Below are 114838 nucleotides of genomic sequence, written 5' to 3'. Positions count from 1 at the left end.
CAAAAACTTCACTGAAAGAAATTGACATAAATATATAGGAAAATGTCCCATGTTCATGGATTGGAGGAATTAATATTGGTAGGATAATTCTACTCAAAATGATCTTCATATACAAAGCAATCCCTATGAAAATCATAACTTTTTTAAACAAAAATAGTAAAATCCTAAAATTCATATGGAATCCCAAGAGACTTCAAATTGTTGAAACAACTGAAAAAGAATAACAAAGGTACATACCTAATACTTCATGACTTCTCAAACTACTTTAAAAACTATAATAATCGAAACAGTATGGTACTGCTATAAGGACGGATATATATCAGTGGATTAGATAAACTGCCCAGAAATAAACTCTCACATATGTGGCCAAACGATTTTCAACAAGAATGCCAAGACCATTTGATGAAAAAGAATTGTCTTTTAAACAAGTGGTATTGGGAAAACTGAGTGTCCATTGCAAAATAATGAAGATGGACACTTATCTCACACTATATACAAAATTAACTCAAAACTAATCAAGCACCTAAATATAAAAGGTAAAACTATAAAACTCTCAGAAGAAACAGGAGAAAAGCTTCAGAGCATTGTACTTGGCATTGATTTCTTGTTTATTATATCACAAGCAAGGAAAAGCAGACTCAAGCAGAAGAAAGAATGACCTTTAAGGAAGGTCGTTTGAAATTAGTAAGTCTGAGGAGCAGGAAAAAAAAAAGAGAAGGAAGAAAAGTGAATAAATAGAATCTAAGAAATTCATGTGACAGTTTTAAGTTGAGTAATAAAAACATAATGGAACTCTCATAAGGTGGAAGGAAAGAGAAACGAGGTGAGTGATTTAAAGAATGTCTCCAAATGCCACACATTTGATGAAAGATACGAATATAAACATCCAAGAAGTCCAAGGAGGATTAACTCAAAGAGACCTATGCCAAGGCACATTACAATCAAACTGTGGAAAAGCTAAAGACAAAGAGAATTTTGAAGAAATTCTCAAAGAAAAATGGTTTGTCACATGCAAGGGACCAAAATAAGATTATCAGCTGATTTCTTAGCAGAACTCTTGAGGTTAGAAGGTGCTGGGATGATATATCTAAAGTGCTGAAAGGAGGAATTTCCCACTGTGGCTCAGTGGGTTAAGGATCTGATGCTGTCTCCCTGAGGCCTTGCTCAGTGGGTTGGGGATCTGGCATCGCTGCAAGCTGCAGCTTAGGTGGCAGATATGGCTCAGATCTGGTGTTGCTGTGGCTGTGGCATAGGCCAGCAGCTGCAGCTCCAATTTGACCTCTAGCCCAGGAACTTCAACATGCTGCAGGTGCAGCCACAAAAATAAATAAATAAATAAAGTGCTGAAAGGAAAATAAAGTGTGAACCAAGAAACCTATATGTGGGAGTTCCCTGGTGGTTCAGCAGTTAAGGATCTGGTGTTGTCGCTGCTATGGTGCAGGTTCAATTCCCAGCCTGGGAACTTCTGCATGCCTCAGCCATGGCAAAAAACAAAAGAAAGAAAGAAAAAGAAGCCTCTATGTGGCTAAAATAATCTTCAAATATGAGGCAGAAATTAAGAGCTACTCAGGTAAACAAAGCTGATGAAATTCACTACTACTAGCTCTGCCTACAAAAAGAGAGTCCTTAGGTTGAACTGAAAGGACACAAAATGGTAATTCAAAGCCAAAAGATCTTTATCTCTGGTAAGAGTAAATACACTGGCAAACATAAAATAAGAATTGTAATTTTTTTTTTTTTCTTTTTGGCTGCACCAGCAGCATGAGGAAGTTCTGGGGCCAGGGGTTGAACCTACACCACAGCAGTGACCTAAGCTGCAGCAGTGACAATGCTCAATCCTTAACCTGCTGAGCTACAGGGGAATTCCTATAACTTTGGTTTTTAATTCTACTTTAATTTTTATACAAGGTTTAAAGGACAAATTCATAAAAATAATAAAGGTATGTTAACTGGTATGCAATATGTAACTATGTAATTTATGACAATAAAATAATGGGGGAGGGAGTTCCCATTGTGGCTCAGCAGTAATGAATCCAACTAGTATCCGTGAAGATTTGGGTTCGATCACTGGCCTTGATCACTGGGTTAAGGATATGTCATCGCTGTGAGCTGTTGTGTAGGTTGCAGACTCGGCTCAGATCTGGCATTGCTGTGGCTGTGGTGTAGGCTGGCAGCTGTATCTTCTATCAACCCCTAGCCTGGGAACGTCCATATGCCATAGGTACAGCCCTAAAAAGAAAAAAAATAATAGGAGTTCCTTTGTGGCTCAGTGGAAATGAATCTGACTAGCATCCATGAAGATGCAGGTTAGATCCTTGGCCTCATTCAGTGGGTTAAGGATCCGGTGTTGCCATGAGCTGTGTTGTAGGTTGTAGACGCAGCTCAGATCTGGAGTTGCTGTGGTGGTAGCATAGGCTGGCGAGTATAGCTCAGATTTAACCCCTAGCTTGGGAACCTACATATGCCGCAGGTGTGGCCCTAAAAAAAAAAAAAAAGAAAGAAAGAAAAAGAAAAAAAAATACATTAATTAATTAAATTAAATAATGGGGAAGTGATTAAGCAATAAAAGAGTATTAATTTATATTCAAATTAAATTATCAATTCAAAACAGATTGTTAGAACTTTAGGCTATTATATGCATGAGAATCATAAGAAATATCTATAGAATATACAAAAACAGAAATGAGAGGGGAATCAAACATATCACTGAAAAAAAAATAAATCAACTAAATACAAAGAAAAGCAGTAAGGGAATGAGGGACAAAAAGAGCCATGAGACATACAGGGGGAAAAAAAAAGAAAATAGTTCTTCCTTAGTGGTAATTGCTTTTTTCTTTTTTAAACTGAAGTATAGCTGATTCACAATATTGTTAACGTTTCAGGTGCACAACAGAGTGATTCAATATTTGTATATATTATACTCCATTTAAAGTTATAAAATGTTGGCTACAGTCCCTGCGCTGTATTTATTTTATTTTTTTCAGTTATTGAAAGTAAAATTGTATTTATTCATTTATTATTTAAAGTTTACTTTTACCATAGGAGTTACTTCCCAAAAATGTTAATCACAGCTGGACTGAAAGAGTGTTTGGGAAATGTGAAAATGTTGCTTATATAAGTATTCCACGTTATAAGTCTACTGGGGACCCAAAGGGATTTGCTTTTGTGAAATTTGAAACAAAAGCACAAGCAGCAAAGGGACCTACCCTTTGAGGTAGGTCCAGAAGCTAAAACAAAAGGAGAAAGAAAATTACCAATATTGATTCACAATATTGTTAACGTTTCAGGTGCACAACCAAAAAAATTTTGCATATTTCATTACAGTTTCTTAACAACCTACCAGAAGAAGCACCTAGAAAACCTGGTATATTTCCTAAAACAGTGAAAAATAAGCCCATTCCTACCCTTAGGGTGGCCGGTGAGTTAATATTTTTTAAGTAGATATAGTTGAAGTAAAATGATGACAAAGTAAATAACTATGTTTACAGAAGAAAAGAAAAAGAAAAAGAAGATGGGCCGAAGGAAGAGAGAAGACAACATCCAAACCAAAGAATCATATAAAGACACTAGCAAGGAAACTGTCCGTAGAGTAAAAAGATTGAGGACCACGTCTGAGGGCTCTGAAGTAGAGGTTACTGAAGCCCAAAAGCCACTCTCGAAGCAAAAGAAAAAATGGGAAAGAGCCAAAGTATCTAGCTTATCTTTAGTCAAAGGAGGGAAAAGGAAGGGAAGTAGCTCTGAAGATGCAGATTGCCTAACTCCGAAATCAAAAATTAAAAAACCGCTCGGAGTTCCCGTCGTGGCGCAGTGGTTAACGAATCCGACTAGGAACCATGAGGTTGCGGGTTCGGTCCCTGCCCTTGCTTAGTGGGTTAACGATCCCGCGTTGCCGTGAGCTGTGGTGTAGGTTGCAGACGCGGCTCGGATCCCGCGTTGCTGTGGCTCTGGCGTAGGCCGGTGGCTACAGCTCCGATTGGACCCCTAGCCTGGGAACCTCCATATGCCGCAAGAGCAGCCCAAGAAATAGCAAAAAGACAAAAAAAAAATTTTTTTTAATTAATTCAAAAAAAAATTTTTTTGAATTAATTCAAAAAAAAATTTTTTTGAATTAATTAAAAAAAAAACGGCTCAAAAAGACAACATTATAAAAGAAGTTTCTGAAGTTTGCAAAGAAAACAAAGGTAGGTATTTCTAACTTTAAGGTTAGGATTAGATAAATAACTTTATGTCTCAACTTCTTATTAATTTAGAATTAGAAGTTTCTACTGAAGAGAAGGATACTGGAGATATGAAAGACGGATCCCTCTTGAAAGCCAAAAGAAGGCATAAGAAAAAACATAAAGAGAGGTGTAAAACGGGAGAAGAGGTCATACCTCTACAAGTACTATCAAAGTAAGTCAATGGTAAAAAACGTTACTGTTGGCAGTTGACACGCTCCATGTATTTATTTTACACATATAGTGTGTACTTCTTAATATCCTCTCTGTATCTTGTCCCTCCCCCCTTCCCTCTCCCCACTGGCAGCTATTAGTTTGTTTTCTACTTCTGTTGAATCTACTTCTGTTTTGTTATGTTGATTTGTTTCATATTCATTTATCTATCTTGCTTTTTTTTTTTTTAATCTTTTGTCTTTTTAGGGCCACACCCACAGCACATGAAAGTTCCCAGGCCTGGGGTCTAATTGGAGCTGTAGCTGCTGGCCTATGCCACAGCCACAGCAATGCCAGATCTGAGCTATATCTACAATCTGAGTGAGGCCAGGGATTGAACCTGCAACCTCATGGTTCCTAATTGGATTCTTTCCACTACGCCACGACAGGAATTCCCTATCTGGCTTTTTAGGGCCACACATGCAGCTTATGGAAGTTCCCAGGCTAGGGGTCCAACCAGAGCTATAGATGCCGGTCTACACCACAGCCACAGCGATGCTGGATCCAAGCCAAGTCTGTAACCTACACCACAGCTCACAGCAATCCCAGATCCTTAACCCAGTGAGAGGCCAGGGATAGAACCCACATCCTCGTGATTGCATCAGGATCATTACCACTGAGCCACAATGGCAACTCCCAATTGGTTTCATTTTATTTTATTTATTTTATTTTAATGGTCACACCTGTTGCATGTGGAAGTTCTCAGGCTAAGGGTCAAATCAGAGCTGCACCTTCTGGCCTGTGCCACAGCCGCAGTAATGCCAGATCTGACCCACATCTGTGACCTGTGCCACAGCTTGTGGCAATGCCAGGTCCTTAACCCACTGACTGAAGCCAGGGATCAAACCCACATCCTCATGGATACTAGTCAGATTCCTTTCCATTGTCCCACAAGAGGAACTCCTATTTTTAGTTTGTAAAGGAATTTCTATACTATTTTTTCCATAGTGGCTGCACCAATTTACATTGCAATCAACAGTGTAAGAGGGTTCCCTTTCTCTGTATCCTCTCCAGCATTTATTTGTAGACTTTTTAGTGATGGCCATTTTGACTGATGTGAGGTAGTACCTCGTTATAGATTTGATTTGCAGAAAAATGTTTTAATTTCATTTATTTACATGTAGCTATTCAGTTTTCACAACACTACTTACTGAAGAAACTCTTTTCTCTATTGAATATATTTCCCTCCACTGCCAGAGATTAATTGACCATAGGCGTATGAGTTTATTTATATTGAAGGAACTGTCTGTTCTCTATTGTATATTCTTCCCTCCTCTGCTGTAGATTAATTGACCATAGGTGTATGAGTTTATGTCTGGGCTCTCTATTCTGTTTCATTGATCAACATGTCTGTTTTTGCACCAGTACTGTACTGTTTTGATGACTATAGTTTTGTAGTATAGTCTGAAGTGAGGGAGCATACCTCCATAGCTTTGTTCTTCTTTCTCAAGATTGTTTTGGTTATTTGGTGTCTTTTGTGGTCCCATATAAATTTAAGAATTACCTATTCCAGTTCTGTGAAAAAATGTCGTGGATATTTTGATAGGAATTGCATTAAATCTGTTGATCGTTTTGGATAGTATGGACCTTTTAATAATATTCTTCTTCTAATCCATGAACATAGGATATCTTTCCATTTTTCTATATCAACTTCAATTTCCTTCACCTATGTTTCATAGTTTTCGTTTTATAGTGTTACCCAACCAGACTTGGGTCTACCTGCCCACACACTGTAAAGCCAATCTACTGACATAGGGTTATGGTAAAGGAAAGTACAGTGTTTATTGTAGGGTGCCAAGCAAGGAGTCCAGGTTCCTAATGCTCAAAAGGCACCAACTTCTCACGGGTTTCACGGAAAGGTTTTTAAAGAAAGGGTGAGGGAGGGGGTTTTGGGGTGCATGATCAGGTCAAGGACATTCTTCTGATTGCTTGATTGTAAGGTAATTGGAAATCAACATCATCAACCTTCTGGTTCCATCTAGGGTCTATATGCTTGTGAGCAGCATACAGTTAACTTCTTCCACCTGGTGGGGGATTCAGTGTTTGCAAAACAGTTCACAGGATATGGTTCAGAATATTCTCTATAGCCTTTGAAGGGAACTAAAGGTCCTTGACTTTCTTTGATGGATAAACTATTACTATTTTTGTCTTGCTTGACAGTTTTTCTTTGCTTCTCCATTTTATCACTACTCTGATAAACTTATTCTTTGGAACTTGAGGAAGTCCTAGGAGGCTAAAAGTTTTTCTACAAATGAAAGGCAAGTGGAGGACATGGGGGAATCTGTCCTGAGAAGACTCCAAAGGGTCCTGCTTGGTTACATTTTCCCTCCTTTCATTGAAACTCCACAAACCTGGGGAGAAATAGGTATGGAGCAAGAAAGAGAATAAAGTTTTGAATAGGTAAGTTAATAAACTCAGCAGAGAAACTTGGTTTTAGGGGCACTTGGTTTCAATCCCCATTCCTGTTTCAACTTTCCCAACTCTTTGAGGGAATGGATCAGTAACTGCTCTGGCTACTTCCTGCTAAGATGCGGCATAGTCTTGCCTCAATTGGGGGAATGAAAATATTCCCTGGTTCCAAGTTTAGCATCAATATTTTGTATTATGAACACATTATTCCTATCATTGATTGCTTTGTTGTAGAACCTGGACAAACATTTGAAAACTAGTAGACATAGTACAAGGGTGATCAAAATGCACCCTTGTAGCATTCACCAAAAGAGATTTACTTTGTTATTTTATTTTATTTGTATTCTGTCTTTTTAGAGCTGAACCCACAGCATATGGAGGTTCCCAGGCTAGGGATCCAATCGGAGGTATAGCTGCCGGCCTACACCGCAGCCACAGCAATGCAGGATCTGAGTCGCATCTGTGACCTACACCACATCCTCACGAAGTCCTCAGGGATACTAGCCAGGTTCATTAACCACTGAACCAAGATGGGAACTCCTATTTTATTTTTTACTTTTTAAAATTTTTTTGTCTTTTTGCCTTTTCTAGAGCCGCATCTAATTGGAGGAGTTTAATTGGAGCTGTAGCCGCCGGCCTACGCCAGAGCCACAGCAACGTGGGATCTGAGCAGCATCTGCAACCTACAGCACAGCTCACAGCAACGCCAGATCCTTAACCCACTGAGCAAGGCCAGGGATCAAGCCCGCAACCTCATGGTTCCTAGTCAGATTCGTTAACCACTGAGCCACGATGGGAACTCCTATTTTTTATTTTTCAGTCTTTTTTTAGGGCCACACCCATGACATATGGAAGTTCCCAGGCTAGGGGCTGAATTGAAGCTGTAGCTGCCGGCCTACACCACAGCCACAGCAATATGGGATCCGAGCCCCATCTGTGACCTACAGCACAGCTCACGGCAACGCCAGATCCTTAAACCACTGAGCAAGGCCAGGGATCAAATCTGCACCCTCTTGGATACTAGTTAATTTCGTTACTGCTAAGTACAATGGGAACTCCTGAGTCCTCTTATTTTAGATGGCAACTAGGAAAATAAGTTTTGGAGTAGGTCTTCTTGACATGCAGGTAGTAACCAAGCAGCCTTTTGAATTATTCTGTATTTGGGTTTCAACTTCTTCAGGGGTATTAATTATATGTAACAGGAGCTACTGGCAACTACATATATGTATCCTTTTTTGCTGAAATATAAAGTAATTTTATTATATAATACTATTCTGGCCAAAGAATCTCGAACCTTCCACTGAGAGGCTGTAGCTTAAATTGTCTTGCTTGCCATTACTAAAGTAAGAGAAAGGTTTCATAGTTATGAGGAGACCTTGAGACCATAACATTGCAGTTGGCAGCTGCTAGGAGGTGTTGTTTTAAGAATGGCTGGTGGTGTCCTTAAGTCCAACACAATTTAGAAAACTCAGGTTCTCAGTAATATAGGAACATTTCTAAAACCATGTCCACAAGGGCCACCTAGTTCCCTTTTGGATGTCTAAAACATATTTACTCCATTCTGATTTTTAAATGCATTTTCTCATTTAATAGATAAAAGTTGATGTACAATGTTAATCTGATAGGCCACAAAACAGGCTGTTCTGGTTAGCATAAAAGTCAAGTTAAATTATATTTAAGCCAGAATGACTCCCCCATACCACAATATGTGAGAATTTCTTCTACTATTCCCCCCACCTTTTGTGTTTGTTTTGTTTTTAGGGCTGCACCTGCAGCATATGGAAGTTCCCAGGCTAGGGGTCTAACTGGAGCTATAGCCACCGGCCTACACCACAGCTACAGCAATGCAGGATCTGAGCCATGTCTGGGACCTACTCTACAGCTCATGGCAACGCTGGATTCTTAACCCATTGAGTGAGGCCAGGGATTGAACCCACATCCTCATGGATACTAGTAGGGTTCATTAGCTGCTGAGCCACAGTGGGATTTCCTCTTTCCCCCTTTCAATTGCAACTCTTTCAAGAGAAAACATGAATGATTAAAACAATGATCGGGTGGTTGCTGCCTGGGGATGCCCTGGGTTCATAATGTCCTTCAATATTAGGCCTCTTTTTGTTAACAAGTTAACAAAACTTCTGCCACCAGGAGAAAATATTTAACCCAGCTGGGGTTTTATGAGAGCCTAACTGACCTTGGGGAATAGAAATATGAACCTCCATCCTGTTCATCATCCTCTTCCACCTTAGTGGAGGGAAGAAGGAACAGAGAAGTAGGTGTGAAGTGCATAATCCAGATGTCCAGGCTCACTAAAAGACCAAGACCTAGACATAAACGATAGTTCACCACCCCTCCGCTGACACTTTACAACTGCCTTACTTCAGGTCTATTCATTTTACTCAGGATATTACGTGTGGCTGCCAAAAAAACAAGAGACATAAAAGTGAGAAAAAAAATTTTAAGACATAAAGAAAACATCAAAACCAGACTTAGGTATAGTAAGGATACTAAAATTATCAGAGTAGATAATCATTTAATAGCATAATGATTAATATGCTAAGGGAGGGAGTGCTTGCCGTGGCTCAGCAGAAACAAATCTGAACAGCATCCATAAGGATGCAGGTTTGATCCCTGGCCTCACTCAGTGGGTTAAAGATCCAGCATTGCCGTGAGCTGTGGTGTAGGCTGCAGATACGGCTCAGATCAGGCATTGCTGTGGCTGTGGTATAGGCCAGTGGCTACAGTTCTGATTCAATCTCTAGCTGGGTGAAATAAGCATTTGAACTAAGGCACAACCATCCTCTTGGCTGAAAAGGCAGCTGCAAGCCTTTTCAGCTATGCTGCCTCATACCATCCTTCTTGTAATTATGTAGCAACTATGTACCCTACCTCCAAGCCAGCAGCCCTGCTAATTGTGTTCCAAGCATTGCTTATGGGTTCTGCTTCCCTAACCTTGCTTGCTCAGGTCCTTAGAGAGGAACACTGCTCCAGGAAAGGTGGGAGGTCCCGGGCTGCTTACATGGGAAAAATAAGATCCTGTATTGTATAAAAGTTGCTGAGAACAAAGACCTGGTGCTCAGACTCTGAAAGTGACTCCCCTGAGCCTGCCCAGGTGCTGAATAAATCTTGCTTTGCCGCATCTGAGCGCCGTTTGTCTCCTTCCGCTGCCATGGTTTCTGCAATTTCTGTGACATGGGAACCTCCATATGCTGCAGGTGCAGCCCTAAAAAAAAGACAAAAAAAAAATGCTAAGGGATCTAATGGGAAAGGTAGACATCATGAAAGAATAGATGGGCAATGTAAGCCAAGACATACGAAATTCTAAGAACGATCCCAAAAGAAATGCCAGAGATAAAAAACATTATAACAAATGAAGAATGCCTTTAAATGGATTCATCAGTTGGCTGAACATGGCTGAGGAAATAATGTCTGAGCTTTAATGTCTGTCTCAGTAGAAACCTTCAAACTAAAAAGCAATGAGAAAAAGACAAAAAAAGAGAAAATATCCAAGAATAGTAGAATAACTACAAAAGATGTAACACAAGCATTATAAAAATATCAGGAAGAGAAGAAAGAGAGCAAAAGCTAGAAGAAATATTTGAAACCACAGTGAATGACAATTTCCCCCAAATTACTGTCAGACACCAAACCATAGATGCAGAAGCTCAGAGGATACCAAGCAGGATTAATGACAAAAAACTATACTTAGGGATATCATATTTAAACCACAGAAAATCAAAGATAAAGAGAAAATCCTGGAAAAAGCCAAAGGGGGAAAAAAAAAGGTTTACCCATAGGCGAGCAAAGAGAAGAATTACATCCAACTTCTAAGAACTCATGTGGGCAAGAAGAGAGCAGAGTGGAACGTTCAGTTGGGTTGATTAAAAAAACCCACTGAACTAGAATTCGGTTTCCTATAAAATTATCCTTCAAAACTGAAGGAGAACTAGATTCGTTCCCAGAAAAACAAAAATTGAGGGTATTTTTTGCCAGTAGGCTTGCATTGCAAGAAATACTAAGATCTTCAGAGACAAGGAAAATACTGATTCCAGACATAAATCTTAAGTCCTTTCCCCTCTACTCTCTGATTTGTTAATGACCCTCTGCCAGCTCCCAGGTTAGGAAACCTAGCATCCCCTTTTCTCCTCTTACAAAACCCAACTCATGACTTGCCAGTGTTATCATCACCTCCCTCAGATCCTTGCCCGCCTCCACTTTCCTCTTTCACGCTGATGCAATCTAACTATGAGGACAAAGGCCAAATACTGCTTGAAAAGAACCTAGACTGTGAGGCAGAGCTGACAGTGCCAGGGGTGGCAAGGACACTGGTGGACACGAAGGGGAAAGGACCAGAGGGGAAAGGACACAGCAGGGACAGGACCACAGACACAAATGCAGTCAAAGTGACAGGGGGAGGGGACCAGGTGGGAGAGGGGAAACAACAGGGTAAATGACCAGCCACAGCTTTTTCAAGTAGGACCAGACATCGAGTACCTGCATGATCCTGGGGATAGGCTTCCTATGTGTTCCTAGTTAGTCATATTCTGGTTGAGAGACCCAGAAGGTGTGTCCATTTTCAGACGCACACATGCACGCACGCACGTACACACAACACACGTTTGTGTGTGTGTGTGTGTGTGTGTGTGTGTGTGAGAGAGAGAGAGAGAGAGAGAGAGAGAGAGCGAGAAACCAAACGCCAGAGGCAGGGTAAAGGAGGATGAGAAGGGAGGAGGCGCTGTGTTCCAGTTCTTGTCCCACATCAGACCTAAGGACCTCGCCCCTTCCCAGAGGTGAGTCATCAGCTGAGAATTTCCTTTTTCTGGCCCCCTTCAGCAGGAGTGCGAGCTTTGGACTCTCCTAGAAGCAAGTTTGATCCTCGCTCCAGCTAGTTTTCCTGGATCAAGAATCAACTCAAGCGATCTCCTTTGTCCCCTCTGGAGCATACAAACCCTTACATCTGCCTTGCTTCTCTGACATTAAAATGAAATTTGGTAAACTCTGACATCAGCTTCAGATCTGTCCTCCACATCTTCCTGTGGCCGGAGATCTGATTCTATGATTTAAGGTTTCTTTTTAACTCTGTAAAAAAACCCACAGGGTAAATGACCAGCCATCAGCCTTCTCATCTAGGACCAGACATTGAACAGCTGCATGACCCCGGGAAGTCACTTCCCTTCCTCTCAAACCTCACATTTATCATTCCTGAAATGAGGGGTCCCACTGCAGGGACCCTCCAGCCGTGACCCTGTGCTGCCTGAGCGCAGGCCTCAGAGACCAAATGCTCACCTGGGCAGTGGTCAGCAGGGGACCCAGCGTTTCAACCTTGGGGCTGCTCACCTGCCTGCCCACCTCTCCACCAAAGAGTGGGTGACCTCCAGCAAGCCCCATCTACCTATCTGCATCTCTCCTTGCTCATCAGACAAGGGTGATCAGAGTTCCTCCTCACAGGGGTGTGTGAGAATTCAGCGAATGCAGAGGTGTAGAAAGAGCTTGGCCCTTGGAAGAGCTGTATTTCAGCACAATCTCTCTTTAGTGTAGTTATGACTCACAAAGCTGATTTTAATTAAAAAAAAAACCAACCAAAGAAACAGCATTTTCCAACCAGCAATACCATAATCTGGAGCCTCACCTCTGTCAGAGTAAATCTACCAAGGCATCACATCACAGCCTCGCTGGAGATGGCATGAGGTGAGGGTGATGAGAGCTCAGGCCATTTTCTTCCAGTTATTTAGGTTCCTGGTCTCATTTCCTCCACCAGACTGTGAGTTCCCAGGAACAGGAGAAACATGGAGTCCTTTGTTCCTCTTCCCCAAGACCCAGACCTTCCCATAGGGAAGGGCTCATCAGCTGTCTGGTGGGTGAATAAGAGCACCCTCCCCAGGACACAAAGGAGGTGAGCCTAGGGTTGGCTTCAGTGTCCCGCCTTAGGACAGTCTCCAGGCTGCAGCTCAGGAAGGGACCCAACAGGAGCACTGTGGCCTCTGTTGAGGGGACAGAGAAGAGTTCCAGGAGGCTGAATGCAGGGCAGAGAACTGGAGAAGATGCACTGGGAGAGCTCTGGAAATGTATAGAAGGGCCCATTCAGTGTCTGGGTGACTGGTGTTCTGTGCACCCATGGGAGGCACCCACCCCAGGCTGCAAAGAGGTTATGGTGAATTAGCTGACAAAAGCTCAAGGCTCGCCCAAGGGCTGGGAACTGTTCATGAGCCCATTAACCAAAATGGACACATTGCATAATCCCAGTGCCAAGTAGTTTTCAGAGGTTAACCATTAACTAACTCTGAATACTTAACTAAACCCCCAATTACTTAATAATGAAGTGCTTACAGCTGAACACTGAAATTGTCTTTATACTATACTTTTGAAAGTTGCCATTCCTTTGGCCAGAAGAAAGAATGAAATAATGCCATTTGCAGCAACATGGATGGATCTAGAGATTATCATATCAAGTGAAGTAAATCAGAGAGAGAAAGACAAATATCATATGATATCACTTATATGTGGAATCTAACGAAATGATATAAATGAACTTATTTACAAAACAAAAACAGACTCACAGACTGAAAAACAAATGCTTAGCCAAAGGGGAAAGGGAGGGAGAGATAAACTAGGAATTTGGGATTAACAGATACATACTACTATATATAAAATAGATAAGCAACAAGGACCTACTGTGTAATACAGGGAACTATGTTCAATATTTTGTAATAGCCTATAATGGAAAAGAGTCTGAAAAAGAGTATAATGTGTGTGTAAAACTGAATCACTCTGCTGTACCCCTGAAATTAACATAACACTGTAAATCAACTATAACTAAGAAAGAAAAAGTCATAATTCCTACTTACCCTGTTGCATAAACTGCAAAAACCGTGGCAGCGGAAGGAGACAAAGGGCACTCAGAGATGCGCAAAAACAAGCTTTATTCAGTACCGGTGCCGGTTCAAAGGAGTCACCTCCAGAGCTTGAGCACCAGGTCTTTGTTCTCAGCAACTTTTACACAAGACCTTGTTTTTCCCATGTAAGCAGCCTGGGACTTCCCCCCTCCCCTAGGAGACAGTGTTTTCCCTACGAAACTGAGCAAGTGAAACCTACCAAAGTGAAACTGATAAGCACTGCTTGGAACAAGTTTAGCAGGGCTGCTGGTTTAGGTATAGGGTACATAGTTGCTATATAATTATAAGAAGGATGGTATGAGGGGAGCAGAGTTGAAAGGCTTGCAACTGCCTTTTCAGCCAAGGCGGCGGGGGGGGGGGGGGGGGGTTGTCTCTTACTTCATTCCCCCCTCTTGATGTTCAGGATGCGTCTGTGCCCGTCAGAGATCGTCATGGGTCATTACCTGTTGGTAACCTTTTATAAGTAGCAGGTCGGAGGCTGTTTTTCTTTCAACCATGGTTTCTATAAAACCTTTTATAATGTTTCTCAGAAGAGGTATAAAGCAGGGAAGAGGTAGGCACGCCGAGAGTATGACCATGATTATTCCGACTATTGGCTTAATTCCTCCAGCCAGGAGAAACATCCACCAAAGAGACTGTCCGTGTCCCATCCCTTCCAAGTCTGTACAGGCACGTAGACAATTTTAGTCATGCGGTCAGCAATTTCTTCTATCATCTTTCCGGTGTCATCTATTTGTGGACAACAATTATTCAAGTTAAACTTTCCACAAACCCCTCTTTCAGAAGCAGGTATATCTCTTGTGGAAGATAAGGCAGTTTATTTACTGGGCAGCCAATTGCTCAAGCTTCAGCCATGCGTTGACTGACTAGCTTCTGATGTGGTCAGAGCTGGGCTTTGAGATCGTTGTCTCTTCCTCTGTATTGTCAGGCACAGAGGTCTCTCCGGATCCAGGGCAGTTTCCCATTCCTCTCAGTCATCAGCTGGGCCAGCCGGTTTAACCCTGGAATGATGGATCCAAGCATCTATTCCTGTTACTTTGAGAGCAGTGGCGGTGGTTAGAATTACAGTATAGGGGCCCTTCCATACCGTCCTTCAAGGCTTTTTTTTTCCAGTCCTTTATCGACACTTGGTCCCCCCGGCTTGTGGGGGTGTACTGTTATGCTAAAGACACAGGTATTCTATCTGTGACCCATCTATGTATTTGCGAGATGGTGAGCCCCAGTCCCTGCAATTGCTTATGTAACTCCAAGTCTCCCAACTCCCTGGTGTTTCCTCTCAAATTGATCAGTGGAGGTGGCTTCCCATATAAGATTTCAAATGGTGAGAATCCTATTCCCACTCGGGGTGAGCATCTCACTTTTAGGAGGGCCTACCCAGGGCAAGCCAGTTTCCTAACATAACTTTGCCAGTGTCTGTTTATGGGTCTGATTCATGTGTTCTACTTTCCCTGAACTCTGAGGGGGATAAGCAGAATGTAATTTCCACCAGATCTGTAAGGCTTTTGCCACCTGTTGCACTGTCTCGGCCACAAATGCCGGTCCGTTGTCTGACCCGATGGTCAGAGGCATTCAGTACCTTGGAATGATGTCTCTCAGGAGTGCCTTGGTTATTTCCCTTGCCTTTTCAGTTCAGGCAGGGAAGGCTTCTATCCATCCTGAAAAGGTGCAGGTAAAAACTAGTAGGTATTTGTAGCCCTTGCTTGGGGTGACTTCGGTAAAGTCCAATTCCATATCCTCAAATGGGGGCAGTCCACAGTGCTGTGCCCCACCTGGTCTGCTAGGCCCTTGGCGAGCATTATTCTGCAAACAAGTTATGCACCATTGGGAGACAGAGGAGCAGAGTGCGGGGATATGTGCAATGAGATAGTACCGGCCCAGTAAGGTCTCCAAGGCTGTTTTTGCCCATGTGGGTTAACTCGTATTGTTGGTTGATTAGTTTGCAGGCTAGCTGTTCTGGAATGCACACCTGGTGGTCCCGGGTGACTCACCATCCTGTCTTAGTTTTGGTTCAGAAACTGTGGCAGCGGAAGGAGACAAACGGCGCTCAGAGATGAGGAAAAGCAAGGTTTATTCAGCACCCATGCCAGCTCAGAGGAGTCACCTCCACAGTCTTAAGCACGAGGTCTTTGTTCTCAGCAACTTTTATACAAGACCTTGTTTTTCCATGAAAGCAGCCTCGGACTTCCTCCCTCCCTGAGCAGACAGTGTTCCTCCTAAGGAAATGAGCAAGCAAGGTTACGAAAGTGAAAGTGATAAGCAATGCTTGGAACAAGATCATCAGGGCTCCTGGCTTGGACATAGGGTACACAGGTGCTACATAATTATAAGAAGGAAGGTATGAGCTGCTTTTTCGGCTGGGGGTGGGGAGCTGTCTCTTAGCAAAAACTCTCATTTCGCCCCCTCTTTCCCACTTGGAAAGAGAGAGAAACCTGGAGTGGATGGCCTAGACCAGAGATGAGGCCACATCACACATGCAGGACAAGGACCTGGGTGAGGACCACGCTCAGCTCTGGAGCTGGTTCCATAATATAGGGCAGGAGTTCCCGTCGTGGCTCAGTGGTTAACGAACCCAACCCGTCTAGCATCCATGAGGACAAGGGTTTGATGCCTGATCTTGCTTGGTGGGTTAAGGATCTGTGAGCTGTGTAGGTCACAGACGGGGCTCGCATCCCATGTTGCTGTGGCTGTGGTCCAGGCCAGCAGTTGTAACTCTGACTGGACCCCTAGCCTGGGAACCTCCATATGCCGAGGGTGCAGTCCTAAGAGACAAAAAGACCAAAAAAAAAAAGAAAGAAAAAGAAAACATGGGGTTCCCATCATGGCGCATGGGTTAACGAATCTGACAAGGAACCATGAGGTTGCAGGTTCGATCCCTGGCCTTGCTCAGTGGGTTAAGGATCCGGCGTTGCTGTGGCTCTGGTGTAGGCCGGTGGCATCAGTTCTGATTGGACCCCTAGCCTGGGAACCTCCATATGCTGCAGGAAGTGGCCCTAGAAAAGGTAAAAAGACCAAAAAAAAAAAAAAAAAAAAGAAAGACAAAGAAAACATAGTACAGGGCAGCTCTCATGGGCCAACCACATCTGTGCTCAGTGGGCGGGGCTGACCCACTCTCCTGTCCTCATGGGGCTAGTGGGAGGCACAGATTGAAGACGAAGTTCCATGGATTACACTTCAGAGGGGTGCTATGCAAGAGAATGGCGCTGATTTTATCGATTGCGGCCCAATACCCCCTCCTCTTCAATCTTCATGGACTCCTCCATCCGCTTGGTTTTAACACGCACTAATTATCAATTCCAGTCCCTTACCTAGATCTTCCAAGTATTTGTTTTGTTCTTGGCTAGACATCAGACGGAAAAGAAAAAAAAAAAAAAAAAAAAAGAAAAACCCTTTGTCTTCAAATACCCTGCATGATCAGGGACTTCCTGCTTTAAATTCAGGATGTATAATGAACACTACCCTTTTACTTCCTTTTAATAGTTGAAAATATCACAAGGTGCCTTGGCCTAAAGCCAGACTTGCTCAAATTTTGTGACCTTACTCTATAAAGCCATAGTTATGCAGGGATTCTGCAGAGCTCCACCTCTCACAAAGCCCAGATCCAAGCTGACGACCTAGGCCAGGCCTCATTTCTTGGTCAGCCTGTTCCAGATGGATGATTAATTCTTATCTTCTTACAAGCAAAAGCAGAAAATCTGGAAATGATTTTTCTTTTTTTCTAAAGCAAAGCAAGGCATTCTAAAGCAAGCAAAACACCCAGGGGATGGTTAAAACGGCAGTAGTTCATACTAATCACTTCTTCTAGACCATGATATGAGGACTAAAACCTAGTACATGGTACCATTGAATAAATTCATTCTGTTACTGCTGAATCATAGCAGTTACTGTAAAAATGTGGGTAAGTGGTTGCCCCTTCAGGGAATTAGCTGGAATTCCCCTTTCAAAAATTCTGTTTAATGCCTAAAAAAATTTAGTATTGTTCAAGGTAGTATTTGCTTATAAGCCTTTGGTTTGTTGGGAGAAATAATTACATAAAAGTAAACTTTTTAGTAAACTAAAATGGCTTCTCTTATGAACAAGATAGAGCACTGTATATTTAAAAATAATGTCTATTTATTTATTTACTTACTTATTATTATTTCGTTTTTTAGGGCCACACCCGTGGCATATGTAAATTCCCAGGCTAGGGGCGAATCAGAGCTACAGCTGCCAGCCTACCTCACAGCCACAGCAACATGGGATCTGAGCTGCATCTGCAACCTGCACTGCAGCTCATGGAAATGCCGGATCCCTGACCCACTGAGCAAGGCCAGGGATCGAACCTGCATCCTCATGGATACTAGTCGGATTCGTTTCCATTGCACCACAATGGTAACTCCTAAAATAATATTTACTATACATTTTAAGTTAGATTTGTTTGCTGTGGAAGTTAAAATGATACATATATACAGAAATCTTGCTGTTTTTCCATCATCTAGATATATCAAGCTTAGAATATTAGCACATTTCAGTAGAAACAGATGAATGGAGAGAAGGGAGGGACTGAGGTGGGAAGGGAAGAGTTAGGGTGGTCCTTGCTGCATCGTGTGTATTGTAATAGTTATCTATTCCTGCCTGCACATCTCCTGAAAATGCTGAAGCTTAAAACCACAAGCATTCATGATCTGACTGCTTGTTTGGGTTAGGGATTGAAAACAACTTAGTTGGGTTGTTCCAGCTCAGAGTTTCTCTTGGGTTGTGGTCAAGTGTCACTAGGCTGTGCTCATCTGTAAGAGTGACTGGGGAGGAGGGTTCACTGCTCAGATGGCTCATCACATGGCGACTGAAAAGCCTCCGTTTTGCTGGCTCTTAGCGGGAAGGCTCAGTCACTTGCCTCAGGGACTTCTCCAGAGAACTGCTTGAATGTCCTCATGTCAGGGCAGTTGGACTCTCCAGAGAGAACGATTCAAGAGAGGGAAGGAGGAAACCACAATGGGTTTTATGATTTAATCTTAGGAGTTACATACTGTCAATTCTGCTGTGTCTTATTCATCATAGACGAGTCACTGATTTTAGCTTGTGCTCAGTGGAGTCCTTTAGCGAGACCAGCCAGGAGTTCCCATCGTGGCTCAGCGGAAATGAATCTGACTAGTATCCATGAGGACATGGGTTCGATCCCTGGCCTCACTTAGTGGGTTAGGGATCCGACATTGCTATGAGTTGTGGTGTAAGTGGCAGACTCGGATCTGGTGTTGCTGTGGCTGTGGCTGTGGTATAGGCTGGCGGCTACAGCTCCAATTCAACCCCTAGCCTGGGAACCTCCATATGCTGTGGGTGCAGCCCTAAAACCATCAAAAAGAAAAAAAAAGAAGAAGAGAGAACGGTCAAAAAGCTTTGGAATTCTCTTAAAACCATAAAATATATACTCTATTTAATCATCTTATATTTTCCTCCTGCCATATTTTTATCATGCTCCATATCATTAATTATCTTGCTAGAATATTATTTTAATAACTCTATGATATTACACTAATGGGTATACCATCATTTACTCAACTAGAACCCTATAGGAATTCTTGCAATATGCTTGATATTTTACATAATGCTTCAAGAAACATTTTTGTACATAAATGTGTTTATAATCCATGATTACTTTCTTAGGTTAATTCTTTAGGCTAAAAGGTAAAGAAAGGTTTCAGCGACCCAGAGAAATGAAGCAAAAGCCATTCGACAAGACATTGCTTGAATGCTCTCCAGGAGGCATGGGAAGGGTTAGAAACCCTGGGAAGTGATATGAATTGGACAGATTTCAGAGCACCTACAGAATTATCAGAGTGAGTGAAGAGGGACAGCTGTCAAAAGGGAAGGCTTTTTTGCAGTGATTTAGCTGGGAGAGTTTAATATTGTAAGTTATAGTAAGAAATATATGTTCGATCTTCATCTCTGTTTCTGGCATAGAGCTCCTAAAGCCCTAAGTGCTGAACTTCCTTAGTGAAGAGAGCCAAACAGGTGTCTTTTGTTATGTTAAAGAGGCGACTTTTGGAAAACTCCAAGGCCAACTAAAGAGGAAGACTGGTTGCCAGGGAAACCAACCAATCTCCCACCACCTCCGGGGAGGGGGAAGGGTTATAGATTGAGTTTAATCACCCAGGGCCAATGATTTTTATCAATCATGACTAAGTAATGAAGCCTCCAAACAAACCCCAAAGGAGAGGTTACGTAGAGCTTTCAGGCTGGTGAACACGTGGAAGTGAGCCTGGAGAGGGCACAGAAGCTCTGCACCCCTTTCCACGTACCTTGCCCAATGCAACTCTTCGATCTGGCCATTCCTGAGTCATATGCCTTTATAGTAAACTGGTAATCTACTAAGTAAAATGTTTCTCTGAGTTCTGTGAGCTGCTCTAGAAAATTAATCAAATCCAGGAGAAGGGTCATGGGAACCTCTGATTTGTAGCCATTCAGTGAGAAGCACAGGTGATAGATAACCTGAGCACCAGCCGGGTGGCCTACCATTTAACTCAATTCTGACACTATCTACCAAACCATCAGATTATTGCTTGATGGTATGGGGAAACTCCCCAACATTGTAATTGAGGTCCAAACCCCTTCGCAGAGAATAAGATGTGCCATGGGATGGGGAAGAAAGAGGTAAAGGGACCAACAGTCCACAAGCACAGCATAAAGACCACTTTAGACTGAAAATATCTGTCACAGCAGATGCAGAAAGAACTCTTATCTGAATATCCTTATTTGACTAAAGCAGAGCCCTAGAAAATAACAGTGGCCAAAACTCCTCTGCAAGGGAATTTCCTGTTTGGGAGAACACTCTTACAGCAGGGAGGTGCAAACTTGGCTGCAGGAAGAGAACTCTCACTAGGAAATCAATCTTTTAGCACTTTACTCCTGACTTAGCCTCCAGAATTGAGACATAGATTCGTTATTAAAGTCATGTAGTCTACGATATTTTGTTGTCCTCAGCAGACTAACACAGTTTTATAAGCCAGTTGCTCAAACTGACCTCACAGAGAAGTGAGTTTGTGCTTCTCACAAGATAGGCATCCTCTTGGGCAAACTTTGCTCTGGATCACCGATAAAACCGGATGAGTTTTTCCTTTTCTTGATGTCATATCCTTAGGGCTTTTGGAAGTTGGCATTCTTTCAAGTTTTCCACCCAACAGGTGCAGATTTATTGTGTCTGTGCCTAGAAGTGGCCAAGCTTCAGGCTGGGGACCTGAGACAAGAGACCCACATGAGCTATATTCTTACTGAGAGTTGCCAGCTCTCATGGATTGTCTAAATCTAAATTATTTTCTATTTCATTGCATCTGTCATGCTGAGAATTCCAATGTCAGTATCATCCACCCAACATTAGAGATTAGTGAGTCCTCGACTGAAATCATCTCCTGTTTGTGGAGGGATTACAGCTTCTTTTTTTACTGTCTTATAGCATCTTAACTTTTCTTTCAGGCTACCTTTGGGAGCCACTTTGGCCAGAGGGTGGATCCTTTGATTTAGAAAAGCATTTATATTTAAGAGGATTTCTAGTGTTTTTGTCTTATTGGTACTTTTGGAAGGAGCAAATTAGGAAAACATACACACACACACAAACACACAAATAGTATGAGGGCCATACTAAATTACTTCCCTAATAAAGTTGAAAAGCAGAAGTCACGCAAACATTAGTCTCATTCCCCCCAACACTGGGGGCTGTAAAGAGGCTCAGAGATGCTCAAAACAACCATGTGAGACTAGAAAAGAAATGGGGCTAACTGGAAACAAATTGAACATTTTTTTTCTACTTAAATGTGCTTTGGAGACACCCACTGCTGTCTTCTCAGTTCCTCATTCAAATTTTAGTTTCCGATTCCACTAAGGTTATATATAAAGCAAAAATAAAATCTTAAATGTACCCTCCACTAATATTGATGGAAAGCCTCATGGTAATTACAATTAAAAAAAAAACTGATAGTAGATACAAAAAAAGATAAAGAGAAAAACAATCAAAGCCTATCACTAACAAAAAAATCATCAAACCACAAAGGAAGACAGCATGAAAGAAAGAGAAGAGCAAAAGAACTACAAATAGAAAACAATTAACAAAATAGCAGTGTTATGCTCTTACTTATCAATAATTACTTCAAATGAAAATAGATTAAACTCACTGATAAAAAGACAGAGTAGAGAAATGGGCCAAAAAACATGATCTAATTATATGTTAGTTATATGTTTTACAAGAGATCCACTTTAGAGTTAAGGATAAATACAGGCTGAAAATGAAGGGATGGAAAAGATACTCCACACAAATTGAAACCAAAAGAGAGTGGGAGTGGTTATACTTATATCAGACAAAACAGACTTTCAGTTGGAAAGCAGTCAAACAGACAAAGAAGGTCATTACATAATGACAAAAGGATCACTATAACGGAAAGATATAACATTATAAATAAATATGCACCCATTAGTGGAGCACCAAAATATATAAAGCAAACATTGACAGACAGCAGTACAATATAGTAAATGACTTTCTTATCTCATGTACAATAATGGGAAGACCATTTGCTCAGAAAATCAATAAGGAAACAGCAGACTTGAACTACACTATAAACTGGTGGACTTACCACTCTAATACCAAAACCAAAGATATTATCAAAAAAGAAAATTATAGGCCAAAATCTTTGATGACTATAGAGGCAAAAATTCTCAACAAAATTATAGCCAATTGAATCCAACAACATATAAATCTAGAGGATCTGTCCATGGATGCGAGTGGCGTGTTAAAGCCTCCTACTATTAGTGTATTCCCATCAATTTCTCCTTTTATGTCTGTTAGTATTTGTTGTATGTACCTGGTTGCTCCTATATTAGGGGCATATATATTGATTAATGTAATGTCCTCTTCTTGAATGGATCCTTTTATCATTAAATAGTATCCTTTGCCTTTCTTTATGGACTTCATTTTATTTTATTTTATTTTATTTTTTCCTTCTATATAATGATTTTTATTTTTTTTTCCCATTATAGCTGGTTTACAGTGTTCTGTCAATTTTCTACTGTACAGCATGGTGACCCAGTTACACATACATGCACACATTCTTTTTTTCTCATATTATGCTCCATTATAAGTGGCCAGAATAGTTCCCAGTGCTACACAACAGAATCTCATTGCTAATCCATTCCAAAGGCAATAGTCTGCATCTATTACCCCCAAGCACCCCATCCATCCCACTCCCTCCCCCTCCCCCTTGGCAACCACAAGGCAGTTCTCCAAGTCCATGAGTTTCTTTTCTGTGGAAAGGTTCATTTGTGCCATATATTAGATTCCAGATATAAGTGATATCATATGGTATTTGTCTTTCCTTTTCTGACTTACTTCACTCAGTGTGAGAGTCTCTAGTTCCATCCATGTTGCTGCAAATGGCATTATTTTGTTCTTTTCTATGGCTGAGTCATATTCCATTGTATATATATATATACACTACATCTTCCTAATCCATTAGTCTATCGATGGACCTTTAAGTTATTTCCATGTCTTGGCTATTGTGAATAGTGTTGCAATGAACATGTGGGTGCATGTGTCTTTTTCAAGGCAAGTTTTGTCTGGATAAATGCCCAAGAGTGGGATTGCTGGGTCATATGGTAGTTCTATGTATATTTCTATGTATAGTTTATAGTTTTCCTAACCCTAACCCTAAACCCAAACCCAAACCCAAACCCTAACCCTAGTATACTGTTCTCCATAGTGGTTGTACCATCTTATATTCTCGCCAATAGTGCAAGAGGGTTCCCTTTTCTCCACACTCCCTCCAGCATTTATTATTTGTGGACTTATTAATGATGGTCATTCTGACTGGTGTGAGGTGGTATCTCATGGTAGATTTGCATTTCTCTAATAATTAGTGATGTTGAGAATTTTTTCATGTGCTTGTTGGTCATCTGTATATCTTCCTTTGAGAAATGTCTCTTCAGGTCTTTTGCCCATTTCTCAATTGGGTTGTTGGCTTTTTTGCTGTTGAGTTGTATAAATTATTTGTATATTTTAGAGATTAAGCCCTTGTCAGTTGCATTGTTTGAAACTATTTTCTCCCATTCTGTAAGTTATATTTTTGTTTTCTTTTTGGTTTTCTTTGCTGTGCAAAAGCTTGTCAGTTTGATTAGGTCCCATTGGTTTATTTTTGCTTTTATTTTTGTTGCTTTGGGAGACTGACCTGAGAAATCATTTGTAAGGTTGATGTCAGAGAATGTTTTGCCTATGTTCTCTTCCAGGAGTTTGATGGTATCTTGTCTCATACATGGCCTTCATTTTAAATTCTATTATTTTCTGATATGAGTATTACAACTCCTGCTTTCCTGTATTGTCCATTGGCATGAAATATCTTTTCCCACCCCCTCACTTGCAACTTATATGTCCTTTGCCCTAAGGTGACTCTCTCATAGAGAGCAAATTGTAGGTTTTTGCTTTTTTATTCAATCTGCTACTCTGTGTCTTTCGATTGGAGCATTCAGTGCATTTACATTTAAGGCAATTATTGATAGCTATGTATTTATTGCCATTTTAAACCTTGTTTTCCAACTGATTCTATGTTTCTCCTTTGTTCCTTTTGTTTTTGTTGGATGATTTCCATTTATTTTATGCATGTGTACTTTTTTTAATTTTTGTGAATATAATGTTTGGTTTTGATTTGTGGTTGCACTGTTTTTTAAGTATGTTAACCCCTTCCTATACCTGCTTGCTTTAGCCTGAGAGTCATTTAGGCTCAAACACATTTTTAAAAAAAAGCCTAGATTTTCTTAATTTCCTTCCCCACTTTCTATGATTTTGAAGTCTTTTTTAGTAACTTCATGTTTGTCCTTTTGTTGTTCCTTGTGTTTATTGTCACTTTTACAGTCCCTACCCCTTTTAGTCTATATACTGGCTTATTTATTTTTTTATTTTTTTATTTTTTGTCTTTTCAGGGCCGTACCCATGGCACATGTAGGTTCCCAGTCTAGGGGTCCAATCGGAGCTGTAGTACCGGCCTATGACAGAGTCACAGCAACTCGGGATCTGAGCCACGTCTGCAACCTACACCACAGCTCACAGCAATGCTGGATCCTTAACCCACTGAGCAAGGCCAGGGGTCGAACCCGTAACCTCATTGTTCCTAGTGGGATTTGTCAACCACTGATGGGAACTCTTACAGTGGCTTATTTAAGTGCTTGCTTTCCAATTGTGATTTCCTACATCCTATTTCTTCTTCTTTTTTATTTAGAGAAGCCCTTTCAGTATTTCTTTTAGAATGAGTATTGCAATACTAAATACATACATACAACAAATACTTACAGACATAAAAGGAGGAATTGATAGGAATACAATAATAATAGGAGACTTTAACACACCACTCACATCCATGGACAGATCCTCTAGACAGAAAATCAATAAGGTAACAGAGATACTAAATGACAGTAAAAAAGTTAGACTTAACTGACACTTTCAGAACAGTACATCAAAAAAAATCAGAATATACATTCTTCTCAAGTGCACATGGAACATTCTCAAGGACTGACCACATACTGGGGCACAAAACTAACCTCAACAAATTTAAGAGTATGGAAACTATTTCAAGTATATTCTCTGACCACAAGGGCATGAAACTAGACATCAACCACAGGAAAATAAATGAGAAAAAATTAACTACATGGAGACTAAATACATGCTACTGAAAAACCAATGTGGGATTCCGGATTAAGACGGCAGAATAGAAGGACTGGAGCTCAACTTCTCTTCTAAAAACAACAACATGCACAACTAAAGGCTGAGTAATCTCCACTAAAGTGGACCAGAAACCTTAAAAAAGATACCCTACTCCAGAAGAAAAAGAGGAAGCCACATCAAGAGGTAGGAGAGGCAATTTCATGATATAAACAACCCCATACCTCCAGGGTGGGAATCCCCACAGACTGAAAACTAATTGGTTCACAGAGACTCACCTACAGGAGTAAGAGTTCTGAGCCCCACATCAAATCCTCACGTGCGGGGATCCGACACTGGGAGAAAGAGCCCCTGGAGCATCTGACATTGAAGGCCAGTGGGGCTTGTGCGCAGGAGCTCCACAGGACTGGGGGAAATGGAGACCCCATTCTTAAAAGGCGCACACAGACGTTCACATGCATTGGGTCCCAGGGCAGAGTGAGGTCTCCATAGGAATCTGGGTCAAACCTGACCATAGTTCTTGGAGGACATCCTGGGAAAACAGGTGTGAATGTGGCTTGTGAGGGAAGAACATTGAAGGCAAAGCTCTCGGGAATATTCAGCAGCGGCCTTTCTCTGGAGGTGGCCATTTGGGGAAAATCTGGCCCCACCTTTCAGACAGTGCTGAGAAGCCCCAGGGCAAACAACAATCCAGGTGGGATCACAGCCCTGCCCCTCAATAAACAAGCTACCTAAAGACCCCTCAGGAACACAGCTACCTCTAATCCCATCCAGAGACTAAGCCACACCCACCAGAGGGATTAGAATCAGCTCCACCTACCAGTGGGCAGGCATCAGCCCCTCCCATCAGGAAGCCTACAGCAAGCCCCCATACTGACTTCAGCCACAAGGGGGGCAGACACCAGAAGTAAGAGAGTCTATAACTCTGTTATCTGTAAAAAGGTCACCACACCAAAAACCTATAAAAATGAAAAGACAGAGAACTGTAACTCAGATGAGGGAGGAAGGAAAAACCCAGAAAAACAGCTAAGCGAGGAGGAGATTCTTAGCCTCCAGGAAAAAGACTTTAGAATGTTGATGCCGAAGATGATACAAGACATTGGAAATAAACTGGAGGCAAACATGGATAACTTACAGGAAACACTGACCAAAGAGATACAAGATATCAAACTTAAGCAAGAAGAGATGCAAAATACAATAACTGAAATAAAAAATTCACTAGAAGCAGCTAACAGCAGAACACAGGAGGCAGAAGAACAAATAAACGAGGTGGAGGACCTATTAGTGGAAATTACGGGTGCAGAACAGAAAATAGAAAAAAGATTGAAAAGAAATGAAGAGAATCTCAGAGACCTCTGGGACAACATGAAACGCACCAACATCCATATTATGGGGTGCCAGAAGGAGAAAAGAGAGAGAAGGGGATAGAAAAAAATATTCCAAGAGATAATAGCCAAAAACTTCCCTAACATGGGAAAGGAACCACTCATTCAAATCCAGGAAGCATAACGAGTACCATATAAAATAAACCCAAGGAGGAATACACCAAGACACATATTAATCAAACTGACCAAAATTAAAGACAAAGAGAAAATCTTGAAAGCAGCTAGGGAAAAGAAACAAATAACATACAAGGGAACCCCAATAAGGTTATCGGCAGATTTTTCAGCAGAAACTCTGCAGGCCAGAAGGGAGTGGCATGATATACTTAACATGATGAAAGGAAAAAAACCTCCAATCGAGATGACTCTACCCAGCAAGGCTCTCATTCAGATTTGAAGGAGAAATCAAAACCTTCACAGAGAAGCAAAAGTTGAGACAATTCAGCAACACTAAACCAGTCTTACAATAAATACTAAAGGAACTTCTCTAGGCAGAAAAGAAAACACAGCAACAGGAAACAAAAATTCCACAAATGACAAGGCTCACCAGTAAAGGTATATATACAGTAAAGATATGAAATCATCCATGCACAATTATACCACCAAAATCAGAACTCATGAGAAGAGGTGGGTACAAATGCAGGACACCGGAGATGTGCTTGCAATTAAGAGAACAACAACTTAAAACACTCTCATATACATACAGACTCATATCAAAACTTCAGAATAACTGCAAACCAAAAATCTACAATTGATACACAAACAAGGAATCTCTGGAGAAGAAATATATCTCATAGGAAATAAGTGCATAGTCCACCATGAAGGGCGTCATTTGACATCATTCTTGGAGTGCTGAAGTCTCCTTAGATCTGATTCTGATTTCCTCTCCATTAAAGAATTTATGATAATTATAATTAAATAATGCAACTGTACAATTAAATAATACAGTTCTACAATTGCATTATTAATAACCATTTCTCTCCATGGTACAATGTAAGGTCTATAATGTCTTGTTTATCACATCACCTAGAATGGTGTAATGCCTATATTGAAGAATCAGTAAGATGTAACAAATTGTGAGGACATATTTATATAGTTGCACTGTTTTTTAAAAAATTTATGCGGAGTTCCCGTCGTGGCGCAGTGGTTAACGAATCCCACTAGGAACCATGAGGTTGCGGGTTCGATCCCTGGCCTTGCTCAGTGGGTTAAAGGATCTGGCGTTGCCGTGGGCTGTGGTGTAGGTTGCAGACACGGCTTGGATCCCGAGTTGCTGTGGCTCTGGTGTAGGCTGGCGGCTACAGCTCCGATTCGACCCCTAGCCTGGGAACCTCCATATGCCGCGGGAGCAGCCCAAGAAATGGCAAAAAGACACAAAAAAAATAATAATAATAATTTATGCATTTTATACTTTACTTATTTTCAGAGGGTGTATTATTTTTGTTATTCTTACCAGTTATTCTTTTTACTATGCTATATAAAATATTTAATAGTATTTCTTTGAGACCTCTGTCATAAGTCAAGATAGGATATGGCTGGATCTATATTTGATTATTCTGTTGTATGGATATAATTTTATTTCTTTATGTTAATATAACTGACATTCTTTATGCCATTTCCATGCTATTTAATTTACTGCAGTTTTTAAGTGAGTCTTAAAATCTATAATTTTACTGGCTCTTCTAAATTATTTGCATTTCCATAAAATTTTGTGATTAGACTGTAAATGTCTATAAAATTTTGTTATAATTGTGCTGAATCTATAGATTAATTTGGTAAGAATTGATATTTTTAAAGGTTGAGACTAATTTCATGAATAATGACATATTTTTATCTTTCTTTAATTTCCCTTAAAAGTATTTTATAATTGTCAGAAGAGATGTCATAAACAATTTTTATTAAATTGAATTTTAAATGTTAAAAAAATGGGTCAATGAGGAAATCAAAAAGGAAATTAAAAAATACCTTGAGACAAATGATAACAAAGACACAACCATTCAAAACCTATAGGATGCCACAAAAGCAGTGCTTAGAGGGAAATTCATAGCAATACAGGCCTTCCTCAAAAAAGAAAAAAAATCTCAAATTGACAACTTAACCCACAACCTAAATGAGTTAAAAAAAAAAGAACAAATAAAACCTAAGTTAGCAGAAGGAAGAAAATCATAAAGATCAGAGAGGAAATCAATAAAATAGAGATTCAAAAAACAACAGAAAAAAAATCGATAAAACCAAGAGCTGGTTCTTTGAAAAGGTAAATAAAACTGACAAACCTCTGGCCAGACTCACCAAGAAGAGGAGAGAAAAACCCCAAATAAACAAAATAAGACGTGAAAAAGGAGAAATCCAATGGATACTGCAGAAATACAAAAAATCATAAGAGAATACTATGAACAATTATATGCCAACAAATTTGACAACCTAGAAGAAATGGACAACTTTCTAGAGACTTACAGCCTGCCAAAACTAAAGAAATAGATCGACTGAACAGACTGATCACTAGAAATGAAATTGAGTATGTAATAAAAACACTCCCTACAAAAAAAAGTCCAGGACCAGATGGCTTCATAGGCAAATTCTGCCAAACATACAAAGAGGAACTTATATCCATCCTCCTTAAACTTTTCCAAAAGGTTGAAGAAGAAGGAACACTGCCAAATACATTCTATGAAGCCACCATCACCCTAATACCAAAACGAAAAATACTACCAAAAAAGAAAAGTATAGGCCAAAATCTTTGATAAATACACAGGCAAAAATTCTCAACAAAATTTTAGCCAATTGAATCCAACAACATATAAAAAAAGATCATATGCCACGACCAAGTGGGATACATCCCAGGTTCACAAGGATGGTTCAACACATGCAAATCAATCAACGTCATATACCAAATTAACAAAAGAAAAGTCAAAAATCACATGATCATCTCAGCAAATGCGGAAAAAGCATTTGACAAAGTCCAACATCCCTTCATGATAAAAATGCTTACCAAAGTGGGTATAGAGGGAACATACCTTAGCTAATAAAATCCATTTATGACAAACCCACCGCAAATATAATACTCAATGGAGAAAAGCTGAAAGCCTTCCCACTAAAATGTGGAACAAGACAAGGATGCTCTCACTCTCATCACTTTTATTTAACAAGGTATTGGAGGAGTTCCTGTAGTGGCTCAGTGGTTAATGAATCCGACTAGGAACCATGAGGTTGCGGGTTCAATCCCTGGCCTTGCTCAGTGGGTTAAGGATCCGGCGTTGCTGTGAGCTGTGGTGTAGGTTGCAGACGCGGCTCGGATCCCGTGTTGCTATGGCTCTGGCATAGGCTGGTGGCTACAGCTCCAATTTGACCCCTAGCCTGGGAACCTCCATATCACATGGAAGTAGCCTAAGAAATGGCAAAAAGACAAAAAAAAAGAAAAAAAAAAAGCAAGATATTGGAAGTCGTAGCCACAGCAATCAGACAAACAAAAAACATAAAAGGATCCAAAGTGGAAGAAAAGAGGTAAAATTGTCATGGTATGGAGATGGCATGGTACTATATACAGAAAAGCCTAAGGACTCCACATAAAACTACTCTAACTGATCAATGAATTCAGCAAAGTAGCAGGATACAAGATTAACATTCAGAAATCAGTCACATTTCTGTATATTAACAATGAAATATTAGAAAAGGAATACAAAAATACAATACCTTTTAAAGTCACACCCCAGAAAATTAAATAAACCTGACCAAGGAGGTGGGAGACTTATATAATGAGAACTATAAAACATTAATGAAGGAGGAGTTCCCATTGTAGTGCAGTGGTAAACGAATCCAACTAGGAACCATGAGGTTGCGGGTTCAATCCCTGGCCTTGCTCAATGGGTCGAGGATCTGGCGTTGCCGTGAGCTGTGGTGTAGTTTGCAGACGTGGCTCGGATCCCACGTTGCTATGGCTCTGGCGTAGGCTGGTGGCTACGGCTCCAATTAGACCCCTAGCCTGGGAATCTCCATATGCCACGGGAGTGGCCCTAGAAAAGGCAAAAAGACAAAAAAAAAATTAATGAAGGAAATTAAAGAAGATTGAAAGAAATGGAAATTTATTCCATGCTCCTGGGTCGGAAAAATTAATATCATAAAATGGCCATACTACCCAAAGCAATCTATGGATTCAATTCAATCCTATTAAATTAACCATGACATTTTTTTCACAGAGAACAAACAATCCAAAAATGTATACAGAACCATAAAAGACCCAGAATTGCCAAAGCAATCTGAGGAACAAAAACCAAGCAGGCGGCATAATTCTCCCAGACTTCAGGCAATATTACAAAGCCACAGTAATCAAGACAGTGTGGTACTGGTACCAAAACAGACATACAGACCAATGGAACAGAACAGAGAACCCAGAAATAAACCCAGACACCTATGGTCAGTTAATCTTCAACAATGGAGGCAAGAATATAAAATGGGAAAAAGACAGTCTTTTAAGTAAGAGGTGCTGGGAAAACTGGACAGCTGCATGTAAATAATGAAACTGGAACACACCCTCACACCATGCACAAAAATAAACTCAAAATGGCTTAAAGACTTAAACATAAAACAAGAAACCATCAAACTCCTAGAAGAGAACAAGGGCAAAGGATTCTCTGATATCAACCTTACAAATGTTTTCTCAGGTCAGGCTCCCAAAGCAACAAAAATAAAAGCAAAAATAAACCAATGGGACCTAATCAAACTGACCAGCTTTTGCAAAGCAAAGGAAACCATAAAAAAACCCCAAAAGACAATCTACATAATGGGGGAAAATAGTTTCAAACAATGCAATCGAAGAGGGCTTAATCTCTAAAATATACAAACAACTTACAGCAAAAAAGCCAACAACCCAATTGAAAAATAGGCAAAAGACCTGAAGAGATATTTCTCGAAGGATGATATACAGATGACCAACAAGCACATGAAAAAATTCTCAACAGCACTGATTATTAGAGAAATGCAAGTCAAAAATACTATGTGATACCACCTCACACCAGTCAGAATGACCATCATTAATAAGTCCACAAAAAACAAATGATGGAAAGTGTTGGAGAAAAGGGAACTCTCCTACACTGTTGGTGGGAATGTAAATTGATACAACCACTATGGAAAACAGTATGGAGGTACCTCAGAAAACTAAATATAGAACTACCATATGACCCAGCAATCCCACTCTTGGGCATTTATCCAGACAAAACTTGCCTTGAAAAAGACACATGCACCCACATGTTCATTGCAGCACTATTCACAATAACCAAGACATGGAAATAACCTAAACATCCACCAACAGACTAATGGACTAGGAAGATGTAGTATATATATATACACACACAATGGAATACGACTCAGCCATAGAAAAGAACAAAATAATGCCATTTGCAGCAACATAGACTGAACTAGAGACTCTGATACTAAATGAAATTAAGTCAGAAAAAGAAAAACAAATACCATATGATATCACTTATATCTGGAATCTAATATATGGCACAAATGAACCTTTCCACAGAAAAGAAACTCATGGACTTGGAGAACTGCCTTGTGGTTGCCAAGAGGGAAGGTGAGGGAGTGGGATGGACTGGGAATGCGGGGTTAATAGATGCAAGTTATTGCTTTTGGAATGGATAAGCAATGAGATCCTGCTGTATAGCAATGGGAACTATATCTAGTCATTTATGATGGAGCATGATGGAGGATAATGTGAGAAAAAAATATGTGTATATGTATGTGTGACTGGGCCACTTTGCTGTACAGTAGAAAATGTGACAGAACATTGTAAACCAACTATAATGGAAAAAATAAAAATCATTTAAAAATTAAATAGAAAAAAAAGCAGGAAAAAAGTGAAAAGATTTTTTAAAAAATCAACTCAGCTACACTAATTCAGAAAAAAAGAATACTCAAATTAATAAAATCATAAATACAAGAGGCGATATTACAACTGAAGCAACAGAAATAAAAAAGATCAAAATGGATCATCATCAACAAGTATATGACAACAAACTGGATAACCTAGAAGATGGATAAATTCCTAAAAACATAAAATCTACCAACACTACCAAGAAAAAATAGACTTCCTGGAGTTCCCATCATGGCTCGGTGGTAATGAACCTGACTAGTATCCATGAGGATGTGGGTTCAATCCCTGCCTTGCTCAGTGGGTTAAGGATCTGGCATTGCTGTGACCTGTGGCATAGGGCTCAGACACGGCTCCGATACCACGTTGTTGTGGCTGTGGTGTAGGCCCTCAGGGCACCTCTGAATTGACCCCTAGCCTAGGAACTTCTATATGCTGCAGGTGCTCTAAAAAGACAAAAAAAAAAAAAAAAAAAAAAAAAGAAAAAGAAAAAGAAAGAAAGAAAGAAAGGAAAAAATAGAATTCCTGAGCAGACCAAATAACAAAATCAGTAATCAAAAAACTTTCTAACAAATAAAAGCCCAGGCATAGATGGCTACTAGGTGAATTCTACCAAATATTTAAAGAAGAATGAACACCAATCTTTCTTAAACTCTCTTCCCCAAAACAGAGGTGGAAACATTTCCAAACACTTTGTATAAGGCATGCATCACTCTAACACTAAAGCTGGACAAAGACATAAGAAAACTACAGTCAACATCCTTGATAAGCATGAAAAGAAAAATCTTCAATAAAATATTTTCAAACCAAATTCAACAGCATGTTAAAAGGATCATATACCGTGAACAAGTGGGATTTATCCCTGGGATATATGGATGGTTCAAAATACGCAAATCAATGTGCTACACCAAATTAACGGAATGAAGGGTTACAATCATATGTTCACCTCAGTAGATGCAGAAAAAGCATTTGACAAATCCAACACCCTTTCATGATGAAAACACAACAAATCAGGTATACAAGGAATGCACCTGAATACAATAAAGAGCATCTATGAAAAATTCACAGATAATCTCATACTCCATGGTAAAAAGCTGAAAGCTTTCCATTAAAATTTAGAAAAGGCAGGAGTTCCCGTCGTGGCGCAGTGGTTAACGAATCTGACTAGGAACCATGAGGTTGCAGGTTCGATCCCTGGCCTTGCTCAGTGGGTTAACGATCCGGCGTTGCCGTGAGCTGTGGTGTACGTCCCAGACGCGGCTCGGATCCCGCGTTGCTGTGGCTCTGGCGTAGGCTGGCAGCTACAGCTCCGATTCGACCCCTAGCCTGGGAACCTCCATATGCCATGGGAGCGGCCCAAGAAATGGCAAAAAGACAAAAAAAAAAAAAATTTAGAAAAGGCAAGGATGCCCACTCTTTCCACTTCTATTTAACATAGTATTGGATGTCTTAGCCACAGTGATTAGGCAAGAAAAGGAAATAAAAGCATAAAAATGAGAAAGGAAAAGAAAAATTCTCTTTGCAAATGACATAATTTTATAAGTAGAAAACTATAAAGACTACACAAAAAAATCTGTTAGAACTCATAAACAAACTCAGTAAAATTGTGGGATACAAAATCAATATGCAAAATCAGTTGTATTTCTATATACGAACAATGAACAACCCAAAAAGGAAATTAAGAACCAAATTTCAACAACAAAGTCCTACTGTGTAGCACAGAGAACTATATGCAATGTCCTATGATAAACATGATGGAAAAGAATATTTTAAAATAATATATATATATATGTAGATCTGAATCACTTTGCTATACACTTGAAGCTAACACAACACTGTAAGTTAACTATATTTCAATTAAAAATGGTTTAAAAAAAGGCTACACAATGGAGGATGGATAGTCTTGTCCACAAATGACTTTGGGAATACTGGATATTCGTATCTTACATCATACACAAAAATCAACCCCAAATGGGTTAAAGATTTAAATATAAGACTAGAAACTGGAAAACTCTTGTTTTTTTGTTTTGTTTTGCTTTTTGTCTTTTGTTTTTTTAGGGCCATACCTGCGGCATATGGAGGTTCCATGCTAGGGGTCTAACCAGAGCTACAGCTGCTGGCCTATACCAGAGCCACAGCAACACCAGATCTGAGCCATGTCTGCAACCTACACCACAGCTCATGGCAACGCCAGATCCCCAACGCACTGAGAGAGGCCAGGGATAGAACCTGCAACTTCATGGTTCCTAGTCAGATTCGTTTCCGCTGTGCCATGACAGGAATGCCAGAAACTGGAAAACTCTTAAAAGAAAACATAGGGAAAAACCTTTTGGACAGTGGCCCTGGCAATGATTTCTTTTTATTATTATTATTATTATTAAAGCATAGTTGATTTTCAATGTTTTGTCAATGTTTTGTCAAGCAAAGTGACCCAATCATACATATTTCCCTGGGCTGTAGAGTAGGGTCCTATTGCCCATCCATTCCAAATACAGTGGTTTGCATCCAGAAACTCCCCAAAATGCCTATCCATCCCACTCCCTCTCCTTCCCCCTTAGGAACCTGAAATTTGCTCTCCTTGGCCATGACCTATTTCTATTGTTTTTGTTTTTTGTTTTTGTTTTTTCAGATAGGATCATCTGTTCCATATTTTAGATTCTGCATAAGTGATATCATATGGCTTTGTCTTTTACTTTCTGGCTTACCTCACTTAGTATGAGAGTCTCTAGATTCATCCATGTCGCTGCAAATGGCATTAGTTTGTCCTTTTTTATGGCTTAGTAATATTCTATCGTATATATGTACCACATCTTCTTAATCCATTCATCTGCTGATTGACTTTTAAGTGGTTTCCATGTCTTGGCTATTGTGAATAGTGGTGCTATAAACATAGGGGTGGATGCATCTTTTTCAGTGAAAGTTTTGTTCAGATATATGCCAAGCAGTGGAATTGCTGAATCATATGGTAGCTATAGACTGAGTTTTCTCAGGTACTTCCATACTGTTTTCCATAGTGGTACCAATTTACATTCCCACCAACAGTGGAGGAGGGTACGTTTTCTCCACACCCTCTCCAGCATTTGTTATTTGTTGACTTGTTAATAATGGCCATTCTGACTGGCGTGAGGTGGTACCTCACTGTAGTTTTGACTTGCATTTCTCTAATAATTGTGATATTGAGCATGTTTTCATATGCCTGTTGGCCATCCATATGTCTTATTTGGGGAATGTCTATTTAGGTCTTCTGCCCATTTTTCAATTGGTTTTTGTTATTGTTGTTGAGTTGCATGAGTTGTTTGTATATATTGGAGACTGACAATGATTTCTTGTATGTGATATTAAAAGCAAAGGAAACAAAAGTAAAAAATAGACAAGTTGAATTACATCAAACTAAAAAGCTTCTCTTCAGCAAAAGAAACAACAAACAAAATGAAAAAGCAACTTCTATTTGCAACAACATGGATAGATCTACACGGTATGTATACTTAGTGAAATAAGTTAGACAAAGACACATACTCTGTTATCACTTATACGTGGAATCTAAAAATAACAAAAATTAATGTATATAACAAAATAGAAACAGACTGACAGATATATAGAGAACAAACTAGTGGTTTACCCATGGGGAGAAGGAAGAAGGGAGGATCAAGATAAAGGTATGGGTGGGATTGAGAGACACAAGTACTGTGTATAAAATAAGTAAGCAACAAGGATATATTGCAGAGCACAGGGAAATAAAGTCATTATTTTGCCATAACTTTAAACAGGGCATAATCTATAAAAATATTGAAACACTGTGTTGTATACCTGAACCTAACATAACAGTGTAAATTGACTGTGTTTCAAAAAAAAATTTTTTTTTAAATGAAAGAAAAAAAACAAAAAACCTATAGAATGTGAGAAAGCATTTTCAGACCACAAATCTGATAAAGGACATATTCAGAATATACAAGGAATTCTTACAACTCAAAGGGTGAAAAACAAATTGATTTTTTAATGGGAAAAGAACTTAAATAAACATTTCTCCAAAGAATATATACAAATATCCAACACATATATGACAAAGTGCTCAACATGACTAATAATCAGGGAAATGCAAACCAAAACCACAAAGAGGTATCATCCCACACTTGTTAGAATGACTTTATCAAAACAGCCAGAGGTAACAAATGTTAATAAGGACATAGAGAAAAGGGAACTCTTGCATATTGTTGGGAAATGTAAGCTGTGCAACCACTATGGAAAACTGTATGGAGGTTCCTAGAAATACTGAAAATAGAACTACCATATGATCTAGCAGTCCCACTTCTAGGGACATATTCAAAAGAATTCAAATCAGGATCTTAAAAAGAAAGATATTTGGAGTTCCCCTCGTGGCACAGTGGTTAACAAATCCGACTAGGAACCATGAGGTTGCGGGTTCAATCCCTGGCCTTGCTCAGTGGGTTAAGGATCTGGTGTTGCTGTGAGCTGTGGTGTGGGTCACACACGCGGCTCAGATCCTGCGTTGCTATGGCTCTGGCGTAGGCCGGCGGCTACAGCTACAGCTCCGGTTCGACCCCTAGCCTGGGAACCTCCATATGCTGCGGGAGCAGCTCAAGAAAAGGCAAAAAGACAAAAAAAATAAAAAATAAAAAATAAAAAAATAAAGATATTTGCACTCCCATGTTCACTGTAGCATTATCCATAATAGCCAAGAAATGGAAGCCACCTAAATGTCCATTTATAATTGAATGAATACAGAAAATGTATTATAGAGAGTTCCTGGGTGGCTCAGCAGGTTAAGATCCAGCATTGTCACTGCTGTCACTCTTGCCATTCTTTCTCCACACCCTCTCCAGCATTTGTTATTTGTTGACTTGTTAGTAATGGCCATTCTGATTGGTGTGAGGTGGTACCTCATCGTAGTTTTGATTTGCATTTCTCTAATAATTAGTGATCTCAATCCCTGGCTTGGGAACTTCTGCATGCAGCAGCTGTACCACCACACCCAAAAAAGAAAGAAAATGTTGCATATACATAGAATGGAATATTGTTCAGGCTTAACAAGAAGGCAATCTTGCCATTTATGACAACACAAATGAATCTGGAGTATATTATGCTGAAGGAAATAAGCCAGACACAGAAGAACAAATACTGCATGTTACCATCATGTGAGGAATCTAAAATAATCTAAGTCATAGAAGGAGACAGTAGATGAGTGGTTTTGGGGGGGCTGGAGGGAGGGAGAAGTGGAGGAGGCGTGTGTCAAAGGATACAGAGTTTCAGCTATAGAAAATGAAAAAGTCCTAGAGCTCTACTGTACAGCATAGCGTCTACAGCTAACATTACTGTATTATATATTTAAAATTTTGATAAGAAGGTAAGATTTTATGTTTAGTGTTCTTACCACAAATAATATTAAATAACGGGGGAGACATTTTGGAGATGTTGGGTAGGTTTATGGCATACATTATGGTGGGGTATTACTTATTTCTAAACTCATCAGGTTGTACTCATTAATTATGCACAGCATTTTGTATGTCAAAAGAAAAACAACCTAATAATCAATGAAGAGTTTTTTAAAAGTATCTTTCTTGGGAGTTCCCCTTGGGCACAGCTGGTTAAGGATCTGGCTTGTCACTGCAGCTGCTCAGGCCATTGCTGTAGCAGCGGTTAAGTCCCTGGCCTGGGAACTTCCGAATGACATGGGTGTGGCCCAAAAAACCCCCCCCAAAACCCAAAACCAAACAAACAAAAATGTATCTTTTTTACTCTCTACTTTTGAGGAAATAAAGTCAGATGGATCAATCACCTAAAACTGTAAAACAGGAAGCCACAAACTATTGCAAATAAATGCGAGAAATTTCTCTCACAAGTTTGTACAGGAAAAGAACTGTCTCTAAGAAACTCAAAATGAGATTAAAGTCAACTATATAAAGATTAAGACGAAAACTCTAACTGGCAAATATCACAACAAAGATAAAAAGCAAACTAGAAGAAAATACTTGAAATATAAATCACACTTAAAAGCACGATTTCCCTAATGTAAATTTCTTATGACACAGACACAATAATAATAATACAAACGCTTAAGAAAACCTGTAGAGAAGCTCACAGAAAATAAACTACAAATTACCTGTAACTCTTAAAAACATCCTCATTCACAATAAGAGAAATGTAAATTTAGAGATTTCTTGTTTTCATTCCCAGGCATTTGCTAAGTGGCCACACCTCATGAATAGGACTGTCTCCCCTTCCAGGAACTGAGTCCGCTCTCCCATCTCTCGGGCCATTCCTCTTCAGTCCCTTTGCTGACACATCTCCCTAGACTGACTTCTGCATGTCGCAGTCGGCTGGCATCAGTTGTGCCCTCTGTCCTCTTCAGTACTACTCTTCCCTTTGGTGGGACCTAGGAGTCAGGGTCAAGTACCACCTACATGCTGATGTCCCCAGATACATATGGCTAATCCAGCTCACACACCATGTCCTCAGAGGCTCAATTCTCACTAAGCAGTTCAGTCTGGTACCGCGCTCATCTTCACTCCCCACATACAATCCTTCAAAAACTGCTAACCACTCACCCCAACAGTGTCCTGAATCTTTCTGATTTTGCGTACAGGTCTGCTCACCATTCTGTTCAAGCCCACCCATTTTGTCCCTGGATCACAGCAACACATACCTGAACCTCTCCTGCGTTTACAGTTTCATTATGTGTTTCTTTGAGGCTGGGCTCTTTCCTCTCCTTGTCCTGACACCTTGATGTACCCGTGTGCTACCTGGGCTTGCCTTAATAGAAGGGCACAGGAAGTTTTCCTGTGATGCTCACGGTAGAAAGAAGAAACGCAGGAATTCCTGCTGTGGCTCAGAGGTAAGGAATCTGACTAGTATCCATGAAGACGCTGGTTCAATCCCTGACCTTGCTCAGTGGGTTAGAGATCCATTGTTGCTGTGAGCTGTGGTGTAGGTCGAAGATGCGGCTTAGATCCTCTGTTGCTGTGGCTGTGGTGGAGGCTGGCAGCTACAGCTCTGATTGACCCCTAGCCTGGGAACTTTCATATGCCACGTGTGTGGCCCTAAAAAAAAAAAAAAAAAAAAAAAAAAGAAGGGGAAGGAGAAGTGGGGAGGGGAAAAGGAGAAGGGAAAGGGGGGAGGGGGAAGGGGAAATGTAAAAGTCTTAAAGGGATTTTAAGCCCAGTGCTACTCTTGCCAGCTCTGGATGCCCTTGTGCAGAAGATCAATTCCTAACTCACCCAAGTCAGGGAGAAGAAACACATGCAAACCAAAAACCCCAGTCAACCACCCTGCTAGGCATGGTTCCTGCTGCTTTTCCTGGGATTCACAGAACCACAGGAATGCAGACACTAAACCAGGTAGAACAACCAACAGTACACTTCACAGACATGCCCTGGAAGGCCCTCCATCTGCTTGTAGTCTTGCTCACTTTCAATCCAAGAGCGTGCCCTTATCCCACTGGTTCTCTGCCTAAAACAAACTAGATCCCTTTAGTTCTGCCTGAAACTTTTTGGAGATGTCCCTCACTCACAAAATAAAACCCATGCTCTCTCCAGGGCCCTGTGTGTTCTGCTCCCTCCCCTGGTGACTCTTCAGCATGTTGAAGCAAACATATGTTAAGACACAATGTAGAAAAGAAAGACTTACAAAGTAAAAAACAGGGAGGGGGAATAAGAAAGTAGTTATACTAATAGAATTGTTTGGTCAGAAGATATGCAGTTTGCAAAAGGAAAATAAAACAGAAGGTAACATATGTTTGTGTCAAGTAAGTAGGAGAGATAATAGCTACTATATTTCCAAGAAAGAAGAAATCTTTTGAATGAGATGGAGTAAAGAATAAACCTTAAGGTAATTGCCATCAGGATGGTAGAGAAGATAAAAACTCCCTTTATGAGGTATGAAGTTCCAGTTGTAAAGTAAATCAGTCCTGGAGATGTCATGTACAGTATGGTGACTATGATTAATAATACTGTATTGTATATTTTGAAAGTTGCTAAGAGAATATGCTATGGAATGGCCGTCGAGACTCTCTATGGAAACGTGGGCATTGTAGAAAAGTCTAGCAGAAAAGTCTGCTAGAACTCTCAGCAGTCCTGTGTTGCATCATGCCAGGAGCTACTCCTCCTCTAACTCTAAAACAGGAAGCAAGTGTGAAAGATACAACTATGTCCATTTAAACAGGAAAACGGAGGATCAAAGAGGCCAAAAATTAGTCTTAGGGAGTAAAGAAGACAGGATGGATGAACACCACTTCACTTCCTGGATGCAACATGCTCACTACATGAAATTTCATTGAAAGGTTTATACTGGGTTTTTTTTAGTTTTATTGAAAACCCAAAGTATCTTGAGATCGGAGAAATAATGGTATTTCTAACATGTTTTCTGAATCCATTACTACAAAAGCGTATTTTCACCCATGCCATTCCTGAATCCTGAGTCACCTTTGCCGTTCTTCCTTGACTGTATATGTTCAAGTTTTATTGTCTCCCATCACTTGTCTGTGGTTTCTCGAGTTTCCTCTTCTCTACTCCTGTGGGTGCACTTTGTCCTTTCCCTGCTGAATCATTTGTCAAGGGTCTGCCATTGGACAGTCATCCCTCTCCTCTACACGGTGAACCCAGGACACAAGACCCACTCATTTAGTGTTTTGGCGCCACCAGCTGGGGACCACAGCTGGACAACTACTGACCCTGCTCTGAACTAGGCACCTTCTTATAGATTCTTCCTTTCAATGGAGAAGGGCTTGGCAATAAGAGTTCTTTTATCTTTCTTTTTGTTTTGTATCAAATTTGAAATGTGCTGTAACAGACTTTCAATAGAGCTTCTTAACAAAATATTTGTACCTGTACTGGGTTATCAAATGCTCACACCCCCCTGTAAAATAGAGTCTAGCACCAGCAAATCACAATGTGAAAGCTTGCTTTTTCCTCCCACTGCCAATTGACAAATCCCTTTCACTGAAGCCACCTGTATCCCACTTCCTCCTTGGCTTGGGGAGGAAGGGAGGGAGGACATAGGCTTGGGAACAGCACATGGAGTTCTTGGCAACAGCCTACAGATGTCAGAAGTCAAATCCAGATGGAGAGTAGAGGAAGATGCAGGGAACTTGAGGAGTTGGATGGAGGTTTGGTAATTACTTGGCCCTGACAAACTAGAGAAGGCAGTCCAGAGTGATCTGGACATATTTCTCTGCGCCTGGTGATCCAAAGTACAGCACTGCCCCGCCTCAGCGAGGGGGTGAGTTCTACGTCAGGCCTTTCTTCTTCTTCTTCCCCGCACCCACCCCCCCACCCCGGCGCTCGAGCTGGAGATGACTAAGTCACATGTTTCAACAAACAATGTACCTTATTTGCATGTTGGCTCCCATTCGTCGCTGCCCAACCAGGTGACTCAACGCGAGGGTACAAAAGTCAGGACCGTCTACCCACCAAAGCGTTGAGAGAACTAGCCGGAGAACTAGCCGGAGTGCGAGAGAGAAGAGACTGAGTACTGCCGTGCATTCCTCTAGTGGCAGGGGTGATCCAGCACCCAGAGAAAGACATTCCCAGAATTTCCAGAGCATTCTCGGTGGCTCTGCTGACTATCACTATGCGGTGGCCAGGACAGCGAGCACCCCTCAACCGCACTGGGCAGTGGGGACAGAGTGCACCCACCACCTCAGGTGCCCAGGCGGGGTGCGCCCCCAGCCGCCAGTCTTGGCTCCAGGACCCCCGGGCTCTCATCTTCGTCGTCTTTGGTGTCTTGTGGTTGGTGAGTCCCCATTGGGGGTCCTGGCTCGGGGAGGGGAAGGCGCGCCTGGTGGTTGGGAGGGAGTGGGAATAGGGTTAGGGACAAGGCGAGGTGCCCTCTTGGGTTGTGTTGGAGCTGGATCAGTAGCGGACAGAGTGGGGGGATGGAGCAGCATCATAGCCGGTGAGACCGACCGGGACCCAGATGGAGAAAAGCCCTCTGGCCTCGTGAGCTCTCTCAGGGGTAAATTCCAGGGATCAAGGCTGAGGTGGAAACTCCCTGGCAAGCTGCCCAGAGTGGCAGAGACTGGCTGTCTTTTCTTTCTTTACTGTTTTAACTTATGCCTAAATTCTAAAACACACTCATGGCAAATCAAAACAGCAGCCTGAGAAGAATCACTCTGCTGCCTGCAACTCTTTTTGATCTAACCCCTGAGTTGGAGGCAGGTTCCCAGTTCCTTCTATTCACGTTGCCTTGCGGCTAGGAACCTTGCATCATCCAGCCTGGGAGGGGATCTGCTACTTCCTTTCCAGAAGCTGGTGAAGCAAACAGGAAAATACATGGTGATGCACATCCTGAAACCCCTCTCAATGGAAAGGCTCTGCCCCTGTACTTTCCAGGCTCCTTATATTAAAAAATAATAATAATAATAAATAAAGGTCAAATCAATATTACAGGTGTCATGAAGTTTTAAATGTTTTCATTGAACAAATTAATTCAAAATTCAGAGAATAATATTTATAATCAGAAAGGGATTACAAAATTTATTTTTTTTTATTAATCTAGGAGTTCCTTTATGGCTCAGTGGTAATGAACCCGATTAGTATCCAGGAAGATGAGTATCCAGGACTAATCTGAGCTCAGCCCTCACTCAGGTCCTTGCCCTGTGTGTGTGATGTGGCCCCATTTTGGTCTATGCCATCCACCCTAGGTTTTTCTCTCCTTCCAAGTGGGAACTGAGAGGTCCAGAGGTTCAGAAGCTCATTCAGGCCCTATGAGTCCTGGGACTGCAGCTGGAGAGGGCAGGCCTGCTCTGTTTCTTCCGGCTCTGGGGCCCTGAGTCCCCACTTCTTCATGTGAAATGGGAGGAAGTAAAAGTCTGCAGGGGCCTCTGTAAATGGCGCAGGGCTGTGTGAGGCTGTGTGGGAGGATGAATCACATTCTCAGGTGTCCATCACTCCGGTGCTGGGAGGGCCACAGGGTAAGTGGTCTCCTCCCCACTCCTGCAGTGGCTTCCACCAGTCTGTACTGGCTACGTGGTATCAGCTGCCTGAGGTGGACTCAGGAGCTTCTGAAGGCCAGGGTGGAAGGCTGTGCTGGAGAGGGTCATGAAGGAACACAGAAGAGCCCAAAAAGCAGGTGACAACAGTGATGGCAGTGCAGAGCCACGGGCCAGGTGTGTCCACATGCTTACAGTTGTCCCTCTGGTTAGCATCTTGCACAAGTGCAGTTTGAAGAGTGAGCAGGAAAGGTTTTCATCCATGAGGCTGCAGGTGGCCAATCTCCCCCTGGCCCCTGCTCAGAAGGCCTTGGTCCCTGTCCTTGGACCACTTTCCCTCAACCAGGGATGGAGAGAAGTGTGGCTCCACCTTCTGAGTCAGGGCTGGGGGAGTGGGGCCAGTGACATGCCTGAAGCATGTGCTCCTCGGCAGCTATGTCCTGCACTCAGCCAGGGACTGGGCATCCATTATTCACTGTAATTTTCCTAACAACTTGGGAAGATGGGAATGATCTTTAAGCTGTGTGTAATGTGGAGAACATGAGTTTCAGAGGAATAAATTTCTGATATTTTTGGACTGACCCAGCAGAATCCGCACCCTACACCACAGCTCATGGTAATGCCAGATCCTTAATCCACTGAGCCAGGCCAGGGATCGAACCCACAACCTCATGGTTCCTAGTTAGATTTGTTTCCACTGCGCCATGATGGGAACTGCTTCTAATGGCAAGTGTACTTTGACCTGGGAATAGCATCTCCTGCCATTGCTCTTCAGGATGTATGAGAAGTGGGGGAAGGGAGAAGGGCTCTAACACTTCACACAACCACCTTGGACATTTAGAGGAGGTGAGATAATTACAGTTTATGGATGAGAAAATATAGCTCGGAAAGGAAAAGTGTCTAGGCTTTGACTTAACCCAAATCTATAGAAAAGAAATGAGTGGGAAAGAGAAATGACAACTTTTAAAAGATACAGGGACAAGACAATCAGCCTCAAGGTTCTTACAATGATGGGTCTCAAATGAATGGCATTCAACCAGAAGAAATTGGTAGGTTGCGAGAAGAGATAGAAGAATTAAAAAGTAATCAGGAACTTACAAAACCAGCTGGCTGAAAAGGACTCTTTGATTGAAAATTTGGAATCTTCCCAACCATCACCTGGCACAAATGAAGAGTCTTCAGCAACAGATTCAGCAAGAGATTCTGAACAAATAGCAGACTTGAAACAGGAACTGGCAACATTAAAGTCTCAGTTAAATTCACAGTCTATAGAAATCACTAAACTACAGACAGAAAAGCAGGAGCTGTTACAGGAAACAGAAGCATTTGCAAAATCACTTCCTGAACCAGAACGGAGTGAAACTGTTAACAGCTGCAAAAACTACTGATGTAGAAGGAAGACTGTCAGCATTATTACAAGAGACTAAAGAATTAAAGAATGAAATTAAAGCTCTGTCTGAAGAAAGAACTGCTATTAAAGAGCAGCTGGATGAATCTAACAGCACCATTGCCATTTTACAAAATGAGAAAAACAAGCTCAGAGGTGGACATTACAGATTCTAAAAAAAGAACAAGATGATCTTTTGGTGCTGTTGGCTGATCAGGATCAGAAAATATTTGCATTAAAGAATAAACTCAAGGAACTTGGTCATCCAGTTGAAGAAGAGGATGAACTTGAACCCGGAGACCAAGATGATGAGGATGATGAAGATGAAGGTGATGGCAAGGAACAGGGTCATAGCTAGCTTTAAAATCTCTGGGGATGATAAGAGATTATATTGTGTCTTTGACGATGGAGTCTTAAGACAGTGCTTTGGTTTGCCTCCACAGAAAATAAAGATTTAGAAACCAGGTGGAAAACATTCCCTGATAAGACTATTGATGTATTTTTTAAATGATGCCACCCATGTTGCTAATTCTTTTAATCTAACTTTATGTAGAACACATATCTCTTATTGAAATTTATCTGAACTGTCCCAAAATATAATTTGCAAAGAGCTACAGACACTAAAAATGTAACAGTTTAAGGCACTTGGTGGCAATGCTATTTGCCTTAGTTCATTGGTTGTGTATAGAAGTTCTGTATTTGTCTGCTATTTTTACTTTTCAGAATTTGTGTCTTTAAATACTAACACATTTGGTTTAATGTGTGTTGGAATCATTGTTTCTAAATTCAATATTGGAGTTCTTAGCTAATGATTTCCTTTTAAAGAAACGGATTTCCTTAAAGGCAAGAGAGGAAGGTCTCGGGGTAGTATATCCTTCACACAGTGTGACTCCTGCAAGAGCAGCATAGGACAGTGTAGGATGAGTGCCTTGACCCTAGATATGGCTGCATTTGGTACCTCAGTGAAAGAACGAAGGATGCTGGCCCACAGTGAGGAGGCAGGCATTTCTGAGAAATATTTGCAACAGTGTATTAGCATGTGTTTGGTTTGGGGTTTATTTAAAGCTAAACATGAAAACAAATTATAACTTAACAGCTCATGCAACACAGATGTAGTATTATTGTTTGATTATTATAAAACACATTATGTTCCTAGTTTTAAAAAGACCCAAACTATGGTTTATATAATTTATTGGCATTTTTGCTGAATAGGTTTAAGTCAGGTAATAGATTTTTAAAAAGCAGTGAAGCATTGTGTCAAAATTTAATGTTTTCGTAATAAAAATAGATACTATGTTCACGCAAAAAAGAAGAGAAAAGAAAAGATACAGGGACAATTTCAGTATTAAATCGGAAGCTTTTTAGTGTTTCATCATTGGAGGCTTTTGGTGATAAGTTAGAATGGCTTTGATTGAGTTAACTGTTTGCATCCCTGAGTTTGCTCTCGGTCCCAACATTTTGCTAAGGGAGGGCTGGAAAGGTCCTCGGGGTGGGACCTCTGGCTCTGTGCCTTGTCTTGCTTTGGTGTCTACCAGACATTGGCTGCCTCTCCCACCTGCTTCTCTGTGGGTCGGTGGTGTGACTTTCTTCCTTGGCCGCCTTTAAAATTTTCCTTAATACTGGTTTTCAGAAATTTGATTACGATTTGTGTGGTTTTTTAAAAATGTTTCTTTCACCTGAGGGCTTGGTGTTACAGTTTATATCCAACCTGGAGGACTTCTGACCACTGCTTCTCCAATATTTGTTTCTTCCTATCCCCGTGCCTCCAATTACACCTACATTAGAACGCTTGACATTGATTCAGACTTAACTTAGGATCTGTTTTTTTTATCAGTTATTTCTTTCATGGATCATGCCTTTAGTGTTACTCTAGAAAGTCATCACCAGAATTAAATTAATTTAGGTTTTTTCCTATGTTATCTTCCTATGCTGAGTTTTATAGTTTTGTGTTTTACATTTAGTTTTGGTAAATGTTTTGGTAAGTTTGAGTTAATTTTGTAAAGAGCATAAGGTCTATATCTAGATTTGTTTGCTTGTTTGTTTTGCATGTGGACATCTAGTTATTCCAATCCCATATGCTAAAAAGACCCATCAGTATATAAATCAGTATTACAAATGTGGCATTTTTAAAAATCTCTAAAGTTTTATTTATTTACTTTTAAAATATTACCCACCTCTCTCCTGATTGTGTTTACTTTTTTCTTTTATGTCCCTGAGTACATTTATAAGATTCAAATAGCTCTTTCCTAGTCTTTGTGCATTATTTCAATGATCTGTCACTTTTTTACCCACAGTTTCCACTGATTGATTTTTTTCTATTTATGGTGATGTTTTTCTGTTTCTTTCATGCCTTCTAATTTTTTTTAAGTGACAGACATTGTGAATTTGCTATCTTAGGTATTCATTTCTCTTGTGTTCTTTCAAAGAGGGCTGGGTATTGTTCCTGTCATAGCAAAGATAAGGTTATATAACAGTTTCATCTTCCAGTATTTGCTTAAAGTTCAATGCCTGGGCTACATATGCCTTATTTGGAGACCAAATTCATTAACTACCAAGGACCTGGTAGCTAATTTCTGATAACTAGCCAGCACCCCTAGTATGCAGTCTGTGGTAACATGGCCTCGAAAAATGCTTCCATCCTTGTCAGCCTGTGGATTTCTGACAGTCCCTTCTCAGCCTGGGTTGGGTCCCTCCCATGGGTGACAGACAGAATAAGTGGCTTTGTTTGTTTGTTTTTAATTAAAATCAGCTTTGTGAGTCATAACTACACTAAAGAGAGATTGTGCTGAAATACAGCTCTTCCAAGGGCCAAGCTCTTTCTACACCTCTGCATTCGCTGAATTCTCACACACCCCTGTGAGGAGGAACTCTGATCACCCTTGTCTGATGAGCAAGGAGAGATGCAGATAGGTAGATGGGGCTTGCTGGAGGTCACCCACTCTTTGGTGGAGAGGTGGGCAGGCAGGTGAGCAGCCCCAAGGTTGAAACGCTGGGTCCCCTGCTGACCACTGCCCAGGTGAGCATTTGGTCTCTGAGGCCTGCGCTCAGGCAGCACAGGGTCACGGCTGGAGGGTCCCTGCAGTGGGACCCCTCATTTCAGGAATGATAAATGTGAGGTTTGAGAGGAAGGGAAGTGACTTCCCAGGATCATGCAGCTGTTCAATGTCTGGTCCTAGATGAGAAGGCCGATGGCTGGTCATTTACCCTGCGGTTTTTTTTACAGAGTTAAAAAGAAACCATAAATCATAGAATCAGATCTCCGGCCACAGGAAGATGTGGAGGACAGATCTGAAGCTGATGTCAGAGTTTACCAAATTTCATTTTAATGTCAGAGAAGCAAGGCAGATGTAAGGGTTTGTATGCTCCAGAGGGGAGAAAGGAGATCGCTTGAGTTGATTCTTGATCCAAGAAAACTAGCTGGAGCGAGGATCAAACTTGCTTCTAGGAGAGTCCAAAGCTCGCACTCCTGCTGAAGGGGAAATTCTCAGCTGATGACTCACCTCTGGGAAGGAGCAAGGTCCTTAGGTCTGAGGTGGGACAAGAACTGGAACACAGCGCCTCCTCCCTTCTCATCCTTCTTTCCTTTACCCTGCCTCTGGCGTTTGGTTTCTCTCTCTCTCTCTCTCTCTCTCTCTCTCTCACACACACACACACACACACACAAACGTGTGTTGTGTGTACATGCGTGCGTGCATGTGTGCGTCTGAAGATGGACACACCTCCTGGGTGTTTCAACGGGAAGATGACTAAGTAGGAACACAATAGGAAGCCTGTGCCTCTCTCCCACCTGGTCCCCCCATTACTTCCACTGCATTTGGGTCTGTGGTCCTGTCCTTGTTGACTTTCTCCTCCGTGTCCACCAGTGTCCTTGCCGCCCCTGGCACTGTCAGCTCTGCCTCACAGTCCCTCTAGGTTCTTTCCACCTTGGTGGCCTTGGGGATCTCTGTGTCTCCACCTCAGCTCCCTGTGGCTGGAACTGTCCTGAGGAAAGGAGGGGCCCTGCTGTATCCCTGATGCCCCGTAGCCCCACACAGGGCTGCTCAGCAGACTCCAGAGGAGCCTCCCCTGAACTTGTGGGTAGTGTGGGTTCTAAGATGCCTGCACTAACATTGGTATAAATAATGTCCTTGTCCCATTCTAGAGGGTATTTATGTGAGTGGTGGGAAATATGACCTGCAGGTTGGGGTCAGGACGGAGGTGACTGAATATCATGCTAAGGGTTTCCCAGGTCCATAGGCTCCAGGAGCCAGACATCCAGTTTAACTGGGTGGGCATTGGTCAGTCAGTACTTTTAAAGATAATTGTTTATAATGACAAAATTATTTCTCCAGTGGATAATGGACTAGATGTGTGAAGTCAGACTTGGCCCAAGCAGTATTTGGCCTATGTCCTCGTGGTTAGGTTGCATCAGCGTGAAAGAGGAAAGTGGAGGCTGGTCAGGATCTGAGGCAGGTGATCATGATAACACCGGCAAGTCATGAGATGGGTTTTGTAAGAGGAGAGAAAGGGATTCCAAGTTTCCTAACCTGAGAGCTGGCCGAGGTCATTACAAAAATCATGGCATAAATGGAAAGAAAAGGGCTTAAGAATTAGGAACAGGAATGTGGTTTTGGAGGCAGTGTTGATACTTTATTGCCAGCAGACCTGCACCACACAAAATGCTAAATGGAGATTTCAAAATGAAAATAAATGAAATCAAATGGAAACATGGATTTTCTTCAAGAGGAAGAAAGATCACAAGAAATATAACAAATGTGGTCAAATGTAAAGGATTGTTATTTCCCCTTGGTTTCCTGAACCTATACAGTCAAAAAATCTCACATTGTTTGTGGACTTTATTAAGGACACTCGTCTAATTCCCAGGATGACTAGAGCAACTAGAACGGGAGGGTGGTGATGAATGGACTTCAGTTGTTGCAAGTCTTTAATATTTTATATTAAATTACACTCTGAATCAAGCAGTACAACTCAGTAATGAAAAGGCACAAAGTATGAGGCACATGACAACACGAATGAATTTCCAAATAATTATCTTGAAGGAAAGAAGCCAGACAGAAAAGAGTGCATACTATCTGATTCTATTTATATGAAATTCTAGAAAATTCAAACTAACCTCAAGGGTCAGAAAGCAGATCAATAGTTACCAGAGGCCAGAAGAGTCAGGGTAGGAGGGAGGAGTGCCAAGAGGCAAAAGGAAACCACTAGGATGATGACATGGTTATTACCTTGATTGTGGTGAAATTTTCATAGATGAATAGATTCGTCAAATTTTATCTATTCCTTAGTGATGTGTAGTTTATCATAAGTCAATTATACCTTAATCAATCTACTTTAAAAAACTTTAAATAGGCTGTAAACAGTTTAAAAGCATATAATGTACTCCTGATAGGAACTGCTAAAGAAAGAATGTAAACGCGTTAGACAAAATGCCAACACAATTAAAAGAGAATTCTAAAAAATATTTAGTGCATATTAAAGTGCACAGGGAAGGAGTAACAGGAAAAACAGTAGACTTGACAAACAGAAAATAAGTATTAAACCTGTAGACTACTTCAACATTATCACTGATCATATTAACTCCAAATCACTATAATTCAAAAGTAGAATGAATTTAAAGGGGACAAAGACATATTGAAAATAAGGATGGATAACAGATATAACACTTAAATAGTAAGCCTAACTTCTGCAGCTATGTTAGTATCAGATGAAGCTGATTTAGGACAAAGAATATTGCAGCGATAAAGAGAAACTTTTGTAGTGTTGATTGATTAATTTATTAGGAAGTCATGATAATCATCAATGTATATATACCAAATAATAGAATTTCATAACTCATGAAGCAAAAATCTACAGGATTAAGTGGAGATGATAGCCCATCTTTCTTAGCAATTGATAAAATGATTAGATGAATACAACTCAGTAAAATCATGAGAGCTCTGAATACTGTCAACCACTTTGACTTAATTTGACATTTATAGAGCAAACGTGCAACATCTGCTGAAGACATTGTTTTGGAAAAAGTAACTGCCTTTTGGGATGATGTTGCAGATTAGGCTTAGGTAAGAAAGGGCATCAGAGAATGTTCTGTGGTAATACTATAGTCTATGATCTAGATAGAGGACTTGGGTTACACACATGTACAAACTGATCAACTCACTGAGTGGCACACTTAAATATGCATTTCACTATGTGTGGATATTTGGGGTATGAGTCTGTACATCATACTGGGTGTCTAAAGTTTTTTGTAATAAAATGATGAGAAGCAGAGTCCATGAGAGGAACACCTGGGAAGACAGGAGGGAACAGCATTGTGAGAGCAGAGAAAGGAGTCTCAGAGGAGGCCCAGCCCTGGAAAAGGGACAACTTGAGGGATACATGTGAGTTTAGTGGTTCCCAAATACTTGACAGGCTTTTAGGTGGAAGAGGGTTACATTTTATTTGGTTAAGATCAGTTGAACTGAGCTCAGCAAAGCATTTTTATTCTGACATTTTCTTAATTTAACTTTAAGAAACACTCTCAAATCACAGAAATTTTATTTTATTTTTATTTTAAAACACTCTCAAAATCACAGAAATGTTGCATATAATATACGAAACCCCTTTTCCTGACCACCTGAAACTAGATACTAACGTGATAAACATCATTCCTGAACAGTTTAGTGTGTACTCGCTACAAGTAAGAACATTCTCTCCTACAGACACAATACAACCTACAAATCACAACATTAACACTGACACATTACTACTATCTAATTCTCAGACCCCACTCCAATTTTTCCATTTGCTCTCAGGTCATTTATATCTCAGAGACTGTGACAGAAATTGTCACTTTTCTGTGACTCTCTGGTATTTAGTAGAACACTGACAGGTTCCACTACACACAGCTTTTCTGACACCTTAAATTTTTAAAAAACTTGTGGTATAATATACACCACAAAAAATTTACCACCTTAACCATTTCTCTGTGTACAGTTCAGTAGTGCTAACTACATTCTCACTGTTGTGCAGTCAGTCTCTAATACTATTTTCATTTTGCAGAACTGAAACTCTCTACCCGTTAAACAACCACCTCCAAGCTCCCCCCTCTGCTCAGCCCTCCCAATAGCCATTCTCCTTTCTCCATGAATTTGAGTACGATAGGGACCTCACATAAGTGGACTCATACAGTATTTGTGTGATTAGCTTATTTCACTTAGCATAATGTCCTCAAGGATTCATCCATGTTGTAACATGTGCCAGCATTTCCTTCTTTTTAAGGTGAATAATATTCCATTTTTATGTATATACCACATTTTGTTTATCCATGTATCCACTGGTGGACATTTGGGTTACTTCTACCTTTTGGTTATTGTGAATAATGTTGCTATGAACATAAGTGTACAAATATCCCTTGGAGACCTTGCTTTCAATTCTTTTGGCTATATACCCAGAAACGAATTTGCTAAATCATTTAGTAATTCTATTTTTAATTTTTTGAGAACCCCCCCAACTATATGCAAACTGTTTTCCATAGGGATTACATCATTTTACATTCTTACCAATGGTGCACAAAGCTTCCTTTCTTTAAAGAAATTTTTTTTAATTAATGGTTTGCATTTTTTCCATTATAGTTGTTTGGTTTTTGTTTGTTTGTTTGTTTGTTTGGCTGCCTGCAGCATATGGAGTTCCTCAGCCAGCAGTCAGATCCAGACCGCAGTTGTGACCTATGCCACAGCTGTGACAACGCTAAATCCTTAACCCGCTGTGCCAGGGCTCAGCCTGCACCCCAGTGCTCCAGAGATGCCGCCATTGATCCCACTGAACCACAGAGGGAACTCTTCTTTTTTTTAAAATAGTGGCTATCCTAATGGGTGTGCAGGGTTCTCTCTTTGTGGTTTTGATTTGCTCAAGTGATATTGAGCATCTCTTCACATACCTCATAGCCATTTATATTTCTTCTTTGGAAAAATGTCTATTCAAATTTTTTGCCCATTTTAAAAATTGGGTTGTTGTTATATTTATATATTGTAGATATTAATTCCTTATCAGATGTATGATTTGCAAATATTTCTCCCATTCTGTGGGTTGCCCTTTCACTCTGTTAACTGTGTTTTTTTTTGATGCACAGAAGCTTTAAAGTTTGATATTATTGGAGTTCCCATCATGGCTCAGCAGTTAACGAACCTGATTAGTATCCCTGACGCAGGTTCAGTCCCCAGCCTTGTTCAGTGGGTTAAAGATCCAGCATTGCCATGAGCTGTGGTGTAGGTCGCAGATGTGGCTCGGACCCCACATTGCTGTGGCTGTGGTGTAGGGCGGCAGCTACAGCTCCCATTCAACCCCTAGCCTGGGCACCTCCATATGTTGCTAGTGTGGCCCTAAAAAGACAAACAACAACAGCAGCAACAACAAAACTTTGGTATTATCACAATTTTTCTATTTTTTTTTTTTTATGTTGTCTGTGCTTTTGGTGTCATATTCAAGGCACTGCAAAATTCCAGGTCATGAAGAATTGCCCCTCTGTTTTCCCCTGTTTTATAGTTTTCACTCTTATGTTTAGAGCTTTGATTTATTTTGAGTTAATTTCTGTATGTAGTATAAAGGGTCCAAGTTCATGTTTTTGCACGTGGGTATACATTTCCCAATATCATTTATTGAAAGGACTGTCCTCTCTCCATTAAAGGTTTTGGTATCCTTTGCCAACAGTCATTTCACCATACATGCAACAGTCTATTTCTGGACTATCTGTTCTATTCCATTGGTCTACATGTCTGAGGCCCCTTTTTAAGCCAGAAATTCATTATTTAATCAACATTTGGTGAACAAAAACTTTAATTAACATTAGATCCTGTATCCTGATTTTTTAATTTGCATGTTATATAACCCTCATTTATAGGTGTCTGTGTGTATGTGTGTGTGTGTATGTGTGTGTGTGTGTGTGTGTAAGAGAAAGAAAATATTTACACATATGTTGAAATAGTGGAACTAAATGAGGCAAAGTATTAATGGATGCCATTTCTTTTTTTTTCTTTCTTTTCTTTTCTTTTTTTTTTTTTTTTTTGTCTTTTTGTCTTTTCTAGGGCTGCTCCCATGGCATATGGAGGTTCCCAGGCCAGGGGTCGAACCGGAGCTGTAGCCACCAGCCTATGCCAGAGCCACAGCAACGCGGGATCCGAGCCACGTCTGCAGCCTACACCACAGCTCACGGCAACGCCCGATCCCCAACCCACTGAGCAAGGGCAGGGATCGAACCCGCAACCTCATGGTTCCTAGTCGGATTCGCCAACCACTGCGCCACGACGGGAACTCCAGGATGCCATTTCTAAGATGAGGGGATTACATGTGGTTTTTGTATTCTTATGAAAACTTGGGAGTTCCTGTTGTGGTGCAGCGCTTTAAGGATCCAGAGTTGTCTCTGTGGTGGTTCAGGTTCCATCCCCGGCCAGGCACAATGGATTAGGGATCCAGTGTTGCCACAGCTGTGGTATACGTTGCAGCTGCAACTTGGAGTCAGTCTCTGGCCCAGGAACTTGCATATGCTATGAGGGCAGCCAAAAACAAAACAAAACAAAAATTTTACCTGTTCTTAATTTTCTAGAATAAACATGTTTTCTTTTTTAAGAAGAAAAGGATAAAAAAGCGTTTTTCAACTAGGCTAGCCCCAAATTATGAAAAGATAAACATATATTCAAAAGAATATTTAAGAGTTTGAAGATGGGAGAAAGGTGGAAGTTCTGCTTAGTTTTGGAGGTGAGGTGAAAGGAATGTGGGATGGATTCTGGGAGGCCTGAGAATCTGGAAGCCATTCATGCCTATCCCTGCTTTGTCCCCATAGGTCACAGCTGCCTCAGCCATGCCCACAAGGCAAGAAAGAGTTCACCAGCAATTCAATGTCCCACAGGGATGGAGACGCAGCTTCTGGGAGTTGTGCCCACCAGGTAAAGTCTAAGAATAATCTCCAACCCTTACCCCAGCCTTATCTCCATGTTCTTCTGGTCTTCTGATTCTTATAGTTCCTTGTTCTTATTTCACAGGTGTTTACTGGGAGTCTTGTGTGTGCCAGCCACTGTGTTAGTGGAGGGCATGAGGCCCCTCCCCTCCTGGGATGGTACCCAGAGAGAGGGATGAATGTGATAGAGAGATAAGATAGGAACCATGAGGATAAAAAATACAAACAAATGGTTAAGAAATCATTATGAAAAGATGAGAAATGCAGAGCAAAACCACAATAAGATATCACCTCACATACATGTAGATGACCACCACTAAAAAAACCAGACAACGATGTGTTGGTGAGACTGCAGAAAGACTGGAATCCTTGGGCACTGTTGGTAGGAATGTAGAATGATGCAGTCTTTATGGAAAACAGTGTGAAGATTCCTCAAAAAAATTAAAATAGAGTTACCATATGATCCACCATTTCCCCCTCCAGGTTTATATCCATCCAAAAGAATTTAAAGTAGGATCTAAAACAGATATTTACATACTCCATAGCAGCGTAGCCCGTTGGCAGACAGGTGGGAAAGAGGGATGCAGAGAGGGGAACAAGGCATGCTGGCCTTGAGGAGAGGCGCCAGAGAAGCAGTGGCGGGGTAGGAGGTTGCGGGCTGCTAAAACTACCTGGAGGCAAACTGGCTGCAGGGACACGACAGGGAGTCTCACCAATGAGGCCTCCAGCCCAGGGGAGGTCCCGTGGCACCAGGACATCAACCGGCCTTCTCCGTCCCCGGGGCACCCTCGCGGGGCTCGTGACCACCACCGCCAAACGGCAGAGACGGCCCGCTAGAATGCTCTCCTGCACGCGTCCTGACGACCGCACACACGCCCGCCGCTCCAACACCCCCCCTCCCCATCTGATCCGAGAGCACTTCCCCAGGGACGACACCTACTCGAGGCCAGGCAGTTTCGGTCGCAGCGATGGAGAGGGGCGGGCGCGCAGGCAGGGCTAGGCCGAAAGGCAGGGGCACGGGTGCTGCCTAGGGAAGGAAGGACCCCGACGCCTTCAGGGCCACTTGGAAAACAAACACGGATCCCACCGCCACAGGCATGAGGGCGGTCCCACGACGCCTGGGACACCGGCCCTCCGCAGCCACCTTAGAACCTCCCGCGACGCCGCCCCACCTCCGGGGCCTGCGCGCGACAGTCCCCCACCTCCACCACCACCACCACCACGACGGAGGGTCTGTCTACCCAAACATTCATCCATCCATCCATTTTCATCTGTTCCGCCCCGGGGGGCCTCACGTCCAGGGAAACACTCCCCGGCGAGGCCATCCGACCTGTGCCCGCGCGCCGCCACCCGCTGCCACTCCATTCGAGAGCGGGCAGGACAGATGCTCAGAGCGAGGGGACTAGGGAGTCGGGAGGGAATGTCCCCCAGCATTTCGGCACGAGACGCGGTCACGGCCGGGAAAGGCCTGTGCTGCCTCAAGGCTGGTGGGTGTGCCTCACCAGGGGGCTTTTCTGAAAAGTCTGAGAGGCCGCCTCGCCTCGCACGACCCACAGCGATCGCTCACGAGCCAGGGGAAGCAGGGGATACACCGCGCACGCCGCGCCACGTCAGTCCCCCTCCACGCGCAGTGAGGACGACTATGCCTAGGCACCTGCCCCCCCCCCCCCCCCAGAGGGGACGGGCGTGTCTCCCCTACCTTTTCGACCTCCAAGAAGGAGGCTCTTGGGACGCACCACCGCTGTGGGGAGGCCAGGGGCTCGCTGGGAATTGGAAACGAAGCTGTAACGCGGTCTTGGGCACCCGAGGGCTTTTTGGATACGTAGGCAAACTTTATATCAAATTTAAGAAAAATTTGCCCATTACTTCATCAAAATTTGTGTTTTCTGCTTCTCTTTCTTTTCTCCTGCTAGAACTACTGTAATGTGTATACTGGTGCATTTTATGGTGCCCCACAGGCTCCTCAGGCCCTGCTCTTTTTTTCCTTCTTTCTGTTTCTGCTCCTGAGACTGGATAATTTTAATAACCTTATCGCCATGATCACAGATTTTCTTGTTGTTGTTCTGCCTGCGCTGATTTGCCATTTAACCCCTCTAGCGACGCAAAGACACAAAGAGGTTGAAAGTAAATGGTGAAAAAGGTGTTGCAACCAAAAGAGCTGGGGTGGCTATACCATGAACAAACAAAATAGATTTAAAGTCATGATAGTTTTATAAGAGAAAGAAGAACATTATCTTTTCAAACTTTCCAGATTTTTTCTGTTATTTTGAAGAAATCATTCTTTTTGGGATACGTTATATATTTTTTTCTTTCGGTATTTTTGAGACAAAATTGACACATAGCACTCTAAATAAGTTTAAGCAAGCAGCAGAATGGTTTGACTTAACATCACGAGATTACCGCAGTAACTATAGTGAACATCCATCATCTCACACAGATAAGATTTAAGGGAGCAGAAAAAAAATTTTTCCTTGTGATGAGAACTCTTAGGATTTACTCTCCTTACAGCTTTCATGCAACGTGCCACAGTGTTAATTATATTTATCATGCTGTACATTATACCCCTAGTACTTATTTAACGTATTAACTAGAAGTTTATACCTTTTGACTGCATTCATCCAGTTCCTTCTCTCCTCACCAGTGCCCTCCAGTAACCACAAATCTGGTCTTTTCTATAAGTTTGTTTGTTTTTGAAGTATAATTAACCTCCAGCAATACTATGTTTGTTGTTTCCTGCTACACAGCATAGTGATTTGATATTTCTATAAATTTCAAAAGGATCACCACAACAAGTCTAGTTGCCATCTGTCACCGTACAAATATATTACATAAAATCATGTAATAACTGTAAACATATTCATCTAATAGAGCCTCAAAAATATGAAGTAAAAATGCACAGACTTGAAGAGAGAACTAGTTCAACAGGCTAGGCTACAAAACAACCTTTAATAAATTTTAAAAGATTGAAATCAAACAAAGTTTCCTCATTGATCAAAATGGGGTAAGGTTTGAGATCGGTAATAGAAAGAACACTGGAAAATTCACAGTAGACTCAGAATTGATAACCTAACGGTTGACATCAGGCAGAATGAATTTCCCCGTGGGAATTCCACTGAAGGCCAAAAGAGGAGTGCCCCATCACTACAGCCAGCCTCTGGGAATCCTGTGGGGATTCACTCACCAGATTTTATCTCCCTTCCCAGGATACCATGTATCAGAAGATGGAAAAAATTGTACATCCTGTATACATGGAGTGGACTTTACCATTTACTGGAATGTGCTACCTTCCTGCTTACCGTGTACAACCTGCAAATCAGGTACAGAGCATAGGGACCAGTAACGAGGGTGGGTGCGATGAGTGATACCGGGCTTCCAATTCCACTTCTCCTAGATCTTCACCATACCCTGTTTGAAGACTCTGTCTTAGGTCAATCAAATAAAATTAGAAATGCCACACAGTAAGTAAATCTTTTAAAACGTCAGATGAAAATGGTGGGGAAATAATCTGTCCTTTAATGGGGCAGGGGGTGGAATTGGAATAACATAAGCAAAGGCCTGGAAAAGTGCCAGGTTTGAGCTAGTGCTGGGTCTGGTCCTGGGCTAGGCCCATCTTAGCCTTGGGCTCTGAGGCCAGGGGTGTTACTGGGCTTCTCTCAGCCTTCACAACTTAGGGTCTCTCCACCCTTCGAGCAGGGCTAGGTTTTGGGAAGTCACCCAAGAGCTCCTTTCCACACAGGGTCTCTCAGATTATACCCTACCCTTCCTACTGACTCTGTGGGCTAAAAGATTTCCTTATCTATCCTAACGCATTCCATAGTGAATCATGCTCCTTTATTAATACATCGGGGTATTGCTGAAAGGTCAACGGGGGCTGTCCTTTATGCACTCCATATGTGTTGCTGCGGAATTTGACCCTCAAAAGTACAATGAACTCAAGAGAGTTGCGTGTGAGGGTGTTTGGGTGGTGAAGAAGGGTTGAGAGTCACTCGAGGGACGCACATCGCCAACCCTGATCCTTTGTCTTCAGGTGAAGAAGAGAAGACCCCTTGCACAGCAACTGCGGACACACGGTGTGAGTGCAAACCTGGAACTTTCCGTGAAGAAAACTCCCCCGAGTTCTGCCAGAAGTGCCGCACCAGGTGAGACGCAGGAGCCCAGGCGGTTTCCAGCAGCTCAAGGGAACTGTCCCAGAGCCCCCTCCTGCCCCAGGCCTTCCCTGGGCCCGGGGGGCCGCCCGAGCCTGCAAGCAGCCCCTCCCTGCCCCCCGCACCTTCCCAAACCTCCTCAGCACCGTTCCCCTTCAGCCGGCTCACTGCTTAAGGTTCCCGACACTGTCCGTGGCCCAGGAGAAGCTGTAGCTTCTTCTGATAGCAGAGGGAAGAAAATGAGTAGAATGCAGCCAAGCTTACATTCATCTGTGACAATGCCGTCGTAAAAAGGGAATTTTCCTCATTTTGGGGCAGGAAAGGGCCCACGAACACAAAGGTGCCCACAGGCGAGTCCTAATGAGATGGGGCACCCAGCTCCTTCGAGGTTCCTTCCTGTAAAGCTCTGAGCCAGCCCAGCGGGCCTCACACCCAGCCCTGGTTCCCCAAGAAGACCCGAATCTTCCCTCTCTGGGGACTCAGGGGCCAGCAGTCCTGTGCTCTTCTCTGGCGCTCCAGTGTGGGCTGTGGCTGGTAGGAAGGGTCAGCAGGTGGAGGACAAGAGGGTCCTTGTGTGAAAGGGCGACTGGCGGGGGAGGCTCAGCTTGTGCCCGAGCCCTTCTGACCCTTGACCTGGATGAGGTTCCCCCTCCCCCGGGCTTCCGCTGCAGCCAGGGAGGCCCAGGGCAGGCCTTGCAGAGAAGGCCCAGCTCCTGAAGAAGGGGCAGCTCTGAACACTCAGCAGGAGCCCTGGGGGCTGAAGTGCCCAAGCTCTGATCCTTCTCGCAGCCAACAAGGCGGGTGAGGGGACCCGGCCCTGCAGACAGGAGAGCCTGTTCCTCCACCACTGGCCTGTCAGGGACGCTGGGTGGGAGGTGCTTCCCTCTTTCTCCTCATCTGGCCAGCTTTCCCTGATGGATCCCCTGTGTCTGTACCCAGGTGCCCTGATGGGATGGTCATGGCCACGCCGTGTACCCCCTCGAGTGACCTCAAGTGTATGGATCAAGAGTCAGGTACCCGGGGCAGTGGGGAGGCCCCGGATCTTGGAGAGCCAGTGACCACGAACCTGCAACCGCCCACCGCTTCCTCTCCCTCCTCAGGCAATTCAGAACTGGTGGTCGGAATTGCAGTTCCTTGTTCAATTCTACTTTTAGCGGTGGTGATCGCATGCTTGGTCTGCAAGTGCAAAGTTCAAGGTGAGGTACCAGGACGGAAGGGGGAGGCACGGGCCCCTCCTCCGTCTCCCCAGTCTTCCTGGTGCCCTGGCCTGGCTCTGATCTTGGTCCCCAGGATCCCTCTGCACCTCCCACCTCACCTGCTCCTATGAGGGCCAGGATCACCTCAGTCCCACATCTCAGCTGATGGTCCCCTGGTCCCCATGGCCACAGAGAAAGGGGCCAGGTCAGCTCTTCATGCCTTCAGGGCCCCCAGCCGCGGCAGAGAGGTGGTCAGCACCTCGCTTGGGTGACAAGAGTCAGGAGGGTTTATACAGCAGAACCCAGCAGAGATTTTATGTATGTTTCCTTTTACTTCATTCCCCCCCATCTCTCTTCTCCGTCCCTGAGGGTTCCCCAGAGTTGGAATGGGCCCGTCCTTGTCCCCAGGCCTGGGGCTCCTTGTTCAGTATCTGTCCTGTCCCTGGGGAGGGAGGTGCTGTAAGGGGACTCTCCCCCCTGCTCAAGCGGCTGCTGCTTCTCTTCCAGGTTGTGGACTGCACCGCAAATTCATGGACAAAGTGAGTTGGTTTCTCCAGGACCTGGTGGCCTCAGGCCCTCAGCAACGGCTTCCCACCCACCCCAGGGCCCCGGGTGGACACAGTGCCCAGTTTGTCCTGTGCTATGGTCCCTGGCTCTGTCAAGTGGGGTGGGGGCTCTGGGCTGACTGTAGGGGCGCCATTGGTCTGTTGAGAGCAGCCCTAAGGCGGGTTGGCAGGGCTGCTGCTGTGCTTCTTAGTGCTTGCAAGACACCCTCACCTCCTAACCCTAGATGGACCCTGGGGCTTGGGGTTGTCCAGCAGGGGTGCTGAGCCCCCCCTTAGCACAGCACCAGGGTCCTGGGGCCATCGGCAGAGCCATGGATGTGCTGAGTCTGCACCCACCTGGGGGGCACAGCATGGGAGTATGTAGGGAGGCAGAACCCTCCGTGTCCCCGCAGCTGCTGCGAGGATCTGTCGGTATGGACGCCTGAGTCAGCTCTTTGCCCTCCCAAGGTCCTTTTCTGGCGATCACATCCCTCAAGAGGGCCTGGAGCTCAGGATAACAAGCTGATGTGTGGAGATTCACTGTCCACTCTGCTCACCAAGAAGGAACAAGAAGACCAGGAGCAGGAGAAGCCGGCAGATGTCACAGTACAGTCCTCACGGGAAGCAGAACATCTGCTGGTGAGTGTGACGCCCTGGCCCCTCTACTTGCCCAGGACTGTGGTGGTAGAAATAGGGAAAGGCCAATGCTGATCAGACCTCCTATCCTGTGGGAGGAAGATCAGGGTCCTGAAGGGGAAGTCACTACTCTGATACGGTAGGCTATCAGCTGTATGCAATGTTACAGTACTTGTTATCTGTACAGTTCTCACCATATCCTTAGTCTAGAACAGGCAGACACAGGGTAGGTACTCCCTTATTTGCTGAATGATTGAATGAGGGCTGCATAATATTCCACTGCATAAGCTCTAAAATAATATAGTAAGCAATTCTTCATAATAATAGAAGTATCAGATTTGTTACAAAATTATTATTATGCTGAACATATATAAAAATAAATTTCAGTCTAGGTAGCTGATCATATTTATGTGGTCACTTCTTAGAAGTTTGAGGTTATTGTGTAGAAGTGCCTTTTTACCGTGTACACACACATGCACATGCAGTTTGGGTTCATATCAGTTCATCAGTTTTGACTTGAGTAGTCAATCTGTAGAAACATTTTTTATTCCTCATAAGCTTAGAAAGTCCCCCCAGCTTGAGATGGAATTCTTTCCTTTCTTAGAATTTTCAAATTTAATGATTTTAGCGCATAACAACATTATCTAACTGGAATTTATTTGGTGATATGATATGATGCAGGGAGCTCCTGAATTCCAAGGCACAGTCTCCTTCCTCCAACCCAATTTGGCAGTCAGGTCTCCCATTTCCCTCTGCTTTTGATCTCTCCTTTATCACAGGTGAAATGTTTATTGGACAATGATCTCTTTCCATCTAGAGTATTTCTTTCTGGTTTTTCTTCCACGTTGACAGTTGATGCTTGAACAAAGCTGAGATTAGGGACGTGGACCCTCCAAAATTCACATATTCATGGCCCTGCATCCTCCAATTCAACCACCTGTGTATTTTCTAGTGCTATAGTATATATTTCATGAAAAAAATCCACAAATGAACTCATGCCATTCAAGGGCCAACTATATACTATATTCTTTTAAAAGCAAAGGTATAAAGGGAAACAAACAAACAAGGCCAATAATCCCTCCATCTTGATGATCACTTTCCACATTTTTTCACAGCAGTTAATACATATCCAGAGTGAGAAAATTTAAGTAGTATAGAAAGTTTCTCATTGAGTCTTAAAAACCTCCAACTGTAATCTTTTTCCAGCCTCTTAGTCCTTTTTATTTCAGTAACTATCAGAGATAATTTTCTGTGATTCTTTGCTGAAATCTTTATGCATATGGCATCTATGCATTTTCTAATATGTTCACCAATGAAATTTTCTAATACGTTTTAATATCTGAGAGCAATACCTCTTACTTTTTCAAAATTTATTGTTTATCCAGATAAAATTTAGATTATTTTATAAGATTTCCTCCACCCCTAAAAAATAATTTTTGTATTACCTTAAATTAATAAATTTATTTAGAAGGATTAAGATCTTATTAATATTCAGTAATATTACTGTCAAAGATGACAGTATTGATTAAACATAATAGTGGAGTAGGAAGGCCCTGAGCTCACCTTCTGTCACAGAAAACCAAAATTGTAATTATTTACAGAGCAAGTATTGGTAAGAAATACCAGAATCTACTACAACCAAAGATATAAAGAAGAAACCATGACAAGATGGGTAGGAGGAGCAGAGTCAAAGTATAGTTGAGACCCATATCTCTGGGTGGGCAGCCCAGAATGGGAGGCTAATTACATTTGCAGAGGTTTTTCCCAAGGAGCAAGGAGTCTGAGTCCTACATCAGGCTCCCCCACTCTGGAGTCCTATACCAGGAAGATAAGCCCCAAGAATGTTTGACTTTAAGGCCGGTGGCACTTACTTTCAGGGGACCCATAGGGCTGTGGGAAATAAAGACTGCATCTTGAAGAGTGCATAGAAAACCTCGCAGCCCCTGGGACCCAGGGCATGTCAATAATTTGAAAGAGGTCTTGCTCAGACCTCCCTGCTAATCTTGGAGAGTCCTGCAGAGGCAAGAGGCAACTGGAACTCATCCTGGGATCGCAGACTCTGCTAGCAGCAATTTTGGGGAGTTTGTTCTACCATGTGGGCACTGGCTCTGTCAGGGAGGCATATTTTGGAGTCCTCTCTTTAGCTTATTAGCTTCAGGACCCAGCCCTGGCCCTACCCACCAACATACAGGCACCAACACTGGGATGCCTCAGGCCAAGCACCTAGCTGGGTAGGGACATAACCCCACCCACCAGCAGGCAGGCTGACTTAAAGCTCCCTGAAGTCACAGCTGCCTCTGGACAACCCTGTCCACCAGAGGACTTGCACCTGGACCCATACACCAGTGTGCATGTGCTAGACCCAGGAACCCCTAGGGCTCTGCAGCCAGAGACTCAGCTCCATCCATCCATGGGAAGGCACCAGCCCCAGGACCCACTGGGCCCCAGCACTAGAACCACCACAGCCCCACAGCCTGCCTTACCAGGTCCCAGCCAACACATCGACAGGCTGGCATCAGCTCCTGGAATGCCCCAAGCCCAAGCCATGGCCAATAGCAGGCTAACTCTAGCTCTGAGACACATTTAGCCCTCCCAGCCAGAAGCCCCAAGATCCAATCCCACCCACCAGTGCACTGACACCAGCCTCAGGATTCCCAGGACCCATGGGACCTGGTTCTGCACACCAGTGACTGGCACTAGCTCAGATCCCCTGAGGAGTAACACCTCAACACACACTGCAATTAAAATGGCAAAAATTAAAGATAAAGAGAGATTATTAAAAGCAGCAAGGGAAAAGCAACAAGTAACATACAAGGGAAGTCCCTTAAGGCCATAAGCTGACTTTTCAGCAGAAACTGTGCAGGCCAGAAAGAGTGGAATGATATATTTAAAGTGTCGAAAAGGAAAAACTCGCAAACAAGAATACCCACCAAGTCTCTAATTCATATTTGATGAACAGATCAAAAGTTTTACAGACCCAAAACACTGAAAGAGTTCGGCACCATTAAACCAGCTTTACAAGAAATTTTAATGAGACTTCTCTCAGTGGAAAAGAAAAGGGCACAGCTAGAAACATGAACATTATAAAACTAAAAAGCTAACTGATAAAGGCAAATATATAGCAAAGGTAGCAAATCAACCACATACAAAGAGAGTAGGAAGATAAAAGACAGACGTAGTAAAATTATGTCTATCCACAATAAGTAGTGATGAAATATACAAAACAAGATATGAAATGTGTCAGAAATAGAAAATGAGGGGCAAAAGAACCAAAAAGCAGAGTTTTTAAAATACTTTTGAAATTAAGAGATCAGCAACTTAAAATAATCACATCAATATAGATAAACCTTAGAGTAACCACAAACCAAAACGTAAACACACAATAGTGAAAGGAATACAACCATAACCATAAAGATAGTCACAGGGAAAAGAACAAAAGAAGAAAAAGGAAAAAGAAAAAGAACTAACAAAAAAAGACCCCTGAAAACAACTAACAAAATAGCAATAAGCACATACTTATCAATAACTACTTTAAATATATTAAGACTAAATGCTCCAATCAAAAGACATTGAGTGGCTAAGTGGATACACAAACAAGATCCATATATATGCTACCTCCAAGAGACCCTCTTAAGCTCTAAACACATACAGACTGAAAATGAGGTGATGGAAAAAGTATCCTATGCAAATGAAGTCCAGGGGAGCAATACTTATATCAGACCAAATGAACTTTAAAACCAAGAATGTAACAAGAGACAAAGAAAGACATGACTTAATGATCAAGGGTTTAACCCAAGAAAAAGATACAACAATTGTAAATATATATGCTGTCAGTATAGGAGCACCTAAATACTTAAAGCAAATATGAATAGACATAAAGGGAGAAATGGACAGCAAAACTGTGGTAGGAGACTTTAACACTCCACTTACATCAATGGACAATTCATCCAGACAAAATCAATAAGGAAGCATTGGCCTTAAAAGGCACATTAGAGCAGATATACTTAATTGAGATATATATATATATATATATATATATATATATATATATATATATATATATATATATATATATATAATTGATGTATATGTCAACATACATATAGAAAATACCATCCAAAAGCAGCAAAATACACATTTTGCTGTACACAGTTGCGCACAGAATATTTCTCCAGGATAGAGCACATGCTAGGCCACAAAACAAGCCTCATTAATTTAAGAAAATTGAACTCATATCAAGCATCTTCTCTGGCCACAACGCTATAAACCTAGCAATCAACTACAAGAAAAAAAACGCAAAACCCACAGGCATGTGGAGACTAAACAGTATGTTACTGAACAACCAATGGATCACTGAAAAAGTCAAGGAAGAAATTTTTAAAAATACAAGGAGTCAAATGAAAATGAAAATACAATGATCCAAAAGCTATGGGACATAGCAAACGCAATTCTAAAAGAGTTTATAGTGATACAAGCTTACTTCAGGAAATAAAAAAAAACTCAAATAAAAAAAAAATCTAACCTTACACCGCAAGGAACTAGAAAAAGAAGAATAAACAAAATCTCAAGTAGTAGGAAAGAAATCAAGAGAAAAAATCAAAGAAACTAAAAGCTGGTTCTTTGAAAAGATAAACAAAATTGACAGACTCTTAGAAAGGCTCATAAAGGAAAAAAAGAGAGGGCCCAAATCAATAAATCAGAAATGAGTAAAGAAGTTACAGCCAACACCACAGAAATACAAATAATTATAAGAGAGTACTATGGAAAACTTAATGCCAGTAAAATGGACAACAAAGAAGAAATGGACAAATTCTTAGAAAGCTATAATCTTTGAAGATTGAACCAGGAAGAAATAGAAAATAGGAACACACCAGTTGCCAGTAATGAAATCAAATCATAAATCAAAAAAACTTCCAACAAACCAAAGTCTAGGAACAGATGCCCTCACAGGGTAATTCCACCAAACATTGAGAGAAGAATTAACACCTGTCCTTCCCAGACTCTTCCAGAAAATTGCAGAAGACAGGAGTTTCTATTGTGGCTCAGCATGTTATAAACCCAACTAGTATCCACAAGGATGCAGTTTCCATCCCTGGCCTCACTTGGTGGGTTAAGGGTCTGGCACTGTTGTGAGCTGTGGTGTAGGTTGCAGACACGGCTCAAATCCCAGATCCCTTGTTGCTGTGGCTGTGGGGTAGGTTGCAGCTCCAATTCAACCCCTGTCCTAAGAACTTCCATATATCACAGGTGCAGCTATTAAAAAAAAATGCAGAGGAAGGAACAGTTCTGAATTCATTCTATGAGGCCAGCATCATCCTGATACCAAAACCAGACAAAAATATCACACACCAAAAAATTACAATCCAATGTCACTGATGAATATATATGCAAAAACCCTCAACAAAATATTAGCAAAGCAAATCCAACAATACATCAAAAGGATCTATACTGTAATTAAATGGGATTTATCCCAGTGAAGCAAGGATTTCTCAATAACTTAAAATCAAGCCATGTGATATACCACATCAACAAACTGAAGAATAAAAACCAGGAGTTCCTGTTGTGGCGCAGTGGTTAACGAATCCGACTAGGAACCATGAGGTTGCGGGTTCGGTCCCTGCCCTTGCTCAGTGGGTTAAGGATCCGGCGTTGCCGTGAGCTGTGGTGTAGGTTGCAGACTCGGCTCGGATCCCGCGTTGCTGTGGCTCAGGCGTAGGCCAGTGGCTACAGCTCTGATTCGACCCCTAGCCTGGGAACCTCCATATGCCGCGGGAGCGGCCCAAGAAATAGCAACAACAACAACAAAGTTAAAAAAAGACCAAAAAAAAGACCAAAAACAAAAAAAACCATATGATCATCTCAATAGATGCAGAAGATTTTGACAAAATTCAACATCTATTTATGATAAAAATTCTCTGCAAGTGGAGATAGAGGGAATGTACCTCAACATAATAAAGGCCATATATGACAAACAGCTAACATCATACTCAATGATGAAAAGTTGAAAACACTTCCTCTAAGATGAGGAACAAGATAAGGATGCCCACTCTCACCATTTTTATTCAACATGGTATTGGAAGTCCTAGCCACAGCAATCAGACAAGAAATAAGGAAGGGAAGAAGTAAAACTGTTACTGCTTACAAATGGAATAATACACATAGAAAATACTAAAGATACCGCTAGAAAACTACTAGATCTCCTCAATGAATTTGTTAAAGTTGTAGATTATAAAATTAATATACAGAAACCTGTTGCATCTCTATACACTAAGAACAAACCATCAGAAAGAGAAATTAAAAGAATTTCATTTACCATCACATCAAAAAGAATAAAATACTTAGGAATAAATCTAAGGAGGTAAAAGACCTATACTTAGAAAACTGTAAAATACTGATGAAAAGAAATGGAAAGCGACCTAAACAAGTGGAAAGATTTACTGTGTTCATGGATTGGAAGACAATATTGTTAAAATGCTCACTCTATCCAAGGCAATCTACGGATTCAATGCAATCCCTATCAAAATAGAAATAGAATAAATAATTTTTTGGGACGCACTCACTATATATGGAAGTTCCTGGCCCAGGGAGTGAATTTAAGCCACAGCTGAGAACTATGCCATATCTGCAGCAACACTGGATCCTTATCCCACTTCACTGGGCCAGGGATCAAACCCGCACCACCACAGAGACAATGCCAGATCCTTAACCCTCTGCACCACAGTGGGAACGCCAAGAATAAATAACTTTTAAATTTGTGTGGAAACGCAAAAGACGCTGAATAGCCAAAACAATCTTGAGAAAAAACAAAATTGGAAGTATAATGCTCCTTGATTTCATACTATACTACAAAGCTGCAACAACAGATACACAGATAAATAGGACAGACTAGAGAGCCTGGAAAGAAACCCATGCACTTAAGGTCAATTAATCTCTGACAAAGGAGGCAAGAATATACAATGTAGAAAAGATATTCTGTTCAGTAAATGATGCTAAAAAAACTGGACAGCTACATGTAAAAGAAGGAAATTAGAACATTTTCTTACACCATATACAAAAATACCTCAAAATGGATTAAATACCTAAGTATAAAGCCAGAAACCATAAAAATCCTAGAAGAAAACATATGCAGAACACTCTTTGACATACATTGTAGCAATGTTTTTTGGATCTGTTGCCTAAGGCAACAGAAACAAAATAAATAAATGGACTTAATTAACCTTAAAAGCATTTACATGGAGTTCCCATGTGGCTCAGCAGGTTAAAGATCCAGAGTTGTTACTTCAGTGGCTTAAGTTGCTGCTGGGGTGCAGGTTCAGTCCCTGGTTTAGGAATTTCTGCATACTGTGGGTATAGTCAAAAAAAAATTTTTTTATTTTTATTTATTTATTTTTTTTTTTGTCTTTTGTCCTTTTTAGGGCCATACTCGCGGCATGTGGAGGTTCCCAGGCTAGGGGTCTAATCGGAGCTGTAGCCACTGGCTTATGCCAGAGCCACAGCAACGCCAGGTGTCTGAGCCGGGTCTGCTACCTACACCACAGCTTACAGCAATGCCAGATCCTTAACCCACTGAGCCAGGCTAGGGATCGAACCTGAAACCTCATGGTTCCTAACTGGATTTATTTCTGCTGCACCACAATGGGAACTCCCCCCAAAATTTTTTTAAGTAAAAGCTTTTGCACATTAAAGAAAAACCACTGGAAAAACAAAAAGACACCCCACTAAATGATAGAAAGTATTTGCAAATAATATGACCGTAAAAGGTTAATATCCAGCAGAATAAATAGCTCCTACAACTCAATGTCAAAATACCCCAGACAACTTCATGGACAGAAGGGGAGTTCCAGTTGTGGCTCAGGGGAAACGAATCCAACTAGTATCCATGAGGATGCAGGTTCTATCCCTGGCCTCGCTCAGTGGGTTAAGGATCTGGCATTGCCATGAGCTGTGGTGTAGGTCACGGATGTGGCTTGGATCCCATGTTGCTATGGCTGTGGTGTAGGCAGGCAGCTACTGGTCCAATTCAATCCTCTGGCCTGGGAACTTCCATGTGCCTCAGGTGCAGCCCTAAAAAGTAACAACAACAACAAAAATGGACAGAAGGAGTTCCCACTGTGGTGCAATGTGATTGATGGTGTCTCTGCAGTACCAGGATGCAGGTTGAATCCCCAGCCCCTGCACAGAGTGTTAAAGGATCTGGCCTTGCTTCAGACGTGGCCTAAGTCACAACTGTGGCTGGGATCTGATCCCTGCCCCGGGAACTCCATATGCCTCGGGGACAGAAGACCTGAAAAGACATTTTTCTAAAGAGGAAGTGTAAATGGCCAACAAGTACATTAAAAGATGCTGGACATCACCAATCATCAGAGAAATGCAAATCAAAACCACAATGTGATATCACTTCACACCTATCGGAATGGCTATCATCAAATAGACCATAAAGAACAAGTGTTGAAGAGGATGTGGAGAGGGAGTTCCTGTTGTAGCTCAGCAGGTTACAAACCCAACTAGTATCCAGGAGTTCGATCCCTGGCCCTGCTCAGTGGGTTAAGGATACGGTGTTGCCTCAAGCTGTGGTGTAGGTCAAAGATGTAGCTTGGATTCTGTGTTGCTGTGGCTATGGCTGTGGCAGAGGCAAGCAGCTACAGCTCTGATTCAACCCCTAGCCTGGGAACTTCCATATGCCGCAAGTGCAGCCCTAAAAAGCAAAAAAAAAAAAAAATTTAAAAAAGAGGATATGGAGAAAAAGGAACTCTTACACACTATTAATGGGAATGTATATTGGTGCAGCCACTGTCTAAAAAAACTAAAAATAGAACTACCACGTGATCCAGCAATTCCACTACTGGGTAAATAGCCAAAGAAAATGAAAACACTAATTCCAAAAGATACATGCACCACATTGTTCATAGCAGTATTGTTTACAATTGCTGAGATACAGAAATAACCTTAGTGTCCATCAACAGATGAATGGATAAAGACGATGTGATATATGTATACAATGGAATACTACTCAGTCATAAAAAGACTGGAATTTTGCAATCAGCAGCAGTATGAATGGATCTGGAGGGTAGTATGCTTAGTGAAACAAGTCAGAGACAGACAGATACTGTATGTTATCACTTGTATGTGGCATCTAAAAAATAAAAAACAGGAGTTCCCGTCATTGCTCAGTGGTAACAAACCCAGCTAGGATCCATATCCCTGGCCTCGCTACGTGGGTTAATGATTTGGCATTGCGGTGAGCTGTGGTGCAGGTTGCAGACATGGCTCAGATACTGCGTTACTGTGGCTGTGGCGTAGGCCTGCAGCAACAGCTCTGATTCAGCCCCTAGTCTGGGAAGCTCCATATGCTGCGGGCGCGGCCCTAAAAGGACAAGAGACAAAAATAAATAAATAAATTTTAAAAATTAAAAAATTAAAAATACAAATGAATATAATATTTCGTTTATATAAATAAAAGAATAAAACAGAAACAGACTTATAGAGAACAAATTCGTGGTTATCAATTGGGAAAGGAAAGGTGCTAGGGCCAAAACAGGGGTAAAGGATTAAGAACAAACTACTGTACAAAACAAATAGCTTCAAAAATAGAAGGTGTAGCACAGGAATCTAGCCACTATTTATAATAATCTTAAATGGAGTGTAATCTATAAAAATTTTGAATCACTATATTGTATACTTGAAATTAATATATTATAACTTAATAACAATAATATAATACTATAAGTCAGTAACAATAATTTTAAAAAGGAGATAACATTTCAAGTCAAGGGTGTTTAATTATGACTCAATTAAGATTTGAGTTCTTTTTTTTTTTTTTTTGTCTTTTTGCTATTTCTTTGGGCCGCTCCCGCGGCATATGGAGGTTCCCAGGCTAGGGGTCGAATCGGAGCTGTAGCCACAGGCCTACGCCAGAGCCACAGCAACTCGGGATCTGAGCCGCGTCTGCAACCTACACCACAGCTCACGGCAACGCCGGATCGTTAACCCACTGAGCAAGGGCAGGGACCGAACCCGCAACCTCATGGTTCCTAGTTGGATTCGTTAACCACTGCGCCACAACGGGAACTCCAAGATTTGAGTTCTTCAGATAAATTATGTGTATTTCCTGTCAAAGCTGTTTTTTATATCATGTTTTATTACTCTTATTGGTTGGATACTTTTATAATCCCATTTGTTGTTTCTGCTGTTTTTAACATTCCTCAAGACCTACATTCATTTTTAAGTACGGTGGCTTAAACCTTAAGGTTTTAAAAATATACAGTCATATTAAAATAATAATTATTGTTTCTGTCCCCTTCCGCTAGTCCTACCTCATTTTTGTTTCATCTCTTGCTTGCTGCATAGTCCAGAACATACAGTGTGCAAAGATGCTTAGAAAAGGCAGATATTTTGGTGTTGTTTTCATTTCATTGGGAATGCCTCCAATATTTCATCATCAGGAATGATGTTGACTCTTGTGTTCATATTGTAGAACTTTTAGATGCAGCCTCTTATTTTGAAAAAGTCAGAATTCATATTTATTTCTACCAAATGCCTTTCCAGTCTCCATGGAGACTATCAGATGCTTTTATTCCCTTTTTAGACTACCGATATGGTACAGTATTGTTGATCAGAGCAGTCGCATATGCATGGAGTAACCCTCTACCTTAGACTTTCCCAAGTGCCCTTGTAAACAGTCTTCATCTGAGTCACGTCAAGCGGGGAGGGAGTGCCTGTCTCCCGAGGCGGTGGGTGGGAAAGGACTAGAAGGGGCAGAAGGGACTGCGTGGCGGTGGGAACGGTCCCTGTCTTGATCGAGGGACGGCGGCTCGGCTGCATAAGGTCGTCGAAGCTGGAGCAGACACGTAGGACGTGAGCCTGTCCCTCCACGAGCACACGAGCCTGGGAGCTGCTCAGGGTGGCAGGTTGCTCTCGTCTCTGTAGAGACCGGGAGGACGGGTGGCTGCCCGGGTCACACAGCGAATCCGGGACCCCTGACGAAGACCGAGACCTTTCTCCACTGCGTGTTACAGGAACCGGCAGCAGCTGAAGGGTCTCAGGTGCGAAGACGGCTCCTGGTTCCTGCGGACGGTGGAGACCCCACAGTATGTGAGTGTTTTTCCCTGGACCATGGACTAGGAGTGGAGGGAAGTGCGACAGTGTCTTCACTGCGTCCCCACAGCTGTGAGGGCAGCTGAGACCGGGGATGGCTTGTGCCTGGGCCATCCAGACTCTAAAGGCCTCAGAGCCAGGTCTGCCCACTCTGAGGCACCTCAGGGGCTGTGCCGTCCAGCAGGGCACCCACTGGTCCCAGGAGGCTGTGGGGCAGCTGACCTGTGGCCGCATTTGATGAGCTGTGTTAGAACTCGATCCCGTATCTCAAAGAATTGGTAGAAAACAGGAATGTAATAGGTCCCATCAACAATTTTTGACCATTATTACATTTTGAGATGAACGTTTTGGAATGTATTGAGTCCGTGCCATATTTTATGGAAATTAGTATAACTTGTTAACATTTTACGTTTTCCAGCGTAGCTGTGAGAGAATATGAACTTCCTTCAGCGGCCACCTTAGGTACCTATGCACGGTGGTGTGCACTGCGTTGCACACGCTTGCCCTGCATCCCCAGTACAGTCCCACGAGGCGGGCGGCCTCGGCTCCACCTCACATGTTAGCGTCTGTTTGTCCCCATCCAGCTCAGGGAGGCCGAGCTGAGTGTGAAGCCAGAGACCTTCCAAGCTCCAGGCCTTGCTGGGTCCCCAGTGCAGCTGGGGGCCCTGAGTCTCACGAGAGGGGCAGGTGCCACCCTGAGTCTCCTGAGAGGGGCAGGTGGCCCCCTCTGCCTCCTGCCACTACTGCCTTCTCCCTCCATGACGTCCGTTTCCCCTCCCCGGTGGGCCCTTCTCCCTCACTTAGGACAGGATTCTCTGGTGACCTTGACTCCCTACGGTGTCCTAGGGACTTAGGGGGCCCAGGCAGCGTGTGGCCTGATTTCTCTGTGGCTGGGAAGCAGGTCAGGGATGCAGAGCAGCAGCTGCCTCAGCAGGGGGAGCTCTTCAGGTCCCGCCCTGGGGTCCAGGCCTGCCCGAGGGTCCTCTGCCCTTTCTGAAGCTGGTCCCAACCTTCTCTCTGTGACTTTCCCCCAACCTAGGCTTGAGGCAGTTCTTTGATGACTTTTCCAACATCGTGCCTTGTGATTGCTGGGACAAACTCATGAGAAAGATGGACCTCACCCAAAATGAGATCCTTCAGAGCAGAGATCGCGCCCAGAACACCGGGGATGCCTTGTATGAGATGCTGGAGACCTGGGTCCGCCGCAAAGGGCGGGAGGCCTCAGTCAACAACCTCCTCGATGCCTTGGAAGCACTGGGGCAAAGATCCGCAAAGGAGGAAATTGAGGACAAGCTTGTGGACTCAGGAAAATTCGTCTTCAAAGAAAGTGAAGCTGGTGCTGCTGTGTCCTGAGTGTAAAAGGATCTCTTTATGAAACCACAGCTTCCCTACTTTATGTTTTTTGCTGGAAAGGGAAGCATGATTAGATACCAGCTTGAAAGAAACATCAGGTACTTGGACCAAATACTTGAATGAAGTCTACCTTCGGATATATGCCACACTTGTAAAGTTCTAGAACTTTTTGGTTAAACTAGAGTAATTTTTGAGAAATGTCATTGATAAGCGATGGTGGAAACATTTATGAATATGTGCGTGAATTTACTGAGAGCTGATTTAGGATATCATTCTGTTCAGGACACTCTTATCCTAACAGAATTGCACTTTTTACTTGTACTTTTTATAATGTGAGTTCCATTTGGATTGATATGCTTATTCTTAATTGTCTAACTGTACTATGATATTTTATGATATACATTTGTCTATTTTTATATTTTTGTACGTATTTGTATAAATGCACAAAACTTTTTGGAAATGCACTTACTCGGTTGCCTGCATGAGTTCCTAAAATAGGAGCAAGCAACAATAACAAAAGAAACCCAAAGAAGGAAGAGGAAAAAGCCCATCGCTTTAGGAGGCATCATTGAGTTCAGTTCTCCCTCATATGGGAGTTTAACTTGTCTAGGAGTAGATAACCAACTTTTAAAGTGTCCATCATTTCCAACTGATTATTTTATAGATATGGGATTATTTATATTATTTATTGGTAAATGTTTACAAATGAGCAGAGAGTGGGTCTGTTATACACAGGCTTTATTATGTTGAGGTATGTTTTTTCTATGTCCATTTAGCAGAGAGCTTTTTAAATTATCATTATAAATGGATGTTGAATTTTGTCACAATCTTCTGCATCTGTTTTGATGATCATATGGTTTTTATGCTTCAGTTTGCTGATGTGCTATACTATATGGGTTGATTCGCAGATATTGGAAAAATCCTTGCATTCCTGGGATAAATCCCACGTAATCATGGTATAGATTCTTTTGATGTATTGCTGGATTTGGTTTGCTGATATTTTGTTGAGGAGTTTTGCACATATGTTCATCGGTGATATTGGATGGCAATTTTCTCTTTTCGATGATATCTTCGTCTGGATTTGGTATCAGTTTGATGCTGGCCTCGTAGAATGAGTTCAGAAGTGTTCCTTCCTCTACAATTCTCTGGGATATTTTGAGAAAGATAGGTGTTAATTCTCACGATGTTTGGTGGAATTATTCTGTGAAGGCTCGTTGGGTTTTTTTTTTATTATTTGGTTTGTGGGTTTATTATTATCATTGTTATTATTACTGATTCAATTTTGGCTGGTCCCAGAAGAGGGTCTGAGAACAGTTTGGGGCCACAGCCTGTAGGATTGTGAGGTTTTTTGCACTTAGTGTCTGCCCCCTGCCCTCTGGAGGCTGTCCAGAGGCTGGTGTAGGCTTCCTGGAGGGCAGGGCCTGTGCCTGCCCACTGGGGAGTAGAGCTGGGTCTTGGCCTGCTGGTGGGTAGTGCCAAGGCTTGGGTGGCTCTGCAAAGTCTTTAGGCAGTCTCTCTGCTGATGGGTGGGGCTGTGTCCCAGTTCAGTTAGTTGTTTGGCTTGAGGCATCCCAGCACTGGTGCCTAAAGCAGTTGCGGGGGGAGGCAGGTCTTGGGAGTTAAGAGGGAGGATCCCACAATGGTGCCAGCCAGCACCAGTGTCCACCAGTAGGAGCTCCAAAGTATGGCTGCTACCAGTATATATGTCCCCAGGGTGCGCTGCACCCATGCCTTTCCTCTCTGGTACACTAAGCAGCAAGTAGGTCGGGCCAGGCTCCTCTAGAGTTACTGCTTTTTGCTCTAGGTTCCAGTGCATGTGAGGTTTTGTGTCCACCTTTTAAGAGTGAAGTCTCTATTTCTTCCAGTTCTTCAGGACATCTGAAATTAGGGATGCCTTCAAAGCCAAATGCTTTAGAGGCTCATCTTGCTGGTGCTGGGCTGGGGAGCCTGATGTGAGACTCAGAGCTGTCCTGTAGAAGTAACCTCTGCAGTGTGATTATTCTACACTTTGTGGCTCATCCAACCAGGGGAATGGGACTTGATTATACTGCGTGTCCACCCCTCCCACTCAACTCATTGCGGTTCCTTCTTTGTCTTTAGTTGTAGAAGATCTATCCTGGTAGGTTCCAGTCTTTTTCATCAGTGGTTTTCTGCAGAGAGTTGTGATTTGGGGGTGCCTGCAAGAGGCCATGAGCTCAGGGTCTTTCTACTATGTCATCTTGGCTGATCTCTGTATTACAATTTTGAGAATAAAAGCATGAAAACTGGAGTTCCTGTTGTGGCTCAGTGGTTAACAAATCCGACTAGGAACCATGAGGTTGCAGGTTCGATCCCTGGCCTCGCTCAGTGGGTTAAGGATCTGGCATTGCCGTGGGCTGTGGTGTAGGTTTCAGACGCGGCTCGGATCCTGTGTTGCTGTGGCTCTGGCATAGGCCGGCGGCTACAGCTCCGATTAGACCCCTAGCCTGGGAATCTCCATATGCTGTGGAAGCGGCCCTAGAAATGGCAAAAAGACAAAAAGACAAAAAAAAAAAAAAAACCAAAAAAAAAAAACCAACCAACCAAAAAACGCATGAAAACTGGCTTCCACTTGTGACTCCTCCCTTCCCGTAGCTCCTCCTCCTATACCTTTACTCCTTCTTTAACTGTCCCTCCCAGCCCTTAGTGGGAGGTGTCCCACTGCAGCTCCCTCCCCTCAGCTGAAGGGTGGCAAACCACTTTCTTAACTTTTAAAAATATTTTGTAACCACTTCAGCCCTTCTTCCACCATCCCTCTCCCTGCAGTATTGCAGTCATGGCAGGATAATGTTACGGAAGTTGTCATTCTTGGGTTTAGGGTTTTTCCATTCTCAAAACTGTCTCCAAGAGTGGTATGGCTGGGCCCAAACTGGAAGAGGCTGAGCATTTAGGCATGTTCAGGGTATGGTGTTCTAATGGAGTTTGGTAGGGGTCCTACCTCAGTGGCCTTGGTGCCATGTCCCCTCCCCCTTCTTTCCAGAGGTCCTGCCCGGCTGCCCCTCCCTTTCCTGGAAGTCGGGTGTTTTCCTGCCCTCGCTGTTCCTTCTGGTAGGACACTGTTCATCTTCAGAGAGAGAAATGAATTCTTGGCAATCACGTTCAGTTCACTGGTCCCTTTCTCGGAGGACTTCCTTGAGTGCCTTCTAAAGTATTAGCCTTGTCAGTGTTTGTCATGTTTATTTCAGGTAATCATAAGGAGAGCATGAGATTGTCTTTTTTTGTTTCATATCCAGTCCAAATAGCACCTGACCAACGAAAGGCACTTAATAAGTGTTTCATTAGTATCACTGGGTATCTTTTCATGCTTCTCTCCATTGGACGTTCCCACCTTTGAAGAATTTGTTGGAAATATCAAACAATGCAAGAAAGGCCATTAGGTACAAAATACTCATGTGTTTATGAATTCATGACCAAATTAAATATGCAATTTTATATAAAAAGAGGCGTGTGTGTTTTTCTTCCCCATTCTCTTTTTCTCTCCTGCAGCAGCTGAGTGACACAGGTGCAGGGTATGTTGTCTTGCTGCGACCCACTCCTTTCCTTTTATGCCTCAGGCTCACCCTACATGGGTGTCTCCTGCTCTGACTCTGGTTTCCTGTCACTAGGTTCTTGGGGGACAGGAATTCAGTCCTCCTCCCTGTCCTTCCCCTGGGAGAGGGACCCCAGCTTGGCCCCATTCCCCCACAGCCACCCCAGGTGGTGTCTGGGTCACACCTGGGCCTGTTAGGCTCCCACGAGGTGCCGACTGGCTTTGACAGAGCTGTTGGGAAGAGGCAGTGGGCCCCTGGGGGGCGGGACCCTGCTTGCTGGGGTCATCCTATGGCCTCACATCCATGATCTCCTACAACTTCCCCCCCCCCGCCCCCGCCCCCTCATCATTGCGCCAGTTGACTCGCCCTGCAACCTCATGGAGATTCAATACCCTTATCTGGGACCTTAGGCTCTGCTTCTCCCACCCACCTAGAGTTCCTGGGAGGCCCCATAGCCCTTCTTCTGTCCCCTTCCAAGAGCGAAGGTTCTGGGTGCAGAGCTGCACCCCCACACCCCTAGGGGGCTCCCCTCCTGCCCCTGTCCATGGTTCCTCAGCCCCACTGTGAAGCCAAGGACTACAAGCTCAGCCGACGGGAACTGACCAGCCAGTAGAGGGCAGCACACATCTGTTTCCCAGCTCACCTCCTGGAGGACTTGCGGAGGGGGGCAGCCAGGGCCTTGGAGAAGCCTGGGACCCAGACAACATGGGTCACAGACACTTAAGACCACTGGACCTGCCACCTCCTGCACCTTTTTTGATGAGGCCTTAACCTCAAACCTCTAGGTCTTGGCACCACAAAATTGATGCAGGTTGCCCTTGTTTCTGGGTTTGCTCTACTCCAGACCTGAAGCCAGACTGGGTGGTGGAACCCGCCCAGGGCCCTGGGACCGAAAATCAGTTCCTCTTCTTCAAGCATCTTTCACAGGTGAGGTGACTCTTGAGCTCCAGGAGCTCAGATTCTCAGGTTCTGCCCTCATCAGAGGGACTCTGTCTCTGTCTTCACTTGGGAAGTAAAATGTGGATCAGGATAATTAAATGGGGAGAGAGTCAGTTGGGGCTCAGCTTTTCCGTGTGGCTGCAAAGCTACCATCTTGGTCCTTCACACTCCTCCAGTCTCCTCCCTCCTCTTCCCTGGACTGACTTTGGCTTTGCTCCTGTTCATTTTCCCCATTCTTCTCCTTCCCTTTGAGCACTAACCAGCACTGGGTAAGGTCATGTGCTGTGATCCTTCATTACAGGAACTCCTATTCTCCACATCAGTGGTCTTTTCCCTGACCTTTGACCCTCTCCGCCCCACCCCTCCCAACACCTTCACATGGTACAGGGTCACCTGCTGGAGGTGAGGAAAGCCTGGTTCTCATGATGGGCAAACACACAAGTCTAATGCCACACTGATTCCTGAGCCCACCCTCCCCGCCCCGAAACCTCATCCCCAGCATGCGGAAGGCGTGCAACGTGCTGCCCAGAGCCAGCCAGCAGGGCCAGGGCCTCCTCGGTCACAGCCAGTGACACAGTTTTCCTGAAAAATCACCGAGTCAAATGGACTACCTCAATCTTTGTCTTGTCCATATAGAGACCCTGTTCGGCTTCATAACAATGTAAGCCATACAGGGTCTTTTTCTGTTTTTCCTTCTTTGAGGGGATAGAGGCTACAGTGTTTTTGTTGGTGGTGATTTTGTTTGTGTTGTTTGGGTATTTTTTTTTTTTTTTTTTTTTTTTGCTAATTTTGCCCTATCCCATAAGAAGCTGTGCTGACCAGAGGCGGGGGGGTGGGGTGGGGGGTGGAGGGCCCAGAGGAGTACGGGATTGCTGCGCCCAGGCCCCCATCCCCCGCCTCCTTCTCTCCCCCGGTTCCAGCTGTTTTGTTTGGTTTCTATCTGGAAATCTGAGCAGTGAAGGAGGGGGGAGAGAAAAGTCTCTCACTGCACCAAGAGGCACTGCTTCTAGACCTGCAGCTCTGAACAATCTCTGCCACCCTTCTCAGGCCTGGATGCCCACAGCCATGGCAGGGGTGCCCGCAGAGGGCAAGCCTTCCACCCATGGCCTCTGGCAGCTGCACCCCAGGTGTGGAAGTCTCGAGTTGGGCTCTAAAGGCTTAATTTCTACCCTGACTTCTCCAGTGAGGAATTGAGTAGGCTCCACGTGGAAATGCCCACAAAACATCTGCAACCCCCCAAGTCCATGGATGGAAACACACGGCCCCCCGAGAAAGGGCCCTTCCTGGGCACCACCACTCCCAGGGAGGGAGCTGCCTCCGTGGACCCAAGACACGCAGCCTCGCGGCTGGGGGAGTTCTCCCTTTGACTCTAGGGTTCTCTGACCCAGAGACAAGGTGCCACAGCCCTCAGCTCTTCTCCTGTTCCCCACCTCCCGAGAATCGTCTCCTGCCTCGGTTTCTGGAAGCGGGACCTCAGCAGAGGTGGGGGGGCTCCCTGTTCTGATCCACGCGGCCTGGCTCCTTCCTCTCTTTGCTGAGCTGTGTTGGCTGGTGAGAGCAGCTCTGCCCATGGGGTCCTGGTTATGTGAGTCCTTTGTCCCTGGAAGGTGGAGGGGGCGATGCAGAGGAGCAGAGGGGCAAGGACAAGTGGGGACGAGAGCAGCAGGGTCAGAAGAGGGCGGCAGCATCTCAGACCACAGCCGAGGAGGAAGATGGGGACGAAGAGGACGCAGCTGAAGAGGACGGTGAGGAGGGACTGTTCCAGAACAGCCAGCGCCGCTTGGGCTGCCGTTTCAGGTGGAGATAGTCCTCCTTCTCACGCTCCTTTCGGGCCCGCTGGTAGTGATCCTCCTCCTTCAGGTACCAGACGGGCGGCCAGCGGTGCTTCTCAAAATACTCCTGGTTTTCTGGAGCAGAACACAGGGCTTGGCGAGAACGGAGGCAGGTGAAGGGGAAGAGGGACTCCCACCCCCGCCCTGTTCCCACGGGGCCTGCAGGTGGCTTTCAGTCCTGTGGGGAGCACATCCCAGCCTCTGGGGGCTGAAAGTGGAAGCTCTGCCCTCAGAGAGCCCCCTAAAGAGAGTCAGGTGTCCAGCGAGTGGGGCCGCTGGTCCACTGGGGAAAGGCATTTCCACTGGTGTTGTTCTTCAAAGCCAGAGAGATCTAAATGGGGCTAATGGGTCCTGAGAAGAAAGCAGGCTTAGACAAAGGATGAGGGAGAAAGGGTGAGCAAAGCTGTCTGCAAAAGGATGCTCAGGGAGTTCCCATGTGGTGCAGAGGAAATGAATCTGACTAGGAACCACGAGGTTGCAGGTTCAATCCCTGGCCTCGCTCAGTGGGTAAAGGATCCGGTGTTGCTGTGAGCTGTGATGTAGGTCGCAGATGTGGCTCAGATCTGGTGTTGCTGTGGCTGTGGTGAAGGCTGGCAGCTGTAGCTCTGATTCGACTCCTAGCCTGGGAACCTCCATATGCCACAGGTGTGGCCCTTAAAAAAAAAAAAAAAAAAAAAAAGGATGCTCAGACTGGCTGGGGTGACAGGAGAGGTATCTGGCAGAGCTTAGGTTCTGAGGGCAAGTGTGGGGGGGGGGGTTGTACTTCAGATGGGAGGGAAGGCTGGGCTGAGGGGTTTGGACTTATTCTGGAAAACATGTGGGCGCCATGGAAATTTTGAACAGGTGGAGTGATGGAGATTGGAGCTGTGCTTTAAAAGAAAACCCAAGAAGGGTGAAGAGGAGAGAGGGTCCTAGGAGAATTGGTAGGATACAGGGACAGCCTGCTAGCAGGGAAGAGGGTCACAGCAGGGTGGAGCACACCAAGAACTCCAGACCAAGGGGCAGTGAGAACTCGGGAGGCCAGCCCCACCTCTCCCTGAAGCCCATGAGCTTCCTGTTGGGCCCCAGGACCTGAGACATCAATTAGGCCGAGGCAGAGCTGCAGGGACCTCAGAGGATACCCAAGCTGTCGTCCAAGCTGTGACTTGTGCCCATTCCTAGGTTATGAAATTAATGTTGTTGGTCATGAGCAGCATGGAAAACTATTATTTTTTCCTATATGTGGTCTGGGTCATGGTATAAAATTTATTGCATACTGGAGTGGAGTTTGCTCCCAAAAGTTTGGAAAAATACCAAAGGGGCAGAGTGAGTTGCCTGAGATCCCCAGAGGCCCTCCGGGCCAGCGCTTCTCCTGAGCCCCCCTCTGCTTGGCTGGATACATCTTTGCGGGCTGCTCCCCACCTATAAGGTCAAGTTAGATCCAAGGGTCTCTGGCAGCCTTGGGGTGCCCTGGAGTCAGGTCAGGTATGTGGACCCAAGCTGAGGGAGAGGCACAGGTACAGCCCGTTATGCTCACCTGGGGACATGGCCTTCATGTCTCGGGGGAACTTGCGACACACGTTGTTATAGTTGGTACAGATGTGATGGAGACACCAGTCGGCCAGCTGGTACGCACAGTGGAACTGGGAACACATGGGAAGCATCTGTGCTGGGACCCTGGGTGGGGGTCTGCACATAGACCTCTATAGTTGCCTGCAGACCCAAAGCTTTGGTGCAGGTGGGCAAACACCCTGAGTCGTAAAGAGCACAGCTCAAGGAGTTCCCATCAGGGCGCAGTGGAAACGAATCTAACTAGAAACCATGAGGTTACAGGTTCAATCCCTGGCCTCGCTCAGTGGGTTAAGGATCCAGCCATGCCTTGAGCTGTGGTGTAGGTCGCAGACCCGGCTTGGATCTAGTGTTGCCATGGCTGTGGCATAGGCTGGCAGCTGCAGCTCCGATTGGACCCCTGGCCTGGGAACCTCCATATGCCACAGGTGCGGCCCTCAAAAGACAAAAAGACCAAAAAAATAAAAAAATAAAAAAGCAGAGCTCGAGAGGCAAGGCCACATAAAACTGTAAGAAGAGGACAATGGATTTGCTCCTTGATACTGTCACCATCACCACCTCAGCCCTGAACTGCCCCGGGCACCCCTGGGAATCCAGAGTCCTATGTGGTGGCATCCTACTGCATCTGCCCCCCTCCAATCTGACCCCTTGTCCTCCCCGCCCTCAGGGCCCCAAGCAGCCTGCACTGAGGTGTGACAACCAGGCTTAGAGAGCTGACTTCCCAGGTGTGTCTGCCATGCTTGAACTTCCTAAATTAGTTTTTAGCAGTAGAATTCTGGCACCCTGAGGACTGGTGTGGGAGATTCTTCCTGCTTGTTCAGGAAAATTGAAGTGGGAAGTTAATGCTAGTTTTTAAGTTTTTTTTTATTTTTTGGCCATACCCGTGGCATTTGGAAATTCCCAGGCCAGAGATCAAACCTGCACCACAGCAGTGTCCCAAGCCACAGCAGGGACAGTGCCAGATACTTAACCCTCTAGGCCACCTAGGAGCTCCATGGGAAGTTAGTTTTAGATGGAGTCCTCAGTGTCCCTTATGGGACCTCAGCAGACAGCAACCATATTTATATACAGGATTCTGGGCTGCCCTCCCTCGCCCTCCCCTTTCTCTCTGTCCCTTCCCCCGTGGCCAGTCTCTCCTCTTGGTGCAGCCTCTGGCCTGGAGGATGAGAAAGGCTCTGCCCACGCAGAGAACCAAGTCTGCCAATGGGCTCCATTCCTACTTACCACCTCCCAGCAGTTCCCCACTCACTGCCAAGGGGCAGACAGAGCCCAGAGTTGAGAATGTAGGAGAGAGTCCTTCCTCTGTCATCATACCTGAGCCAGTTCCAGGAACACAAGGACGTCCCCATCGATGTCCACCATCATCTGAGTCGCTTCCATCAGCCCGGTCACGGTGTACTGTTCTGTGACACACACACAGCCAGAAATTGGCTGAAGAACCACGGGAGTGAACACACACTTGCTCATCCCCCCGGCAGGGGCCCGTTGCAAGGCAGAGAGAGATCAGGGCCAGGGGCAAGTCCCAACCGGCCAGGAGAGGCCTCGGGAGATCTAAGTGAGGAAACTGGGATTGGAACGTGTCTTTCCCAGGGGAGTGGGGTGGGAAGTGAAGGAACAGATTAGAATCACCTAAGAGGGAGTTCCCGTCGTGGCGCAGTGGTTAATGAATCCGACTAGGAACCATGAGGTTGTGGGTTCGGTCCCTGCCCTTGCTCAGTGGGTTAACGATCCGGCATTGCCGTGAGCTGTGGTGTAGGTTGCAGATGTGGCTCAGATCCCGTGTTGCTGTGGCTGTGGTGCAGGCGGGCGGCTACAGCTCCGATTCGACCCCTAGCCTGGGAACATCCATATGCCACGGGAGCGGCCCAAGAAATAGCAAAGACAGAAAAAAAAAAAAAAAAAGGAATCACCTAAGAGGACTGTTCAAACTACATGTGTTACACCAAGTAGTCTGATATACTTAGGGTGAAGCGAAGAGAGTAGGAAGAGAGTAGGAAGTCTCAGGTTTGCTAAGAACTATGGATTAAACCGAGTTGTTCCTACTAATTTAAATTTTGTAACAAACTGTGTACGAACCTTGCATTTTGGGTTAAAATGTTTATATGGAAGAAGTAAACACTCTTAGTCCTATTTTTCAACTGTTATCAGTATAAACTAAGAAAATATTCTATCTTTGAAAATACACTTTTGCAGTTCCTGCTGCGGCTCAGCAGTAATGAGCCTGAGTATACATGAAGATGCAGGTTCAATCCCTGACCTCACGTAGTAGGTTAAGGATCCCCCGTTGCCGTGAGCTGCGGTGTAGGTTGAAGAGGCAGCTTAGATCTGGCGTTGCCGTGGCTGTGGCGTAGGCCAGCAGCTACAGCTCCGATTGGACCCCTAGCCTGGGAACCTCCATATACCACAGATGCAGCCCTAAAACAAACAAATAAATAAATAATATATATATATATGTAAATTATATATATATAAAATATATATATATATATCCCAGCTCAGTCCATGGAAAAGACCTAGAAACAACAGCCATCTCGGTAGCAACAAGCATATCTAACGCACAGGTTGTAGCCTTGCAATCCCATTTCCAACTACAAGAAATCAGGACTTCTTAGAGAAATGGTGGATTCCAGGTCTGGAGCAGGAAATGTACAGGATGAACCTGGAGCATCTTATCCTTGCAGATAATCAGAAAGCTTAGAGACTCTGGAGCCAACTTGAAGAGACTCCTATGGGCTAAAGGAGCAGCAGTCTTCGAGTTTCACTAAAGCTAACTGCAAGTATTTGAAACTGATTAGGTATATTCAAATCTAAGAGTTCATAGCCACACTTATTAAAAATAAAAAATGACTCAGTCATTCTCCAAGGATGATAGAAAATAAATGTATCTTGTAACTGGTAAAAAAAAAAAAAAAGTAAAGATAGGGCATTCGCCAGCCTTTCCTACACCACCTGTATACCACTGGGTAAACAAAGAGTGGGTGAGGTGGCAAGTTTCTCTCTTGGTAGAAGTATTCCAACAGATAAACAGAGACAAAAATGACAGAGCTGGACTATTACCATTTCCTAACACCTAATAAATTAATGGATGCAGGCAATGATACTCAATGGCTGCTAACATCACAGAAAGAGAGAAAAGCAGACAAAGGATGCTTCCTGATGAGAAACACAAACAACCTATGAAGTGGTCTTACAACGACCAAATGCACATTAGATCTAGAAGCAGCAGCTAGTTTATGGGGAAATATGGTGTACTATAAAAATGCAATCAATACAAATTTAGATTGTCTATAGATCAGTGGGGTTTTTCCCCAACCAACTGCAAGGAAGGAATTCCCGCTACAGCACAGCAGAAACGAATCCGACTAGTATCCATGAGGATGTGGGTTCGATCCCTGGCCTCTCTCAGTGGGTCGGGGATCTGGCATTGCTGTCAGCTGTAGTGTAGGTTGCAGACGTGGCTTGGAGCCCATGTTCCTGTGGCTGTGGTGTAGGCAGGAAGCTGTGGCTCTGATTTGACCCCCAGCCTGGGAACTTCCATATGCCTCAGGTGTGGCCCTAAAAAAAAAAAAAGAAGAAAAAACTGCAAGGGATTTTTTTTTTTTTTGGTCTTTTTAGGGCCAAACCCGTGGCATACGGAAGCTCCCAGGATAGGGGTTAAATCAGAGCTGTAGCTGCCTGCCCACACCACAGCCACAGCAATGCCAGATTCAAGCTGCATCTGACCTACACCACAGCTCACAGCAACGCCGGATCCTTAACCCACTGAGTGAGGCCAGGGGTCAAATCCACATCCTCATGGACACTAGTCAGATTTGTACCACTGAGCCACCAAGGGACTGCCAAAAAGTTTTTTTAATGGACAAGATATTTATAGATTTTTCTTTTTCTCTCTCCTTTTTTTGGGGTACTTAGATTTTTTAAAACACTTAAAAGATAAATAAAAAAATAAAATCCTTCTATACAAGGATGTACACTTGAATGATAAAACTATGAAGAAGAATAAGGAAGTGAGGCCATAAAAATCATCCTAAGAAAGAGTTAGCAGAGGGAGGGAAGAAGCAAAGGGCCTGTGGTTGGGAGGGACAGGTAGAGGGCTTCTGGTACGCCTGGGTCACTTTGCTTTGTAATAATTTATTAAGCTGACCATGTCACCTCTATTTGTGTTATATTGAACAATAAAAAATGTTAAGCTTTTTTTTTTTTTTTTTGCCTTTTTTAAGGGCCGCATGCGTGGCATGTGGAGGTTCCCAGGCTAGGGGTCCAACTGGAGCTCCAGCTGCCAGCCTACACCACAGCCTCAGCCACGCCAGATCTGAGCCGAGTCTGCAACCTACACCACAGCTCATGGCAATGCTGGATCTTTAACCCACTGAGCAAGGCCAGGGATTGAACCTGCAACCTCGGGGTCCCTAGTCAGATTCGTTTCTGTTGTGTCACAATGGGAACACCTTTTAAGCTTGAATTAGACACTTTATAGGAAGTGTCTACACTACCACCACAGCAACGCCAGATCCGAGCCACATCTGCAACCTACACTGCAGCTCACAGCAACGCCAGATCCTTAACCTACTGAGCAAGGCCAGGGATCGAACCTGTAACCTCATGGTTCCTAGTCAGATTCGTTTCCGCTGCGCCATTGACCCAAACTCCAGCGTTTGACATTTTTTTGTTGTTGTTGTCTTTTTGCTATTTCTTGGGCCGCTCCCGCGGCATATGGACATTCCCAGGCTAGGGGTCTAATCAGAGCTGTAGCCGCCGGCCTGCACCACAGCCAGAGCAACACGGAATCTGAGCTGCATCTGCAACCTACACCACAGCTCACGGCAATGCCGGATCGTTAACCCACTGAGCAAGGGCAGGGACTGAACCCGCAACCTCATGGTTCCTGGTCGGATTCGTTAACCACTGCGCCATGACGGGAACTCTGCGTTTGACATTTTTAATGGCTACCTTGCGAAAATTACACCATGTGCTTAACCAGTATTGCTTATTTGACTTGTTTTAGCTGCCGTGATGAAACAAACTGAAAGAAATATCTTAATGCATTTTTTTCACGTGGGTCACTTGTTTAGACAGTCTTTCAAAAGTGGAATTACTCGGTCTCGGAGTTTCAACCATTTTCTGTGCTCTGGGAAGACCGCACCACTTTGCACAGAAGGTCGAGAATGACAATACCGCTGCAGCTGTTATCTTTAGAAGCCTCACACTTGCACCCAGCCCTAAAGCCCTCCAGGCGCCCTGGACTGCCTCTGCAGGCTCGGCTAGTCATGTTTGGTTCTGCTCAAAGATTTCCACTTTTGTCCCGTGACCAAGCCCCACCTTACAACTCACTTCTTAGCTTGGGATTGCTGCTTCCCTCCTAGCTGAGACCCAATCTTGATCATCTGCCCAGAGCCCCAGCAGCTGGGTCCTTCCCTGAACTTCAACTCATTATCGAAGGCCCTGCTCTCTGCCTCCTGACCTGCACAAGAACATTAGCCTCAGCATCAACAACAGTGCAGGTACCAAGGCCAATACTAATGCAACGAGGATGCCGACTCCAATGTCAGCAGCAGCTCCTGTCTGTGGGCTATGGGCCCCTCTTCCCTCCAGCCCTTGCACTTTGACCACCCGCTCTTTGGTCTCCCTACCGCCTCAGGTCAGGCCCTGCTCCATCCCAGCCTCGGGGGTTGGCCCATCCTGAAAGGGGAGCTCTAGCCTTGGGATCTTTGAGGAATCGAGGAGTGGCAGGTTTGTTGTCTGTTTCTAGAAGCAGAAAGGGAAAGTGAAGGTGGAAGAGGAGGAGGAAGAGAAGAAGAAGGAGAAAAAGAAGGAGGAAGCGGGGAGGAGGAGAAGCAAGAGTAGAAATGAGGAATAGTGTTCTATCCTTTTTGACTTCTTAGGCTTGCCTGATGAGGCCAAGCTGATCAGAACACTGGGCACCTTGTCTCCTGGAGCCCACCTTGTGGGGCCGAGATACCCTCTGGAGAGAGCCCACCGAGCTTCTCTTCCACACATTTCTTCACACCCATGTCCTCATCCAAACCCCAAGACGCACAGACATATTGCACGTTATGTAAACGTATTCCCTTGGTGCTTGCTGCCTGTCCCCTAGGAGGAGACAGGTGAGAGGAGAAGTAGCGGCTCCCGGGGCGGGGTGGGGGTGGGGGTCCCCTGACTCCTCCTGCAGGGAGGTTCCTGAGCTTAGTTACCTGTGAGGGCAACCAGGTGGGGCAGGCAGAGGCGGTTGGCCAGGATGATGAGCTTCATGTCGTCCAGGTCGGGACTGGACGTGAACATGCCCGTGTAGAGGTACTCCAGCACTGCCCTCATGCAGCTCTTGCTCGTGTAAGGAAACACCACCTGCGTGTGGGAAGGAAGAGGGTGGGCTGCAGTGGGGTCCAGCTTTAGGGAAAGAGTGACTCAGGTCCAAGCACCTCAAAAGGCTCTGGCCCACCCAGCTGATCCTCCCTCAGAAGGGCAGCCAGCCCTCTGCTGCCCCTGGACCAGCTCAGAACCACCCCCCTCCCCAAAGGCTTGTCTCCCATGGCAACAGCCTGTGCTGAGCCCATTGGCTGAGCACCTGTGAGCTGGGCTCTCACTGGCATCCTTCTGAAGCCCTTCCGGCTTAGAGGATGAGTGAAGGAGTCCTTCCAGTGATCTAGACCTGCACCCAGCCACTCCCAGCCCTGTGGGGAGCAGTGCAAGTGAGACACGGAATGAGCAAAGTGGACACCCTCTGGCCTCTCTTGGCTGCACGAAGCCACTGCTCTGGGCCTCTGGGATCTCTTCCGAGCAGCACCGCAACAAAAACTGCTTTTTCATCAGACGCCAGTCTCTCCAGGCTGCACTGGGAGTTGGCTGGAGCTTTACAGCTGCTTCTGTGGTTCTGGCAAGCCCCATGGCTTTGGAGAGTTCCCAGCCTCACACCTCGCACATCCCAACCCCACTCACGCATCAAGGAGCGGAGAGGACTCAAACCTCAACCCCTGCACTTAGCCTCCTGGAAGGACTTCCTTCCCAGGAATCTTAGGATGTTGCACTGCACGGTCCAGCTTTTCATTCAAGTGTTTGCTGAGCTCTTGCTAAGGGACCAGCGCTGAGGGGGAGACACTTGGCAGAAGTGAAAGACATAGTCCCTACAGTCCAAAAAAACCACAGACCGACTGGGAAAACTGGGTGTGGAGACTCAGAATTTAAGCAGCTGCACAAAGGAGGATCTAGTTACTGCAAGGCTGAGTGATAGACAATGAATGATACAGGAGAACACCAAGGACCTGACCTGGGCTACTCAGCCTGGCTGAAGGAACAGAAAGGAGAGGAGAGACCTAAGAGAATATTCCTAAGGACACATTGACTGTGCCACTTCCAACTCTGTTTCCAGTCTTGGTGTCTAAGAAAGCAGGGGTATCAGTGAGAAGAGGGAGTTGGGGTGCCCTTGATTAGAGGGAAGAGGACATGAGGCATCTCTTTCTAGTTTCTGTATTAAGGCTTTGAGATTTGGGGCCTTGCCCCTCCAAGGCTGGCCATTTCCTGGTGATAGGCTAGGACTCACCTGCAAACCAACCAATGCAGAGCCCACACCCCTAACTACCTCCTTTAGCAGGCTCTCATACTTCGGGCCACTCCCGGTACCAGGTACCAACGACTCAGGACAGCCCCTCTGCTTCTGAGCCTACTGAAAATATTCAAACCTACGCCTGCTTACCCTGCTTCACCTGCTCCTGCCCATGGATACGACAATAAAAAGGCTCTTGCCCACAGTCCTCCTCATTCCCTCTGCTTCCTGACCCACCCTGGTGCTTCCCCAAGTGGCCCCACATGCCCCGTGTGCCCCTTCACATTAAGATCCGTGACAATGGACTTCCCATTATGGTGCAGTGGAAACGAATCCGACTAGTAACCATAAGGTTATGGGTTCGATCCACGGCCTCGCTCAGTGGGTTAAGGATCCTGCGTTGCTGTGAGTTGGCATAGGTTACAGATGTGGCTTGGATCTGGCATTGCAGTGGCTGTGGCATAGGCTGGCAGCTGTAGCTCCAATTAGTCCCCTAGCCTGGGAACTTCCCTATGCCGTGGGTGTGGCCCTAAAAGAAAAAAAAAGAAAAAGAAAAAAACATCCTTCAGTATAACCGTCTATCTTTCCAATGGCAATATTTTCCCTCATCCGTTGGATTCACCACAGCTCAATAATAATAAAACCTACACTTTAAAACAGTGATGGATTCAGTTTGGGACATACTGAATTTTTTCTAGTTGCTTCACATGTGTCAGGGAGAAAGCAAGGTATAATGTATAGAGCCAAGGAATCAGAAATCTTTTTTTTTTTTTTGGCCACACCCTCGACAGGCAAAGAGTTCCTGGGTCAGGGATTGAACCCACACCACAGCTGTAACCAGAGCCAGAGCAGTGACAATGCTGGATTCTTAACCTGCTGAGCCACGAGGGAACTCCAGAAATCAGAAGACTTGAGTTCAAGCCCTACCCTCTCCTTTTTTCCTTACACAGATTTGCGTGAGTCACTTAATTTCTCAGGGCCTCACTTTCTGTGTATGTAACGTGGGAAGGCTATGCTTTGTCTAAGAGTCATCTGTGAGACAATATAAGATAATGTATCAAAAGTGCTTTTTAAACTATAGAGGTAAGATGTTCCCACAACTCCCCATCCTGGTACATTGTGAAGTCCTTGGCTATGGGAACCATCTCATAAACTTCTCTTGGGTCCATCACTTGGTGGTTTGCACACAGTCAAGGCTGAAGAAAGTACTATTAAGGGACAGATGCCTCAGATAGAAAGGGTAAGTCTCTCCCCTTACCAAATGTCCCCATCCTAGCCTTACCTCCCTGGTGGAACTCTCCACAAATGGCCCCCCAAACATGGCAGCCATCCAGTCACAGCTGGAAATCAACAGGGGCTTGTGGGCGCTGATGGTGCCATCATCCAGGATGAAGGTCACATCTGTCCAGGTAGAGAAGAGGCATCACGTGAAGATGTGTGAAAGAACGTGGGACAACCAACCCTGAGGGTGGACACAGTGCCCAGACAACCCACTTCCTTCCGAAGTCACAAGCCAAGCTGTGGAGCATTTGTGACCACGCCCTCAGGCCGGGGGGCACTGGACTTTAGGAGCAGAGCCACCATCTCCAGGACATGAACAGCTGAGATGACTCAGAATGCTAACTGGACCAACCCAGACTCTTCAGAAGGCTCCTGAAGGGAATTCCCCGGCCTTCTGGACATCAGCTCCTAAGCAGGTTCCATACCTGAGAAGGTGCCTTTTGCCAAGCACTCCTTAACCCGGTTGGTCCGGCGGACATGGAAGGCCTTGGTGATTTCCTGGTTCATGAAGGCCTCGTTGTTGAGAATGTTGGCCACCATCATGCGCAGATCGAAGACCTCGAGCAGCTCAGCAATGTGGGCAATGTGCATGAGGTCCCGCTCATTCTCGTCCAACTCCCCTGTGTACAGGTACTTGAGAACAGCCCGGAAGGGCCCCGGTTGGATGGAGTTGTCCATTTTCACCACCACCATCAGCCGAGATTTGTAAGTCAGTGGATCTTCTGCCATCTCTTCCTGGATGCTCACAAAAGCTCGGCTCCAGGAAGACAGCACTCGACCCCTCCCGGGCAGGTACCCTGTCCCGTTGCCCCGTAAGATCCCATCGCTGGTTGAGGCCCGCAGCCCAGCGGGACCAGAGCCCCCACCCTCCTCCACACTCTCGCACACATCAAAGCTGGCTGCCCGGAGCAGGAAGTCCCGGCCGTGGTGGTGGTGGTGGTGGTGGTGGTGGTGATCAGGGTGACCCCGGTGGTCCTCCGGGTGGGGGCCCCCTGACCCCGAGGGGCCCCCCAGCTCCCCCTCGCTCAGGTCCATGAGGAACAGGTCATAGAACTTGGAGGAGGAGGTGGAGAGGTAGATCTTGTGGGCAAAGATGCGCACCCGTTCCTGCAGCACCAGGATGACATCCGCACACAGCGGGTCCTCCAGGAGGTGGGCGGGGCACTCTTCGCTGCTGGAGGGGGGGTCGGGCACCACGATGATGGGGGGAGGTGGCTTGGGGGGCAGGAAGGGCGCCTGCAGCAGAGGCCGCTGCACGTTGCGGAGGTGGGACTTCCAGAACTGCAGGTGCCGGCGGGAAATGAGCGCTGCCCGGATGGCGTTGTCAAAGACGTCCTTGATGCCAAACTGGGCCACCACACTGGTCTCATAGTAGGGGATGCCCAGCTCCTTGGCCACTTCCCGACCCTTCTCTGGGGGAAGGATTTCATTGGGCTTGATGGGCCTGGCAGGTTCAAAAAGGGAAACCAAACTGGTGTTGGTGGTGGAGGGTGGAGGCTGGGGAGAGGCAGCTCTCCAGAGCCTGCCAGTTTTTCACCAGGCTGGAGGGTCTCTGCTCAGAATCTGTGTCCCTGGCCTCATTCCAGCCTTGCTCATTTCCACTCCCTTTCTTCTTTGTCTGTTCAAATCCCACCAGCCCTTCAAGGCTCACTTCCAATCCCCTCTTCTTCCAAGAAGCCTTCTATATCTGTGCCAAGCCCTGGTGATCTCCCCAGATCAAAGCAGCAACAGCGCTAACTACCTCTCTGGCGATTAGCATGCAACATTCCACATTGGTTTTTAGCATGTTCACCTACTAATTTCATCTCCCAGCAAGATTATAAGCTGCTTTCATGCAAAGACTATCTGCTCTTCTTCTTACCGCATGATGCCCAGTATCACCCACTCAGTGTGTAACAAATGGATAGTTGGATGGGTGGATAGATGGATGGATAAATGAATGAAGTTGGCTCCCTATGTGAGCACAATTCAAATGGGGATGAGATGCTAGGCTCAGTGGATTCCCTCAGGGCTGAGCAAGGAGCCAGAGAGTTCAGTTGCACCCCCTCCCTCTGTCTGCCACTTCCCCCTCCCTAAGCACCAGCACCCCTACCTAGCCAAGGGTCTCCTGGCCCTATTGACAGCCTCCAGGTCAGCATAACGCAGGTCCAGCTGGCAACCCACCAAGATGACAGGTGCTCGGGGGCAGAAGTGCTTGATTTCTGGGTACCACATGGTCTTGACATGGTGGAGGGAGTTGGGGTTGGCAATGGAGAAGCACAGAACCACCACATCAGATCTGGGGGAGGGAGAGTGAGGTTACGGGCAGAGAAAACTAGTGGTAGGTTACCTGCCCCTGGAACGAGGGAGAACACACATACCCACCTGCACCCCCCCCAATAAGTATCTGCTCACGTGATTTGACACAAAACATATAACAGTACCACTAATTTATGTACCTCTAGTCTAGCATTTTAGAGCTTTCAAAGACCCCTGTTTTGACCTCACAGCTATCACGTGAGTTAGAAATGACCACTTTTACCATCTCATCTGAGAAAACCCATCTCAAAACAGTTCCCTTAATTGCTTAAAGTTCCAGAGCTACTGGTTAACAGAGTAGGACTCAGACCAGGTCTCCTCACTACAAACCCGGCTCCCTCCCCCGACTCCCGGAAGCCAGAACTGCCTCCCCTCAAGGGCCCACCACTCCTCCCTTCTAGGTTCAATCTCACAGTTGCTTCATTCCTAGGGAAAGCAGGAAAATCTCATCCACTTGGTTCCCTGAAGGCAGCCGGGGGCCTTCCTACCTCCCATAAGCAAAGCGACGGTCTTTGTGGTGATCTCCGAAGGTGTCCCAGAGGCGGAGGGACACGCTGACATCATCTACTACGTCTCGGGAACGTTCCAGCACCTGTGGGGGGCAGGGAGCAGGGCCGGAATTGAGGGCAACAGTTCTTGGGGGCCCTGGGCGCCAGCTCAGGGTGGTGCCAGCTCCAGGGGACTGGAGAGAGGGACAGCTAGTGCCTCCCTCCCACCTACATCCAGGTGCCACCTCTGCAGACTCACTAACAAGAGTGGCCTCCAACCTGGCCAGGAAGGAGGGGACTCTAGGGAGCAGATCGATACGGGGGTGAAAGGGATCTCTTGGAAAGCCTGTCCCCTGCTCCCAGCTGCACCTGCAAATCGGAAGCTGCCGAGTTTCTGATCTTTTGGTATCATTAGCCAGCAGCTTCTTTCCTCCCGCCAGCTCTCATCTCTCCAAAGCACCACCCCGCCTCGCCCGCTTCAGGGCTGTGATTACGCAGGACCAGGACGCTAAGCCCCAGGCACCAACTCAGCCATGCAAAACTCAAAGGGTTGGGGACCCCTGCAGTGAGTTCGGCTCCCTCAGACCTCCTTTCAGGGAATCCGTGCTCTTCAGCTGCCCCCACCCCACCCCTAGGGGGCTTCCGTGAGCTCAGCACAGGCCCTGTTTAGAGATATCGCGAGATTATGGGGGAAAAGCGCAGATGTGCAGCATGGACCAGTCCCGACGCCGCCCGGCCCCCGGCCAAGTGGTCTTGCAGCCTTACCTCCTGGCACACCCGATACTGGTCGATGGCCCAAACAGTGGGCACGTGGGTGGCGAGCAGCTGGTACTGGGTGAGGGTGGCATTGCAGGCCCGGGCACAAATGAGCCTGGTTTTGCCCACGGCGTTGTCCCCCACCACCACGCACTTGATGGTCTCTACGTTTGGCCTTTCATAATCCATGTCAGAATCCATTAATTGGGACCTGAGGGACGGGAGAGAAGTGGTCAAGACGGCTTTGCATGCCAGCCCCTTGAGGACCAAGGCCAGCAGCTCTCCTCTGCCAGGGTTGCCCTTCTCCAAGCATCTTAGCAGAGAGGAAGAGAAAGGAGTGAGCCGCTTTCTGGGCAAGTGCTCTGCAAGGAGTCCCTTCAGGCTGAGAGGCGCGGCTCCGAGGGCTGAACCTCTGAACTCCCTCCTGTGGCCACCGTCCTCCAGTGGGGCTTCCGGCTAGGGGCTGCCTGAATGCAATCCCGAGGCAGAGTGTGCCCAGGGCTGGGCCCCACTCTCCCAGGAAGAGAAGAGGCTGCCTAGGAAGCTCACTCATCATCCGATCGCCTCCTCCAGCCAGCAGGGCTGTGGCAGCAGAACCACAAACAGCTGAGAGAAGCAGAGTCCGGGCCAGGTCCCCACCCCTTCCCAGCGCGCCCGAGGGCAGGGCCACTTTAAAATTTAATGGACTTGTCGGAGCTGAGCAGCAGCTCTCCTGGCCTCCACCTCTGCTGCTCTTCCTCTCCCATGGTGGATTTCCAGGCCCCAGACTGCCTGTGCCTATCCCTCAACCCCACCCCACTTAGTGGAGATGCTAGTTTTTCAGCCCCCGGCTCCCTGGGCTGAGGAGGCTCCTGGATGCACCTGAGCAGCTCACAGGCCTCCCCTCTCCTCCTCCTGGTCTGTCCTGTAGCCTTTGTGGCTCACTCAGCTGAAGGCAGTTTTGAGATGATGGTGGCAGTGACCACAGGCCTGGGACAATACACCCCATTGCCAAGGGGCCAAGGGGCCTTCCCATTCCCTACCCAGGCCTGCCCTCCAAGCATCCTGCTTCCAGTCTCAGGGAAAATAAGATACACACTCCTTTCTGCATTTCTCCTTCCTGGGGAGAGGATGCTTAGGCTGGAAGCCCCCAGGCACCAGTACTCCTGGAAGGAGGCCCTGGAAATTGGCTGCATGGGAAATGGGGAAGCGGCGAGTCAGAAACTTGGGCCCGAATTTTTGGTCAGATGTTTGCCTCAGTTTCCTTCCTTCCTGTGTTGGGAAGAGGGGAGGTGGCTTGTCCACCCACAGGGGGAGGGATGGCTCAAATTAACCAACAGAAGGCCCTTCTGCAGGCAAAATGTTGTGTCAGTATTTAAAAAGCTGTCCCCAGGAGGGGGCCCTCAGCATGAAGGGGCTTTTGCTGGCAGCCTCCCAGTTGGCATCCACCCTTCTGGAAGGGTTGGGAGAGAGGATAGGGGTAAAGGCAGCATCTTAGGAAGCTTGCTTTCTCCTGGGGTCATTGGCCTGCCCCTGCTCACATTCCCTGTGCATGGGAAGTCAGCTGGGGGCTGGAGGAATTTGGAGGAATCCTTCCTAAGCCAAGGAAGGCTGAGCTCAGAGGAGTCCTGGAGGCTGCCCAGGTGCCCTGGCTGCTGAGCCATCCAGCCCAAGAGCCAGGCCACCGGGCGGCAACAGAGCAGCTCCTGCCTGGCTGTAACTGGATGCCAGCATGCAGGAATGCAGACCTGAAATATCCAAGTAACGATGGCAACTGGGATTTGCGCGAATGGATGCATCTCAGCCACCTAAGCAAAAAGTACAGCAAGGACTTTTCAATGAGACAAGCGCCTCCTCCTTCTTGGAATTTCACAGGATCTGGACTCCAAACAACAAGGGGTCTCTGCACAGGCCCCCTCCCTGGTCTCCAGGGCAAACAGGCTGCTTTAGTCCTCTCCCTCCCTCCCTGCTCCCGCCCTCTCCAGCAAGCCACCATCTTGCCTCCCTGTCTTCTCTCCTGAGCTGAGGACCAGGAACCCCACGTTGACAGTTCCTGGTCTCAAGTCAGGCAGCTGGGAGGCTGTGATGGCGCTGGGAGGAATCTTCTGGGTGGTGGTTTCTGTTTTATCAATTGAAGAACAAAATGGATAGAATCTCAAATACATACAGCTGTAGGAGAAAGATAAAAACCTACTAGCCCACAGAACTTTTTTTCTCAAATTTAGATTCCAGCGGCACGGAGGTGTGTAGGCAGAAAGGAGGATGAGGAGGCACAGAGGAGGGACATCAGCTCTTTCATCCAGGAGCATGTGGATGGCAAGGAGGATGTCAGAACGCCAGCAGAGCAGTTCAGCACTGGTCCCAGGTCAGCGAGTTTATGATTCAAACACTCACACACACCTTATGCACCGCTAGGATTAAGTAGGGGACAGCCAACCAACAAGCATGAGAGTGACACTGCGCTGAGTTTAGACAGCAGACTTGCTGGGTGCTACTCAGGCTGATCAGCCCCTCCCCATTCATTCCCCAGCTGCCCCTGCGGCCTTGCCCTGCTGTCCTTTGACTTCCTCCTGATTTTGATCAGTCCACCCGTCCCAACTGCCTGCCTGGCAAACTTCATTGTCAGATCTAGGAAAGGGCAAAGCACTTCGCTTCTCTGGGCAGCAGTCTGACCTTCTGGAAAATGGGTATGAGGGCTCTGGAAGAAAGTCTCCTGAATCATGGTGAATCTATGCCAAGAGAACTGGGGCTGAAAGGAGGTATTTGCCTTCTTATGTAATGTGGTATTATATAATCCCAGATGACATATCTATATGTGTAATTATATCTCGCTTTAAGATACAGACTGGCCCAATTAAGCCAGCAGAACTCTTAGTCTAATCAGGCCTGTCTTAAATGAGGACCTTGTACTGGAAATAGCGTGCCATGGCCAACGGTAATGTAATTTTTGCTCGAGAATATTGCTACCTTATTGTATCATTGCTGATATATGATGGTACAACCCACTCAAGGAGCTTCTCAACTTTCCGTTTCCTTCTGGCACTCTCTCCTTCAATGACTCTAGACTTTTCTGCACAGTTGCCTCACTCCCATTCCTGCTGAGCCTCCTGACTAACCTCCATACACTATGGCTTCCTTGCCACCCTGCCCTGGCTATCACCACCCCCACGCCACTCCTCTCCCTTAATGATCCCAGAGTCAGTCACTAGATGCTCCTTTCCTAGCCCATCCCACAATCTCTGTTCCCTTCTCCAAAAACAGCTTCCTGCCCACTGTTCTCCCAGCTCTTTGTACTCAGGCCAGGCCAAAATGAAAGGTGTGCTTAGATTAGCTACAACCCTCACCAGCTCCCAGTCCCACCCCCACACCCCTACACACACTCTTTGCAGAGCCCAGAAAAGCCCCTCTTTCCCTCCCACAGCTGATAGGAGGCTTGTTCATCTGTAGCTGCCCTAGTCTGGTTGTCAAGGAAACAACAGAATCTCCCTGGGAGCCTGCCTTGTTTCCTAGCAACCAATATCCCACATCCTGCATCTTACAAAATACAAAAGGGAGGAATATTCTGAAAATAAAGGTAAAAATTAAGGAGGATGGATAAGAAAGGAGATCAGGAAGAGAAGAACAGAGAGGGTGGCCTTCCACTTAAAGAAGGCTCCCACCCTAGTAGTCGACATTGTAACATGGGGGAAGGTGGAGAGAGAATCCCCCCACACATCTGACAAAGCCCAAGGGGATCCTGAATGGTCACATGAACAAAAAAAATGCAAGCATAAACACACACTAAGCCTTCTGAAACAGCAACAAACACTAAGGATTTCTCCCAGTAGTTTGCTGGAACTCAGATGTACAGACTGCAGTGGAGTGGGCTGAAAGAAACATCTCCAGAACTGCAAGCAAAACACCCACATTCCATTGGTTTTTAACGGAAACATTTCCACCACTCTGGACCTTTTTTCCTGACACACTCTTCTGCACACAATACAAAAGAAAATTAAAAAAAAAAAAAAAAGAAATTAAAGGGGGAAGGCTACGCCACGCCGCGGCAATCAAGTTATCTTCCTTTCCCTAGAAAAACCCAGAAAAGGTTAGTTCTCCCGCCCCCTAAGACCCCAACAGTCGAGGCTATAGCCCAGGGAAAAGCGGAAGCCCAAGGGAAGTCAGGAGGGGCGCAGAGAGGGCCGGGGAGGACGCAGGAGCCGGGAGCGGCGCATTTCCAGAGGCTGCTTGCAACCCGGCCATAATAGAAATTAATCATTTACTTACACCGCTACATGTGACGGGGTAATTTCTAGTGTAAGGAACACATCTCTTCCTGCTAAGCACGCTCATTTTAGTGAAATGTCTGGGGTCACTCCGCGCGTGCAAGTTAGGACGAAGCCGACTCCACCGCGGTGCTGCTGCTGCTGCTGCTGCTGCCGCCGCCGCCGCTGCTGCTCAGGCTCCGGGCCCGGATCGCGTTAGATCAGAAACTCTGACAGAGCAGCCCAGGCCGGACCGTGGGCCGGGAGCGGCCGCGCGCGCGGCACTGCAGCCATTGCCTCTTCCGGATCAGCATCTCCTCGCGCCACCGGCGCCCAATGTCATGGAGGCGCGCCGGAGCTGAGCAGCGGGCTGCCGCTCCGACCTCCGCGGCTGGGCCGCGCCGCCGCCGCGGGTCCTCTGGCTGCGGAGGATGGAGGTGGCACGCAGGAGTGGGCGAGAGGGGCGAGGCCGCCGGTGCTACGCTCCCGGGCCCGCTCCAAAGGCGCGGCCACGAAGACGCCTAGCGCTGCAGTCTCCGGGACTGCTTGCGACCTCCTTTTTTCATTCACAAAAAAGGAAAGGTGAAAAAAAAAAAAAAGAGAGAGAGAAAAAAAGGGAGAAAAAAAAAATCACAACCAGGACGGCAGCCGTGACTGGCACCGCCCACCGTGGCGCTCCGTTGGTGGAAAGGGGGTCGGGGGGCGGAGAAGGGGCGAGGAAAGAAGGGGATTGGGTGCCCCGGAAGCCCCGCCCCGCGGCGCCGCTAGCTCCCGCGCTCCCTCGCTCCCTCCCCTCAACCTCTTCACCTCCTCTGGGAGGGGCGCGGCCAGCCGAGTCTGTGCTCGATGCCGCCTGGGCTGGGGCTATGTCCTTCTACCTGGAGAGGCTCGAAACCTCACTGGACTCCCACGGAGTTTCCTCCTTCTCTCCAGGAGGCTGAGAAAGGACTCTCAGAGCATCCTAGTCAGCCCTGGAAGCGATTCGCGTTAGGAAAGGACAACTCAACATTTTTTCCTTGGCCACCGATCGCCCAAGGGGAAAGGAAGACAGCCTTTCCTCTGCCTGCATGGGCGTTTTCCTGGCATTTGAGGGCCTTCCTCCCTCCATCACCACCCCTGTAGCTACAGCCACGTTGCTCTCCAATTTCCACGGCCCTTTAATGAGTTTCAGGGTGAATCCCAGTACCACCTGCACCTGTTTCCCAACTAGGCCTTCTCCCCAGTCCTCTTCTCCAGCCGTCTCCACTTCCATCCCACATCCATCCTATTGCCACCTGGAGTTCACCAGTGTCTTCTGATCTCTGAAAGAAATGCCACAAAGACACTACCCCCAAAGACATTTCCTAAGGCATCTTTGAGCTTTCTCTCTGAAAATTCTATAAAATAGAGCAGTTTTACAAGGGATGACATCTGTATATGAGTGATACTCAAAGGAAGTTTCCATGTTCAAGGCTGATTATGATGCCTTTGACTGCTAGTAATTACGTAGTCAGCTCAATCTAATTTTATCTGTCTTGTCAATTACCTCTGGACAATTTTTAAAGCCCAGACTGACATACCTCCCACTTAACCCCCTCTGTCACACCTCCAATTTGTGTCCTAAGAATGCAAATCCACTTTAATCCTAGTTTACATGACATATAAGTGCCAAAAAATAAAGCTAATTAAAAAAATAAATTTTATATTGTTTGAAGCAGGCTTCCCATCTCTGAATGCATATAATTAATTGGAAATCGCCCACCAAGGTGTCTGTCGTTTCTGGCCTGGCCCACGTTCGGTAAGTGCATGGAGAATGCTCCCCCATTTCCTTCTGAATCTGCCTAGAGCCAGAGAAGAGATTAAGGATGATTGAAGGTGCTACTTCACATTTCTTTTCTTTCTTTCTCTTTCTCTCTCTCTTTCTCTTCCTCTCTCTCTTTCTCTCTCTCTCTCTCTCTTTCTTTCTTTCTTTCTCTCTCTCTCTCTCTCTTTCTCTCTCTCTCTCTTTCTTTCTTTCTTTCTTTCTTTTTCTTTCTCTCTCTCTCTCTCTCTCTCTCTCTTTCTTTCTCTCTTTCTCTCTTTGTCTTTTTAGGGCCCCACCTGTGGCATATGGAAGTTCCTAGGCTAGGAGTTGAATCAGAGCTGTAGCTGCGGGCCTACACCACAGACAAAGCAACACGGGATCCAAGCTGTGTCTGCAACCTACACCCACAGCTCACAGCAACGCTGGATCCCTAACCCACTGAGTGAGGCCGGGGATCAAACCTGCATCCTCATGGGTACTCATCAGGTTCGTTGCTGCTGAGCCACGACAGGAACTCCCTACTTCACATTTCTATTTAGGACTCACTCTTCACAAACAGAATATTACTTTGAATACATGCTTAGGAAAAAAATTCAACAGTGTACAGGTGTGATTTCCCCACATGTTTGGCATTGAAGAGCCTTACCCCATCTTTTGTGTGTCAGAGGTCACCGCATCAAAGAAGAACACAGCATGAGATCTCTGCATGGGTGCCATGGGGGGTGAGGGCGTCTGACACCCTGGTCCCTTCACTCCCTCCAGCGCACCAGCCTGTTGGCTTCATGTTCCACACATCCCGGCAGCAGGCATAGCCCCAGTGTAGCACAGAGCAGGAAACAGAACTGACCTCTTCCCAAAGTCATGGGGCTACAGGGTCTGCAGCGATGGAGCCAATACCCTTTCCCTCTTTAGAGAAAGGGGCATCAGATCCCAGCTTTTTCTTCTCATCAGGGCAACTGAAGATTCCCAACTTGAGAGGCAGATCACTACCAAGCTTCACCCCTCAGCCTCTGCCCCAGTTGTGGCAAAAGCCAGGCCTTCTTCCCACCCACACCTGGCCCTCAATTCACCCCTCCCAGCTACTCGAGACAGCTTCAAGATTTTGGCTTCCAGGCCAGGGATCTGGCTCCCATGCTTGCTTCCTCTTTGCCCCGCCCTCCAATGCCAGAATCCCCAGAAACAGCACCATTCCCTGAGGCTGGCTCCCTTGCCAGCAACCAAGGAGTTGTCAGCAGCCCACTCTGAGTCCCAGGCCTCCACTCCCAGCCTCCCCTTCTCCCTCACCTTGCATCCTTCCCACCCCAGCCTTGACGAGTCCATTTTCCTCACTTCAGGTTATAGTCATTCCTGGGTATCTGCCAGGGATTGGTTTGGGGACTCCCTGAGAAGAACAAAATCCTCAGATGCTCAAGTCCTTTATATAAAATGGCAAAGTGCAATGAGTACATTTGGTGCTTCCTAGTCTCAGATTTCCATGTGGATGCAGAAAGCCACGAATATAGAACAACTGTGTACATATTTATTGAAAAAAAATCTGCCTATAAGTGCACTTGCATAGTTCAGACCCTAATTATTCAAGGGTCAATGGTACTTCTCAAGTCAGGCCTGGCTGGAAAGTCTTTCCAGATAGTCTCCTGGCCTCTTTCTCTCTCTGCTCCTTCTTTTCTTTGGTCACACACACACACACACCACACACACACACCCCAGCCCCCTCTGCCCAGTTCCTGCCGCTTTGATCCACAGTGTCTCTTTGGAGCACTTCAGAATGAGCTATTGATTCCCCACATCACTGGCTGGCTGGGTGTCTGCACTGCCTTTCTGCTGGTGGCCCTGGGGGCACAGTGTCTGGCTGCAGGAAGAGGGGTTCCTGGTGGCTTGGAGGCAGGTCCCATTCCAGTTTCCCACCTCCTCCAACATCTCTTCCCTCACCCCAGCCCTCTTGTGCCTCCTCCTTCCCAGTGACACAAATCCCATGAACTTGTCCCCCAAAGCCACCCCCTTCCTCTATGCCCACAACCACCCTCCTCCAGGACATCAAGCACTGATGTTTTCTTGAAGCCCATGAGCAGGAGGCTAGACTGGGGAGAGAACTCTCCGTCTGGTTCCCGGGAAGGCGCCCATGCAGCAGGTATTCAGCTGGTGCCACCAAGCCCTCCCCTCCAAGTGGCTCTGAAGGCCCCTCCCCCATGCCAGCCCAGGCTATGCAGACCCCTCCCGATACGCCCTCCTCCAGCCTGCATGTTCCATCTGCCTCACAGGCAACTTCGGCCCTTCAACTATTTGCAGGCTGTTAACCTTTTTCCCCTTCCCTCCTAAAGTGGAGCATTCTGTGAAGCCTCTGAAATCCACTCCACAGGCCTTATAACATGAAGTGACCTGCTCCCCAGCAGTGGGCTGAGTCTGGGGCATGTGGCATTGCCACCCTGCACAAGAGCTAAAGCAGAGGCTTCTCAAGATGCAGAGCTCCCACAGGGTGAAGGAGCAAATCTGGAAGCCTGGAATCTCTCAGCCTCTTTGCCCAGGGCTCAGAGGGCACCTCAGGTCTCCACGAGGAGACAGGAATCTTCTGAGCCTTTGTTCATGCACTTCCCTCAGCCTGAACATTCTTCCTCCTCCCACCCTTTCACTAGGATAATGCTTACTCATCCTTCAAGTCTCAGCCTGGATGTCACTTCCTCCAGGAAGCCTTCCATGAGTACCCCCTACAAAGTCTAGGTTCTCTGCCTTCCTCTACACACCCCTAAGAATACCGATCACACTACTGTATCACTCGGTCACTCTGTCCCTCACACAGTACTGAGGATTCTTTAGGGAAGGAACTATACTTATTCAAAAGAGTACCCTTGTGCTGGTCTTGCTCTCTGGCAACACTCAAGAGACGCTCAATAAATCCTTGCTGAGTGGATGAATGTTTGGGGTGTAGAACTTGATGGGGAAGGAGTTGACAGCACCTAGTGGCTACTCACATGCTGTCCAGAGAGGACTTCCACAGGCTGTACTGGCCTTTTCTTCGGGCTGCCATTGCTCTGTGCTCCTTCCAGGCTCCTGGTTGGGCTGCATGGAAGAGAATGGGGCAGGGCAGGGGAAGGGAGAGGGAGGAGGAATGAGCACACTGTGAGTAACCCAAAGAGGCACCATCGGGTTTGTCAGCCCAAATGGAGGCCCTACTCAGGGCAAGAATGTGGCTTCTGCTATCTGGGCTCAATGGGCTGAGACACTCAGCCTGGCACCTACAATGCCACCCTAGGGGGTCAAGAGGCTACTTGAGAGGCAAAACTGGGCTCACGGGCCATCCCAGGCTGTAGGCATCTACACATTATGAACTAGTGGTAATTTGAACAGAATGGTCTGTTGTCCCTCAGGAGGCCTGGATTCTGTCTTCATGCAGCTGTGTGACGTTGGACCATTCTCACACCTCTCTGGGTCTCAACTTTCTCATGTACAAGGGTTGGGTCAGATGCCCTTGACATGCATCTGGTTCCAGCACCGTTGTCTGATATGCGTTCCTAGCATGGAAGCCTTGTATTTTCTCAGCTGTCCTTTTCATTGGAGCAGCTCTTGACCCAAATTGGGATTCAGTAAAATATCAGTTGATGGCCTCCAAGGCTGAGCACAGGAGGAAGCATTTTAGAGGGGAGGGCAGAAGGATTAGACACGTGGTAAGAGACAGAGAGAAAATCTCATCGTGCTGTTGTTCCCACTTCCAGATTCCTTAAATGGTCAGTCACAATATGGGACCAGTTCAGCCAAAGAAAATTCTAGAACTTCAGGGAGAAACAGGGAATGATCAAGAAAGTGTGCGGAGAGGCCAGTTGTATACTTCTGGAAGCAGTTGACATGTGTCAATAAAGGGTAATGGATGAGCATCTCTGTGACAACCCCCCAAGGGTAGGGTGGTGACAAAGCGGAAGGAAGCCAAGGGAAGAAGAGGGCCCCCGAGCCAGGTGAGGGCAGAGGAGTGGACCACAGCTGCCCCCAGAGCCCAGAGTGAAAGAAACCAAAACAAAGGAGGAACCATTGCACTAGTTAGTGCAGATCTGGTAGCTCCTCCACCAGGAATTGGCTGTGTGACTTTGGGCAAAAAAATTAATCTCTCTGGTCTCCCACTGGGGATAACAATATTCCTTGCCCAAAGTCAGGGCATGGCTAGATGATCTCATCCTCCTGGGCGGAGATCAGAGATTGTGTGATCCCTCAAACTCCCCCTTCATTTCCACCTGCTCCCCATCACAGACCTACCTGGGAAGGAGGACCAGTCCCACGTGTGCCCGTGCTCCCCAGGCTGCCTGTTGGAGGGCAGACAGCACAGAGGGCATGGGGTGAGGATAGGGGGTGGAATTCTGACCATCTAACCTATTAGGATTGGAAAAATCCCAGGCCCACCTTGATCCAGTACCTGGAGGGGTCCTGAGAAAATGAACAAACCAGGTGAGGCAGTGAATTCTACTTGGGATCCTCCAAGCCCAGCTGGCCCTTGCAGCCTTCCTACAGCCACACTGTGGGGCTGGCAGGGCTATTCCTAACAGGAACTGAAGAATCCACTCCCCAGCTGGTCTGGCCAGGCTACACCCAGCCCTTGGTGGTCTCTATCCACCCACCCAAGACCCTCTACCCTGGCCCTGCCTCCTGGGCAGCCACAGCTGGCTGAGATCTCCATGAAACAGATATTGCAGCTTTGAAACAGCTTTGTGTAGTGTGTGTGTGTGTGTGTGTGTGTGTGTGTCTATTTAGGATGGCACCGGCCGCATATGGAGGGTCCAGGCTAGGGGCCAAATCAGAGCTGTAGCCGCTGGCCAACAGCACAGTCATAGCAATGCCAGATCAGAGCCACATCTACGATCTACCCCACAGCTCACGGCAGCACTGGACCCTTAACCCACTGAGCGAGGCCAGGGATTGAACCTGCATCCTCATAGATACTATTCAGATTCATTTCTGCTGAGCCATGACAGGAACTCCCAAAACAACTCTTCATTCAGTAGAGAAACTTGAGCACTTGTTGGGTTACACTGCTGAAGAGCTGCAAGTACCACCACCACAAATGCCATAGGGGAAAGGCGTGATCCAGCTGGAGTCTCAGAACAGTGCGCTGGAAGCCACCACCAGGCCAGCCAGAAACAGGAAGAAACTGGATGGTCTTACTTCTGCCCTGCTTTCAGCACCAAAGTTAGAAGAGGGGGACAAAAAATGCACCCCTTAGCTAAAACACCCCCTAGCTAATACATCTGGGGTCCAAGATCCTGTGCTTCAGGCAAGCTGGAGAACTTCAGAGACAGAGCAGGCCCGTTCCCAGTGCCCGTGGAGCTGCCAGTGAGAAGATCTGAGGAGGCTGATCACCCCAAAATAGACTTGTTTTTCTTCGCAACTTTTTCATAAGGCATTGGCATCTCTTGCAGCATGAAAAAAAAATAGCCCGAACTGTTAACAAATAAAGATTATAAAAAGTTCCAACTGTTCCGCACAGGTTTCCACGTGGCTGCAGTGTTGGAGAGGCAGTAGGGAGGAGTCTGGGAGAGAGGGCAGGGGAAGAGTGTGTCCAGGAGCCCCCAGGCTCCTCTCTTCTGACCCAGTTTTGTCCTCTGGCAGCTGGCTGTGCGAGAGCTCATGGGGATGATAATTGGTGTTGGGGTGGGAAGGTGTCCTGCTGGCCCTCAGAAGTGGTCCATGATGCACGGGTATTATTGCTAACTGTCTCCAGATAAAGAATGCACGGCACAGAACAGAGCATCTTAAAAACATAACTGCATGGCAAAGAGGCTGGGTTAAATTTGGCCGCCCTACTCGAAGGACAGGGTTTGTTTAGTAAACACTTCAAGGGCTTAGTGCTCTCGACAAGGTCAGCTTAGCCTGAACTTGGACCCTCCTTGGGCATTGCCACATGTTGTAATCAGACCTGAGTTTGGAGCTGAACTTGCCCTGGTTGACAGATTGTGAGGGGTATCCAGGGAGGGCTCTGGTCCTTCCCTGGGCCCCAAGTTCCCTGTGGAGCCACCCTGCACCCTTTGCCCCCTGCCTTGGCACCTTCTGGTGCTCAGACTCCAGCAACACAAGAAGAAGGAGGGTGTGAAAGGCACTGGAGTGGAGGCTGAAGACTGATTCCTGTGCTTTTGGGGGTTTTCAGTAAAATCAAGTGTTGAGCTCCTGCTGTGGCGCAATAGGATGAGCAGTATCCAGAGCACTGGGACTCAGGCTCTATCCTGGCTAGCACAGTGGGTTAAGAATCACCCTCTCAGCTGCAGCTTAGATTGCAAAGGACTGCGGCTCGGACCTGATCCCTGGCCTGGGGAACTCCACATACTTCGGGGCAGCCAAAAATGAAAAAAAAAATTGAGTGTTGACCTGGAAGATCAACTTTGAGCCTTTATATAACCAGAGGCAGAGAATTCCCCAGCTCCCCAGAGCTCTGTTCCCAGTAAGTCTGGGATCTGTCAAGGACCTCCCACTCCATCTACCTTTACAGACCCCTTCTTTTCTGCTCCTTTCCCTCTCCTTCGCCTTCCCCCCCCCCCACCAGCTTTTTCTCCCCATCCTCCCCTCTCCCTTCCCCCACCTCCTAGCAGGGATTGCCATAAGAATAAATACATAGGGCTCTGGCTTGGTAGAAGACGAGGAAGGCTGAAAGCCTGGTGGACTGGAGGGACCCTAATAGGCATTAGTCAACCTTGGACGGTCCTATGGGGCAAATGACCAGGGAATACTGGCCAGAAGTTTCCTGAAGTGGTGACAGTGGTGAGGGATCAAGAGAGTAACTGCATTGTCTCCGGGCTTCTCTGGACCCAAAAGCCCTCTCTTAGGCTCCAATGAGCCAGAGTTAGCAGCCAGCTAGCCCAGGCACTTGCAGCCCCTCCTAAGATCATAGTTGAAAAGTGGATCAATGGCTGAGAAGGGGGAAGGGCAGCGTGGGGAGTCCAGTGCGATGTGTCCCAGGCAGAGCATTGCTCTGCAGGGTGTGGTTGTTCCCAGCTCACTGGACCCCCAGGGCAAGACAGGCAACAAGCTGGGGAGAAGGGAGGCAGACCAGGCCATGCCAGGGCTGACAGGGGGACACAGAGGGTAAAGGAGCTGGGGGCCGGAGAACAGGTCAGCCCATTGCAGCCTCTGGCACAGGCCTCTGGGCAGAGTGGCAGGATGGTGGGTTGCTTCTCCACGGTCTGGAGCACTTCAAAGGCCACTGAATGCGTGCCTCAACTTAGTCTGGTAGCCTAGGGCTTACCACTAGCTCTGGAATGCTCACCCCTGCACCCCTGTCACCCTACCTTTCTGCCAACCCATCCTCTTCTTCCTCCTAGGGGAGGCCCACTGAAAGCTCTCTGGGATCCTGAGCTATGGGTGGGATCCTAGAGCTGGAGGCAGCCCCCAAAGGGAAACCCTCATACCACCATCTCCCCACTGACGGGGAACCCCTGGGACAGCAGAATGGCTTTTTCGGACCACAGCTTATATCCTCTCCACAACCGTGCCCACATGCAGAACTGAGGACCAGGTGCTCCAGTGCCAGGAGGCATCATCAGAGCCCTGACAGCACTCTGCCTCCCCGGGACCCATGCAGTGGCAGAATTGCAAAAAGAGCCGGCATGGGCCACTAATAGCCTTGCCAGGCTGAAAGCACAGGACCCCGCCCATGCAGCCCAAGTCACATCACCTACCCTGGGTCTCTGGAAAAAAGGAGCCTTGTTTGCTCATTTGTGCATTTAGCCTTTCTTTCAATCATTACATGCTGTGAAGCACCCACGGGTCCCAGGTCCTACTAGAGATTGTGAGGAGTATAAAATCATAATGATACCATCCAGGAGCTTCTTTATTATTACTATTATTATCATTATCATTGTCATCATTGTTATTTATTGAGAGTTAATTACATGCCCACTATTAAGCTATATGTACTATTCATTTAAACTTCAAAATAATTCTGTAAGGAGATATTATTATTATCCCTACTTGGTAGATGAGAAATTGAAGCTTCAAGAAGCTATGCAACTTTGAGGGCTGCAAATCAGGCAGCATGGAACGAGCTGGCTCAGAGCCTCTCAGAGGAGACAGCACAGCCCCTCAGCCCCTTCCAACCTCACGCTCTGATTTAGAGCATTAGCATTTTCTTAATTTGTTTAAAAATAACCCTCTCCCTCTTATAGATGAGAAAACTAAGGCCCGGAGCCGAAAATGGCCTGTGCAATTTCACCCAGGGAGTTCACTGCCACGCCAGGCTATGGCTCCTGCACCATGCTTTATTCTCTGGGTTTCAGCTACCTCCTACAGGAGACTGGACGGGTCCATGGCATGATGTCCCCCAGTTTTGAAATTCTGACTTGTGATGTTATCATACTGTGTTTTTATGGAAACAGAAATCAGAGCAGCAGGAATGGACCAGCTGAAACTTGTCTCAAAGTCCTCCTCTAGCCCAAACTTAACATCTAGCCTGCCCCATAGAGAGTCAAGAATGTGGAAATGTTTTCATGCCTCAAGAAGGCCTGGGCTTTTAACTCAGCGGATGGTTTGTGTATATATATAGAGAGAGAGAGAGAGAGAGAGAGAGGAGAGAGAGAGGGGAGAGAGAGAGAGAGTGTGTGTAAAATGTATCTCTAACAGAGGAACCGATAGGTCTTAATTGCTGGAGATGAAGTATGCCCTAGAGGCCTAGAGGTCTGGTAACAAAGAGATGACCTAAAATTACTGTAACTTAGAGGCTGGGGCAAAGGTCAACTCTAGACCTGATCAGCTGGATCCTTAAGCGGTGACTTCACCCAGCCCCTCTCAGCCAAGCTATGCTCACCTCCCCCTGTGCTGAGGCCCCAGGCCAGCCACCTGTGAGGCCTGGCCCCTTGCCTGAGTCACCAAAGCCCAGCTGGGACATATACCCTCAGGTCCCAAGAAGCCTTAATCTCAGCCTGGTTCCTAAAACAAAAGGACTCCCTCCCTCTGCTCCTGTGCAAGGAAGTGACAGTCTCTGCTGCCCTGGAAGGAATTCCTAGAGCAAGTCTGAGATTTCTTGGCCAGGTGTCACTAGAAAAAAAGGACTCAAACTGGGTAGGTGGGAAGTACAAGAGGGTGAGAAATAGGGTGAGGGATGCTGGTCAGTTTCTTTTTGAAGAAATAGATCTTCATGCCTAAAAAATCGGGAGCTCCTGGAGTGGGTAGGGGCCATTAAGGGGCTGTGCAGAGCCCGGAGGTGAGAGGGAAGGAAACTGGCAGAATGGAGGCAGTGGCCCTTCTGGTTGGGGAGAAGCAGAAGATAGAGTAAGCCTGGTAGCCCCCAAATCACGGGCTGTAACTGTGCTCCCTGCCGGCCAGCGGCAGCTTTGATTGATAAGGATGGAACAGGCTGTTCGTGCAGCTGGATTCCCCTGGCTCCCCTTCCCTCCTGGCCGGGCTTGTAACCACCTCATTCAGCCTCCATGGCCCTCCCTGAGTTCCAAGGGGACAGGTTCAGGCAGCTGCTGACCGGGGAAGGGAGAGGATGCAAAGACAAGGGAAGAAGAATCAAGAGGCAACGGTGCAGCCGTGGGACAGGATCCTGATTCCCTCTCAAGGGATACACATAATGATGTAGGCATCTTCTAGACCTAAGAGAAGACTTACACTCCTTAGGCTTCTTTTAGAAATGAATACTTTAAAATTGGGCAGTTTAGAGTCCTTCCTTGTCTTTGCATGCCCATCTTTCCTGGCTCAGCAACTGTCTGAACCTGCTCCTTGGAACCCAGGGAAGGGCATGGAAGCTGAATGAGGCCCATTTCCTAAAAACAAGAAATGGGGGACCCAGAAAGGCTGTCATGCCCAGAAGCCCCCCAGGGCCCTGCTCAGTTACAGGTTCACAAGGAGGGAGTAGAATCGGGGTCAGCTGCTGGCGCATGGCTCCTGTAGACACCCCACCCCCACCGGCTTCCCCCTTTTCCTGTCCCGAGGCTGGCTGCCTCCAATTGCTGGGCCTTGATGGGTAAGACGCATGATTCCTAACCCACCAGCCCCTGGTCCTGCCTTCATGTGTCCCTCCTTCTGAGATTTGTGAGGGTTCTCACATTCTGAGAAGCCCGCGTTGTACTGAGTACGCTGAGCGACCAGGTGAGGACAGGTGGGGACAGGTGGGGCAGCCAGGGCTCAGAAGAAGCTCCTCTCTTCCCCCAGGCACAGAGAAACACCCAGGGTGGTCTCAGGACAGGCGGGACATGAGTGGTAGACTTACCTGCTGCTTCTCCTCTGGGGCCCAGCTGGCCCGTCACCACTCCCTGTCCAGAAGCAGTGTCCTGGGCCAGCCCAGCAGGAGGGAATGTGTGAAGAAACAACCACGAGGATTTTAAGGGCTGGGATCCAAGACCAGCCTATGGGGAGCCAGGTGAGAGGCATGGTTACAGTATCCAGGGGTGGAACCGGCAGGCAGGAGTCCTGGTCAGTTCCTGCCCCGCCCAGGCGCTGTGCAGAGCTCAGAGATAAGCTGCCTGTGTAGGAGTCCCTCATCCCATCTTTTGGGCAGGTGAGCATTCCTGGTGCCTCGCCCAGCCGCTGACCCCCCAGGGCCCTGCTTTGGCCTGCCCTCCAGCGCCCATTCTGACTTCTGTCCTGGTCTCGCCTCCTCCCTGGTGACTCACATGGCTTTGGAATTTCACTCATCTGCTTTTTCTGACGCACATCCTGGGGGCCTGGACCGGAGCCAAGGAACACCGTAGTTGCTCCAACACCACCAGTGATTAATTTTGGCTCCCCGAGCTAAAGGCTCTCTAGAGTTGTGGTGAGGGGAGCCAGGCTGGAGAAGCAAGGCTGGGGGCTGGGAGGTGGGGCTGGGGGGAGGGGACGTTGCTGCTGGACGGGAAGGCTTTCTTCCTGCTTCTGCTCACCGGCACACAGGTAGAAAACAAATAGCAGGAAAGCTCTGGACTTGTAGTGGGCAGCCACAGCCGGTTGGCCAGCTGGGAAACTCAACACGAGGGAGCAAGGAAGTTCAAAACCTAGACTGACTGACCTCTGCGCTTCTTGCAATGGATTTCTGGGTCTCAGTTTATACTTTTGCTGAGTCTTGACAGTTCTTTAATGCAAATTCCAAGAACAACAGCCCGGTTCATTCTTTGACAGAGCGTCCATATCACCCCCATCAGCTGGAACTCTGTTAGCTCCCCGTTTTGCACATTATGTAAGGGGCTGCCCGTGGGTGGGACTGTGGAGAAGAAAAGGAAGGGTTGTCATGACAGTGCACTGGGCTGGGAATTGAGGACCTGGGTTCATTCCCAGGTCAGCCATCATCCCAACGTCTCCCCATTAGGGGTCTCAGGAGGGAGAATGGTCCCACAGTCCTGATGACAATCCCCTCCTACTGGTCCCCAGTGTGTGGGGGAGGAGCTTGCCGTGGTTCCCTGGTTTTGTGTGTCTCCCTTCCCTCCACTGTTCCAGCAGGCAATTGCTGTTCCCATCCCCTTCCTGCACTGCCCCTGACCTCTTGTCTCCCCTAGCTGCCCAGGACTCCAGGATGCAAAGTCATGTCCCTTCTAGCAAGTCCTGTTGAGAAGTCAAGGACTCTGTGTCAGTCTGACCCCCTGACCCTGGGGAGGAGAGCAGGGCCAGGACAGTGTATTTGGGAAGCAAAGACCTCACCGGGCTGTCTAGCCCCAAAGAATGGCTTCAGGTCAAGGCCTGTCAATGAAGATGATGCCTAGAGGTCCGGGAAATGCCGTGCTCTCTGGTACGGTAGGTCCCATCTGTGGGGGACCCTAGAGAAGCACCTGTTGACCCTCATCCCACCTTCTCCCTCTTAGCTATTCTTGAGGGACCACAATCATCTGGGAAGAGGCAGAGCAGCAGAGAGTTGGGATAAATGAAAGAATGCATCTGTGCCTCCATAAGCCATACCAATGATTATAATCAGGAATCTTTTTCAAAGTAAAAGCATTTGTTAATAAGACAACAATATATCATGACCAGATAGGCTTAAGAGCCTGGAACCCCGAGTCAAGACTGATAGAGCTGGGAGTTCTCATTGTGGCACAGCGGAAATGAATCTCACTAGTATCCATGGGATGCGTATTCGATCCCTGGCCTCGCTCAGTGGATTAAGGATCCGGTGTTCCCATGAACTGTGGTGTAGGTCACAGACACAGTTTCGTTCCCGTATTGCTGTGGCTGTGGTGTAGGCCAGCAGCTGTAGCTCTGATTCAACCCCTAGCCTGGGAACCTCCATATGCCGTGGGTGCGGCCCTAAAAAAAAAAAAGGCAAAACACTGACAGAGTTCATATCAAAAGAGTTCTACTTACAGCCTTCAGATATACTGCCTTCTGTTGTTCTGTTGTCATTACAATTTTTTTTTTCCCCCCAGGGGGTACCTTGGCCATAAGCATGTGGAAGTTCCCAGGCCAGGGATCAAACCCACACCACAGCAGCAACTCAAGTTGCTGCAGTGACAATGCTGGATCCACAAAGGGACTCCTGTTGTCATTATATTTTTAAATAATGTAATATGTGGTATATTAAAATGTTATGCGTATCAAATTTATAAAACATAATAAAGACCCAAACAACTGTGAAGCCCTTACTCAATTTTAAAACCATAACATGACCAATATACTACATGGTTGAATCTACCTTCCCATTCCCACCTCCCACCTCTCCAACAGAGGGACCCTAAATCTGCATTTTGTACTTGTCATTTCCGTGATGATTTAAAATGTTTTATATCGTATCCATGGGCATCCCTAAATAATATGCTGTTCAGCTTTGCTTGTTTCAGAGCCTTAAGAACTGGCGTTATAATGGAGTTCCCATTGTGGCTCAATGGAAATGAATCTGATTAGCATCTATGAGGATGCAGATTCGATTCCTGGCCTCGCTCAGTGGGTTAAGGATCTGGCGTTGCTGTGGCTGTGGTATAGGACAGCAGATGTAGCTCTGATTCAACACCTAGCCTGAGAACCTCCATATGCCGCAGGTACAGCCCTAAAAAAGACAAAAAACAAACAAACAGAATGACGTTATACTGTACATCATCTTTCTGGACTGGTGATTTTTTTCAGCCTTATGTTACTAAGATACAGACACAATGATATATATAGATGGGGTCCGTCCTTTTCATGGCAGTGTCATTTCCAGGGCTAAAGCATACTGCTCTGCTTCCAGTTTTGTGCTAGTATGAAAACCACTTCTCTGAACCAGATGCTGTCTCTCTGAGAGTGAAAGTTCCATCCCTGGCTTTGTGCAGTGGGTTAAGGATCTGGTGTTGACACAATTGAGACATAGGTCCCAGATGTGGCTCAGATCGGGTGTTGCCATGTTGCCCTGGCAGCAGCTCTAATTCGACCCCTAGCTGGGAAACTTCCAGATGCCACAGGCATAGCCAGAAAAAGAAAGAAAAAAAAAACTTTGAAGTTTCTTTGAATCTTCTTGCACTTATCTTCAGGCGCCCACATTCAAGCATTTTTCACTGGGTAATTCTGTAGAATTGAAGTTGCAGCATAATTGTGTCTGCACGTGCTGAACTTGACAAGATCACACCAAAGTGTTTTCCCAAGTGGCTGAAATGCCAGCAGAGCAGGAGAGTTCCAGTTGCTCCACATTCTCATCTCTACTTGCCCTTTCAGACTTAAACTTGGGGCCTGGGTACATGATGGTATCTCTGTGTTTGTCTAATTACTGACGAGGTTGACTGGTTATCTTCCTACGTTTTGGTACATTTGTGTTTCTTCTTCTCTGAGGTTCCTATGCATGTCCTTTGCGCATTTTTTAGACACTATCATTTTCTTATCATCCTTGCTTTACATGAGTTATATATTCTGGAGCTAATATTATTAGTAACATAAATATTACATATTTTAACAGAGAAAAAAAGTTTTCTTTTTCAGTTGTGTGTGACAAATATTTTTTTCAAGAGTGTACCTTGTTCTATGACTCTCTTTACAGTACCTTTTAATGAACATGTATTCTTTTTTTTTTTTTATTGCCACGGGCGTGGCATATGGATGTTCTCAGGCTAGGGATTGAATCTGAGCTGCACCTGGGGCAATGCCCGATCCTTTAACCCACTGCACTGGGCCAGGGATCTAACCTGAACCTCTGCAGTGACCTGAGCTGCTGCAGTCTGACTCTTTACCCACTGCACCACAGTGGGAACTCTGAACATGCATTCTTAATTACGCTGCAATCGAAGTTATGAAGTTTTTTTCATGGTTAATATGTTATATCTTAAGAAACTTCCTGGAGTTCCCATTGTGGTGCAGTGGAAATGAATGTGACTAGGAACCATGAGGTTTCGGGTTCGATCCCTGGCCTCGCTCAGTGGGTTAAGGATCAGGCATTGCCCTGAGCTGTGGTGTAGGTTGCAGACTCCGCTTGGATCCTGCATTGCTGTGGCTGTGGTGTAGACTGGCAGTGTAGCTCTGATTTGACCCCAGCCTGGAAACTTCCATATGCCGCAGATGCGGCCCTTAAAAGAAAGAAAGAAAAAAAAAAAAAAAGAAAGAAACTTTTCCTTAGGATAAGGTAATAAAAGGTAATATAATTTTCTATATATTTTTCAAACCTATTAAGCTTTCTTTCCTTTTTAGATCTCCACCTATAATTCTTTTTTTTTTTTTTTTTTTTTTTTTTTTGGCTTTTTAGGGCCTCACCTGCGGCATATGGAGGTTCCCAGGCTAGGGGTTGAATCAGCTATAGCCACCAGCCTATGCCACAGCCACAGCCACAGCAACTCAGGATCCAAACCGCGTCTGCAACCCGCCCCACAGCTCAAAGCAAGGCGGAATCTCCAACCCACTAAGCAAGGCC

The 114838-nt window shown here is 45.4% G+C and overlaps 2 protein-coding genes and 2 long non-coding RNA genes across 16 annotated transcripts; 1 reads left to right on the top strand and 3 right to left on the bottom strand.

Moving 5' to 3' along the window:
- Positions 1–13739: 13739 nt before the first annotated feature.
- On the bottom strand, positions 13740–44874 carry LOC106505885 (uncharacterized). Its single transcript, XR_014828310.1, has 2 exons — positions 44686–44874; positions 13740–15942 (listed from the first exon to the last, which is right to left on the bottom strand). It is a non-coding gene; the product is annotated as an uncharacterized LOC106505885 (long non-coding RNA).
- Positions 42071–77329, top strand: LOC100624226 (tumor necrosis factor receptor superfamily member 10A). 9 transcript variants are annotated; one of them, XM_084997614.1, is made up of 11 exons: positions 42071–42389; positions 54789–54891; positions 54988–56724; positions 58106–58219; positions 58930–59041; positions 59987–60060; positions 60148–60243; positions 60751–60782; positions 61257–61427; positions 72440–72515; positions 73558–77329. In XM_084997614.1, the coding sequence occupies exons 6-11, from the start codon at positions 60000–60002 to the stop codon at positions 73869–73871; spliced, it is 750 nt and encodes a 249-aa protein (XP_084853740.1). In that variant the 5' UTR covers positions 42071–42389; positions 54789–54891; positions 54988–56724; positions 58106–58219; positions 58930–59041; positions 59987–59999; the 3' UTR covers positions 73872–77329. The 9 variants fall into 9 exon arrangements, 6 of the variants coding, with proteins under 6 accessions (XP_084853740.1, XP_084853738.1, XP_005670488.2 ...); XR_014828305.1 differs by lacking the exon at positions 54988–56724 and having other exon boundaries at positions 72351–72515; XM_084997612.1 differs by lacking the exon at positions 54988–56724 and having other exon boundaries at positions 72440–72511.
- A 1749-nt stretch (positions 77330–79078) lies between these two features.
- RHOBTB2 (Rho related BTB domain containing 2) lies at positions 79079–110921 on the bottom strand. Of its 5 annotated transcripts, XM_021073203.2 has the most exons (11): positions 110279–110921; positions 103068–103155; positions 94108–94309; positions 93343–93446; positions 92649–92834; positions 90982–92000; positions 90558–90676; positions 87930–88080; positions 83053–83141; positions 81707–81812; positions 79079–80265 (listed from the first exon to the last, which is right to left on the bottom strand). In XM_021073203.2, exons 2-11 carry the CDS (start codon positions 103121–103123, stop codon positions 80048–80050), a joined length of 2250 nt encoding a protein of 749 aa, XP_020928862.2. In that variant the 5' UTR covers positions 103124–103155; positions 110279–110921; the 3' UTR covers positions 79079–80047. The 5 variants fall into 5 exon arrangements, 2 of the variants coding, with proteins under 2 accessions (XP_020928862.2, XP_003483436.2); XR_014828277.1 differs by lacking the exons at positions 103068–103155; positions 110279–110921 and adding an exon at positions 98341–98510 and having other exon boundaries at positions 79079–80820; positions 81006–81812; XM_003483388.5 differs by lacking the exons at positions 103068–103155; positions 110279–110921 and adding an exon at positions 98341–98510.
- Positions 98745–99646, bottom strand: LOC146396445 (uncharacterized). The gene is made up of 3 exons (XR_014828311.1): positions 99514–99646; positions 99197–99289; positions 98745–98874 (listed from the first exon to the last, which is right to left on the bottom strand). It is a non-coding gene; the product is annotated as an uncharacterized LOC146396445 (long non-coding RNA).
- Positions 110922–114838: the final 3917 nt, after the last annotated feature.

This window comes from Sus scrofa, chromosome 14 (genome assembly GCF_054392235.1).
Source record: "Sus scrofa isolate SSC_HxYL_T2T_F1_AM1 chromosome 14, Sscrofa_HxYL_maternal_Yorkshire_Landrace_v2.0, whole genome shotgun sequence".
NCBI lineage: Eukaryota > Metazoa > Chordata > Mammalia > Artiodactyla > Suidae > Sus > Sus scrofa.
Note: the sequence above shows the minus strand (reverse complement) of the source record. Positions and strands in the feature narration are given on the sequence as shown.

Bases quoted from the DNA above. Each gene is read 5' to 3' on its own strand.
- LOC100624226 (XM_005670430.4), top strand. From the start codon at position 42,228: ATGCGGTGGCCAGGACAGCGAGCACCCCTCAACCGCACTGGGCAGTGG. The intron at 58,220-58,929 runs GTACAGAGCATA...CTTTGTCTTCAG, and splicing joins GTGTACAACCTGCAAATCAG to GTGAAGAAGAGAAGACCCCT. The intron at 60,244-60,750 runs GTGAGGTACCAG...CTTCTCTTCCAG, and splicing joins CTGCAAGTGCAAAGTTCAAG to GTTGTGGACTGCACCGCAAA.
- RHOBTB2 (XM_021073203.2), bottom strand. From the start codon at position 103,123: ATGGCAGCCCGAAGAAAAGGCCAGTACAGCCTGTGGAAGTCCTCTCTG. The intron at 90,677-90,981 runs GTATGGAACCTG...CTACCTGGACAG, and splicing joins GGCAAAAGGCACCTTCTCAG to ATGTGACCTTCATCCTGGAT. The intron at 83,142-87,929 runs GTAACTAAGCTC...TGTGTGTCACAG, and splicing joins CCACCTGGTTGCCCTCACAG to AACAGTACACCGTGACCGGG.